The following is a 144,179-nucleotide window of genomic DNA, read 5'->3' on the forward strand; positions in this document are numbered from 1 at the left end:
CTATGTCCCTTTAAGATGTAGTTACACAGACTCCGAAAAAAATAATATTATCAAACCCCGATATGAGCAGGGTTAAGGCTGATGCTAAACACAATATTCCATTTTTTATTTTAATAATGTAATTAAAAGAGAATTTCCTTTAAAATATGTGTAACCATACTCTAGATCGCTACATGCGCTTATGTTTTCATGGCGCATAGAAAATATGAAGTATTCCCGTAAATAAAGCTATTTAAAACCTTAAGGAAGAACCTCACTACTCTTTCAGCATGGTCGACAGTGGTTTCGGCGTTGTTTTCACTTTTCTCACTCAAGAACCAACGAACTCTTTGAAGTTACATTGGACAGGAAGACAACTAACTTCCCAAGGTCACTGGGTATTGACGTTTCTCCTTACTCACCGACCGAGATTACCATCAATAAGTGAATCACCGAATTTGATTTAGTATTGAAATGAAAAAAAAATATTTAACTTAATATAATTATTTTCCTCGTTTTCGACTTGATTGATAAGAAGGCAGAATAACGCCACGTTCCAAAGACATACGGTTTCCAGGAAAAATATATTTGCTTTTTTGTTGTACATGCATAATGATTAGTTTTCGTAACATCTATTGTGAGGACTCTGTGGACCATTTATTTCATCTGAACGTATTTTTCCTAATTTTATTGACATGATCTCTCCTATCATAGTGCGACGGGGGTAATATTATGTTTTCATCTTCACTGCTAATTTCTAATTTCTCAACAACGTGCCAACTTACCCAGTCTCTATTCGGTATCGGCCTTATTTTGCGCCCTCTATGCTGCCTCGGTCCATTTTACTTTGTAAGCATTTAATGTTCATGCAGAAGCTTTAGCTTTTCCGCTCACCGGTCCAGCGGCCGAGTCCCGTAGTTGCCACTGAGATCTATGTTCATAATACGATATATGTCAAAAAATTTCCCGAAATTTTCTCACAAAACAATATTTCAGTAAAATATTATAGTCAGGAATTCATTTCAAAATATTCTAGTCCCCAACGTATATAATTATCTCAATGTTGTTTCAACTTCTTACAACAGTCCTGGAATGCATCTTCCAGAATGCTATAAGTTCATCCGTCGATTTTTTCTCTATTTCTGGAATGGTAACAACCGTTTTTCCTTTGGGCGGGGTATTTTATGTGGACAAAATTAAAAGTCAACTGGGGACAGATCTGGTGAGTAGAGTGCGTGTGGTAGCATAGCGGTCTTGTTTTTGGCTGAAAACTCACGAGTTCTGGGAGGCAATGAGCCCGCGTCCTGTCGTAGTGAAAACTCATCTCACCACTCTTCCAAAGTTCGGGCCATTTCCGCCTGATTCTGTCCCTTTGGGTGATTTATAACCTCCAGTTAGTAATCGTTGTTGTCTGACTCTCCTTTAAGTTGGTACTCGCGATGCACAAATCCATTTGCATCGAGTCAAATCACCTTGACATTCTAGCGAACCTGTCCAGCTTTGTTGAGGCCAGAGATGTTTCAACAACCCATTCTAAAGTATGCACTTTTGTTTCGTTGAAATTTCCGTAAATCCATGACAGCAAAGTTATTATGATCCGGGACAAAAAGGCTTCGCACCCTAAGCTCGATCACACAGTTCCGGACAGACTTATGCTCAATGTCATTTCTAGTCTGCTGTCATCTGGCGGAGTTTCAGTCTGGATTTCGTAGCACAAGCAAATCGAGATGCCACACTCATCTGCATGTCTCCTGACAGCCACACGTCACTGATGATCAGGCAAGGGAAATTTTTCAACCTCTCGATGTGGACGTCATCAGTCGACGATAATGATATTCCGGATCCCTCGTCGTCTTCCACTGATTGCAATCACTGTTCTAAACATTGGAAACCACTGATAGCATGCGGTTTCATTCATAGTATCCTTACCATTAGCCATGGTGATCAACTCAACACTCCGTGTCAAGGAATTTTAGAGTACCACTCAGTATTTCACAAAACAACTCCTTCTAACAGTTCATTTCGGTGGATCCGATTTTTCGCCCCACTCCAAGAACACCCTTTACATAAGCGGCCGTGCCTAGTTAGCAAAACAAGATACCAAAAAAGTTATTATACTTGGCGATTTGGAATGTTTTGTCGAACACAGCTTTTTGAAGCAGGTTGAAAAATTACAAACTTAAGCGCTCTAGTATGTAGGTTGGTGAATGTTTAAGAAACAGATCTAGTGGTAGCATTTGATCGAGGTGGTATCCCCTTGCCTTCCTCGATGTAGCTTTAGGTCATCTGTCATGCATGCAAAATCATTTCACCTATACGCAAATATCAGTTCGATCAAGCACTCGAGCAAAGTTAATCAAACGAAAGAAGGTCCTTACTTGATGAAATATTCAATAACATGGTAGAGTCTCAATTTCGCCAGAATAGAACGTTTATCTATATTTAAATCATGCGAGGGGAATGTAAAAAATTCGGGTCTATTTAAAAATCATGGCCGACAAAATGCATATACTACCTAATTAATTATCCCCTTAGCGCCTGAGTTCAGATCTATTTAAATTCCTAATGGCGCGAGGAAAGATGCCATTTTAAATCTATTCGTTCTACTACCTATCTCCATTAATTTACATACGTCATCTGATCTACCATGCTAAGTCGGGGCCTGTAAAATGTCCTTTACATCCTCGGATAAGTAGCTTGCCTTAATTTAACATGGTGGTCTGGGGCTTGGAGTGAAAGCAGTTGCGGAACGAGAAATCAGTGGTATTAGTGAATACTCAAGCGTTACTTAGCCAGTCAGCCAAAAGTCTAAAAGCATTAATTAACACGTTGCAGAATTAGTGAGATGGGTATGGAATGAGAATTCATGAGAAGTGAGAAGTTATGGGAGTTAGGTTACTTGTTTGGAGTTAAACTATAGTTGATAAATGTTCAATTATGTATTTTTATTGATACATTTCTTTCAACTCTATGGAAGCAGGTAAATAATAATATGATATGGTCGGCAGTATCAGTGAAATTAAGCATAATAATAATTCTTTTACATTACTTGATTAAAATGTATGGGTGGTACAAAACTCCGAAGAAAGAGAATCAGGGTAAAGAGGCCCGAACATTGAGAAATAGTGTATAGATTTTTCACCGCGACAACGCGCCGGCTCATTGTTTCTGAGAACTCGTGAGTTTTCAGCCAAAAACAAGACCGCTATGCTACCGCACGCACTCTACTCACCAAACCTGGCCCCATTTAGCTTTTTCCTGTGCCCAAATTAAATACCTTGCCCTAAATAAAAACAGCTCCCACAATTCCAGGGACAAAGAAAAATTTGACGGAGGAGCTTTTTAAAAAGTGGAAAGAACATTGAGATAAGTTCACACGTTGGGGAGTAAAATGCATTGAGTTGGACCCTGACCAATAATTTGTTACTGAATTATTTTTTGTGGTGATGTGATGATTACTACGGTGGATACATTCAAAGAGATATGGAAGTTACTTCAAAGACGTCATGGTCCGATTTTCCAATGTAAAAATCATCCCGATCAAGGCAAATGATTTTTAGACTATATTCACAGAAAATTATTTTTAATCTCTTCATACTTTCTAACTCCCATAATGCCTATTACGATGGTGATTCGAAAAGTAAGGTCTCCAATTTTTTTTTCATGAAAAATCAAATTTGTTCTCGATTTGTGTGCATCGTAGGAAAGAAACTCATTTAGCAATTTTTTTTACATAGTCAACTAGACGATCAATCATTTTTTGCATCCTTGTAAGCAGCTTTTTAATACTGGCGTCGTACCTTTCTCCAGCCGCGTCACGAAGCCAACTGACGGGGACCTTACTTTTCGAATCGCCCCCGTATTTTCCTCCCTTAACCTCACATTCCCAGCATTTACCCTTCTAATACCGTCGCAAGCCTTTCATTGCCTCTCCGACTCTGAATTTGTATGTTCTGTATTCTTTGAAGTTCTTCAGACAGCCGTTTCTTTTCCACTATTAGGCCTAAAACTTCATCGCTTGTTTTCCATTCCATGTATTTTATTTTTTCTATTCTTCACCAGAGCAACCCCACGAAAACATCAAATCTACGTTCATCCTTTATCCACAACTTTTGTTTAGGTGTTTATCCCATATGCTTTCAAAATTTGTCATTCCTTTGGGTTTCTTGCGAATTGGACTGTTTTCTTTCAATCTTATTCGGCTTCAGCAAAATCTTTCAGAATTTCTCTTAAGTCTCCTTCGCTGCTTATGAATATTATAATGTCTTCCTCTGAAGCATTTCGTTTTTTTCACACCTGTGCTCGTGATCTTCGGATTCCCTTACCACCAATCATTCTGGGAAGATGTTAATGTTAGGGTAATGGAATTTGTCTACGTTCATGTCTCTGACCTCTCTCCATATCACAACACCCCACCCATCAATTTTCTTCTCTCATTTTTGCTATCTTCGTATTCCGCATAGATTATTCAGACTTATTTTACCCTCCTTTCCATCACTACCAGGAATATTTGCCATTGCACGGCATAAAGGTTCTTCACTCAACTCAGCAAGCCTAACATAGCGCTTCTTACAACGTTAAAAAGTTATGAAATCTGAGAAGTTTTATCCATAAATTATAGCGTTCAGAAATTTTGGTTCGTGTCCAAATGAATGAATGTAGTGCAGGGCGTGAATGTATAAGACCTTTTAGATTTTAGAGCCTTATTCAGGCGCACCATTTTCAATACACGTAATAAGCGTATTCGATGAATGTGGCATTTCATCTGAAAGATAAGGAGCTAAAAATTCTTAGGGCTGAAACTGACACCAACTGAAAATTACACCAAAAACAAGCAATGCGCTTGAAGTGATAATTTTTATTGGGCCATGAAACTTAACGCAATTAAAATTGTTATCACTCACTCGATAGATGGAACGCGGGGTATAAATGGCATTAGCTGAGCCCCCACTATTTAGGAAGCGTGAACTTCGCCATTTGTTTGCTAATTTCACTCCATCGATTCAATGACAATGAGCGGTCGCGTTACTCTAGCAATAGTGTTTCTAAGCATTCTTCATTTTGAGTACACAAGCAGTGCTCCGGAATGTCTAGCTGAAGAGAATTACCCCGGATGCGTCAGAATCAACATATTCTCTGCAAGGAACAAAAACGGGAAATGGGTGACCAAATTCTCTGCCTATAAGGACGACTCGAATATTGACGGATACAATGATATTGCCTTGGATATATCTCAAGATTTGGCAATGTGCCAAGGAAGACGAACCTTGATCATACGGGGGCAAATAGAAGGTAATTATGCCGAACGAATCTAATTATCATCGGGATTGCATTCTTGTTCACTGATTAAAATACGGCTGTTACTCTTGTTATAAGGTTGATTTTTTTTAGAAATTATTAGTGGTAAAAAATCTCGAAAATAAATGTTTTCTTAGGACCAACCGGCAAAAGACTTAAAAAAACAGAAGGAGCATAAGAAGTATACGACGGAATTTACATTAACTTCACGTAACGTTATTATCATCAATTTGCAATTAATATGTACTAATATTGTGTTGCTTTCGGATTTGGAACGTGAAGAAATCTTGTAAATAAAATTTGCGGTCGAAAGTGAACTACTCAATCTTAGATTTCGGTTTATGAATCTATTTAAAATTATTATGCTCAGATAGGCGTAAAGGCATGCCTTCGATAACTTCTCATTATTAATTTATTTTTTCTCAACAGACAAGAATTCCTTCAAGGGCTATTCCGGGGAATGTAAAACGAAGGAGATACGCTTCCACCCCAAATGTGGAAGCAATGCGGTCATAGTTAACAACGGGCTTACTGTGACGAAACTTAAGTGAGTACAGACAGCATAACCGCCATAGTTCCTCGGCAGTTAGATCTAATTGTCACAAACTTCTAAAAGCAATTCTTCAATTTTCCAAACCCTCCATTATTTCATACTTCCTTACACACCATGCCATCGGTTGATTCTCCTTCAGTCTCTGCATTTCTTCTGTCACCACTAAGATAGGGCGTACACAATTTATGTTGAAACTGCAAATGAGGAGCGCTCGACGAATTCTAATGCGGTAGTAGAAAACTTGGCGATGCACAAAGTGAGAACACGCACGTAATACTCTATGCTATCCAAATGTGAGAAAATCGCTTTTTTGGCATAGAGAGAGAGGGCTAGGCATCCTACAATTAGTGATTAAATACGTAGTACATAAGTAATTTCCTGATTAATTATTTCGGTTCATTTGTCAAACTTAGGATAGCCATGCAAAAGAAAAATTCAATTAACTATCAATAATTTTTAATGCAATGTTACTGAAATAAGATATGCGTGGCAATGTTCGTTCGAGCTGCAGTTACTAGAAAAATAAACTCTATCGAAACACCATATGAGCAGGATTAGGAGTGATGTAAAACACAATATTCCACCTCTTATTTTAATAAATTAGTTAATAGAGAATTTTCTTTTAAAAACGTCTAACCATACTGTAAGGGGACGTGGGTAGACCAGTGGTAGCGTGTATGTCTGTGGAACCGAAGGTAACTGGTTCGAAACCCGGCCAGCTTTAATTTGCCACTTAAAAAAAAGTTTGTTAATGTTATTTCGGGAGGAGGCAACCACAAAGAAAAAAACACAACAATGGTATTTCAACAACGAGAAAAATAGACTCATACTAAAAAGCCTGAACCCATGTTGAAAGGCAGAAGTTTCACCATTAGGCACTGGTGGCGCAGACCGACTGAGTCGGCCCGGCATTAGCTGCCACAGCTGCGGGCGAGAGTTAAGTTCACGGTATCGGCCGTAGCACTGAGATGTGGCAGGCAGCGGGAAACCACCACATCATTCCCCCTTACCTATGCAGCCTTCCTTGCATTGAAATAAATTAGAATGTTGTAGCTGCTCTGAACCAATCCTAGGATTGAAATACTGACGATTGTATGTCGCTACAGCCATTTATTTTTTGACGACGCCCAAGAAATATGAAGTAATGCTATATTAAATTTAGCATTATAAAAACTCATAACAGCACATCACTTCCCTTTCAGCGTTGGTGAGAGTGGCTTCGGTGTTGCCTTTACAAATCGCCCTCTAATGGACAACGAACTCTTCGAAGTTACATTGGACAGGAAGACTACTAATTTCCCACATGCAATGGCCATTGGTGTTTCTCCGCACTCACCGAACGACATAACCATCAACAAGTTTATCACAGATCTTAAGTGAGTATGATTATGAAAAAAGAGCTCATTTAAATTGATTAAATTTGTTCAATTCTTGTTGTCAACAAGATAGATTAACGCCACGTTGGAAGAAATTCCTTTCCAAGGAAAAAAATTCATACTTTGCTCGTGCATGATGATCAGGGTCTTAGCATCCATTTGGAGTCAGTCGTTGGATCATTAATTTTAAAATTAAAAAATATTCAATGAAAATATAAACGATATTTAAATTAAAAGATGAGAAACTACGTATAACCACAAATATATTAGGGAAAGAGGGTATATATTTATAAATAGAAATGCATGTATGATGCTCTTGATTCTAAAGACGACGGCCGAGCCGTTTAAACGTCAAATAATATATTGTGAGTGTCCTTTCTGTGTGTCCCTATGGTCAAAAAATCTACGTCTGTGTTTTTATGTGTTTGTGCGTCGCCGAAGAGCGTTCAATTTCAAAGATCACTTATGAGTTTCTATATTGTTTGTTTGTTGCTGTCCAATTTATTATTCGGCACTTCCGTGTTACGTCGAAGAAATTATATATATATATATATATATATATATATATATATATAATTTCTAAAAATCTCTAATAATATATGCATAATTTCTAATTGTAACTAATTTGTTTTGAATAAATAACCAAACAAAAACTCGATTAAAATAGCTTTCATTGTGATTGTAAAATCCAATTAAGATGTAATGTCTATTCCTCGTTGCTGAAAATAATTTTAAAATCTTGTATTATATTCATTCATGAGAACCATCATATTCGAACGAGTTTTGCCACAAATAGTAACTTTAATTCTAACAGAGCAATTTTCTCAAACCTAGTTATACGTACGTGCCCACGTAATTTATATTAAAACTTTTATTCTAATAATGGGAAAAGCGAGGGAGGCCAATGGTGGGAATAAGGAATGCGGTAGTGGAGTATCCGACCAGAAATTGTTATGTAAAAAGGAGAAAATAGAGTTTATGACAAATATTAATTAGCAAATAATGTTTTAATACTTCACTGGTATATTTTCATTTCAGGCCACCATCATGGTCAATGTATTCTGCTGCTCTTTATTATAATAACACTGTTTCTAAGAAAAATTATGGCAGAACCTTGGATGCACTGGTGGTAAGGCTACAAATCATTTTTCAAAAGAATGTTTTCATGAATTTCCATTCAGGAAAAAAATTTATGCATTAAAACTATATTTCAGTCCGCTGATTTCATTTTGATGGGGAAATTATTGAAACAATGGCGATTGTGAATTTTTAAAGAAAAATGCAAAATGAAATTTAAGATGTTTTTCTGTCCAAATCTATGAATATTTATGAAATGATCACAATGAAGGAAATTTCACACACTATGTCCATAATGAAATAAATCATTACTGATATTTGCTTCAGGAAGGAGATCGTGTAGGAATGATGAGGCGCGACACTGGGACCCTGCATTACTTCATTAACGGTGTCGACCAGGGAGCAGCTGCAACGGGTATTCCAAGTTCAGTTTATGGACTGATTGAACTCTACGGAAGTGCGGCAATGGCAACCATCGTTAGTAAATCCGACAATAATTTCGCATTGGTGTGTGAAACATAGCAAGTCTTCACTGTATTCATAATTAACGCTACATATTTCCTGTTATTCACTCTTTTTCAAGAATCCATTTCATCTCTAGCATTGTACTGAATAAATTATAATTATATGTCAAATAAATTATGATGAAAACTTTTTCATTTGTTGAAGTCTCTCTCTCTATTATCTAAGGATCAGAATTGGTACACGGGGTGCAATGATGGGAAGAAATTTGAAATGCGCACTCTCGGAACTCTTCCCATGGTGGAAGCTTCATGATATCAATACTTCCCGCAACATGTGTCAGCCACGTGGTCTACCAAATTTCTTCAATGAAAGCTTGTTATTTTTGTCTCGTCCAGCAGCCATGCTTCAAAGCTAACTACCCTCTCCCTCCTTGCAAATTATATCTGTCAACATTTCCTCTATGAAATTAAAAAAAGTAAATTATAAATAGCGCCTAATCTAAATTTTTCAAGCCTTCACTATCTTCGCCTTCTATGGGGATTGAGGAGAATAGAACGAACAGGAAGTGTCCTTTATTCCTTAATAAAATGCGTTTCAAGGACAATCGTCCAAGGAGATTTGAGCTAAAATGTCCAAACAATGGTGACACCAATAGGATCCCCAATTAAATCGACTACACCATGGACAGTTTCGGGAACATCGGATAGAGCGATCACTTACTCTACACCAATGAATATGTCTAATGGTCCGTTGCTCTTCCGCATCACGCCCAATCTGCCCCCTACCTGAAAGCAGTGAAAAAACTTAAAATTACTGTGACTGAACTAAGAGTGGCGGAAAAAAATTAGGATTGGGATGATATGGTCGCCTGTTTCTTCAGTATAACTGGACATGTGGCCACCGTAACGTTAGGGCGACGTACAACCGTGAATCCTGAATGTTACACGAGCATTTTTTTTGCCAGAAGCGCTCGGGGAAATAAGGAAAAAGATGCGGCAACGAAGGATCATTCTTCATCATGGTAATGCAAGCTCTCACAGTTCGGATGGAACACCTACGTATTTGACTGACCAAAACGTCGAATTGAAGGGACATCCTTCGCACAGTCCGGGTTTTGTACCAAATGACTTCTTTTCATACCCGTTTATGAGGAAAGAATGGCGTGGCCAACGTTTTTCGGTGCCTGACGAAGCCGTTGATGCATTCAAAAACCATGTTTTGGAGGCAGCTCAATTAAAGTCGAAGGAGTATTGCGAAAACTGGGTCTAACGCATTTAAAGTTGCATTGAATATCATGCAGAATACTTCGAAAAACAATAAAACCATTACCAACTATACTTTACTGTCCTATCACAATAAGGCTGAAAATATAGGCAGCAACCCTCATAATTGTTTTCGACTTGATTTTTGAGAAGGTACAAAAACGAAACGTTCAAAGTAGTGCCTTTACCTAGGAATATATTTTTATCTGCTTGTTCTTAATGCACAATGATTAATTGTTGTAAAATCTATGGTGAGTACCCTGTGAACCATTAATTTCTCCTTAAATTTTTCTAATTTAATTGACATCATCTCTCCCACTGTAGTGCGACGGGGGTAGTCACAGCTTAGGCTACTACTACCCCCATCGTTAAAAGCTACGCCTAACTACTAAACTAATACGAGGGTGGTCTGAAAATTTTTTGTCCTCAGAATATTTCAGAAAAAATATATCTTTGTCAGGTCGGAAACTTTTCATCTCGTATAGTAGGTAGACGAAGGATTCACGCTCAGCGGTCCAGCGAAAGAGTCCCGTAGTTGACACTGAGATACATACAGTTCATCATACGAGGTCTGTTGAAAAGGTTCTCCATATTTTATGACAAAAAAATAATTCAGTAACAAATTGTTTGTCAGGGTCCACCTCAATGCATTCTACTCCCCAACGTGTGCGCTTATCTCAATGTTGTTTCCACCTTTTAAAAAAGCTCCTCCGTCGAATTTTCCTTTAGCCCTGGAATGGTGGCAACTGTTTTTATTTAGGTCAGGGTATTTAATTTGGGCACAGGAAAAAGCTAAATGGGGCCAGGTTTGGAGAGTAGAATGCGTGCGGTAGCACAGCGGTCTTGTTTTTGGCTGAAAACTCACGAGTTCTCAGAGACAATGAGCCGGCGCGTTGTCGCGGTGAAAAATCCACACACTATTCCTCAAAGTTCGGGCCTCTTTACCCTGATTCTCTCTCTTCGAAATTTTATAACACCCAGGTAGTAATATGTGTTGACTAAACGTCCTTGAGGTAAGTAGTCGTGATGCAAAAACCCATTTGTATCGAAAAATTACACTCAAAATCACCTTGACATTCGAGCGAACATGAGGAGATTTCTTGTTAGCGGGGATGTTTCACCCATGCATCGTAAAGATTGCACTTTTTTTCATTGTCATATCCATAAACCCTGTCCGAAACTCGAAACCTGTTATGATCCGGGACGAAAAGGTTTCGCCCTCTTCAGCTAGAGCAAACAGTTCCGGACAGACTTATTTTATTTATCAGGTAATCTACCGGTTAAGGTAGGTTTTTTTGATGGACACAACTACCAAACAAATATTTTGTGACTACTAACAAAACACAACCCTAAATTCTACTCTACACCAGGTCCCTCTTCATCTCTGACTACTTTCTTCCTCCCTTCATCCCGTCCGACATCCCTATCCTGTTCCTTCCCTTTCCTCGTTTGCCAAACATTCTCCCCTCAATTACAGTCTTCAACATCCCGCTGCCGGTCAATACCCCCTTCATCCCCTTTTCCTGCCTCCAAAAGATTTCTCCCAACAAACCCCTTTCTTTGACCACCATACCAAGTACTTCCTCATTTGTTTTCTTCTCTGTCCATTTCACCTTCTCCATTCATCTCCACACCCACATTACAAAAGCCTCCAGTCTACGTCTATCCTCCTGCTTCAATGACCACGTTTCCGCGCCGTACATAGCCACGCTCCATATCAAAGTTTTTACGAGTCTTTTCTTAACATCCTTAATCAACGTCCCTGTCATCAACTCCCTCCTCCTTGTGAAAGCCTCTTTGCATAGTGCAATTCTTCTTACGTCCCTACTACAAAACACTACCGAGATACGTAAACTGTTCTACCTGCTCTAATTTTCGCTTTGCCTAGCTCTAGACTTATGCTCAATTACATTTTTAGTCTGTTATCATCTGGTGGAGTTTCAAGCTGGATTTCGTTGGACGAAAAAATCGAGATTCCACATTCCTCCCCATGTTTACTGAACATCACACATAGATGGTGATCGAGCGAGCGAGATCGTTCACGTTCTCGTATGTGCAGATCATCAGTCGACGTTGATGATATCCCGGAGCGCTCGTCGTCTTCCACTGATTGTCTCCCCATATTGAACTTTGGAAATTGTTGATAACATGCGGCCCCGTTCACAGCATCCTTACTATAAGCCTCAAACCAAAATCTCTACGTCAAGGGTTTACAGAGTACCACGCAGTATTTCACAGATCGACTCCTTCGAAGAGTTCATTTCCGCGGGTTCGATTTATCGCCGCACTCCACGATTATCCCTTCACATAAGCGGCCGTGACTGATCAACAAAACAAGATATCAACAATGTGATCAAAGTACGTGATTATGAAAGATATTGCGTAAACGGCTTTTTGAAAGGGATAAAAATTTACCGACTGTCAGCGCGCTGTTTAGAAAGTAGGGGAACGTTTAAAAAACAGACTGGTTGTTGCATTGGAACGAGGTGGTATCCCCTTGCCTTTCTCGATATAGCTTTAGGTCATTTGTCATGCATGCAAAATCATAATCATTCCACCTATACATCAGTTCGATCAAGCACTCGAGCAAAGTTAATCAAATGAAAGAAGGTCGTTACCTGATGGAATATTCAATAACAGGATGCGGTCTCAATTTCGCCCGAATAGGACGTTTATCTATCTATCTATGTTCAAATCATGCGAAGGGAGTGTTAAAAATTTGCCTCTATTCAAAAATCATGGCCGAAAAAATTAATACACTACCAAAACTAATTGTGCCCTTAGCACCTGAAGTCATATCTATTTTCATCTCTAATGGCAGGAGAATGAAATGCTATTTGAAATCTATTCAACCCTTATTTTATGTAAGTGATCTGTTCTACCATACTAAGTCGGGACCTGCAAGTCCCCAACGTCTTTGGATATACAAGCTGCCTCAATTTTAAGCAGTAAAATTAATCTGTATTTAAAATACTAAAACAGGTAGAAGCTAGCCTCTTCTACTTGAGCATCTGCTTCTACCCTAAATGCTTTCAATAGTGTTGCGACACTGTTACGATGTTCATTAAAAACGTGTATACAAACAATTATACTAATCTATGATTGTCCTATGCTTTTACCCAAAATGATTCCCCTGAATAGCCTACAATATTTTTTCTTATGTTTTACAAGTCACTGATGTAAATCTCAGGAGAAAGCTAAATGTCAATCATAACGTAGTTGTAGGTTGGTTCACTGAGATATTGAATATTAAAGTTTCGTCTCAATTTTATTTGCTCCGAGATCCGTAATGTTAATGGGTCATTGGATTCCATTGATTTTATGCTCCTAGCCTTAGAATTGATTGCATGATTACGCTACTATTCATACTCGACAAAAAATGAGTCAAATTTGGTTAAATAATGTATCTATCATGAACATGTAGTTTTTTAATTTGAAGCTCTCGTCGGAACACTCTCCGTTTTCATCCAAAAGGCCTTTTTTCTCTTAATCTCTTTTTTTATGTCCAAATATGCTAATAATAGAAATTGTGATGTGGGTTTTCCGTGAGTAGTATATAGGAACATATTTTCCCAACTTCTCTTATTAGGGCCGTGTTATGTTTCTACGTTTGCTTTATATTTCTCCCGGTGTTTGAGCAGCCCTAAAATGTATGCCTTAGAAACTTCTCGAAACCAAACCCATAACATTTGTCACCTCCATATATTTCTTTACATTTTTGTGTACTCTTAATTTCTTGAAATTTCCAGCCAAGTTACGAATCCACTGCTTTCACATCCATCACCCAAGTAAACTCCAAACCCCCCACCATGTTCTTCGGCCAAAGGAGAAAACCTTATATCAAGCGCGATCCCCTGATTGCCTTATGAACCACACACATAACACCGTCTATGAAGGGGAGCATTTACAAGTTCGTGGGCCTTTCCTATGCATTTTGAGCCGGCTTTCACTTTTTACATTTGGCAGGTTGTGGTCTCTCACCATGAGGAGCTCTAGATGTCTTCTATTCCCCGTAAGAATTTCATTTAAGATGCCAAGCCTCTGTGAATCTTTCTCTGGCTTTCTTTAAGCTGATCATTTCATGGTTCTCCATCATCATTTCCGATACAATTGAAATTAAATTTCTAATGTATACAAATCTATTACCAACTCTCGTGCTCGGATCCCTTTAAGGCACTTGGTGACTTTGATGAAATAGATCATTGAGAGATTTTCCCTTTCTATCCACGAACCTGAGATAAATATAACATCTGGACTTAGAGTGATAGCATCCTCACGTTTGGTTAGCAGTTGATGTTTCCTTTATTCTTTCAGAGAAATTTTAAGAATATATGAGCAAACGAATTAAAAAAAAATTGATGCTGTTTGAAAACTGAAATATAAATTTATATTTCATTGATGACATTTTAATTGAGAACATCGTAACTTTATCTCACAGAAACAGGTTGTACATAAATTCAATCATCCATATTTAATAAGTTACATTTGGGATAAGCAAACATATTGAATCAAATTTTCAAAGACTAAAGTGTTTTATTGAATTCATTAATGGATTTATATATATCACGGCATAGAGAGCTGGACTAAAACTTGAATTAGTGTTGCATAAAAATGGCATCATTATTTCTGGAATTTCCTTGGAGTGACCCGTGTTAACATTGGAATAAGATTTTTTTAATATCTCTTTACTTTAATTTGGTTTATATATGAACCGTTCATTAATGCACTGTGTTATCTTTCAATTCAGATTCTTTATAGTGAAAAATTCTGATTGCAAATTTCATACAATCTACCGAAGTGCAGATTTTATCATCTATAGTTTACCATTTAGAAGGGTACCCTCCTCCACCTTTTCTGACGCTCTCCAACCGAATCAGATGAACTCCTTCTTTCACGCACATGTTTTCCGTAAGAAAATGCATTTTTAGGAAAATTGTGGAAGGGGACTGCGTGAAATTCTCTAAACAATAGTGACACTGATTGTATCCCTAATTATATCGACTACACCATAGACAGCTTTGGGAACATCGGAAGCAGCAATTCCTTGATCTACACCATTGATGAATATATGCAATTGTCCGTTGCTCTTCCGCATCACGCCCACTCTGTCCCCTACCTGAAAGTAGTGAAAAAAGATAAAATTAATGTGACTGAAATATAAACTTAGCACCGCTGTAAAAAGGTTATAGCCATGGGGGTCCCCTCCAAACGTAGTTATGCAACCGATGAGTTGTTATGCCCTGTCCTTAATCTTGTAATGACAACTTAGGTTAAACACGTCTTATAAACAAACAAAGACTTTTTCGGCCTTAAAGTTTTTTTAGAATGCAAATAGCTCAATTTAAATAAATATAGTTGATGCTGCGATTGATGGTAGTCGATTGGATTTGAACTGTAGTTGGTAAATGTTGGTTACTGTATTTCTTAAAGATATTTTTATTACAACTGCGTAGTATCTAGTAAATATTTAAATGAAGATTCCGGGAGTACCAGTGAAATTTAGCGTAATAATATTTATTTTACGTTACTTGATAAAAATATACGTTCTTAAATTTAGGAATATTTAGATGCTACACCCTAAGAGTTTCTGGATATTTTAATTTAAGAATTAATCCCTCCGAATTAAAAACATTTAGGAATATATTTCCTATTCTAAGAATAGTAAATTAAACTTTGTTTCAGCAGTATATAAGTTAATTTTAAAAAAAATTTCAAATTATCTATTCAAAATAACCTTGCAGACATTCAAATTATAATTGAATTACTATACATAATAACATTTTAATATTTATTATTACTAATAGACCAGTACTTTCTGAATCTGTGAAATAGGGTGGAAGAAAATCACCAATATCGAACAAACGTTTTCTACCGAATACATTATTGTGTTTCACTTTCCAGTCCGAAAGTTCCAAAAACGTACTCATCCCAAAAAAAAACTTGCCTGGAGGTTAGCAAGATTCTTTCCGTACTTGCTCAACGTTCTATTTCCATCCACATAAATGTCCTCGTTGTACATCATCCATGTGTTGGACCTAAATGGAAATGGGTATGATTTTAATAAGTTCTGCAAGGGACAATAAATCAACTGAAATTCATAAGCAACAAATTTGTGTGATATACATTTGCAGTAAACAGAGTAGCTCCGCTCAGCGATTACAAAGAGTTTCCAAATTTTTTCTTACCTTGGAGAAGAAGGGAAAGAAACATTTGCATATTAAAAGTAAGGTAGAAAAAATGTATGATAGTATATACAAAAATGCGTATAATCTTAAAAAAATCCAGTTCGAAAGGTAGCACGTGTATATCACATGATTGCTGAGTTATCAATAATACAATATCTCTTACTTGACTTGCATCATCCACAGAGGAAAATTGAAAGTATCGATGGGAACGAGCGTGGCACCAATTCCCATTGAGTTTCCTGCCCACTTGGAGATTTTGCTTTCCAAACGGATTTCAAATAACTCATCGTTATTAAGGGGCCGGCTGGTGAAGAGAATTCCATATCCACTTTCTTTATCTGGACTTGGGTTTGAGAGAAGGTAGAAAATTGAGATTAAATGAGAGGTAGACATTTTTATGTCGTGTAGGGAATGAGATTTAGAAAATATAAATGGAGTCATAATTGAGATACAATATGTAACCATGCTTGAAAGTTACATTAGAGTACGTTATCAGATTTACATTGCCTACGACTAGATATCCAAGTGAAATATTTGAAGTGCATACTTCATTCGGAATGCTGAAAGCCCGTTGTTGATGATTACAGCATTCTTCCCGCTTTTGTTGTTGAACAGAATTTTTTCCAATTCCTTTCCATTTCCAGGTTGTTTTCCTGCAGTCGAAATAAATAACTTATTTTAGGAAGTCAAAGATGGAAAAGAATTTTACAGAAAGGAAAATAGAAGAATTTTTGGAAATTCATAGGAGGAAAAATTAAATACGACATTTTGACTATTTGTGGAATAACTTTGGTATTAGAATGTCATAGTTATCCATCATAATTAGCACCAAAATATATTTCTTGAACCTCCCAAAGATTTCCTGATCCGTACGTTATGTTCCTTCAATAATCATTCCACGGCATCCTCCGTTCTTCTTCCTCTCTATGGTTTCTATAGTTTTGACAATCAGTGGGCTTGTTGCCTCATTAAATGAAATTCCTTCTTCCCATCCTTAGCATAGCTTTTCTCCTCACTCTTTCTTCGTAATACTTCTAAGCTTGTTTCTCTATCCAATCATTTCCTTTTTCTCATTATTCAGTAAAAATATATATTATTATGTAAATTTGTAATGATATCCTTAAATCCTTTATGTTTTACAAATAATTTATTTTGGGAGTAAAAGGAGAGTTTTAAGGTAATTTCTGCACCAGTATGATTCACTGTCTAAAAAACTATTCTTTCACGTTGCTAATAATATTTTGTCTCCATAAAATAATTGATATCTCCAATTTATAAAAATTTGGAAGTATTTTTACTCCAAAGAGAATAAAGAAAAAGCCAAGTCACTCATAGCTTAATGGAAACCTTTGCATGCATTAAATTAAGTTTTTATGTTGCTTTTTCCTTGACGATTGGTCCAGATTCCTACGTTACTGATTTAAAATTAACTTTTTCAGATGCATGCTTCTCTATGTAAAAAATGGAAAACTATCCTCATTAATTCACTGACGATTTTAAATTTCTCTGGCATACATATTTTTTAGTCAAATTTTTAAAACTTATTCAAACAGGTTCTTCGCCGCCCCTCCTCTGGAATATCTCGATTCCCAAAATACTATTATTACTATGCATCCCAAGATTATTTCATCCATTCGATAACTTCTTTTGAAGCTTTCGGAGTTAAATTATTAAGGCTATAGTCAATATATTCACTTGCTTGACGAAAATAGCATGACCTTCTTATTGTGGCTGCGTAGTACGTGTGTATATTGATATTAGACTTTAATGTTAGTCCCAAATTCCAAACGATTTTCAGTTACAAGTCATACCTGAACTTAGACACAACTTCATGAACACTTACAGTACTTCTTTCATTTAATGTCCTAAAGATAGTTTCTACTCGATGTTTTTCTTTAATTAAGATTAGGTCACAAAAATAATAGAGCTATGTGCTACTTTCATAAATGTCTTGATATCTAAAATGAAAATTAAGGGTAAATTTACAAAATTGTATGTAATAGAAGACAGAAACGAGTAAAAGCAATTTTGAGTAGTAATAGTAGTATTTAGGGGAGGCGACCGACTACTGAGGTCATTTGCGCCAAAGGGGATGGACAGCAAAGGATGAAGGGTGGAGAGAAACCCGGCGTCGGCATTAGCCTACCTTTTACGAATGGCGCATAGGGGACCGCAGTATAACGTCACATCCCACGTACGGCGTACTCACTCAAAGTGCTCGAGTAGGGATCGAGATACCGCTGAAAAATATTCAACTCCGTCGGGATTTGAACCCAAGCCCTCTAGGTGGGAAGCCGGTACGTTAGCCCCCGCATCATCTCGACCCCCGCAAGTTTTAATACGGACTTGAATTGTTAGGACGACGCTTGCAACAAGGACGCTGGAAATTAAAATCTGGATATGAAGGTAAAAAATAAAAACATATAAGGGTTGTGCAATGTGAGATTGAAGGAAAGGGGGCCTTATTGTAGCAATGATAATTCAATGACAAAGAGCGTGATTAAATAAATAGAGCCAACGAGTGACTGGCGATTTTCTAATTGTTCAGGAGTCACCCTGTGGTATGGATAATGATTCATTTGTCTCACAAAAAAACCCTAAAAAAATGAATCAGACCAAGGAGTTATTGCCCCATTTCAGGATGGTCAAAGGGTATTTCACACGCGAAACGTGAATAATTTGGGTTACTGATCGATTATATTTACTCTCAGCAAATCGTAATGTTTTGCATAAAATTAAAACCTTACCATGTGTACGATTAAAAATTTATATTATGCGAAGCAGAGTTTGAGAGGGTGCATTGACCAGCTCCAATTTTCCAAATATATATTCTGAGCAAAACAACTATGCACAAAAAGTCAGTTAAAATTTCATTCCGCAACATTGATAGGATAATATGTTTTAGTTCAGAAAGTGGATAAGTATCAACTCATGATAAAACATATTGTCGAGCAGTTAAATATTGTAACATGTAATCAACATTAAAACAAGCAGAATACCAAGACACCGACAACAAACTTGAAAAATTACTTACCATCCGCTCCCCGGTGTGGAGTTGCAGGTTTCACATAACTTGTAACATTAATGAAATAATACATGAAAACCTTGGCAAGATAACGACCATGTCGCCCTCTCTCTCTCTTTCTCTTAACACTCACCTGTGGTGAATCCTTTGATGAGTACTACAATTTTCCCGTTGCCCTCGAATATCTTATGCTCAACGTCCACGTTCAAATTTCTGGAGGAGTTGCTCATTTCGTTTCGAGCGAAGAAATCCGTTTCCCAATTTCCCGTGGAATTCTTAATGCCTTTTAAAGATAGCTTGAAGGAGCCACCAGAGCTCTCCTCTTTCGGACATTGAATCTCTGTATTCGACTCCTGCAGAGTCACCGTTGAATGGCACAGAAAAACAATTCCAAATATGAGAGGGGGCGTCCAAGTCATTTTATCGGAGACACTGGTGATTTTCTGCCGTTCTATTAAACAGTCTTCCGTCGACTTTTCCACGCGACTTGTCTGTGATACATGAACCGGCCAACAATAGCATTTATATATATACATATAGCTCAATTTACTGGACCTAAAGGGCAAGTACTGATTAAGAGAAACCGTCAATCATGTCCAATAACGGTTGATATTCACTAAATTTATGAGGAAGGCCATTTCTTTCTACGACCTCATATATCTCGTAAATAAGCGATTAAAAATGCGATTTATACAGTCTTCCGTCGACTTTTCCACGCGACTTGTGGTATGTGATACATGAACCGGCCAACAATCGCATTTATATACATACATCTATTAAAAAAATATACGAGGGTCATCCGGAAAGTAGTACCCGTTCGTGCCGCATGAAGTGCTGACGACGCGAGTAGCCGCTGGACGAGGTCAGATAGCTTCAGTGGCTTGTCTGCCTTCTCTGAGCCAAGTTGCGTGACGCTAGCATTGCCTGTGTTGTTTCTGTGATTGTTTACAATGTTTAAAAAAATTGAGAACGCCGCCAGTTGTGAAGTGAGGGCAGTGATTAAATTCCTCAATGCAAGAAACGTTCGCCCATGTGATATTCATCGCCAATTAAAGGAGGTGTATGGAGACAATGTAATGGACGAGTCGTCTGTTCGGCGGTGGTGTCGCAACTTCAACATGGGGAGGGGGAACACACACGACGATGAGCGTTCGGGGAGACCGTCTGTCATTAATGACCAACTGGTGAGCTCAGTTGACGAATTCGTGAGGAACGATCGGCGCGTCACAATTGATGACATCTGTGAGCATTTTCCCAATGTTTCTCGAACAATTGTTCATGAAATTGTTAAACACCATCTGCATAATGCAAAAATTTGTGCAAGATGGGTCCCTCGCGTATCTCAATGAGCTGGCGGCGAAGGACTATGCAGCAGGAATACAGAAACTTGTCACACGTTATGACAAATGCCTTAATTTGCTTGGAGATTATGTTGAGAAGTAGTTTAAAGTATCCTCTTTCAAATAAAATTTTTTATGTTTGTTAATATTTACTTTTGTCTTTTTATTTCACGAACGGGTACTACTTTCCGGATGACCCTCGTATGTATATATATATATATAAATACATACACACACACACACACACATATATATATATATATATATATATATATATATATATATATATATATATATATATTTCTATGTATTTCTATATTTATATATATAAATCTCGATTTACTGGACCTTAAGGTCGAGTACTGATTGATAAAAACCGTAAGACATGCTCAATAACACTTAATATTTACTAAATTTATGAGTATGACATTTTTCCTCCACGACCTCTTATATCTCGTAAATAAATAATGAAAAATGTGAGTTATAAGCTATTACTTTATCTTGAAGTCCGTGACTATGAGTTAGACATTCTGACAGGGTTATGAGATATCAATGCCTGGATCATAATTTATACATTTAATCTAAAAGGAATAGTAATTAAATTGATAGCAAACAAAATAGCAGAAAAAAATCAATGTGAGAAATCTACTCTCCTTGAAAGGTAAATCGGTCCAGGCGAATGCTTTTTACACCTTCAAATTGTTGAATTGTAATGCGCATCAGTGGATGACTCCATTAGAAGTTACTCTCACGGCATCTTCAGCAGTTTCTTTGAAACTGTAGAAAAATTAAGAATTCTAAATTTTGATTTATTATTGTTAAATTATTACACAAAATATTAGCAACAGTTACTTCTTATGGTATTTTCTAGTCAGTGACAAATACATCAATCTAATGATTGATTCCCAATCGTAAAATAATCTTTTTCATATGTTCTCTACTTATGTAAAGTTATGAGTAAAGGTATTACAATAGAGTTCTAAGCTTACTAAGCATCTTGAGCTTGAAGTGTGACTCTGGGTTTCATGTGCGCACAATCTCACTATTACAGGACTATATTAATGAAATCGTTTTCTTTGCTGACAACATAAGGCGTATCGAATTGATGCTAATATTGCAAAATACTGGTTCATAATTTCCAATCAGTTGGTTCCTGAGCTTCTTGAGCATTTAGCATTCCTTCAACTTGCTAAAATGCCAAGTTTTTTTTTGTTTAGCAAGAGCAAGACATCGATATCAAATGTCATGTAAGAGTGTTTTTTTTCTAGATAATTATCACAACCCTTCAATTATCATCGAATCTTTGTGGGTTTAGACAGACATTGGGAAATGTGTTTACTATTTTTTTGACGTACAACTAAAATAAAATAAAATACTCACCCATAGTAAATTTCATGACAGACGGCTATGTTTTTATGTCGTTAATGTATTTTGAAACATTAATTTCTCAAAATATTGGAGAAACAATTGATATTGCAAAAACCTCTAGCATAGAAAGAGTTCCAAGAGGGCTCATTTTTCATTTCTTCTCAGCGTTGCACCTCGTGCGCCAATAGTGACCCTTGGATAACAGAGAGTGAGAGATTAAGTATTCAGCAAATGAAAAAGTATGCACCGTACTATATTTGATTTATAATTAATATTATAATGTATTCAGTACAATGTTTAAAATGAAAATTTCCAAGCATATTTATCGAATTTTATCGAACCCCCATATATGGAGGATTAAGACTAAATGATGCTAAACGCACTATATTCCATATTTTATTTTAATTAACAAATTTATAGAGAATTTCCTTTTAAAAATGTTTAACTCTACTGTAAGTCGCTACATGCATTTATGTTTTCATGACGCTTACAATTTTGAATGCGCTTGAACCAATTTTCGCAATACTCTTTCCACTTTACTTGAGATACCTCCAAAACATGGTTTTTGAATGCATCAACGGCTTCGTCAGGCACCGAAAAACGTTGGCCACGCAATTATTTCCTCATAAATGGGTATGAAAAGAAGTCATTTGGTACAAAATCCAATTTGGCCAGTTAAATACGTAGTTGTTTCAGCCGAACTGTGAGAGCTTGTATTACCATGATGAAGAATGATCCTTCGTTGCCGCTTCTCTTTTCGTATTTCACCGAGCGCTTTTGGGAAACAAATGATGGTGTAACATTCAGAATTCACGGTTGTGCGTCGCCCTTAAGTTACGGTGGCCACATGTCCAGTTTTTCCGAAGAAATAGGCGACCATATCCTTTGATGCGCTTCGTGCACAAACCACTTTTGTCAGATTTGGCTCGTCTTGGAAGACCCATAGAATGGATTGCTGTTTTCTTTCGGGCCCTAACGCATAGATCCAAGATTCGTCACCTGTGTAGATTTTATACACAGCTTATGATGCGCTTCGATTGTATTTCTTGAGCATTCACTCTCACTTCTCACTCTCTATTATTTAAGGGTCACAATTGGTGCGAAAGGGGCAACGCTGAGAAGAAATGAAAAGTGAGCACTCTTGGAACTCTTTCCATGCTGGAGGTTTCTGTATATCAATTTCTTCTCCAAAATTTTGAGGAAGTAATGATTAAAAATATAATACTTGCCTAAAAATATAGCCGGTAGTTTTGCAATTGAGTATGGGTGTGTTTTTGATAGTGTTTTAGTTGTATGACAAAAAATAGCAATCACATTTCCCAATGGTGCCAAAGTGATATGAAGTATCTGTAAAAACACACAAAATTTCCGGACCAGGCAAGGACGGCCCTTGTCAGGACCAACGCTCCCCGTGACCCAGAGATTGCTTCCGCGGCTGTCGCTCCCGTCGCCTCCATTGCTCTGCAGGAGGACCAGGAGCTTTGGGTGACAGTTGCGACGATCTCCAAGACTCTGAGGCGGTACATCACCAGCAAGCAAGGGCTCCTGCTCCTCTCACTCCTGGAGGAACTGGCGAGCGCAAGATCGGTTTCTTCGCCCAGTCATGGGTAGAGACCCTCTAGTGCTCGTCCAGTGGAACGCCAACGGCATTCTTCGCCGTCGTGAAGAACTTCGGGCGTTCCTCCAGGACAAGAATGCTGCCGTTGCAGCCATCAATGAGACGCATCTCCGTCCGTCCGACGCAAGGAGACTCCCCGGCTGGACCATCTTCAGGTCTGATCGGGACCTTCAGCGCCAGGGCGGTCGAACATCAGGAGGTGCGGCCATCCTCGTCCGGAATAACATTGAACACCGAGCGTGCCGAATGATCACTCATCGGAACGCGGAGGCTGTCTCGGTGGACGTCCGGACGCGGGGAGGATGGCTCCGGATATCTTCCCTATACTTCCCGCCAGGGAAGCCCTGGGACCCGGATCTCATCCTGGACCTACTAGGAAACGGCAGCCCGGCCATCATTCTGGGAGACCTCAACGCCAAGCACCCCACCTGGAATTCAAGGTCTCTCAACACGAGAGGATAAGCCCTCCGCGAGCTTGCAGACGACGAGGGACTAACGGTGATTGGCCCGGCGACGGCGACGCACCAGCTTGGAGACGTCCTTGACATTGCAATCTCACGTGGTGTCCGGACGTCTCTCAGTATGCACTCGTGTGTTGAACTGTCGTCGGATCATAACCCGACCATCCTGTTGCTGGGGACCAGAGTTCCAGTGATTCCAGCCAGATCTCAACTTGACCTTCGTGCCGCGGACTGGAAGACCTTCCGAGGGCTCATCGCTGGTAAGCTGCCGAGGGAACTGACTCCACCAACATCGGAGGAGATGGCAGACCAAATGGTCGGTCATCTCACTGCTACCGTCACCGCTGCCATTGAGGCTGCGATTCCTAGAAGGGAGAGGCGCTCGTACTACTTGCGTGTGCCGCTTCCTCCCCCGGTTCGCGGACTCATCACGCGCCGGAATAACATCCGCAGGCGCTGGCAGCGGTACAGGACCGACGACCTTCGGCAGCAGCTACATGCGCTTGACCGGGAAGTCCGCTGCGCCCTCCAGGAAGTCCGCTCGGACAACTGGGAGGCGCACCTACGGGAATATCTCTTGTGGGAGATGGCGCGGAGGACATGGAAGAGATCTGGAAGATCTGCAGGAAGCTGCGAGGAAGCCAGCGACTGGACCCCATCGTCGTCTGCGGTGATGAGGTGGCGACATCTCCCGGGGCGAAGGCAGAAATGCTTGCGACCTATCTCGAGGGCACCTTCAGTCCTAACCCCCGGAACGCGGATTCGGCGGCCATCGAGGAGGAGATCGCGGTGTCGGAGGAAGCGGTGAATGCTGCCCCTGAAGATGCTGAGGCTGCTCCCCAGTTCCGGAAGGAGGACGTTCTGGGCACGATACGCTGCTTACGCAAGAGGAAAGCCCCGGGAAATGACGATATACCCAATATTGTCATCCGGGAACTTCCGAATGCAGCGGTGGCGTACCTGACCAGCATCTACAACGGCTGCGTCAGGATTTCCTATTTCCCGACCACTTGGAAGAGAGCGAGGATCATACTATATGTCTCCCGAAGACGTCGAGGACGGAGGTGGGACCCGGAGACTTCCGGCCCATTTCTCTACTCGACGGATTCGGGAAGATGTACGAGAGACTTCTGCTGGAGCCGATAGTAGGTTTCGTCCGAGAGGCTGACATCCTCCCGGATGAGCAGTTCGGCTTCCGCGAGCGGCATTCCACGGTCCATCAGCTGGTGAGAACCACGGACTTCATCACGGACGCCTTCAACAGGAAGATGTCGGTGGCAGGCGCATTTTTCGACGTCAGCAAGGCGTTTGATCGCGTCTGGCACCAGGCACTGCTGTTGAAGATGCGGAGACTCCACTTCCCGACGTGGATCATCGAGGTGATCCGCTCCTACCTAAGAGACAGGACCTTCGTCGTTTCCTGGTCTGACTCCTTCTCTGGGGTGCACCGGATCTCCGCTGGTGTCCCCCAGGGTTCGGTTCTCGGGCCAGTATTATTCAACATCTTCTCCCATGACATTCCCAGGAGTAATGGGAGGCACGAGGTCCTGTCACTATACGCGGACGACGCGGCGCTCCTGTGCAGCTCCCGGCGAATATCTTTCGCCGTGGAGAGGCTGCAGATCGTCGTCGACGAGCTACTTTCGTGGTATCGTCGCTGGCGGTTTGCAGTCAATGCCGGGAAAACGAAGGCAATCGTCTTCCATACCGGCAGAGGAGCGCCGACAGAAGAGGAGCTGTCGGTGAATGGAGTCACCCTTCCGTGGGAATCCGAGGTTCTCTACCTCGGAGTGCTGATGGACCGGAAACTCCTTTGGAACGCCCAAGCGCGAAGTGTCCGAGGGAAGGCCTTCGCGGCGCTTAACCGGCTTCGGCCGATTATTCGTCCGGGGGTCCTGAGCTCGGAAACGAAGCGACGACTGTACCGAGCGTGCGTGTTGCCTGTCATCACGTACGCAGCGCCGGTATGGTCAGGAGTGCCGAAGTCTACCATCGCTCTCATCCAAGTGGTGCAGAACTCTGCGCTACGGTGCATCTTGGGATGCGGGCGCTACGCCCGCGTGGAAGAGATGCACCAGGACGGGAACATGGAACTTCTGAACGTCCTTCTTCCGGAGCTGTCTCGAAGATTCTTCGAGAGGGCTGCGGATTCAGACGTCGCCACCATCCGACGCCTCGGAGAGATCCAGGTTTCAACGTGGGACCGCTATAAGCGCCCCATTGCGAGCATGGATCGCCATGATGCCCTCCCAGCGAAGAAGAGGCCCAGGCTTCAGTAGCAGGGATCGCCAGAACGCCGTGACAACGCAGAAGACGACGCCCTGCCTTAGAAGCCTAGGCGGCTGGAAAGGCAACACAGTGGAGCCCCGACCGGAGTAACGGGGGTCCGTCCACGAGAATTTGAGACAAAATTTCCATAATAATGGAAGAGTTGAGATTATTCTCCAGCAGTAAACCAGATTTAGATAACATTTGACATCGACCTCCTCCTTTTGCAAAATAATTGGCAATATAGCATGATGATGGTATGCCAAATGCTCAAGAAGAGGAACCGACTAATAGGCTAGTTATGAACCTGTTGTGACGCGGTATTTAATTCATAGATAAATTTTCCCCGATACCGCGAGACAAGGGAGGCCGCGACTCTACTTGTTTTGAGGGCGCCAGGCTAGCCGCATGGCTAGCCGCAGAGTCACGCCGCTGGCTGTCACCTGGCCCATCACACTCCTCGTCCCAGGGGAGGGCTCGCTCACCTTTTATGTGCCCCGGGGTGGGCAGCGGCTCTTCAGCTGAAATCACGAGGGACGCTAGGAGGCGCATAAAAATGGACTACGACGAGTAAACTTCACAAGAACTATTTATTATCACAAGAAAAGGTGTGGGCGCTCCCAAGCAAACATGACGCGCCGTGCCGACGCCTGCTGGGCCACGATGTTGGGTGGCCGCTCGGCTGCAGCCGAAGATGGCCGCCTCGCTGTCGACTGCTGGCTCCCGATGTTCCGGTCGGGGCCTGCGGGGGGCCCACACGGCGAGGTCGGTTGCTGGCACGCGCACCCCCGGTGTTCGCAGGCTGTCGGTGACTCGACGATGATAGCACACGACCTTCTCTCTCGGGCATCCCACAACGAACTCTCCTTACCACGTGTTGGCCGACACTCTCCGCGCGCGGCGCGCCCCGCTCCTCTTTTTTCTTACATACATTGTCGGCGCCAACAGATAGCGCCCCGCCGTTCTACGGCTCGCGAGAGAGGCGCGCGTATTCGAACTGGGCAAGTGACGCTGCGCCAAGCACAACGTCACATACCCCCTCCCTAAGCCGGACACTCGTCCGAGTGGACCGCTTACAAACGAGCCTGCAACTGAAACCTATGAACACAATATAATAACAACAATTTCACAGATTTCTACCAGTAGTTCACTCAGTTTTGAGATTCTGTCTTCAGCTATTGGATAGAAAATGGATAGCACAACTTTTTCTAATTTTAACCACATTCTCTATGAACATCAAGTAATACATTTGGTATGAACAAACTTTTGGCATGAATCTTTCATACATTCCAAGGGAATTTCTCACAAAATTTCAACAAAAGCATCACTCGCTCAGATAATTCACTCTATAAAAGGCAGTACGTCCTCGGCTCAAACACATCACACCTCGTTTGCAAACTTTCGTTCACCACAATTCAAGGGCTATGTGCCATAACAACAATAATGTCCGACAGAGATTTTCACATCATTGAAAAATAAATCGCTCACTTTGACACACAGACAAGATAACATGAGGCAAACACACAATGCTGACCTATTACATAATACCAAAATTCATAAGGAACTTTTTTTGAGAGTGTGCTCCGTGGGCTTGGCGCTCGGAGGACTCACCACTTTGACGAGTGGATCTTGGTGCTATATATCTTTTCAAGTCACCAATATCTACTTTCGCGTTTTGCTTATTGGAACGCGTTTCTACTATATAGACTGTTGGAGACAGTTTTTTTAGTATCGCGATTGGTCCTTCAAATTTAGGGGCTAGCTTGGCTGAAAACCTATCAATCCCACTGGACAGATGGTGGGTCCTACGCATTACTAGGTCTCCTACATTAAATTCGATGTTTCTTCTACCCTTATTATACGCTCGCGCCTGTTTTTCCTGAGCTTTCTCTATGTTCTCGGCTACTAGATCTCGTAATAAGCCTAACCTATCGGCCCTCTTTTTCCACGCTTGTGGATCCAATCTGCTCTCTATGCCTTCCCCCTTCTCAAGCTCGCGCCGCAAACTCTTCACTGGCAGTGGATGCCTTCCGAAGTTCAAGTAGGCTGGCGAGATCTTAGTCGAGGCCTGCTTCGCGGTGTTGACTGCATGCCTTAGTTCGTGTAAATGCTGATCCCAGTCTCTATGGTCTTTTTCTACAAACATCGCGATGGCCGTCTTCAGCGTTCGATTGGATCTTTCCACTGGGTTTGCCTGAGCATGGTATGGAGGCGTTGTTGTATGCGTTATTCCATACTCTGCCAATGCTTCTCTTACGCATTTGTTATCAAACTCTTTTCCATTATCTGTCAAGAGATACTCCGGCGTTCCCCAGCGAAATAGGACAAGCTCCTCAAGTGCTTTAACCACGTTGGCCCCCGTAGCAGCTCTGACCGCCTTTAGCTCCACCCATCTTGAAAATAAGTCCTGAAAGATTATTAAGTACTTGTTCTTGGCTTTGCTAAGCGGGAACTCCATGAGATCTGCTGCTACGACGCTCCATGGTCTCTCTACCGTTCTTTTACCCAATAGTCCCTGAGGCGCTTGCTGCGACGTTTTGAACTGTTGACAGTCCTGACATTGCCTCACAAAGTTGTGAATGTCGTGATAGGCCCCTCTCCAATAGTAATCTCGTACGACTCGATCGAATGTCTTTTCCACTCCGAGGTGGCCCGAAGAAGGTTCACAATGGGCATCCCTGATGACCCGCTCTCGACATTCTTTTGGAAGCACGAGTTTCCAGCCCTCTTCACAATCAGCGATTGGATCGAGCAGCTCATCGTACTTGTAACGATACAAGTGGCCCGCTTCGACCTTCCAATTTTTATACCTCTCCGGATATTTGGTGACTTCCTCGACTCTGCGTTGGTGGTCCTCATCCTTTACTTCCGTAATTTCAGCGATCTTCTCTTCGCCAGATAGTTGCTCGTACATACGAGATAGTGCATCAGGCAAATCATGGATTTTACTTCGACGATGCACCACCTCGAGGTCCCACTGCTGCAACTCCAGCGCCCACCTCGCGAGCCTACCCGTAGGTTCCTTGAGATTTCGTAGGTATTGGAGTGCGGAGTGGTCTGTGATCACGAGGAACTTGTAGCCCTCTAAATAAGGCCTTAGTTTTTTTATGGCCCATAGAATAGCTAATAACTCTCTCTCTGTCGTCGTATAGTTTTTCTCAGCTGATGTGAGAACTCGGCTGACATAAACGATTGGATGTTCTCCGTCCTCATTCACTTGAGAAAGAACACCTCCAATTGCTTCACTACTCGCATCAGTTTGTACGATGAAGGGTTTAGAGAAGTCCGGCCTTGCCAAGACCGGGGCTTCTGTAATGGCCCTTTTGTATGTCTCAAACGCTTTCTGCTGTTCCTCTGTCCATTCCCACTCTTGACCTTTGTGCAATAACTTGACCAATGGAAGCTTGATTTCCGAATCGTCCTTTATGAACCGAGCGTACCATCCAATCATACCAAGAAATCGTCTTAGTTGTTTGAGGTTAGATGGTGCTGGATAATTCACGACTGGAGCTATCTTTTCCGGATCTGGTCTAAGTCCCTCTGCGTCTAACAGATATCCAAGATATGCAGCCCTGGTACAACAAAACTCGCTCTTCTCCTTATTGATTACTAGCCCTGCCTGGTCCAGTTTTCTCAACACAATTTCGACCCATTTCAAATGTTCATCGAATAATTCGGTGACTATGATTATGTCGTCCAGATATCCGAACATTATTGGTTCGAATTCTGGCCCGAACAACGAATCAATTAGTCGTTGGAACGTTTCTGGTGCGTTCGTCAAACCGAATGGCATTCGTCGGAACTGGAACAGACCTGAGCCAGGAATAGCAAAGGCTGTGTACTTCTTAGACGATTCCTCCATAGGAATCTGGTTGTAGGCCCAACGGAGATCGATTTTCGATATATACTTGGCCTTCCTCAGCTTGTCAAGGATTGAATCCATATTAGGCAGAGGGTACGCATCCTTCTTTGTAACCTTATTAAGGTCTCTGTAATCGATACAGAATCTCGCGCTACCATCTGCTTTCTTGACAATGACTGGCGCACTGCTCCAAGCTGAGGCCGACCTTTCCACTACTCCCTCGTCTAACATCCTCTGAAGTTCCTGTTGAGCTACTTCCATCATTCTAGGAGACATTCGTCTCGGCCGATGTTTTATTGGTTCTGCTCCTTGAACGTCAATATGGTGTTCTGTCAGCAGCATTAACTTCGGGCCCTCTGTGATCGCTTGCTCTATTACCTTGTTCAGTCTTCTTCTCTGGTCATCAGTGAGCGTAGTGATGCCTCCACATTCCATGTTTTTTTTCTCACCCTGTTTCACTTCCTCTCAATTAAATTCGCTCAGTAGTGCGCTGAGCCTTACGCTTTGATAACTCTCTAGGACTGATAGACCCGCGCATTCTGCGAAAATGTGTGGTTCATTTCTTGTCCCTTTCTTCCAAAATGGGTGCCACGGGCCCTTTTTTGCTCTCCAACACTTCTCCGCGGACATCGTATCAATTGAAAAAAGGTTTTTCAAATCCGCTCCAACGATCACTTGATGAGAAGACAGGAAATCAGCGGCTTTCCATTGCATCTTCTCCGTTTTTTCATCGATGGTAATCGTCACATCTAGGTATCCCAAAGTCTTAGCTGGTATGGGCGTCATTGGCATCGTCACTTGAGTTATTGACCCCTTCAGTCTTGACTTATACCTTTTCACCACCTCGGGACCTACTATGGTCACTTGAGCCCCGGGGTCATAGAGCGCAATGTACTCTTTTCCCCCGATCAGGACTGAGACTTGGTCTCTATTCTCTGCCGTCACACTCGCTAAACTCACTCTAGGCGTGGACTCCACGCCGACTCCCCCTCCCTGAACCGGACACAGCCTATCAGGTTTGTCCTCAATGGTTACAGGGTATGTCACACTCTCACTCGACTCATTCCTGCCCGTCCCTTTGTTGGTACACAACCGATCCAGAGTGAACAGTACTTGAGGCAATTTCTCATAATCGCTGTCCTGTTCTGATTTCCGGCCCGCGTGAAGCGACTGGGCAGAATCTACATTCCACGCATGTCTCGGCGGGCTTTGTGGCACCGACGAGATGCTCTGAGGCCTCTCACTCATTCTCTCACTCTCTGCTTGCTTTGGTGGCTGGAGACAGGCTGGCCTGTTCGATCCTACCAAGGACTTGACCCTTTCGCTTTCTTCCGACCTAACGGATTGGCAGAGCGGAGCTGACTCCGTCGACCAATGCGCCTTCTGCCCCATATGCGGTTGATTTGATGGGCGGAGACGGGCTGACCCGCTCGGCTCGGCGAAATCAACGGCTGGACAGCAAATATCAGCTTTGCAGTGGAGGTCGGCCGTCCGTCTCGACTGCTCAGCTGGAGAGCTTTTCCTGATAGCTCGATTGCATTGGCCAGATCGATAGAGGTTGGCTGTCCACCTCGATCTGTAGATTTCTTCATCCTTGATCTTTGCCAACGCAGATGGGTGGTGGATGTTGGCTGTCCAACTCGACCCAGGAGCAGATGTTTCATCTGGCCCATCTGAGTTTATCTCCCTTCCTTTCTCTATACAATCCTTTACTCCACTATTTACATCTTCCTTGATCGAATTTGGTTCGCAGAATTTGGCTGTCCAACTCGGCTTTTCCAAAATCGAATCACCATTTCCTAACTTCATCGACTTATTCCTATGATTATCTAAATCTAATTCAGCCGTTTTGTGTTCGACGGATTGGTTTGCGGGGAAGCCGCTTGGGCTAGGCGACTCCCCGCTTGTCCGTTTTCCTGCCGAGTAAACAGGTGTTTGCAATTAGGGCAATTAATTGCCAATAAGCCGACCTTGCCGCAAAGTTGGCACTTTTCTTGTGTCCTACCCAGTCGACTGGGGCAATTGACACTGATATGCCCTCTTGCGCCACAGCTGAAACACTGGACTCTCGGGCACGCATTTGCCCTATGTCCCAACTCTCCGCAGGAATAACAAGCTCCGTCAAAGTCCGGTCCCTGGTCTCTCGCCTGTGAAGGCCTAGACCACGTAGGTCTCGTTATGGCCCTTCCTAACTCATAGCTGATGCTCTGTCTATGTCCATCGTCCCCTGATGCATCGTCCGAGTCATCACTGCTGTCAGTAGATAACGACCCGCTCGTTACCTCCGACTCTGAAGAAGATGACGAAGTGGATGTTATTTCCCTCCGATACTTTTTCTTGGAACCCTTTCTCAAGTTCACTTCCTTATCGTTCTTCTCACTGCCCAATTTTTGTAAAATTCGGCTAATTCCATCCGTCAGGTTGTTGATTATCTCGTTCTGCTGTTGCAATTGACTCCGCAACTCCTTTATTTCCTCAGAGTGGCGGTCGCTCTGTACTGGTATCTCTTTCTGATTTGATTTCGCTTCCGAAGGCAGAATGCGCAGTTTTTCCTTTTCTCTGGTCAAATCTGACGCTTCTTTCCTTTCCCCCAGCGGCGGAAAATCATATGAGTCCATCAGCGGCAGTTTGGGCTGAGGGCCTCCCGCTGCGTTTGCTGTAATGGTCCGAATGGGGTTCAATTCCTCATTAATTTCTCCGTCGCTTGCGGCAACTTTCTCCATCTCGATGTGCTTCTTTTTATGCCCCTTACTGCATGCTCCTTTCATTTTCCGCCCTGCGTCTAGGTCTTCGTCCCAGTTTAAGGCGTATAAAGCTCCTGAGAGGGTTACATCGTCAGGCTGCACATCCTCGTCCAATTCTTTGACCATGGTGTCCCTAACCGTGGTTGTGTCAAAAGAAGCTTAGCCCGCAATAATCGCTCTTTGCGCACTAAGAGTGGCCCTACCAAGGAGTGTCCTTTACTTGACAACTCATTTTCCACCTCTTCTTCACTCATTTGCTTAATTATTTCAAATTCTGCCTTTACCGCTGAATTCCGTAGCAGTGCCCTCATATCTCTCTGATATCTCGCCAAAAATCCAGTGTCACCCTCCATTGTAAATTAGGAAGAAGAAAATTCTTAACCTATTGAATAATTAAAGGATTTGCCCCACCTAACCTAAAATACGCTTACTGCAAAAATTTAATCCTAATCTAAAGATATTTCCCTGTTCTACAGTTAGTATAACAAATAAGGTAGAATAAATCAGAATTCTATATTAAAAGCATAACCTAACCTCAAATTTCAAAAAGTACAAACTCCGCTTCCTCTTTTCAAAGGATCCTCTGCCACTCTGGGGATACGTGGCTACGCACGGAGCTTCCCTCAAGCCAATAATAGTAGTTAATCTTAGAAACCGATCGTCCCTCCGCAACTTAACTGGAAACAAGTCGCCTCGGGAATGTTCACAGCTTTCATCCCACCCTCAACGCCAAGCAACCACTCAAAGCAACCGCACAAACCACATTCAAGTACAAAAGATTGAGTAGAAATTATAATCTCTTATTTACTGCTTCCCTCACAAAGAATTTTAAATTTTTTAATTTCATGAAAATGTATAGCAAAAAAAAGGACTAATTTATAAATCAAATAGAAAAATTGTATACCGCTCGCGAAAGAGCTGTACGTAATAACTGGCGCTCGCGCGATGTTAATCACGCATCGTTCCCGCTCACACACACGCTATGCACACCATGCCGGTATCACTCCGCTCGCTCTCCTTCACACCATTGTTGCCTCGTCAAGGCCGACGCGACGCCATTTTACACTCGCGCCGCATGCGCACTCTCGAAATATAATTGTCACTTTTCTCGCACAACAATAGAAAGGCTGCCCCACGTTGGGCGCCATTTGTGACGCGGTATTTAATTCATAGATAAATTTTCCCCGATACCGCGAGACAAGGGAGGCCGCGACTCTACTTGTTTTGAGGGCGCCAGGCTAGCCGCATGGCTAGCCGCAGAGTCACGCCGCTGGCTGTCACCTGGCCCATCACACTCCTCGTCCCAGGGGAGGGCTCGCTCACCTTTTATGTGCCCCGGGGTGGGCAGCGGCTCTTCAGCTGAAATCACGAGGGACGCTAGGAGGCGCATAAAAATGGACTACGACGAGTAAACTTCACAAGAACTATTTATTATCACAAGAAAAGGTGTGGGCGCTCCCAAGCAAACATGACGCGCCGTGCCGACGCCTGCTGGGCCACGATGTTGGGTGGCCGCTCGGCTGCAGCCGAAGATGGCCGCCTCGCTGTCGACTGCTGGCTCCCGATGTTCCGGTCGGGGCCTGCGGGGGGCCCACACGGCGAGGTCGGTTGCTGGCACGCGCACCCCCGGTGTTCGCAGGCTGTCGGTGACTCGACGATGATAGCACACGACCTTCTCTCTCGGGCATCCCACAACGAACTCTCCTTACCACGTGTTGGCCGACACTCTCCGCGCGCGGTGCGCCCCGCTCCTCTTTTTTCTTACATACATTGTCGGCGCCAACAGATAGCGCCCCGCCGTTCTACGGCTCGCGAGAGAGGCGCGCGTATTCGAACTGGGCAAGTGACGCTGCGCCAAGCACAACGTCACATACCCCCTCCCTAAGCCGGACACTCGTCCGAGTGGACCGCTTACAAACGAGCCTGCAACTGAAACCTATGAACACAATATAATAACAACAATTTCACAGATTTCTACCAGTAGTTCACTCAGTTTTGAGATTCTGTCTTCAGCTATTGGATAGAAAATGGATAGCACAACTTTTTCTAATTTTAACCACATTCTCTATGAACATCAAGTAATACATTTGGTATGAACAAACTTTTGGCATGAATCTTTCATACATTCCAAGGGAATTTCTCACAAAATTTCAACAAAAGCATCACTCGCTCAGATAATTCACTCTATAAAAGGCAGTACGTCCTCGGCTCAAACACATCACACCTCGTTTGCAAACTTTCGTTCACCACAATTCAAGGGCTATGTGCCATAACAACAATAATGTCCGACAGAGATTTTCACATCATTGAAAAATAAATCGCTCACTTTGACACACAGACAAGATAACATGAGGCAAACACACAATGCTGACCTATTACATAATACCAAAATTCATAAGGAACTTTTTTTGAGAGTGTGCTCCGTGGGCTTGGCGCTCGGAGGACTCACCACTTTGACGAGTGGATCTTGGTGCTATATATCTTTTCAAGTCACCAATATCTACTTTCGCGTTTTGCTTATTGGAACGCGTTTCTACTATATAGACTGTTGGAGACAGTTTTTTTAGTATCGCGATTGGTCCTTCAAATTTAGGGGCTAGCTTGGCTGAAAACCTATCAATCCCACTGGACAGATGGTGGGTCCTACGCATTACTAGGTCTCCTACATTAAATTCGATGTTTCTTCTACCCTTATTATACGCTCGCGCCTGTTTTTCCTGAGCTTTCTCTATGTTCTCGGCTACTAGATCTCGTAATAAGCCTAACCTATCGGCCCTCTTTTTCCACGCTTGTGGATCCAATCTGCTCTCTATGCCTTCCCCCTTCTCAAGCTCGCGCCGCAAACTCTTCACTGGCAGTGGATGCCTTCCGAAGTTCAAGTAGGCTGGCGAGATCTTAGTCGAGGCCTGCTTCGCGGTGTTGACTGCATGCTTTAGTTCGTGTAAATGCTAATCCCAGTCTCTATGGTCTTTTTCTACAAACATCGCGATGGCCGTCTTCAGCGTTCGATTGGATCTTTCCACTGGGTTTGCCTGAGCATGGTATGGAGGCGTTGTTGTATGCGTTATTCCATACTCTGCCAATGCTTCTCTTACGCATTTGTTATCAAACTCTTTTCCATTATCTGTCAAGAGATACTCCGGCGTTCCCCAGCGAAATAGGACAAGCTCCTCAAGTGCTTTAACCACGTTGGCCCCCGTAGCAGCTCTGACCGCCTTTAGCTCCACCCATCTTGAAAATAAGTCCTGAAAGATTATTAAGTACTTGTTCTTGGCTTTGCTAAGCGGGAACTCCATGAGATCTGCTGCTACGACGCTCCATGGTCTCTCTACCGTTCTTTTACCCAATAGTCCCTGAGGCGCTTGCTGCGACGTTTTGAACTGTTGACAGTCCTGACATTGCCTCACAAAGTTGTGAATGTCGTGATAGGCCCCTCTCCAATAGTAATCTCGTACGACTCGATCGAATGTCTTTTCCACTCCGAGGTGGCCCGAAGAAGGTTCACAATGGGCATCCTTGATGACCCGCTCTCGACATTCTTTTGGAAGCACGAGTTTCCAGCCCTCTTCACAATCAGCGATTGGATCGAGCAGCTCATCGTACTTGTAACGATACAAGTGGCCCGCTTCGACCTTCCAATTTTTATACCTCTCCGGATATTTGGTGACTTCCTCGACTCTGCGTTGGTGGTCCTCATCCTTTACTTCCGTAATTTCAGCGATCTTCTCTTCGCCAGATAGTTGCTCGTACATACGAGATAGTGCATCAGGCAAATCATGGATTTTACTTCGACGATGCACCACCTCGAGGTCCCACTGCTGCAACTCCAGCGCCCACCTCGCGAGCCTACCCGTAGGTTCCTTGAGATTTCGTAGGTATTGGAGTGCGGAGTGGTCTGTGATCACGAGGAACTTGTAGCCCTCTAAATAAGGCCTTAGTTTTTTTATGGCCCATAGAATAGCTAATAACTCTCTCTCTGTCGTCGTATAGTTTTTCTCAGCTGATGTGAGAACTCGGCTGACATAAACGATTGGATGTTCTCCGTCCTCATTCACTTGAGAAAGAACACCTCCAATTGCTTCACTACTCGCATCAGTTTGTACGATGAAGGGTTTAGAGAAGTCCGGCCTTGCCAAGACCGGGGCTTCTGTAATGGCCCTTTTGTATGTCTCAAACGCTTTCTGCTGTTCCTCTGTCCATTCCCACTCTTGACCTTTGTGCAATAACTTGACCAATGGAAGCTTGATTTCCGAATCGTCCTTTATGAACCGAGCGTACCATCCAATCATACCAAGAAATCGTCTTAGTTGTTTGAGGTTAGATGGTGCTGGATAATTCACGACTGGAGCTATCTTTTCCGGATCTGGTCTAAGTCCCTCTGCGTCTAACAGATATCCAAGATATGCAGCCCTGGTACAACAAAACTCGCTCTTCTCCTTATTGATTACTAGCCCTGCCTGGTCCAGTTTTCTCAACACAATTTCGACCCATTTCAAATGTTCATCGAATAATTCGGTGACTATGATTATGTCGTCCAGATATCCGAACATTATTGGTTCGAATTCTGGCCCGAACAACGAATCAATTAGTCGTTGGAACGTTGCTGGTGCGTTCGTCAAACCGAATGGCATTCGTCGGAACTGGAACAGACCTGAGCCAGGAATAGCAAAGGCTGTGTACTTCTTAGACGATTCCTCCATAGGAATCTGGTTGTAGGCCCAACGGAGATCGATTTTCGATATATACTTGGCCTTCCTCAGCTTGTCAAGGATTGAATCCATATTAGGCAGAGGGTACGCATCCTTCTTTGTAACCTTATTAAGGTCTCTGTAATCGATACAGAATCTCGCGCTACCATCTGCTTTCTTGACAATGACTGGCGCACTGCTCCAAGCTGAGGTCGACCTTTCCACTACTCCCTCGTCTAACATCCTCTGAAGTTCCTGTTGAGCTACTTCCATCATTCTAGGAGACATTCGTCTCGGCCGATGTTTTATTGGTTCTGCTCCTTGAACGTCAATATGGTGTTCTGTCAGCAGCATTAACTTCGGGCCCTCTGTGATCGCTTGCTCTATTACCTTGTTCAGTCTTCTTCTCTGGTCATCAGTGAGCGTAGTGATGCCTCCACATTCCATGTTTTTTTTCTCACCCTGTTTCACTTCCTCTCAATTAAATTCGCTCAGTAGTGCGCTGAGCCTTACGCTTTGATAACTCTCTAGGACTGATAGACCCGCGCATTCTGCGAAAATGTGTGGTTCATTTCTTGTCCCTTTCTTCCAAAATGGGTGCCACGGGCCCTTTTTTGCTCTCCAACACTTCTCCGCGGACATCGTATCAATTGAAAAAAGGTTTTTCAAATCCGCTCCAACGATCACTTGATGAGAAGACAGGAAATCAGCGGCTTTCCATTGCATCTTCTCCGTTTTTTCATCGATGGTAATCGTCACATCTAGGTATCCCAAAGTCTTAGCTGGTATGGGCGTCATTGGCATCGTCACTTGAGTTATTGACCCCTTCAGTCTTGACTTATACCTTTTCACCACCTCGGGACCTACTATGGTCACTTGAGCCCCGGGGTCATAGAGCGCAATGTACTCTTTTCCCCCGATCAGGACTGAGACTTGGTCTCTATTCTCTGCCGTCACACTCGCTAAACTCACTCTAGGCGTGGACTCCACGCCGACTCCCCCTCCCTGAACCGGACACAGCCTATCAGGTTTGTCCTCAATGGTTACAGGGTATGTCACACTCTCACTCGACTCATTCCTGCCCGTCCCTTTGTTGGTACACAACCGATCCAGAGTGAACAGTACTTGAGGCAATTTCTCATAATCGCTGTCCTGTTCTGATTTCCGGCCCGCGTGAAGCGACTGGGCAGAATCTACATTCCACGCATGTCTCGGCGGGCTTTGTGGCACCGACGAGATGCTCTGAGGCCTCTCACTCATTCTCTCACTCTCTGCTTGCTTTGGTGGCTGGAGACAGGCTGGCCTGTTCGATCCTACCAAGGACTTGACCCTTTCGCTTTCTTCCGACCTAACGGATTGGCAGAGCGGAGCTGACTCCGTCGACCAATGCGCCTTCTGCCCCATATGCGGTTGATTTGATGGGCGGAGACGGGCTGACCCGCTCGGCTCGGCGAAATCAACGGCTGGACAGCAAATATCAGCTTTGCAGTGGAGGTCGGCCGTCCGTCTCGACTGCTCAGCTGGAGAGCTTTTCCTGATAGCTCGATTGCATTGGCCAGATCGATAGAGGTTGGCTGTCCACCTCGATCTGTAGATTTCTTCATCCTTGATCTTTGCCAACGCAGATGGGTGGTGGATGTTGGCTGTCCAACTCGACCCAGGAGCAGATGTTTCATCTGGCCCATCTGAGTTTATCTCCCTTCCTTTCTCTATACAATCCTTTACTCCACTATTTACATCTTCCTTGATCGAATTTGGTTCGCAGAATTTGGCTGTCCAACTCGGCTTTTCCAAAATCGAATCACCATTTCCTAACTTCATCGACTTATTCCTATGATTATCTAAATCTAATTCAGCCGTTTTGTGTTCGACGGATTGGTTTGCGGGGAAGCCGCTTGGGCTAGGCGACTCCCCGCTTGTCCGTTTTCCTGCCGAGTAAACAGGTGTTTGCAATTAGGGCAATTAATTGCCAATAAGCCGACCTTGCCGCAAAGTTGGCACTTTTCTTGTGTCCTACCCAGTCGACTGGGGCAATTGACACTGATATGCCCTCTTGCGCCACAGCTGAAACACTGGACTCTCGGGCACGCATTTGCCCTATGTCCCAACTCTCCGCAGGAATAACAAGCTCCGTCAAAGTCCGGTCCCTGGTCTCTCGCCTGTGAAGGCCTAGACCACGTAGGTCTCGTTATGGCCCTTCCTAACTCATAGCTGATGCTCTGTCTATGTCCATCGTCCCCTGATGCATCGTCCGAGTCATCACTGCTGTCAGTAGATAACGACCCGCTCGTTACCTCCGACTCTGAAGAAGATGACGAAGTGGATGTTATTTCCCTCCGATACTTTTTCTTGGAACCCTTTCTCAAGTTCACTTCCTTATCGTTCTTCTCACTGCCCAATTTTTGTAAAATTCGGCTAATTCCATCCGTCAGGTTGTTGATTATCTCGTTCTGCTGTTGCAATTGACTCCGCAACTCCTTTATTTCCTCAGAGTGGCGGTCGCTCTGTACTGGTATCTCTTTCTGATTTGATTTCGCTTCCGAAGGCAGAATGCGCAGTTTTTCCTTTTCTCTGGTCAAATCTGACGCTTCTTTCCTTTCCCCCAGCGGCGGAAAATCATATGAGTCCATCAGCGGCAGTTTGGGCTGAGGGCCTCCCGCTGCGTTTGCTGTAATGGTCCGAATGGGGTTCAATTCCTCATTAATTTCTCCGTCGCTTGCGGCAACTTTCTCCATCTCGATGTGCTTCTTTTTATGCCCCTTACTGCATGCTCCTTTCATTTTCCGCCCTGCGTCTAGGTCTTCGTCCCAGTTTAAGGCGTATAAAGCTCCTGAGAGGGTTACATCGTCAGGCTGCACATCCTCGTCCAATTCTTTGACCATGGTGTCCCTAACCGTGGTTGTGTCAAAAGAAGCTTAGCCCGCAATAATCGCTCTTTGCGCACTAAGAGTGGCCCTACCAAGGAGTGTCCTTTACTTGACAACTCATTTTCCACCTCTTCTTCACTCATTTGCTTAATTATTTCAAATTCTGCCTTTACCGCTGAATTCCGTAGCAGTGCCCTCATATCTCTCTGATATCTCGCCAAAAATCCAGTGTCACCCTCCATTGTAAATTAGGAAGAAGAAAATTCTTAACCTATTGAATAATTAAAGGATTTGCCCCACCTAACCTAAAATACGCTTACTGCAAAAATTTAATCCTAATCTAAAGATATTTCCCTGTTCTACAGTTAGTATAACAAATAAGGTAGAATAAATCAGAATTCTATATTAAAAGCATAACCTAACCTCAAATTTCAAAAAGTACAAACTCCGCTTCCTCTTTTCAAAGGATCCTCTGCCACTCTGGGGATACGTGGCTACGCACGGAGCTTCCCTCAAGCCAATAATAGTAGTTAATCTTAGAAACCGATCGTCCCTCCGCAACTTAACTGGAAACAAGTCGCCTCGGGAATGTTCACAGCTTTCATCCCACCCTCAACGCCAAGCAACCACTCAAAGCAACCGCACAAACCACATTCAAGTACAAAAGATTGAGTAGAAATTATAATCTCTTATTTACTGCTTCCCTCACAAAGAATTTTAAATTTTTTAATTTCATGAAAATGTATAGCAAAAAAAAGGACTAATTTATAAATCAAATAGAAAAATTGTATACCGCTCGCGAAAGAGCTGTACGTAATAACTGGCGCTCGCGCGATGTTAATCACGCATCGTTCCCGCTCACACACACGCTATGCACACCATGCCGGTATCACTCCGCTCGCTCTCCTTCACACCATTGTTGCCTCGTCAAGGCCGACGCGACGCCATTTTACACTCGCGCCGCATGCGCACTCTCGAAATATAATTGTCACTTTTCTCGCACAACAATAGAAAGGCTGCCCCACGTTGGGCGCCATTTGTGACGCGGTATTTAATTCATAGATAAATTTTCCCCGATACCGCGAGACAAGGGAGGCCGCGACTCTACTTGTTTTGAGGGCGCCAGGCTAGCCGCATGGCTAGCCGCAGAGTCACGCCGCTGGCTGTCACCTGGCCCATCACACTCCTCGTCCCAGGGGAGGGCTCGCTCACCTTTTATGTGCCCCGGGGTGGGCAGCGGCTCTTCAGCTGAAATCACGAGGGACGCTAGGAGGCGCATAAAAATGGACTACGACGAGTAAACTTCACAAGAACTATTTATTATCACAAGAAAAGGTGTGGGCGCTCCCAAGCAAACATGACGCGCCGTGCCGACGCCTGCTGGGCCACGATGTTGGGTGGCCGCTCGGCTGCAGCCGAAGATGGCCGCCTCGCTGTCGACTGCTGGCTCCCGATGTTCCGGTCGGGGCCTGCGGGGGGCCCACACGGCGAGGTCGGTTGCTGGCACGCGCACCCCCGGTGTTCGCAGGCTGTCGGTGACTCGACGATGATAGCACACGACCTTCTCTCTCGGGCATCCCACAACGAACTCTCCTTACCACGTGTTGGCCGACACTCTCCGCGCGCGGCGCGCCCCGCTCCTCTTTTTTCTTACATACATTGTCGGCGCCAACAGATAGCGCCCCGCCGTTCTACGGCTCGCGAGAGAGGCGCGCGTATTCGAACTGGGCAAGTGACGCTGCGCCAAGCACAACGTCACACTGTATTTAGCAATATTAGCATCAATTAAATTCGCCGTATGTTGCCAGGAGAGAAAACAATGCAATGGATGTAGTCCTGTTAGTGGTTTTAGCGTACGAACATACGGAAAACTCAGATTCGTACTTCATGCTAAAGAATGTTTTTTTAAGATTTTCTATTAAATTAAATACTATTCATCTTACATTGAATTTATAAATTATGAACCAGCCTTTCAAATTCCATAACCAGTCAGAATGTTAATTCATATTCACGGACTTAAAAGTGAAGTAATAGCTTACAAATCACTTTTTTAATCACATTACGCAATGGTACCAAAGAGATATGAAGTATCTGTCAAAATCCGCTCTGGGATCGATGATAATGAAATAATTGTGATAATTCCCCAGCAGGAAACTAAACTAAGATGCCATTTGACTTCGATCTCTTCCTCTTCCAACACAAAATGATATTTGAAATTATAGTATGACGGTGGAATGCTCAAGAAGACGAACCAGGTAACCAAGACTACCAGGAAATATTTGATAGAAATGGCTGTCCAATATTGGTGATTTTTTTCCAACTCTATTTTACACTGATCTATTTATAATAAATAATAATACTATGCTATTAATTAACATTAATTCAGTTATAATTTGAATGTCCCCAGGTTAATTTTGATTAAATCATTTATAATTTTTACATAACCTTTTAATCTTGCTGAAACAATTCAAATGATATCCAATGTATAAAAGTTAAAACGTGAGAAATCAAGTACTCAAAAGATATTGGGAAGTTTCAAGCATAATTTATTCTCCTTAAAATGAAAAATAAGTTTTTCATTGTTTCCGATTTGGAGACATTCATTCTTTAATTTATCTATGCAGAAACTACTAGGATGTAGTATGAAAATATTTGCTAAGGTTAAGAATATACATTTTTATCAATTAATGTAAAAGAATTATTATTATGCTTAATTTCACTATTACTGCCGACAATTTCATTTTATTATTTACTTGCTTCCATAGAGTTGAAAGAAATGTATCAATAAAAAACACGGATGTGGACCTTTATCAAATATAGTTTAACTCCAATCAAGTACAGCATCTAAAGTGTTCACCTACAATGAACTCTTCGAATTCTAAAAAACCGTACAAACGGAAAAACTTTTAACCTAAGGTGTCACCATGACATTTTGGATAGGGCATATTTGGTGATGCATTAGGTTAATTATAGGATTTACGCGTTTCATTGGGTGCCTAACTACGGTTGGAGTGGACTCCCAATCCTAATACATTTTTCCGACACTCTTAGTTTATAATTCAGTCACATTAAGTTTAACTTTGTTCACTGCTTTCAGGTAGGGGACAGAGTGGGACAATTACATATATTCAACAAGGGTGTAGGTCAAGGGATCGCTGCATCCGAAGTTCCCGAAGCTGTCCATGGTGTAGTCGATTTAATTGGGGATACTATCGGTGTCACCATTTTTGAGAGATTTTTGCGCAAATCTATATGGACCATTTTCCTTAAAACGCATTTCATTGAGGAATAGATTTGCTTGAATTGGGAATAAATTCTTCGTATTCGGCTTGTGGGCGTCAGAGAAGTTGGTGGAAAAGGCCCTTTTAAATTGTAAACTATTGATGAAACAATCTTTTTGGAGAATTATATAAAACTCGATCTTCAATCCCTAGAGAAAGCAAAGATAGTAAAGGCATGAAAAATTTAGAATAGGCGCTATTAACATTTATTTTTTTTATTTCATAGAGGAAATGTTGACAGATATAATTTGCAAGGAGGGAGAGGGTAGTTAGCTTTGAAGCATGGCTGCTGGACGAGACAAATATAACAATCTTTCATAGAAGAACTTTGGAAGACCACGTGGCTGACAGATGTTGTGGGAAGTATTGAAATCATGAAGCCTCCACTATGGGAAGAGTTCCGAGAGTGCGCATTTCAAATTTCTTCCCATCATTGCACCTCGTGGACCAATTCTGATCCTTAGATAATAGAGAGAGAGACTTCAAAAAAAGTTTTCATCATAATTTATTTGACATATAATTATAATTTATTCGGTACAATGCTAGAGATGAAATAGATTCTTGAAAAAGAGTGATAACAGGAAATATGTAGCGTTAATTATGAATACAGTGAAGACTTGCTATGTTTCACATACCAATGCAAAATTATTGTCGGATTTACTAACGATGGTTGCCATTGCCGCACTTCCGTAGAGTTCAATCAGTCCATAAACTGAACTTGGAATACCCGTTGCAGCTGCCCCCTGGTCGACACCGTTAATGAAGTAATGCAGGGTCCCAGTGTCACGCCTCATCATTCCTACACGATCGCCTTCCTGAAGAAAATATCAGTAATTGTTCATTTCATTATGAACATAGTTGTGAACTTTCCTTCATTTGATCATATCATAAAAATGCATACTACCTTGATCAAAAATTTCCCGGAATTTATTCAGAAAATTAAAAATACAAGTTTATTCATCTAAATCTATATTGTCCCCTTCAAAGTAATCCCCATCGACTGCAACACACTTATGCCAGCGCTTGATCCAATCCTCGAAACATTTTTTATATTCGGTTTTCGGTATGTCCATCAGTGCTTCCTGCGATTTTTCCATTACTTCCTCTCGGCTGCTAAAACGCGTTCCCCGTAATGGTTTTTTAACTCGATTGAACAGAAGAAGTCACAGGGAGCCAAATCAGGTGAATTCGGTGGCTGTTGGATGGTATTTGTTGCATTTTTCGTCAAAAAATTACGAATAATGATAGCACTGTGCGACGGTGCGTTATCATTGGTGCAAAATCCACGAGTTTTCTGCCCACATTTCTGGTCTCTTTCGGCGAATTGCTTCACGCAAACGTCTCATAACGCCCAAATAATACTCTTTGTTTACTGTCTGGCCTTCTGGCAAAAATTCATGATGCACTACACCGTTGTAATCCATGAAAACCGTCAGCATTGCCTTCTTTTTTGACTGAAAACGACGTGGTTTTTTTGGTCTCGGCTCATTTGGTGAACGCCATTCACTTGCCTGATCTCTGGATTGCGTGTCGTACTCATAAACCCACGTCTCGTCTCCAGTAATGATCCTTTTGATGAATGTGGGATCGGATTCAGCCTCGCAAATCATGTCTTTGGCGACGTCAACACGGTCTCTTTTTTGCATGAAATTGAGGTCTTTTGGCTCTGCTACACGACGGAAACCCAAATCATTAACCACAATGTCTTGGGCGGATCCATAGGCAATGTTCAAGTCCTCCGCTATTTCTCTGATGGTTAATTTACGGTTATTGACCAACATTTCTTTTACTTTATCAATTTTTTCACCGACTTTCGATGTCGATGGTCTGCCACTGCGTTCATCATCTTCGATTGACTCACGACCACTTCTGAACCGCTCGTGCCACTGGTAAACGACCGTTTTTTTAGAGAATCGTTGCCGAAACACTTTTCCAACATTTCCAACGTCCGTGCGCCACTAAATCCGTTTTTTACGCAAAATTTAATACAAGTTCGTTGTTGCAAATTTAAATCCATTTCTGAAATTGTAAAAAATCGCCAACACACACAGAGATAGATGTACTCTTGGCTACGTAACTTTTGCAAATGTCAAGTTATGACACTAAGATTTAAAGGGAATATCAACAACAGATGTACCAATTTAACAAAAAAAAACAGAACTCAAATCGGAACGATGGGAGCGCCACACGGTGGTTATTCCGGGAACTTTTTGATCGAGGTAGTATATTTGGACAGAAAAACATCTTAAATTTCATTTTTCATTTTTCTTTAAAATTTCACAATCGCCATTGTTTTAATAGTTTCCCCGCCAAAATGAAATCAGCGGACTGAAATATTATTTTAAAGCATACGATTTTTCCTGAATGGAAATTCATGAAAACATTCTTTTGAAAAATGATTTGTAGCCTTACCACCAGTGCATCCAAAGTTCTGCCATAATTTTTCTTAGAAACAGTGTTATTATAATATAGATCAGCATAATACATTGACCATGATGGTGGCCTGAAATGAAAATACACCAGTGAAATATTAAAATATTATTTGCTAATTAATATTTGTCAAAACTCTATTTTCTCCTTTTTACATAACAATTTCTAGTAGGATACTCCACTACCACATTCCTTATTCCCACCATTGGCTCCCCTCGATTTTCCCATTATTAGAATAAAAGATATGATGGTTCTTATGAATGAATATAATACAAGATTTTAAAATTATTTTCAGAAACAAGGAATAGATATTAGGTCTTACTTAGATATTACAATGAAAGTTATTTTAATCAAGTTTTTGTTTCCTATTTATTCGGAACAAATTAGCTACAATCAGAAATGTATTATAAATATATATATATATATATATATATATATTATTTATTATTAGGTAATCTACCGGTTAAGGTAGGTTTTTGGATGGACGAAATATCTAATTAAAATAATTTGTGGCCCCTAGCAAAACACAACATCCTACTCTAAATCAGGTCCCGTTTCAGCTATGACTACTTTCTTCCTCCCTTCATCCCGTCCGACATCCCTATCCTGTTCCTTCCCTTTCCTCGTTTGCCAAACATTCTCCCCTCAATTACAGTCTTCAACATCCCGCTGCCGGTCAATACCCCCTTCATCCCCTTTTCCTGCCTCCAAAAGATTTCTCCCAACAAACCCCTTTCTTTGACCACCATACCAAGTACTTCCTCATTTGTTTTCTTCTCTGTCCATTTCACCTTCTCCATCCTTCTCCACATCAACATTTCAAAGGCCTCCAGTCTACGTCTATCCTCCTGCTTCAATGACACGTTTCCGCACCGTACATAGCGACGTTCCATATCAAAGTTTTTACGAGTCTTTTCTTAACATCCTTACTCAAAGTCCCTGTCATCAACTCCCTCCTCCTTGTGAAAGCCTCTTTGCCTAGAGCAATTCTTCGCCTTACGTCCCTACTACTTTGACCGTGTTGGTCCAAAACACTATCGAGATACGTAAACTGTTCTACCTGCTCTAGTTTTTGCCCTCCTATTCTAATGTTAAGCTTAGCCTTTTTTTCCTAGAAAATCGCATAACCTTTGTTTTATTAATACTGATTATCATCCCATACCTGTCGCGCTGAATTTCCAATTCACTCACCGATGCTTGCAATCCCTTGGCTGACTGACAAACTAAAGCTTGGTCATCAGCAAACCTAACTGATTTTACGAATTCCCCGCCCACCTTCATTCCTACCTCGAGTTCTTCCCATGCCTCTTTGATCATTTACTCTGCATACAGGTTGAACAGCAACGGTGATAATGGGCAGCCCTGCCTTACACCTCTTCCTAACACTGCCCATCCAGACTCCCCGTTTCCCACCCGCACCTGAGCAGTCTGAGACATATACAGGTTGCGGATTAGCCTCCTTTCCCTCCAATCTATTCCTATTTTCTGCAATATACTCATTAGTTTTTCCCAATTCACTCTATCAAATGCTTTTTCGAAATCTACGAAACAGGCAAATACCTCCTGGTTGTGTTCTATATTCCTCTCGATTAATCATCTCATTACTGCAATGGCATCACGCGTACCTCTCCCCATCCTAAACCCAAACTGATCATCCCCTAAGTAATCATTTGCCCTACTCTCTATCCTTTTGTTTTTGATCCTGAGAACAAATTTAGCTGCGTGGGATATCAAACTTATTGTCCTGTAGTCCTCATATACTATATACATGCATTTCTATTTATAAATATATACCCTCTTTCCCCAATATATTTGTGGTTATACGTAGTTTCTCATCTTTTAGTTTAAATATCGTTTATATATTCATTGAATATTTTTTAATTTTAAAATTAATGATCCAACGACTGACTCCAAATGGATGCTAAGACCCTGATCATCATGCACGAGCAAAGTATGTATTTTTTTCCTTGGAAAGGAATTTCTTCCAACGTGGCATTAATCTATCTTGTTGACAACAAGAATTGAACAAATTTAATCAATTTAAATGAGCTCTTTTTTCATAATCATACTCACTTAAGATCTGTGATAAACTTGTTGATGGTTATGTCGTTCGGTGAGTGCGGAGAAACACCAATGGCCATTGCATGTGGGAAATTAGTAGTCTTCCTGTCCAATGTAACTTCGAAGAGTTCGTTGTCCATTAGAGGGCGATTTGTAAAGGCAACACCGAAGCCACTCTCACCAACGCTGAAAGGGAAGTGATGTGCTGTTATGAGTTTTTATAATGCTAAATTTAATATAGCATTACTTCATATTTCTTGGGCGTCGTCAAAAAATAAATGCATGTAGCGACATACAATCGTCAGTATTTCAATCCTAGGATTGGTTCAGAGCAGCTACAACATTCTAATTTATTTCAATGCAAGGAAGGCTGCATAGGTAAGGGGGAATGATGTGGTGGTTTCCCGCTGCCTGCCACATCCCAGTGCTGCGGCCGATACCATGACCTTAACTCTCGCCCGCAGCTGTGGCAGCTAATGCCGGGCCGACTCACTCGGTCTGCGCCACCAGTGCCTAATGGTGAAACTTCTGCCTTTCAACATGGGTTCAGGCTTTTTAGTATGAGTCTATTTTTCTCGTTGTTGAAATACCATTGTTGTGTTTTTTCTTTGTGGTTGCCTCCTCCCGAAAAAACATTAACAAACTTTTTTTTAAGTTGGAAATTAAAGCCGGCCGGGAATCGAACCAGTTACCTTCGGCTCCACAGACATACACGCTACCCCTGGTCTACCCACGTCCCCTTACAGTATGGTTACACATTTTCAAAAGGAAATTCTCTATCAACTAATTTATTAAAATAAGAGATGGAATATGTGGTTTACATCACTCCTAATCCTGCTCATATGGTGTTAGAGTTTATTTTTCATAGATTAGAGTTTATTTTTGTAGTACCTGCAGCTCAAACGAACATTGCCACGCATATCTTATTTCAGTAACATTGCATTAAAAATTATTGATAGTTAATTGAATTTTTCTTTTGCATGACTATCCTAAGCTTGACAAATGAACCGAAATAATTAATCAGGAAATTACTTATGTACTACGTATTTAATCACTAATTGTGTAGGATGTCTAGCCCTCTCTCTCTCTATGCCAAAGAAGCGATTTTCTCACATTCGGATAGCATAGAGTATTACGTACGTGTTCTCACTTTGTGCAACGCCATGTTTTCCAATACCGCATTAGAATTCGTCGAGCGCTCCTCATTTGCAGTTTCAACATAAATTGTGTACCCCCTATCTTAGTGGTGACAGAAGAAATGCAGAGACTGACGGAGAATCAACCGATTTCATAATGTGTGAGGAAGTATGAAATAATGGAGGGTTTGGAAAATTAAAGAATTTTTTTTAGACGTTTGTCACAAATAGACTTAACTGCCGAGGAACTATGGTGGATATGCTGTCTGTACTCACTTAAGTTTCGTCACAGTACGCCCGTTGTTAACTATGACCGCATTGCTTCCACATTTGGGGTGGAAGCGTATCTCCTTCGTTTTACATTCCCGGGAATGGCCCTTGAAGGAATTCTTGTCTGTTGATAAAAATAAATTAATAATGAGAAGTTATCGAAGGCATGTAATGGACATGAAGGCTATTCGTAATGGTTCTATGCGATATACGTACAGAGTATATCTTTTGATTCGTGTTGGAAATGGAAGACATTCATTCAGAAGAAATATTTGCAAAAAGAAATATTAGTACCATAGTACCATATTATAAATATTTCATGGGTTTATATCCATTTGATAAAAACCATATCAATTAAAAAATCACATCGAAACCAGGGAATGAAAACTTAATAATTTATTTCGCTGAAAACTGTATTCCCTTTGTTTTGATACAAAAGTAAATGGACGCAGTCTACCCGATTCTAAATGAAAGTACATTATTATTTTCCCTCTGCTGCTCCTTAACGCTTAACCAACCATAATAATATTCTGCTCCGAGCATTAATTGAAATAGATTAATAAGATGAACTTTAAGATTGAGTAGTTCATTTTCGACCACAAATTTTATTTACAATATTTCTTCAAGTTCCGAATCCGAAAGCAACACAATATTAGTACATATTAATTGCAAATTAATGACAAGAACATAACGTGAAGTTTATGTAAATTCGGTTCTATACTTCATATGTTCCCTCTGTTTTTTTTTAAGTATTTTGCCGGTTGGTCCTAATGGAGACATTTATTTACCACTAATAATTTCTAAAAAAATCAACCTTATAAAAAGAGTAACAGTCTTGTTTAAATCAGTGTACAAGAATGCAATCCCGATGATAATTAGATTCGTTCGGCATAATTACCTTCTATTTGCCCCCGTATGATCAAGGTTCGTCTTCCTTGGCACATCGCCAAATCCTGAGATATGTCCAAGCCAATATCATTGTATCCGTCAATATTCGAGTCGTCCTTATAGGCAGAGAATTTGGTCACCCATTTCCCGTTTTTGTTCTTTGAAGAGAATATGTTGATTCTAACGCCTCCGGGGTAATTTTCTTCAGCTAGACATTCCGGTGCACTGCTTGTGTACTCAAAATGAAGAATGCTTAGAAACACTATCGCTAGAGTAACGCGAACGGTCATTGCCATTAAATCGATGGAGTGAAATTAGCAAGCAAATGGCGAAGTTCACGCTTCCTAAGTAGTGGGGGCTCAGCTAATGCCATTTATACCCCGCGTTTCATCTATCGAGTGAGTGATAACAATTTTAATTGCGTTAAGTTTCATGACCCAATAAAAATTATCATTTCAAGCGCATGGCTTGTTATTGGTGTCATTTTCACTTAATCCTAAGAATGTTTAGCTCCTTATCTTTCAGATGAAATGCCATATAGTATTCATCGAACACGCTTATTACGTGTATTGAAAATGGTGCGCCTGAATAAGACTTTAAAATCTCTTATTCCTTTTAATCCTGCACTGAGATTCATCATGTGGACACGAACCAAAAGTATTTCTGAACGCTATAATTTATGAATAAAACTTCTCAGATTTCATAACTTTTTAATGTTGTAAGAAGCGCAATGTTAGGCTTGGTGAGTTTAGTGAAGAACCTTTATGCCGTGCAATGGCAAATATTCCTAGTAGTGATGGAAAGGAGGGTAAAATAAGTCTCAATAATATATGTGGAATACGAAAAAAGCAAAAATGAGAAAAGAAAAATTATGGTTGGGGTGTTGCGATATGGAGAGAGGTCAGAGACATGAATGTGGACAATTTCCATTACCCTTCCATTAGCATCTTCGCCGAATGATTGGTGGTAATGGGAATCCGAAGATCGAGCACAGGTGTGAGAAAAACGAAACGCTTCAGAGGAAGACATTATAATATTCATAAGCAGCGAAGGAGACTTAAGAGAAATTCTGAAACATTTTGCTGAAGCCGAATAAGATTGAAGGAAAACAGAACAATTCGCAAGAAACCCAAAGGAATGACAAAAGTTGAAAGCAGATGGGATAAACATCTAAATAAAACGTGTGGATAAAGGATGAACGCAGATTTGAGGTTTTCGAGGCGTTGCTCTGGTGAAGAATAGAAAAAATAAAATGCATGGAATGGAAAACAAACGATAAAGTTTTAGGCCTAATAGTGGAAAAGAAACGGCTGTCTGAAGAACTTCAAAGAATACAGAACAAATAAATTCAGAGTCGGAGAGGCAATGGAAGGCTTGCGACGGTATTAGAAGGGTAAATGCTGGGAAAGTGAAGTCAAGGGAGGGCGATACGAGGGCGATTTGAAAAGTAAGGTCCCCGTCAGTTGCCTTCATGACGCGGCGGGAGAAAGGTAGGACGACGAATTCACGATGCGACGCTCAATGGAGCCACGATACGCTATAAAATATTGTGTTGAGTTTGGAAAATCGGTCTCAGAGATCATTTCCATGGTTAAGGATGTTCGTAGAGATGAATAAATGTCCCACGGAATGGTTTTCCGCTGGTGCAAGATGCCCCGGATGGGTAGAAAGGTGGTAGACGACGATGAAAGCCTTGAACGTCCTTCAATGACACAGTGCGACGAAATTGCTGTTACTGTTGACATATACTTCCAAGAATAAGTGGAATCTTGAAAGACAACCACTGTGCAATTCTGGATAACGTCAAAGAGGCTGTGACGAGGTACCTGAAGTACGAGGTTTCCGTCGACGCCTTCCTGAAAGCGAAACGAACTGCCAAAGTTCGGTGCACAAAGGTTGCATCGGTGAGTCGATGCACAAGGGCGCTATTTTGATAAATTTTAATAATTTTTACTTTGATGTGTAGTAAAATTGCTCAGATTTTTTCTTCTTATTTTTGGGACCGATCCAATACGTGAGGATAGAACTCCTCCAATTCGAAGAGCTTGGGCTGGCACACACAGTGTTCTAACCATTTGGCATACACTCAGAGAAAATGATTACATAAAAGAAAGAACCTGAAAGTTATTATGTAGACCAGGAATAGAGAGTAATTTGCTTTCTAGGCTGGTTAAATGGGCGTACGTGGTGTGGGAATTTTCTGCAAGCTTAGTCTAACTAGTTCTCCTGATCTTGGTGAAGCTCCCATCTTATTTCCACCATCAACACCGTAACACCCACTTCCTTTTCTTGAATATTTTTACTTGACCGGAAATCGTGGAATTAGATGGCACAAGTAAACCGACCTACCAACTACAGTAATCAGCCTTCGGGTTAGTTTGATAGGTGAGGATAGAGCTCACCCAGTGCTAAGCCCAACGACGCGGGAAATTCACGCTCCAGGACAGGGGGCCAGTTTCTTTCCCTTTGTCGCCTATGGTTTCCTACCTGAAAAATCACACACCTTGGGTGAAAGTGAGGGTTCCCAGGGAGACATCACCTGAGCATCAATTGAGCTTTGTCTACTCCTCGCTTGTGGATAAGAGGCTGATAAGTAACTGACCTGAGTCCAACTTCTCATGACAAGGCGCAAGGCGCATCGTCAACTGTCATAATGTCCGGAACTTTGAATGCACTTCACACAAAATGAACAACTTGTGTGTAGTAGAACTTCGTTATTCAGCTCCCCATGCCTCCTAACCTCCAAAATCAATCTCAAATGCTTGCGCTAATTCTATTTACATTTGGAAATAAAAGTTTAAATAATTATATATATATATATATATATATATATATATATATATATATATATATATATATATATATATATATATATATATATCCCTCCCCGGACTACAACCTTGACGTGGTGGAAGGGGTTGTGCGTTCCGATGACCCCTAGAGCTGTGCTGGCGGGAGTAATAATTATTGCTCCTGGTAGGGTCACCCATGCCAGATAGGTCGAAGGTCAGGAGCCAGACGAAAGGTAGTCCACGCAGCGTCTGTTCCTCAGTGAGGCGGCTGCAATGGCGTCTGACCCCAGTGGGGCGGCCAGTAAGTGATGGTGTCACGTTAAAAACACTATTGAGGAAGGCAACGGGAAACCACCTCAATTATCATTCCCAAGAACAATGTGATGGACAATAGAGATATTTTTGAGTCCTGGCAACCACGGGGCTCGGCCTAATCGGCCGTGTGTCGTGCCCGGCAGCGGGGGAGGCAAGGCTTCCGCGGTCGTCATCCCACGAAACCCTTGCAAGGGAAAACCAGCAGCAGCAGGACAGAAGACGCAGGAGAATAAGACCAAATTAGTTAGAATAGGAACGTGGAACGTTAGGACAATGATGAGGACAAGGAAATTGGAGAATGTTAAGCGAGAGGTGGAAAGGGGAAATATAGATATTTTAGGTCTATGCGAGGTGAGATGGAAAGATAGCGGGGATTACTGGAGTGATAAGTATAGAATAATATACAGTGGTGGGGACGAGAGCCAACGAGGGGTTGTCATAGTATTAAATGAAGAAGTAGGAAGAAGCGTAGTCAACATAGAGCAGGTAACAGATAGAATACTACTAGTGGAGATAAAAGCAGAACCGACGAACTTAGTTATTATTCAGGTATACATGCCACCGAGCAAGCATACGATCAGTTAGAGGACATGATCGCGTGTGTTCCTGCAGGAAAACGTTTGATAGTGATAGGGTATTGGAATGCGACGGTAGGCGAAGGAAATGGAAGGATATAAATACAGAATTAGGCACAATGAAGTAAAAAGAATTGGACAATAAATTGAGGCGGGCAACAAATAAAGCAAAAGAAGCATGGTGGAAGACGCAGTGCGAGGATATGGAAAGCCTGCAGAGGAAGGGTGAAATCGATGCGCTGTACAGCGAAGTTAAATCGTTATCGGGAAGTAAGAAAGGAAGAGCTATGCTAATAGTTAGAGATAAAGCGGGTAAGGTAATAGTTGACGCAGGAAAGATCCAAGAGAGATGGAAGGAGTATATAGAAGAACTGTATAGTAAAGAACTCAGACCAACAAAGTTAGACATTGAAAAAGAAAATGACGTAGAGGAAGACAGGTTAGGTCCAGGCATACTAGACAATGAGATAGAAAGGGCATTAAGGGAGATGAAATAAAAATAAGGCCGTGTGGGTAGATAACATTCCCGTAGAACTTTTAAAATGCTTAGGAAAGTGTGGGAGGAAGAGGCTATATGGGCTGATCCGTAGTATTATGAGGAGGGAATCTGGCCGGAAGACTTTGTGAGATCAGTTGTAGTTCCTATTCCGAAAAAGGTAAAGGCCACGTCATGTGAGGACTATAGGACAATTAGTTTGATATCCCACGCAGCTAAAGTTGTTCTCAGGATCATAAACAAAAGGATAGAGAGTAGGGCAAATGATTACTTAGGGGATGATCAGTTTGGGTTTAGGAAGGAGAGAGGTACGCGTGATGCCATTGCAGTAATGAGATTATTAATCGAGAGGAATATAGAACACAACCAGGAGGTATTTGCCTGTTTCGTAGATTTCGAAAAAGCGTTTGATAGAGTGAATTGGGAAAAACTAATGAGTATATTGCAGAAAATAGGAATAGATTGGAGGGAAAGGAGGCTAATCCGCAACCTGTACATGTCTCAGACTGTTCAGGTGCGGGTGGGAAACGGGGAGTCTGGATGGGCAGTGTTAGGAAGAGGTGTAAGGCAGGGCTGCCCATTATCACCGTTGCTGTTCAAGCTGTATGCAGAGTAAATGATCAAAGAGGCATGGGAAGAACTCGAGGTAGGAATGAAGGTGGGCGGGGAATTCGTAAAATCAGTTAGGTTTGCTGATGACCAAGCTTTAGTTTGTCAGTCAGCCAAGGGATTGCAAGCATCGGTGAGTGAATTGGAAATTCAGCGCGACAGGTATGGGATGATAATCAATATTAATAAAACAAAGGTTATGCGATTTTCTAGGAAAAAAAGGCTAAGCTTAACATTAGAATAGGAGGGCAAAAACTAGAGCAGGTAGAACAGTTTACGTATCTCGGTAGTGTTTTGGACCAACACGGTCAAAGTAGTAGGGACGTAAGGCGAAGAATTGCGCTAGGCAAAGAGGCTTTCACAAGGAGGAGGGAGTTGATGACAGGGACGTTGAGTAAGGATGTTAAGAAAAGACTCGTAAAAACTTTGATATGGAGCGTCGCTATGTACGGTGCGGAAACGTGTCATTGAAGCAGGAGGATAGACGTAGATTGGAGGCTTTTGAAATGTGGGTGTGGAGAAGAATGGAGAAGGTGAAATGGACAGAGAAGAAAACAAATGAGGAAGTACTTGGTATAGTGGGCGAAGAGAAGGGTTTGTTGGGAGAAATCCTATGGAGGCAGGAAAAGTGGATGAAGGGGGTGTTGACCGGCAGTGGGATGTTGAATACTGTGATAGAGGGGAGAATGTTGGGCAAACGAGGAAAGGGAAGGAACAGGATAGGGATGTTGGACGGGATGAAGGGAGGAAGAGAGTACTCAGAGATGAAGAGGGGACCTTATATACAGTAGGATGATGGATTTCTTTTTGTTTTGTTAGGAATAATACAATGTTTGTTTGGTAGTTGTGTCCATCCAAAAACCTACCTTAACCGGTAGATTACCTTAAAAAAAAAAAAATATATATATATATATATATATATATATATATATATATACACACACACATATATAAGCAGAACTAATGTAAAAAATATTCTTTTCTCAGCAAAATATACGTTGACTTGGACAGTCTACCTGCGGAACCATTCATGTCCTTTTCAAACAATGTAAATACATTCATGTTTCAGAAAATATGCCAAAAACGGGTATGATAATTGCATTTATGTTTGTGAAATTTTATGCATGAATTTTATTTAGCATATTGCAGTTATTAATGCATATTAATGCATTTCTTTTATGTATTAAATGCAAGTTACCATCTGGAAAACTGCCAACTTGTAACAATTCCCTTGGATAAAAATAAAATGTCACCAGTTTTTCCTAGTCAAGTACGTCTTACGTCATTGGTCTCAACCTTTTTGCATATGAGTCCTTTTTATCGCAATTCAAATCTCATCCCCCCCTGCAGCCCTATCTCAGCTTGAAGGGTATATTCCAAATCATGTGATATTTTTATGTATATTTATGCGTTTCCACGGCAAAAACTAAGCTTAATTCATATTATCTCAAGTTTTGAGTTCACCAATCTAAATTCCCTTGTCGGGGGAAATTTAAGACTTCGAGAGGTTGTAAACCGGTGCCTAAGAAACATCTAAATAAATGTTACTGATAATTATCCTTCGCAATTATCGTACCCCTCCATGACTCATACTTCTCGCTTGCGCATTGAAATATGCTTTAATTTTTGCTTGCCTTTTTTGGTAATTGAATTTAGTTTTAATCATTTTTTTTACCTGAAGTCGCGCCATGCTGTCATCGTAAAAGGAGGATTCCATGCGACGGTTATCGGCCATGCGATTCATGTGGCCATGAAACTCGGGAAAAACTTCGAAAAGAAGGTTTTAGGGAGGTAGGGCTAAGTTCGAAGAAGTACGAAGTGCCCATAGTAAACCTATAAAACTTCGTGCAAACGTAATCCACCGATTCGTTTTTTTTATATTCGACTGCAATAAATTGATATCGTTGAAAATTGTGCATTTGAATAGATCTTGCTGTCCTTCATTGACAACATACATCAGGCTTAATTGTAGGAAATAATCTTACGTCAATTTTTCATTCAATTTTTTCATTAAATCCTTCAATTTAAATTCAATTCTTCCCAGTTTCAATTTTTTTTAATTTAAAACCTGAATTTTCAACTACAGTGAACAAAATCACTCATAATTATTTATGCATAAATCAAAAAAATACACGACCTATATCATCATTATATGTACACCAATAGGCCCGATTATACGAAATCTGTGCGACTGCGAGGTTTAGCTCTATGTTTCAACTACTTTTATGTTAATTTCCGACTGTAAATTTCATTTTTACTCAAATTTCGAGGGTTACCTACTTCAAGGGACTCGGAGAACCCTTCCTCGCAGTCAGTCAACAATTATGGTACTGACTACTGCTGAGACCTCGAATCGTAAGTATGGCTGGCATTATAACGAGACTTAAAAGTAATAAGCCCACTCCATCTGTCAACGAGTTTTGAAACGTACAAGTGACGGCCTTCTTCCACTGTCGTGAGCTGCGCATGCGCAAATCGCTGTCCCAATGATGCACTTGGATTTCAATCCTCGTCAGTCGGCAACTCAATTCATTATTTCTGTTGATTCCGAACCGTTCAGCCAAGCGCGGCAAGTGAAATCTACCAAGTTGCCATTCGCGCGTATAAAAGCCTACATACATCTTGCAAAGGGATGAAAATTCATGATTCCACTTCCCATCGGTTGTCATGAGTCATATTGTTAGTTTGAAGTAGCTCCTTGCTCGATTCATGGGTCGCATGACCTCTTCATGCCTTCATAGATACTTCATCGTTTACGCGCCCGACGCTGTTTATTTCGCTAAGAACCTCAGTTAAGAAAAAAGCAAGAGGAAAAAGCCATTGCTTGATACCTCGTCTTCCTGCCTGTTATTTCTTCACTATGAATCGTACAGGATGGATCTCGGTATGTGACATTACATTTCAAATTTTCAAAATCAGTCTAGAAGGGATGAGACTGAAAAGTTTCTTCCGCAAGATGGACCCTTTGGCATATGGCAACAGCGTCAATCCGTGGAAATAATTGTGATATAATGGAAAATAAAGTCACAGTCGTTCCGGGACTCTGATTAGGATACATATGAGAAGAAAACATTAAACGTTTGATCATTTACCGCTTGAATTTGATAAGTTTCATTGATTCATTGCTTACTCTTTGTGAAATGACTTTCTAGGGTTGAATTTGGTGACCGGTCAACAAAAATAAAACTAGAGAAAAAGATTTTAGAGTTATATCATTAAGTGGGTCCTTCTTTTCAGCCTATCCAACCCCGTTTTCTCATTCTCCTATCCTTTTCATTTTTCCCATCATCATTGCCTTTTTCCGTCAGTTTCCAGGGTAAGCGTGTTGATATAGATTCAAATCTAATGCGTTTAAAATTAGACAACATTATAAATGCAACTTATGCAGCATTATTTCCTTTATTTATCCAATATTTAATCATTTAAAAATATGAACCATAAAACAAGCATTGGTTTAAAAACAAAATACGATCTTGCATTTGGAAATTGTGACTTACAAAAATTCCATTTAAAAATGATAAAATTCATTCATGTTTTCTTTATGAACAATTTGAAGGAAATTGACCTCGTGAATATAGTTTGTTTTAAATTTTAAATATTCAAAAACTTTTTTAAGCTATCTGATGAAAACTAATTCTTCGATCGTTCTAAAAAAATTAAAATATAAAATCCTGGATAATACAAATGTTTCAAAATGCTACATTCTACAAGATTGAATAGTAATTCATGTAATTATTGACTGTTAATTTATGGGATTCGTTAATAAGGGCATGTTTTCTGTGCAAATTATATTTAATAGCACACTCTTTGTTGTTAATGAACGTGAGCATTCGCGTATATTGTGTTTATAAATTGAGTGATTGTATTTTTGTTCTTCAAATGTTAATTCTTGATCATCGTGGCATGTTTTCTATCACATTTGTGAAAGAGTGTTGACTTGCGCAACAATTTAAAGTTGAAATCCTACCAACAGGAAGTCTTTTACAGGTCACACGTAGGCAGTATATTTTCTTCCAAAATATCTTTAACAGAGATCATGTGGTTTTGAGTAATAAGGAAACAAATATCAAATTTCTTCCGAAGAGAGTATCACATTGAACTCCTTGACCTTAACATCGTAAACTTCGAAAGTTCTTGGAAACCCCGTCAGAGATAAACTCTTTCCTAATCTTCTGGGTAGTCATACGCCCTCCCATTCCCATGTGGTTGCATACGACTAAAATTATATGTGTAAATATCCTTTTCACCAATTATACTGTCGGAACACTGGTGGATTATGTTGTAACCCATGGTGAGTTTGACGGTAAATTGTTATCGCTCCGATACTTATTTTTATAATAAATTTAAAATAAAACGTTTTATCCGCATTTTACAGCAACTGATATTTGGAAATAGATATTAAATATGGTGAGAAACAAGATAAGAAAAAATTGGTGGATTAAGAATTGCTTATGAAGAGTTTTCAGAGAAAAGATGAAATGGCTACGCTCCACTAGTAGTTGAAAGCATTTTTGGAAAGTGTGATGGGTCTATCCTTGCATATTATAAAAGATAGAACAGGAAAATTATTAATCCACTCAGAAAGATTCAGGAGAGATGGAAAGGATAAATCCATGAACTATGCGTCAGAGGTGTAATGGCAACAAGTTTAAACATAGAAAGAGAAAGAGAGTATGATGAATATTGGAAATAAAACAAGGCTAAAAGGTTTTCGGTAAACATGAAAGCCAATTTTAATATAAAAAGTTTAGGGCATGGACTAGAATAGATAGAATAGCTTGTGATGGAATTTGAACGAGGGTGGTGAAAGTAGTACAAGAACAAGAATAATTGGACTGGGGAAATAAACTTTTATAAGGAGAGAGGAGTTGATTATAGCAACTATGGATAAGACTGCTGAGAAAATTATTTATGCATGCTTCATATTCATAATATGGAGCCTGATTTTGTGCGACGCGGAAACTTGTTCGTCAAAGCAATGTGTGTTGGGTGAAACGAAGAATAAAAAAGTAAGATGGACAGAAAGGAAAGCAAAGAACAAGTTCTAGGCATGGTGTGAGAGGAGAAAGGGTTGTTTGCGCACTTTGTTCTATGCATAATATACAGTAAAGTTTCACTCTAAATTAAATATCAGCACATACAGCGAAATAATAGTTTATTGCAGAACAAGCTTGCCCTACTTACGGAAATATTTTGAATATCCTGTCTAACTATCATTGTTAATGTTCAAACACTTCAAAAATTAATTTAAAGAATTACACTTTCGCCTATCAAAATGTGTCTCAGGAATCCACGAATCATAATAAAAATTCAAGTCCATATTATTCCGATGACCAATCGTTCCATATATTTTTTACTCGCAAAAAATGAAAACGCCTAAGACTGCAATAAATAAGGAATGGGCTTGCATCTCAACTTCCGAGGTCAATATGATGATTCGAGGTTTCAGAAACGATAGATTATATTACTAGGGTCATCGGCAATGAACTTTGGCTCGGTGTCGTAGTCGGGTTTTTCCAGGAAGAATATTGAAGGAAATAAGATTGGAAGGAGGCCTCCTGATTGATCACTATTTTCTTCAAATGAAGATTATCAATTCTTACGCAATTTCTGTCTCCTTGAATGTCTCAACATGCATGGAGCTGAAATAAAATTTATTTTAGCTGAATAAATTTCCATATTGACTACATACTTTATTTCTTTCAAGTTTTCTCATTCAATAATATGTGGTTGGCTTTCGGTTCACTCAACAACCTTAACCCCCGAAATTCAGTTTAGATTTAACTTTAAAATAAAGTACTAACGTTCTTCATTTTAAAAAGGTCTACACCAGCCCTATAATTTTGCATTGAAATCTCACCATCCCCACTCAAATAGAGCGATTAATTTTAACAATTTAGTCGTCATGCGCTTTTGTTAAGAAGTCTTTGTAGTCCAATGGATCTTATATATCATATTTAATCTATGAGCTATTAAAGTCTAAATAGGGATCAAAAGACGCGTGTATTTTAACTTCTGAATTTATCCAAAATATTTTTTTGGGGGAAGGATACCGAGCGTAAAAGAACAAACTGAATAGAAAAGGTAACAGAAAGTACTTTATCATCAAAGTCACCACTGTCGCCCAAAAGGTTAACTCAAAAAAATGAAAAATGCTTGTATATTATCCTCTATCATGCAACTAGTGATGCACTTTGTGTTATTCATTTGTTTTGTACACATTTTGAAGTGGCGCTCCCTGAAGGTTGTTAAATCGTTCAAAGTTGGTGCACCCTAGTTAAATATAAATTTAAATAATAGCTGTACGAAAGCAGTGCTGCAGCGGGGGCAAGGTAATACACATTATCTGAAAATTAATTGTAGGTATTCGTTACTAATTATGGAACAAACACGTTGTTAATGATATTTTTTTTGCTTCTACAACGATACGGTGTTTAAACAAAAGAGAGAAATTTATAACGTTATACTCTCACCATTTTTCGTTCAATTGGCAGAAATTGGATCGGAGGCATGCTTGGTCATATCCTATGACGCATTCAGGACATCGGTCTGCGTCATAAATGCAGGGTCGAATAACCATGTAAGTATGGTATAAAAACAGACTACCTCATTTATTAAATCCAAAATTAACTTCAAATCTCAAGAGTACAATCCATGAGGAAATATTTGCATAGTTTTAATCAGCAGTGGGGAAAATGAGCCCAAATGGTCTGGTCGGTACTCTATTTTTATAGCCGTCGTCGGGGGTAGTGTTATCGCCTGCTATCCCAGAGGTCGAGGTTTGATTCCCTCCTTGGTCTGCTTTCTGCCAACCAGAAATATGATTCTTGTGATTGGCCTTGTTCGTACTTCATTGAAAAAGGCCAAAATTGACTGTTTTTTGGCCGTTATTAAGTAAATAAATCCCTTGAAGCCACAACTCCCCCATTAAAAATGCCTGTGAACTATGTGGTTATGTCGACCATGACGGCAAGGGGATGTCGGGAATCCCTGCTAGGCAGGCTTTAGTGTTTATGAAACTTTGAAATAGCTCTTGATGGAAGCAGCTGTAAACATTTTAGCCATGGACCAACTCCAACCACAGAACTTGCTACAATTAGTTTTGAAGTGATTACTACATTTAAAAAACGGATCTACGTCATTGATACCGTGTGTCATTGGTGGGTACTTAATATAAAATCTTTAATTCTTAAAGGAACTGACTTTTCTAATTCAGTGTCTGAATTGGAAAAAGAAAGGATCACTAACATTTTTGATCTGCCGCACCCCCTAAAATTCTTTAGAGATATCCTTCTTCACTGTGGCAAACGCAAATGGGGTGCTTCCATTGGTTTTGGGGAAAGAAAATTCAAAACTGAAGGCCAAGTCAGAGCATCTCCACATGTTTACAAATAGTGATGCAGCAGTGAATTATCTTCCATTTAGTTGTTGCTAACATAAATATCCAAAAGCCCCATGTTTGATTTACTCATTATATCCAAATATTTTTGGAGAAAAAGCAATGTTGACTTTTAAACTAACCTTAAAGAATGACACTCCCCTTCTTTTATTTTAGCATTTTCAACATCTCCCACAAGCATTTTTCAACGTCTCTGATTTGAAAAATTGAATGTTCATCCAGCAAAATATGTCCTCAGGCATGTTGTGACTGGAGGCTATCCATCGGTGGGGAAATATAAAAATGTATAGAAATTCCTGTTTTGAATTGCGACTCTTGATATAATTCATGACAGCCTGAATGTCATTAATACTCTTCCTGATGATGACCCCTATATTTCTTTTTTGAAGGATTTCTTGGGAAATGTCCTTCCTGGGAGTTCATCAGTGGGAGAAGGGAAATTCACCCTCTTTCCTAAGATGAATGGAAAGATGTACCCACTTTAACTGTGATTCATTCATGGTTAAAACCATTTGTATGTTCATACCAATCAGGATGTACCAGCTGCCTGTGCTTGGACCCAAAAATAAAACAGATTTTTCATTCTTGAGTGAAATTGACAAGCTATTTCATAATAATATGACATACTTTCACATTTGAATAAATTCCTTGAGTTCTCCTGGAAATACTCATTTTACTGGCGAGTGACCGCTATGAACATCTATTTCTCCGTCTGTGCCTGACTATGATTAGCTCTCTTCCTCTAATTGCCATTTTGTTTTGTTTTCACTGTCCCTACCTCCTTCTCTTCGCCTATTCTCCATTTAATTGCTTTCAGTGCAGCAATATCCCTATCTGTCACATGCTTAGTCATGTTACAGATAGGTATACTTGTCACTTAAGTTTTTTTTTTAAATTGTTGTTCATGAGGTCCATAGTAGATTAATTACTTAATTTTTCTGCTGCATTAGCAGACCTTTGTAATGACTGCCAAAACAATGAACCTTTTGCAACACTAAAGACCATGACTCTCGCCTCTGAAGCATCAACTTTTCTCCTGGCAGTGAATGGGCTTGTCCATCAAATGGGAAAAGTGCAATTTTCTCTTATACCTTTCTAATTGGTTCAGACATGTGATGAAATATGCTCATTAACTACTCAGGGCTACAAAGCGAAGGCAGAAATAATGCTAATTGCCGAATGAGAGTAAAAAAGAAACTTTACACTTCCACAATAGAGATATGGGTCTTAATTTCAGGAGAAATGATTTTCAATCACTTTAAATCCAATAGCAGGCTTGGAATTGTTCGATATTCCACTACAAAAATCTTTCAGACCGTGATAACAACCATCAATCTCTTTGTTCCAATGATTTAGTAATAGCTCATTAGATGTTAACCAATCAAGTGTCTTTAATTGTTTCATCAAATTGTTTGAGAATGATACTTTATGTTCTTGCATTCAGGGCTCTTGTTATACAGCAACTTGTATATATGCTGTGCATAAATAAAAGTTGATCAGTACATATATGAAAGTTGAAAGTACATGTTTACAAAAGATCATATTCGCATAACTTCAAAAGAGTAATTTAGTACCCACTCAACCCTTAGTACTCTCATGTAGTTTTGGAAATGAAAGATCTTCAAATTCCATATATAGGTTAAATGGATCCTCTTTTTATGTTTACTTTCAGTTCTCTTCCCTAGAGGTAGAGAGATTGCATGTGTCAATAAATTTGGTTAAATATTGCAATTAGGTTTGATAGTCTTAAAAAATCCTTCCTATTTGCTAGCAGGACCTGCCCAATTGGGAAAGTAGACTTAGGCATGATTTGTTAACCTCCTTATGGTTCACTGACAACATTCTTACTCTAGAAGAATAAATGAAATGTCATTTAGATCATGGGGTTGAGATGGACTCTTGGTGCTCCCTCGAAGATTGCTTCAGAATGCTATTCCCACCTTTTTAAAGGGAGACTCTTACATATGTCTCAATAGAATCCAAGAAATCTATATTTTGGATCAGGGATTGCCAACCTGTTTTTGTCCTGGCTCCATCAATTTATGAGCTGTTGGCTCTGGCTATGCACCCCAATTTATCATGTTGCAAAAGCAGTATTGTTCAATAAATGCAAGTGGCATCATCCAATACTCAAGAGGGGCCAGCAAATTTCTCAAGCCCTTTTTTTGTCTGGAAAATCACACCTAAAACTCTGTTGTTTGTGGAGTATAGCTTTTGAATCCATACCTTTGATTTAGGAACTGAGCTGGATTTTATCCATTCAATATTTATATATTATATTTTATTTTCTCTCTATTTATACTCAATGATGAGATAGAAAAGTCATTGAGGGCATTGCAAACAAATTAGGCCATATGGTTGGACAACATTCCTGCGGAACTACTGAAATGTCTAGGAAAACGTGGTAGGAATAATCTTTATGTACTAATTCGTAGAATTTATGAGAAAGGAACTTTGCCTAAATTCTTAGTGAGATCAATGCTAGTTCCTATTCCAAAAAAGGTAAAGACCACATAATTTGAGGACTACGGAACAATAAGTTTGTTTTCACACGCAGCTAAAGTGGTCCTCTGGATCATCAATAACCGGATGGAGAGCAGAGCAAATGGGTACTTAGTAGATGATCAGTTAGTGTTTGGTTAAGGTGCGTGTGATGCCATTTCAGTAATGAGATAACTAATCAAGAGGAATATAGAATACAATCTGAACGTATTTGCTTGTTTCTTAGATTTCAACAAGGCATTTGATAGAGTGAATTTTGAAAAACTAATGAATATATTGCAGAAAATTGGAATAGATAGGAGGGATTGGAGGCAATCTGTACATGTCTCAGGCTGCTCAGGTGGTAGTGGGGGATGGAGATTAAGGATGGGCAGCGTTAGTAAGAGGTTGAAGGTAGGGTTGCCCATTATCACCCGTCCTGTTCAATGTATATGTGGAAGAAATGATTACAGAGGTATGGGAAGAACTGGAAATAGGAATGAAAGTCTGTGGGGAATTTATAAAATCAATTAGGTTTGTTGATGATCAGGTTGAAGTTTGTCAGTCACTCAAGGGATTACAAGCATTGCTGAGCACATGGGAAATTCAGTGAAAAAGGTATGGAATGAGAATAAATGGAAATAAAGCAAAGGTTAGATGGTTTTCCAGAAAGAGGAAGGCTAAGTTAATCCTTAAAATAAGAGGTCAAAACCTCGAGTAGGTTTAACAGTTTACGTATCTTGGAAGTGTTTTGGACCAAAATGGTCAAAGTAGTGCGGACATGAGGAGAAGAATAGTGTTAGAAAAAGAAGCTTTCACAAGAAGGAGGGAATTAATGGGAGGGAAATCAAGTAAGGATGTTAAGAAAGGCTTGTTAAAACTTTGAAATGGAGCCTAGTCATGTACAGCATGGAAACATAGTCATTGAAGCAGCAGGATAGGCATGTTGGAGGTTTTTGAAATGTTGGTGTGGAGAAGGATAGAGAAGGTGAATTTGACAGAAATGAAAACAAATGAGGAGGTGCTAATAATGGTGGGGGAGAAGAGGGTATTGCTGAGAGAAGTTTCAGAAAATTCAGCTAAATCTAGCTTAATTCTTGCACTTGTTCATCCAAAAATAATGTTACCCCTAAAATAAATCCAATTTGTTAAGCTGAATGAAACTCATCACTTTGTAGAAAATCTTATTTATTTTATTGCAATAATTCTGTACATTTCAGAGAAAATTTTAACATAAAACATTGTCATTTGACTGCACAAATCATGTACTTGTGCACTGAGCAGGATTGGGTAGAAGGTAGTTATTTTTTTGGCATTCTGTTCTAGAAGTTACACTTTTTTTCTGAGGCTGTGATTAACTACATTGTCAAGAGGCTAGATTGAAATTCTGGACAGCTATATTTGTTGCTGCATTTATTATTGCCTTATATCACAAGGCTCAAGATAAATTTATAGTTAAAGTAAAGCCCTTCACTATCAACCAGGGCTGCTGTGGAAAGATTAATTCCAAGAAGCAAGTGGGCCATTATTGACATCAAATTCTCTCGTACGGCAGTTGTAAGCCAGTGTGTGTGTGTGCCCAAAGGAAATTAAATAAAAATGTTTGAATGCATTACCTCATTTTTCAATTAGTGCTTCTATCATTTCTGCCCAACGACAACCAACAGGCAAAAGTTCTTACCATGGAAATCTTACAGGATTTCACTTTGAGAGTACGATTCAGCAGCATCTTGCTTTCATTTCTTGTAATTAATTCTTATATTCACAGAGCAGTTACTTTAAGAATAATGCATGCTACATCTTGGGTTCATGTATTAAGTTTGTAGTTGCTACATTCAATAATACTGCTCAGATGCTATCTGGGATTCAGTTGTACTCTAGTTTGTGCGTCATCATTTGAGAACTTCACTGGATGTAATTAATTGAAATTAGCCGTAAAGTCCCCTCTCCCTTAAATGAGTTGAAACTAAATTGTTACGTACTCGAAACAATTTTAGAAATGCTTTTAAATAATAATATTAGTATCGCTCTTCAATAATAAATTTTCTTATATTGTGCAATATTTTTATGATTTTTTTTCATGATTCGGGCATGAATTTTTAGTCTCTCCAGTGTACCTAATTTTTATTTTTCCAATAGAGTAGCTGCTACATTTTAGGGCCAGTTAACTGAAATTAATAGAAAAAAATTTTGGCAGCTTACCACACCCTGTCATTAAGTGATGTTAATCAGAGTATGCATGAAATGAATTTCTGCTATCATGGGCCACAAACAAATTTCACCAAAAGGCTTGTTTCACTTTGTGTGGTGACATGAAAAGCTTGGATAGTCAAAAGGAACTTTAAGGCCGTTAAAATCATAATTACACCATTGGAGGTACTAAATGTTAAGTTTTCTTGGATGAATAATCATTCAAGGAACACAAAAATGTAACATGAAAATTCATCCATTATCATTCATTCCCGCTCACACACTGAAGCATTAAAAAAGCACAACTTGAACTAAGGTGGAGCATTAAGATAAGAAAAATCTTGCAAACAAGGCCATCACAAATGTAATCAATAATGGTTGAACTGACTCAGCTCCTCCTCCAGTGCCAGGATCTGAAAATGTAATACAGTGACTATTTTAGAAATAATGATACCACAAGCTAAATTTAAAAGAAAAACAAAATATATCTCAACGAAATTACAAAGACAATTTGAAATATTGTTTCCAAGTAATGCAGGCTAGGCATTATACCTGTACAATAAAAATAATTACTATTTTACCGCCAGTGACGTGTATGATCAACTCCAAAAGAAGGTACCACATTATTTCATCATTAAGTTACTTCAATGGCAGTCTTAGAGGACTGTGGAATTTTAAGTTTATCTAATAATTTTTACCATAGTTGTTCAAGCTTCAAAATAATCAGCAATGTTGTTTTTTTGACAATTTGTTAAATGCCTAATGAACTTGTAATAAAAGCTTTAATAAGGCTTTGTTTCTAAAGGACTGCATTGAAAATTTAGCCAATTTAGTTGAATAATGTGGAGGAATTAAGTATCCACTGGAGAGATTTGTACTTCTCTTGACTTATTTCTTTGATTAATGAGCTATTGTAGCATTTTTCCCAGAACTATGCTCTGATGAAGGTAAGAAAATTATTAGTTAAGATCACTTCACTGACTGCAGTATTATAATGCTAACATGTAGAAAAATGGTAAATTTCACCTCATTCTTAAGAATTCGTTTTTGTAATAATGTTATCGCAACCCAATGTTAAGAAAGCTCCTTAAAATTTAAGTATAAATCTGCAAATTCAAACCATAATACACTGACATAATTTATTGGCATAAAATTGCATTCAGAAAGAATTCTCAATGGCAAAATACATATTTTACTAAAATTTAAGCAAGAAAATGCATTTGTTGCTATAATTTATTCAACCAGTGATGGACACGGACATATAATAAAACCTGGAAACTGCAGGGTCAGGTGTCTGTCAGACTAGTGACTTGTAATTCTAGGACCGTGTGAATTTTAGGAAAGTTAAAAATCATAAAGCAAGGGATGGAAGTACGAGGTCTGTAAATTAAGTAATGAGACTGATTTTTTAAATAATTTTTTCATTAAATAGAATTACAATTTTATATTGTCACCCTCAAAATAACTTCCTTCTGAAGCCACACATTGCTGGAGATGGTTCTTCCACTCCTCATAGCAGTGCTGGAACTCGGGTACTGGAATAGACTTCAGCTGGTTGGTTACAGCCGTTTGAATGTTTTCGACTGTCCCAAAATGAGTTAGTTCCCTTGAGATGGTTTTTTCAACTTCAGGAAGATATAAAAGTCACAAGGACTCAAGTCAGGTATATAAGGAGACTGAGGACCACCTGAATGTTTTTACTGGCCAAAAACTACTGGTCCTTTTGGTCTTGCAAAAGGTTTTTTGGAACCATTTTTTCGCAGATTTTTCTCATTCCCAATTCATTGGTCAAAATCTGATAAACGGTAGTGTGATTCAAATTCAACTCTTTTCCCCAAACATTCTGACTGTCAACCAACGATCTGAATGCACAAGATCCTGGATTCTGTCGACATTTTCATCAGTTCTTGAATATGAAGGCCTTCCGCTTCGTGGTTCATCTTCAATCGACTCTCTTCCTTCTGAAAATGCCTTAAACCACCAAGGTACCTGATGATGCCGCAAGTCGGTGAAACGCGTCGTGCCGTATAATAAAATCTGTGGAAAAGTACGAGTCTTTCTTTCTATTTCAATAATGGATATCAATTACTTCCACGAAGTGAAGCCTGAAACAATAGAATATAATGAAATGAATTTAATGGGGTTCTTATGTAATTGAATGGAAGATAAAAGTTGAAGTTGGGGGCATAAATGGCCACAGTTCACCTATTAAGGAAATGTTTTAGAAGCAGTTGGGCAAAGTAGTGAGGACATTGAAAGAAGAATTGCAATAGGTAAAGGAGCTTTTATACAGAGGGGAAGCTGTTGATGGGAATCTTCTGTAAAGATATAAAGAAAAGACTAATGAAATTTTAATGTGGAGCATAACATTGCCCCTGACGATGATAAGCTTAGGCAGGAGGCTTTAGAAATGCAGTGTGTGGAGAAAAATGTTTAAAAGAAGTTATCAGAAAGGAAAAGAAATGAAGTGTATCCCTGGACATGGTAGAGGAATCAAAAGAGTTGTTGGGAGAAATTCTAAGAAGGCCGGTCAAGTTTATGTAGGAGATTATGAGAGGTAATAGCAATGTGAAGACAGTAATAGAGGAAAGAATGCTGGGCAAGTAATATAAATGAAGGAAATAATAGGCATTTTGAATGAAAGGGAGGTAGACAGAATGCAGATTCAATGTTGAGTATGAAATATGATGAAGAGTTTATTTTAATATGTAGTATGGTATTCAAGGGTATTTGATGCCATGTCAGGCAATTCTTTGAAGTGAAGTAGTTCATATTGCCTGGATCCACTGCAAACCTACTTAATCCAGTGGGCTACTTCTGAAAAAAATTGATGAACCTTGACTGTTGATTTTTCTACATGATGAGGTGGAAACGAATTAATCTTTAATGTGATTTTTTGGAAGGGTATATAGAATGAACTCTTGAATCAAGGAGTTGATGAAGAAAACAATGAGTGAGTAGGTAAAATTTGCATGCAAGACTATTTTGTGGCATACTGTCAGAAAGACGGTCATTTGAGTCTTGTTTCATTATCTGTCATCATTTTTAATTATCCACTGGCATTTATTCCTCAATGCCCTCAGATAATTGTCCCTACAAAAGTAGTGACAATTATCTTTATTATTATTATTATTTTATTTATCACATGCATCATAGCATTGGTATAATATTCCAGTATCTTAATGTTTATCATTGCAGTCTGTGAGAGTTGCGAATTTTTTGTATTTTTGCCTTTGTTTTAGCCTTTGCTCAAGTTGTTCATTTTATGAAGTAGGTGATTGTTAAAGTGTTACTTTAAAGAGTACAGGTAATTATAGTGGTGTTTCTTGATTGTATTAGTAAACCATAAACACAGTAATCAACCCAAAGGTCAGTTTGGTAGGTGAGGTGGTAGAGTTTACCCTGAACTAAGCCCAATGGCATGTGAAATTCACACATCAGGGTAGGGGGGCCAGTTCCTTTCCCTGTGCTGGTTATTGTTTCCCAGGAAGATCTGGTGCCCAAAAAATCACACAACTTGGGTGGAGCCACAGGTGCCCAGAGAGGCTTGCCCGGAAATTGAATCCGGGTCCTCTGGTCAGTAGTCCAACGCTCTACCTCTGGACTACCGCGACCCACGGTATTAGTAAATATAATCAATAAATTTAACTGGTCAAGCTAATTCAGCAATTGAGTTACTCTTAAATTGTCAAAAGTATGCAAAAGCTAGAAGAAAGCTTATTCTCACCTGTCTGCCCCTCGCTTAGGCATTTTTGATTGTCAGCAGTTGCAATGAGGTTTCCCTTGCATTTGCATACACCATCAGTGCAGGCAACATGTTCGATTCCCATGCTATGGACCAGGAAACAATCTCCATCAACTCCAGTCCCACATCGATCACCCAAAACTAAGGGATATTGAAAAGAATTTATATTACAAGCCGTTTAATTCAACATTAAAACATATTTGAAGGAACTTTTCTTTTGTGTAGCAGATTCTATTGAAATCATTGTTTTAAATTGGTTCTTTTGTTGGTGGAAAACTTTTGCTTACATTTGAATGAAATACAGAGCAATTCAAATATTTGCCCTTACATGAAATCTTTTACAACCTTGTCTGGTCTCTCATGGAATAGCATCATCAAGTTTATATAATAAATTTGAAACTCCAATAGCCGTAAACAGTTTTAAAACTGTTTACGGCTATTGGAGTTTCAAATTTATTATATATTACTAGCCGTAAGAGCTCATTTCTATCAATATCATCAAGTTTGCCAATTATTCATCATTGAAACGTATTTATTAAAGTTATATTTTTGGTGAGGTGTGTTGAAAAAAATTACCTTCAATGTCTTTTGCAAATCGCATTAGCTTTCAAATGGCATTACCTGCAGTGATTTTTGGAAAATAAAATAATTAGTGAAAGAATGACAATGTTCCTCCATACGAGCAATGCAATTCTCAATGAAATGCATTGTTTTGAGGCATGAATATCTTCTTTATTGTTTGGTAGCATTATTAAACCTTAACATCTTCTTAAAGAGGACAGTATAAGATACTATGGATTTGAAAAAAATAGTAACCAGGTGGGGATGGCTGAAAAGGGGATCACCTAATGCTGATTGTGTGGCTCACTTCAGATTCATCTTTTCATATCGTTGTTGCATCATGCTTAAGATTTCCACTTGTTTCAATTGCACAATTGTGAGACAAAACATGAAATAAATGCGATGATATCTGAGTGTCTGTTCTCTTTACTCTAGAAACCCATATTGGTGTGCAACTTCGACTGCAGTCCAGCTGACCATCTATTTGATTTATCTGGTCCTCATTTGTCCCTTTTTGATCCTAGCTTTTAATCTCAAAAACCCTAGAATATTGTAGAGAATCACTTTTGACTAATTTATATTGCGAAAGCACTTTGATTTAATGGGAAAGGTTTTTTGTAATGCATGTACATATCTACAAATAGTTTTTCAAAATGACTTCTCCTTCATTCTATAATTTTGGAATACATTTTTGTAAAATGAAACTATCAAGGGGTACAAAAATAAGTTGTAATAAAAATATTTTATTAGATGTTCCCATCATAACTGCTCAAGAATTCAGGCAGACAGAAAAGGAAGAGTTTTTATGGGCCCATTTATAGCCTTAATGAGGGAGGAATATGGTCATAAGGCTTCGTCAGATCAGTGTTGATACTCATCTAAAAAAATTTCAAAAGCAGCTGAATGTGAGGAGTTTTATTACTATAAGTTTCACTTAACATGTGGCAAAGATATTTCTTTGGAACACTTATCAACAAAATGATAGAGAAGAGAGCAAAAGATTATATAGGAGAAATACAAAGCGGGTTTAGAAAGGAGGTGGGTAAGTATGAGGCCAAATGCTAAGCATATAGGCGTTACTAAAAAGTCAATGATGTTGTGCTTCACACGAAACAAATCAGCCATGGGCTTTATAATTTTCCCAGAAACAAAAATTAGTGATTCCACCTGTTCTCTTCCCAGTTTCACGGCTCAGTTCACCCTGTGGAAAAACCTGTCTCATATGCATCTGCCTGTGTAAATAATATTGCTTGAGTTAAGATGGGTGCTCATTTAATGAAGAAGTTGATGTCTATTCATTTTCAAAAAGAAAGTTTAAAACACTATTCTAAGGCCAAGGTTTTCAATTACCGCATTTGCCCATGCATAGGATGTCCTGGCGTAAAGGACACATCCCCTTTTTTCATAAATGTTTAAATAAATACTATTTTCCATGAATTTCCATAATGATATATTGTACTAATTTTAGTATTATTTATGTCTGTACCAATGCAACTAGGGAAAATTGTAGCTAGGTGCCTTTTCATCACCAATCATAAAACCCAGAAATTCATCTCAAGAGCTAAAAGAAATCTCACTTGAAACCTCCTCTTTAGAAATTGACTCTTATTATTACAAATTGTCCTCTGTGCCATTTAGCACATTAATAATTTTATATTTCTTGAATTATTTTACCACTCTTTACAAATGTTCTATCTGAATCCATTTTTCTTTAATACTTCCTCACTGAGAGTGAAAGAAATACACCGAAAAACTTTTTATTGGTACGAAACAGAAAAATATTATTGGAAGAATTTTTCAAAAGCACTCTTTTACAAAATATGAAATGCAATAGAATGCTAAAATATGTACATTAATGTAGACCAGATGTTTTAAACACAAATTTCAACTCATGATTTCAATTGCCGGTGCAATAGATGCATTCTCATATTTTTAAGGTAAAAAAGTGCATCCTATATCCTGGTGAATACAGAACATCATCATCAGTGAAGAATGCAGATGAGTTTATCCTCTATACCGCTTCACATTCTTTATTTTATGTAAATTAATGCTAAAAAAAATTTTTTACCCTTCACCTGGCAATAACTTTGTAAGTAAAAAGTAATGAGAAAGAATGCTATTATGAATCATTTCTTCAAAGTGATATCTGGAACCAACCACTTCATTTAAACATTTATTTTCAATTTTACATTAGCATTTTCAACCTCCCAATCCATAGCAGATGAGTGTATCTATACATAGTTGTACTCACGTAAATTTTTCATGCATTCATGATTTTTGAAGTGATAACCGTCTTGACATACACATTTTCCATTGGAGCATTTGCTTCCAGAACCAAAGGTCTCGGTGCACTGAATATCTTCTTCACACGGGTCCTGATATTTACCAGCCACTGAAATAAAGAAAATAGTTTAAACTGTGCCTCTCTACCCCTGATACATTCAGCCTTAACTCAGGGACACATGTCATCTTTTTGAGACATTGTATTTGAAGTGACAATGTCAAGAGCTTGTTGTTCCTGGATTTCTCTATCTGCTAAAATTCTAATTGGGTGGATAGGTTTAGGACAAGAACAAGTTCTGTTTAAACTGATGGAACATACAAAGTGTTTCTGTAAAAGTTTTCCCACAAAATGTAACCCACAAAGAGAATTAGAGTCCAAAAGGAAATTGTTTTATTTAATTTTAGTTTAAGTATAAATTTCACTTGTTTACCCTTTGCGTTAAAGTCTTTTTTGGTCATAAAGAGAGAACAAAACAAATCCGGTTTAACTCGGAACGAATATTATTAAAATTATCTTCATCAACACAGCTGAAATAAATTCTTAGTCTAGAACATAGAGTAATCTTAGAGGGGAAAAATCTGAAACTTCTGTTTGTGTGTCTATGCTAATGTGAATCTATAACATATTTGTTTCACTACTAATACTATTGTAGGTTTATTGCTTTTTCAACATGATAATACATTTCACTTTATTAGTTGTACCCATTGAAAAACTGAACAAGAAAGAAAAAAGATTGATAGTTATTTTCAAGAAAATCAACAAGGATTTTTTTACTAAACAAATTTGAAGCAATGGTAATTTATAGCTTGCGACTGGCTAGAAAAATCTTTTTTGAAATAAATACCTTCCCACGGCCTAAATTAAACACTGTCCAAGACAGTGATAAATTTAACTCCTCACCTGGTAGACATTTGTCATTTGAAGGTTTTGGTACCAGTCCAGTTTTGCAGGCACATCGGCTATCCTGACACACACTATTCTGCCCTCCAATGCACTCCTCAGTAGCAGAACAAGAATCTGAAAGAACTGATAGAAGACAACCACACTGTAATTAAGTAATCATTGAGTCTTTGTTACTTGTTCTGTTAGTGCATGAAATTGTTTACCAGTTGATACACATTTGAAGAGCATATGTTTCTGTAACTATTTAATTTGCATTTGAAAGAGTAAGCAAGTTTAGTCTTGTGCTAATTATTGATGTAATATATTAATAATTAGAATAATGGTAATATTTATTTGCTTTGTAGACATTATATCATGATACAGTCAAAATGCAAGTGCATAGTGCACTAATATGCTCTCTAATATTCCACAGTTGATTTTGGCATTATGGAATACTGGTTAACACTAGTTGATATAAGATTTGGTGGTTTTCTGGCATATTAACTGTAAATTACTCTCATGTCTCCATTTTGGCCTTATGGAGAATGAAAACCTTCACATTAGGGAAGACCAAAGGGGAATGTATTGAGCTTCCAAGGCACACATCAAGTGGGACCACATGTGTGTGTTTATGCATATAATAAAAATTCCTGCATAATTCATAGGTATGTAAGACATAATGAGAACACAATATGTTTTTTTTTTAATGTTAAGCCCACCAAAGAATGAGAAAAATCACTAGCTGCAGATGTAGCTGCTTCTGATTAAGTGAAATATACACATTATCATCATAGATTCAGAACCTGAACAGAATCTTGTGTCAGCTCAACCAAAGGAATGATTGGGGCAAGTAGGCTTAGCTGCATACTCTCAGGTTTCACTACTTATCCTAGTTTAAGGCAAAAAAAATTTCCAGGAATCCAGATGTGATCTCCCAGTTGAATTTGATTCAAAGTTTCAGAAGCTGCTAAAGCAATTTCCTACTTGGATTGCTTTTTCCTGAAGTAGGTAAGGTGATATCAGGAAAGGAGTTACCCCTTCACAGCATCTTTCAAAATTTGTAAAAATTAATAAATATTCTAACATTATTAGTGTGGCATAGTTTGTTAATCAGTTGGCTGGTCAATGATAAAAAATGTTTTATTTCAAAATTTGTAGTGTCTATATTAGTGTACATGAATTTAAAATGAAATATGAAAAAGTTCATAACTTTTACAAGTACGTGTAGATGTCCTGAAAAAACCATCAGAAAAACAGTTAAATTTCATCGTGAGTAGTGTGTGTAAATGGAGAAGAAAATGAAAAATTAGTTGACCTTTAAATTCTCAAACTATTGATGGAGAAAACTCTGTCCAATTGCAACCTGGATTTGTTCTCATTTGCAGTGATTCACTTGTTTTTTAGACAAAACATGGAGTAAAGAAAATTAATGAATTTTATATTGTGTATCAAGGCTCAGAATTAGAGAAAAAAGGCAAAAATACAGATAGACAATATTGTGAATATATTCATGAATAGTGAGTGGAGAGTTGAGGAGCCTCTAACACTGATCCATCTTCTACACTTTCCTAATGCCAGCCTAAATACGTGTGTTTATGTAACAACATTTCTTGGGTTAAATAACATAGTATGGAGACTTGACCATATTCATGGAGCTGCAACATGCAATTGCAAGCAAAAATGAAGTGATTTGTGAACTCATCACGCTTCAACCAAATATCCTATCATCAGGGTGATAACTTTGAGGGAAGGGGGGAGGTTATGCTTGAGGTAAGATTTAACCCACAAAACAAGCAAACCCTGTCAAAAGTGCACAAGAAAATTAGTGGAAAAAATACCTTTATAAGTTTCTTACTGACATCATATCATCATTTATTAAACTGAAGATACTTTTTAATTTAATGGTTAAATATGAATCCAAAAGTTAAAGCAAGAGAATTGTAATTTAAATGAAAAATTGTGAACCTCAAAAAAATTGTTCAGTCAGCATATTCGCAGAATGAAGATAAATAGTGTAACACAGAGCTGTGGTAGTAGATTTTGGTGTTAAGAGGCAGGGAAATTGAACATAATATAATAGCCATCTTTGACACTGACTAGACCAAGGCATTTGACTCCCTCCCTCAGCAGTTAATATTGAATGTCAGCGGTTCTTGGCGATGTACAAGGGATCTAACTTTGGAGATTGGATGAGTCCGCTGTCCCCCTCTCACCTCCAAATGTCACCTAATTAACTTATATATAATGATTTATTATCTATCTGAATCCCTGGACCCATTCAATATGTGAACAGGATTTGTTGATTCTTCACTGTTCATCAGCATAGTCTTAAGATTTTGGTGAAAGTAATTTTTTGTATCAAGTAGATTATTATCATCTTAGCATAAGGCATATTATGACTTACGTTTTTGTTTCCAACATTTGTTATTAATATACAAAGCATTAGGTGTACATGTGCAGATTAAGTCTTTGCAATACACAGTGTCTCCCAAAGGATTTTTGCACTGCCAGTCCTCCTCACAACCACCACCATATGTTGACTCTGAAAAACAAAAATGCATCATTTTAATTCTTGAAATAAAATGCAAATATGCCATAACTTTAAAAAAGTTTGAGAAGGTATTTTACATTACACTTATTGATGGAGGAAGAGGAATTCAAATATCCATTGACTTTTATTTGCTATCCATAACCAATCAAACACTTTAATTTGTCAATTTCATTGAAATAGTGTCGGCTTTTGTGGTCACTTTTTTTTCATTATGATAGGTTTCCCTCAAGGAGGATATCTAACTTTGAAATATTTAATTTGGATTACAGTTGGTAGGAGAAATTTTAAGCATATCAGTATACTCATAATATCCATTTAGATGGTGAATTTAAAAACTGAACTCCAAGTTCAACAAAGTCTCAGCTGTTCAAAATTTGAAATACATCACTATGTTTGTGTGAATTTTATTAGTTTCAATGATAATAATTTCTTCTATTGTGTGGTACCTAAAAATAGGTTTTCCAATAAAATCTTTCTGGTTAAAAAATACACGTTTAGGTTTTAGTAATCATTTTTCACTATGATTATATATTGATCTCTTTAATTATGTGTTTTTCTTGGAAGAAGCTATCATGTTATCATAATTATTTTTCTTTTAGTGCTATCAGGATGCATACTGAGTAATGAAGAAGGAAACCTTTGTAACCAGTTAATAGTGCTGAAATAAGTCTGGAGTTATAGTTTCAGTAGTGAGCATTTGCACAGTGTGTTCTTTGGTGAACAAGTATTATTTAAATTCTTTTTTCATAAACATTGGCTGAAATAATACAATACAAAGCCTGCATAGGATTTCTCCTAAACCCTACCCCATTCCTCGTGAGGAAATGAAATGGCATATCCCCGAAACTCAAAAGCCTAAATTTTTAAGGACAACAACGTCTTAAATATCTCATGGAATGCAGCATGCAAGCTTTCCTGTCTTGCCATTTACTGTGTGGTTAATTGCTCTCTTTATAACATGAGGAATAAATATATAGGTTCCTATTAGGATTGAAATAAGTGTTTTAAAATAGAGCCAAAGTTATGCACTCAATAAACATTTTTTCAATCCAGATTAACTTGCAATCCAATTTTCTATCATTTTTTATAATTTAGTTTTTCATTGTATGTTTTATGCCTCAAACTCCTTTTGATATTTTTTTTATTTGGGGAGGCAAAAATATAGTCTCTTGAAATAATAATATAATTTGAATCTATATCACACTTCCTTATTTTATGAAAAGTGATAATGCTTCACAGATTAATCAGCATTCCAATGCCCAAAACTGCCTTTGAGCGAGAACTCACCACCATCAAGTTCACTGCAGAGCGGAATGGCTTCAACGGCGACCTCATTGATTCTCTATTAAAGAAAAAACTGAGAAAAAGTGCCGTGGAGCTCCACACAACCCTCCTGCCATGCTCCAATAACCCCGCGGTAAATGGTGTAAAATCCCCTTCTCAAACTCTTTGTCATATAGAATTGCCAACATTCTACCCAAGGATAAATTCCGTGTTTCATTCTACACACCTTTCTCTATATCCAAAGCACTCTGCTTAAACAAAGACAAATTTGACATCGATAAACAGTGTGGTGTTTATGAATTAAAGTGCCAATGTAATGCAACTTATGTGGGGCAGACTGGACGAAATTTCTCCACACGCATCAAGGACCATCGGAAATGTTATACGTTAGGCAACACCACATCCATCTTTGCGACCCACCTCTTGGAGAAGAACCATTCCCCTGACTTTGAATTTAAACCGTTGCACAAATTCCATAAAAGCAAGAAATTGGACGCTCTCGAGAGTTTAGAAATTATCTAACGGATAAACCAGAAGACAGAACTCCATTTCAGTTCCTCTCTTGCCCCTCCCCACTTTTGTCCATTAACTTTCCTTAGTGCCCTTTATGACGACACCTCCCCCCCCCCTCCTCCCCACGAAGAGTGAGCTGCCGCACTTCGGGGATTCCATTGGTTTTTCCTGCCTTTCTCTTCATGACAAACACCCCCTTCCCCCCCGCTCTTTCCTCCCCTGCCACCCTTCTTGTAGCTTGGTATATATATTCCTTCCCTTTGTTCTTTTCCTCACCTGGTGATGATACAGTGTATCAAAACCATGGTCGAAATAAAGTTTTAATAGTGGAAAATTGCAACAAAGTTTTTATTATTCTTATTTTATGTCGTTAGGTGGCAGTAATTTGGAAAAAAAAGTGAATTTTAATAGTTTTTCAGCTAAGAGACTCAAATGTATGAAGAATTATGCAATTTAATTAATAATTAATTGGAGTAACATTTGATAAGTTATGGGACTAAAATTTTTAGTGTAAAAATTATTAAATGACTGCAAATGGGTTCACTTATTCTCTTTGTAAAAGTTAATTTGAAAAATTCAAATAGTATGCACTCAACTTCTGCTCCAGCCTAAGTAGAAGCGTATCCCAGAATCCTCCATCCACTCCATTTGGTCAAAAATATTTTATTCCTTTCCTTTCTTATTCCATATTTCTTTACTGTCTTATTTATTACATTTCTTTATTACCATATTTCCCAGCCCATAACATGCACCCTGATTTTTCCGGTTAGATTTAAAGTTAGAGTTAAATGCAATATAGTATTGTATGACAAAATTCTCTCCTAAGATCATATGAGGTTATTATTTTTGTAACTATATATGCACTGCTTAGTTTCTGTTATTGATATTATAAAAAATTGTATTAAAAGCCACCATTTTCTATGCCTTTACGACAAACTCATACTACATAAGGTTGAATGTCTGTATGCTCCAAGTTTCTCAGGAGAGTCATAATTTATGTATGTATTAGCCAAGGGGCAACATTCCTGTTAGCCCAAGGCATATTTTGTTTTGCAGTAGTACCACATGTGGGCAGTATATAACTAACCGAACTATATTGTGTAAATTTGCAATTTTTTCTAAAATTATTGGAAGTAATTTCAACTAAATATGAAAACTCAGTTTCAACAAAATGTTAAAATTTTGTTTCTACTGACTCTAAACAGTGACATTGTCAAAATTATGACGAAGGCAACCATTTTCTATGCCTGGTGCTGTAAAAATATTTAACAATAAGTATTTTTCCAGGAAATCAACTTGCTCTGAAAATTTTAATTAGTACGCATCTCAGTAGTGGTACTAAAATCAGCCAGCCCAGAAGATGTTGGCTGATTTTAGAGCACATTTTTGAGTTTAAAAAAGTGCATTTTTTGGCTTGGGGAAATACGATAGCCATATTTGATGGTTTTCTACCAAGTAATTTTTATTGTGCCTACTTGCACTTGCTACTCTGACCGCTTTCAATTTTTACTTCCAAATGAAACATCCTGGAAAAATTTTTAAATCATTAGAGAAAGAAAATGGGTGTACTTACCGCGAAGGCATCGCTGTGAAGTGGGAGATTGTGTTGCAGAAGGATTGCAAGCACAGACACTTCCATGGCATTGAGAATCTGCTCCCATTGCCGATGATGTGCAATTGTAATCATTAATGCATGGAATGCCTCCTAAACTGCCATCATCTAAAAGAATAATTTGTGATGCATAAGTGTAAAATAATAAGGGAATTACTTACGGAAAATAAGCAAGTTCTGCAGGAACAAATATTCACTATGCTTTTTTTGACTATTAAAGGAAATAAAGTTAACCTTTTCATGGACACAATGCAGATTTACGCTGATCTGGATCATTATTGGTCACCAGACATTAAAGAAACATACCTTATCATTCACCACCCACTAGAGGTGTCCATATGTTGCGTTAACCATCTAGTTATATTGTTAACTTGTTATATTGTTAGTTTCTTTTGGTAGATGTGCTAAGATATTCAAGGAGAGACCCTTTCTAACTTTATAATACAGTTGAAATGTAAAGAAATAATTGACTTTGTAATTCCACACACTTTTGTGTGTGGAATTACAAAGTCAATTATTTCATTACATTTCAATATGTTATGCAAATTCCACTAAGTTACGCCTGAGACAACAAATTTTATAATACAGTACTAATGAACAATCAGTTTGTAATAAATCGTACTAAATCTCATCTTCAATGGTGAAGTAGAACTTCGACAGATTAAGTTATGTAAAATGAGCGGATATGCTCTGAAATAATAAAAATTTCTATTTTGATGGCACTCTTTAATTGGAACCATCATTGTACAAAGTAATCAACTAAAATAATTTTGAGTTTTTTGATTGTCATAGTATCTGAAATAGTATGCCTATATTGCTGATGATGCAAAATATAGAAAGTAGCCATCTGGTATCAAAGAGTATAGGGGGGAAGGGAAACGTGTGGATAGAAAGATTGTACTGCTATATCCCATTTGCTTGATTGTTAAAAAAGTAATTCCATCCAACATCTGTCCTGAAAAAGCACACAGCTTGGGGATTAGATGTAAGAAAAGCTTTTCAATCGCAATATCTCTCTCTCTTATTTCGTTTTTTCTTTCCATGCTCCTTTTCAGAATTTGAGGGGAAGGGATAACTTCCCTCAATGCTCCTGCTCAATGCCTCTGCTTCCTCTATTCCACACTTCATTAGTTGAATCAGGCTATGGTATCATATTTTCTGATTATTGAAATGGATGGTGATATCCATCGGGTAATTTACTCCTTGTTGAGAAATCTTTTCCCACCTTATTAATGCACAAAAATCAATCAGTAATTGAAATAACTTTCAAGCAAATTGTAATTTTATTTTTGAGAGACTCAAGCTGATTCTGATTTGGAACTGAAACCAGGAATAAGGGTATTTAGCTGAGGTACCTAGCCTACACCTAGCTGAGGTAGTAATTATATCTACCTCAAGCTCTGACTTGCTCAAGCTTGGATGCAAATACTGTTTTCACCTGAAAATTGGATGCTATCAACTCAATGAGCCCACTAAGAAGAATCATTGCTACCAAACGCCCCCTCATCATTCTAAGAGAGAACTTACAAAAAAAATGCTTTAACCTATCATTTATGGTAAACTCTCCATCTGAAAATTGTTATTTTGCATTATTCTTCATTGAATTGTAGTTCTATTTGAACTGGATAGTTTTTCCACCCTATCTCCATCTTTATCTGTTATCTCCCATGAAACATTTCCCTCCAATTTCCCCTCAACCACATTCCTGATAAATCCACTATCTCAAGGTGTGTTCATTCATTCGATTTTCCATTGCAGTCCTGCATGCCGTATGAATGTCTTCTCATCTGTATACTTCCTCATTCAAGTAGTAGTAGCTTTAGGGAAGGCGAACGACAGCCGAGGTCATTTGCACCATTAGGGATGGCTGGGAAAGGAGGAAGGGTGGAGAGAAACCTGGCATTGGCATTAGCCTACTCTTAACAAAAGGCACAAAGGGGTTCTCAGCTTAACTTCCCATCCAATGGACAGCGTTCTCATTTAATGTTTTCTCCATAAAGCACCTTAAGTAGGGATCAGGAAATTACTGAAAAATATCTGCTGCCTCCAGGGTTCGAACCTGGGCCCTCTTGGTAGGAAGCCAGCACATAAGTCACCCAATTCCTTATTCAAACTTTTCCATTTGATTTTCAGCATCTTCCTCTGACACTGACTTTTGAATTCTTCTATTCTTCTCTGGACTACCTTCCAATGTTTCATGTTGTTGTCCCATGTTTGCAACCAGTGATGGGAGTGATGTATTCCCACTCTCTCTCTAAGGCTACCTCCTTAATAATGTGCTTGGGTAATGGTATAGACATCTATTACGTATTATTTTTTTACAAACTTTTATTTGGAAAACAACAACCTTTTATTCCAACTAGACCAAGATATCTATCTGCCCCTATAATTAATGTCAAAATTCAACTGTTCTTGGTGCTCTAAATATGTTGGGTCAGACTTTGGTGATTGGGAGGGTGGGGAATTGGCCCCCCTTTGCCCTCCCATGCTTACACCATTGGATCGGAGATACACCTATAGGTATCTCTGCAAGACCTGCACTATCACTATATCCATGAACTCTCTCTGTACTAGGTATTTCTTTGTAATCCTCATGCTATACTGCCATTGCAACTTAATTCCTCTTCTTCTCTCTTTTCTCCTCCAGCTTTTTTTCTTCATGTTTTCCTGAGCGCTACACTTTGAAAGTTTTGCATTGTAACACACATTAGTGTGTGACTCTGTTAGAAGTTGCTATTGAGGCATCTCCCAGTTTTTTAGAGTTCTCCTGAGTATGTTAATAATTTTGAACCTATCACTTCATAAGTCATTTGCCCCAGCCCATGTCTTTTGCTGAATCCCAGTATGTCTATCCTCAACTCTATCTATATAAATATCTCTTTGAATTTCCTAAAATCCCATTCACATCTAAGGTTAATCTTATATTCAAGTAGTACTAGCTTTAGGGAAGGCGACCGACAGCTGAGGTCATTTGCACCATTAGGGATGTTGGTTGGTTTCCATACCCTACTATTTTCCACTTTGATGGATGACCCTTTACCCCTAGCCTCCAACCAAAGGTCACCCAGCAATCAAGAATCAATCCACCTTGCAGGAAATTCGAATGATATTTCTCTTGCATTCCCTGTCCTTCTTAATATCATTAGACTGTCTACTCCTACCCAATACCTCATTTTGTTGATTCCAACCTTGTTTTGGACTTGCTGTTTGAGTCTCCACCTTCTCTATGACCACCACCTCTAGTTAAGTAGGGCAATGCTATGTTATTATAGATTCATGATATGCCCGGATAATTAATTAGAAATCTATTATAAATTATTGTTTTATTCTATACCATAAGAAGCCGGAATGGTCTTGATATTTAATATACAGTGAGGTGTAAAATCCTCATGCCAAATGAGAGAATATGTTTCATTAATTGTCAATCAGAACACTGCAAAAAATTACTTTGGAATCAATATTTGATTAGAATTCTTCTATAGAACACCTTGGGAGATTAAAAAATGGCTTGTGAGGATGTAGTACCCACGTGGTTCAATAGGCCTTGCAGGCTTGTCTCCTACTACTCCATGGTGTGGTGGAGGTTGCTCTCGTGGTTCATGTGGGACATGGATATCATGGGCTGCAGCAGGTTTAGATGTTGTAGGCACCCCATTAGTTACTGCAGCAATGAGCAGAAGTATGAACAAAGCCGTTTTAGATCTCTCCATCATGTCTTCAGTCTTGTTCTGAAAGAGAATAAAGGTATATTTGGATGAGAAAAATTAATTTCCTGTCAGTCTAGCTAAACAGTCAGCAGATAAATATTTTGGATGAAGGAAAAGGTGTGAATGTAAGAAATGAATGTGAGAGATTCAATATGGATATTTTTTCCATCTTGACGAAAACTAATTACCATATTTGATAGCATATAAGATGCATCCTTATTTCAGTATGGCACAGGTATTCTGGAAGAAAGTTGTTGCAGTCCAAACAAAAGTGTGATGTTTTTTAATATAAAGTACCTCCTAAGTAATAATATCAACAATAAAATTCAATTTAATAATATATATATGATAGGTAGTACTAACCATCTGGGGTAAAAATGAACATATGGCAGTGAGCATCAGGGATGACTAGCCTGCAGAAGGCCTGCCTGCGACATAAGACCTCAAAGTTATTTTTTAGCCATAATTTTGCAAAAAAAACATTGTATTTTCGACTATGGTGTAATCTTTCACCCTATTTTGCATTTGAATGCAACTACAAATCTTTGAAGAATTATTTTCATGGCATTTCCTAGGTTTTTTAATCAATCCAGAAAGGAAAACTTCAATGCAAAACCTTTGTGTTGATGTTTTAGATAGAAGATTAGGAAAACCAGAGAGAACAGTGGACATTCATGGTTGTTGACAACATTCAAATGCTGATTTTTTTTGTTTCAGCAGTATGGAGAAGATGGAGGTTCATCATGTGATTGAGTTTCTTCATTTGAAAGGTTACTGGGCTGGACAAATCCCCGGTGAAATCATGGTTGTTTGTGGAAATTATTGCCTGTCATATGAACTGTTGTGAGGTGGAAAAGGAATTTTCAAACTGGTCCCATGTCCGTATCACAAAAGACCCAAGAAGTGGAAGACCATCACTCACGGACGATACTGCCACAGTGAAGAAAGGGCAAGACCATATAGTAATAATACTTTATTCATTTTGAAAAATGGTACAACCATATTAAATGTCGTTAATATAAATATTATTTAATATATAAACATAAGTTCTTAAATGTGATGAAGATTGTCACAAAAGAATCCATCTAATGAGTAAAGTGGGTGAGCAAGTAACCAGGTATATACCCTATTCTTGAAACTGGATACAGTCTGATTTCAACTGAGTAGGCAGATAGTTTTACAGTTATATATTCATATTATGAAATGTGCTGTAAGTTGATGACGATCTACAATAAGTAGTATTTAGATTTGATTTACCTCTTGTGGAGTGGTTTTGGATGGATTAGTTATTAGACCAAAGAGTAACCATCCAAATGATCATGAATGGTCTTAGCTGTGGTGGTGTGTGGAAAATTATTCATGAAGAACTGAACATATCAAACGTGTCAGCATGCTGGGTTCTACGACTACTGACTTCTTTTCAGAAAACAAAACGCCGCACGATCGGCAATCAAAGCGATACGACTGAAATATTGCCACATTCTCCCGATCTGGCTCCAGACGACTTTATACTATTCCCAGAATTCGAAAACCCATTACGGGGTCAGGGATTTGCCGACACAAATGACGTCATTTTTATTTCCGTCGCTATCTGCGGAGTTCTAATATGACGCCCTTCGGAAGGTCAAAGAAACCCTGGTTGAAAACTTTGAAACTTCGTACTTTCTGTTAAATAATTATGAAAATATTATTATAAATATTTTTAATATATCAGGATAGTTTTACCAAATACTACAAAATTTATTGTTTTAATACAGTTCAATGACGTGGTTTGATGAGAGGGGAAAATATAATTCCCAGGAGTACCATAGACCATGACTTTTGAATTTTTTTGCCGGGGAAAAAGCTTTTTGGGCAGCATTGGGAGCAGTCCTAGGAAATAAACCCATTCACCAGTAAATTGAGTCAATCTTAGCGCCACAAATAAACTAAAACTTTAACTTAGGTGATCAAGACAAATTGAAAACGGAACTTTGGAAGAACGGAAAGTCACACATAGTAAATCGATAATTAGGAATTAGAATATCTACACGACGATGGTATCATAGGCAGTCGTCAACCAGAAGGCTGATTTCTCAACTCCCACTTGCTTAGCCACGTAATTCACTACTTATCGACTTGAAATCTGTCATATTGATTCGAGATATTTCAATCTTGATCTAGTTCCGCCAGTTGATTCTACATTCCCTTATTATCTTCAGGAGAACATTATGTCATACATTACAGCCAATTAAGGTTTTTTGTTTTCTCATTCGCGTCATTTTAATCAGTCCACATCTTCCTCGTCATGTGTTTGGTTTTCATGAATGGATATGCCTAGCAGTAGACGATTATAAATAAAAATACGTGTTACAGTAAAATGCCAGCAATTCGAATTGAAATGGCACGGTTGGAGAAGCCGCCGCCGTAACTTAAAATTAGCCCCTTAATCAATGCCCAAACGCCAGTGATTTCACCGTGAAAAAAATATTATTTGCTTAGCTGGGATTCGACACCGGATCTTAAGATTCCCAACTGAGTGCTTTGGTTTTTTTATGCTACCGTAAGGTCCTCTTCTCATTTTTTTCAGCCATAGAAATGCACAGGCGAGCAGATAGCAGTAAGTAATTTCCAAAGTTTTCCTTGGAGACCCTCCCCAATTATTATAAGGTTGACGCGACGGAAAGGCTTCTTCGTTCTGATGACCCCTAGAGTTGGACTATCGAGAGCAATAATAATTGCCAGATTGGTGAAAGATTTGGAGTCACAAGAAAGGTAGTCCACACAGCGCCTGTTCCTCAATTAGGCAGCCGCAAAGACATTTGACCGCAGTCGGGAGACCATTTTTGTAATTACTACCTTGATCAAAAATTTCCCGGAATTTATTCAGAAAATTAAAAATACAAGTTTATTCATCTAAATCTATATTGTCCCCTTCAAAGTAATCCCCATCGACTGCAACACACTTATGCCAGCGCTTGATCCAATCCTCGAAACATTTTTTATATTCGGTTTTCGGTATGTCCATCAGTGCTTCCTGCGATTTTTCCATTACTTCCTCTCGGCTGCTAAAACGCGTTCCCCGTAATGGTTTTTTAACTCGATTGAACAGAAAGAAGTCACAGGGAGCCAAATCAGGTGAATTCGGTGGCTGTTGGATGGTATTTGTTGCATTTTTCGTCAAAAAATTACGAATAATGATAGCACTGTGCGACGGTGCGTTATCATGGTGCAAAATCCATGAGTTTTCTGCCCACATTTCTGGTCTCTTTCGGCGAATTGCTTCACGCAAACGTCTCATAACGCCCAAATAATACTCTTTGTTTACTGTCTGGCCTTCTGGCAAAAATTCATGATGCACTACACCGTTGTAATCCATGAAAACCGTCAGCATTGCCTTCTTTTTTGACTGAAAACGACGTGGTTTTTTTGGTCTCGGCTCATTTGGTGAACGCCATTCACTTGCCTGATGTCTGGATTGCGTGTCGTACTCATAAACCCACGTCTCGTCTCCAGTAATGATCCTTTTGATGAATGTGGGATCGGATTCAGCCTCGCAAATCATGTCTTTTGCGACGTCAACACGGTCTCTTTTTTGCATGAAATTGAGGTCTTTTGGCACCAACTTTGCTGCTACACGACGGAAACCCAAATCATTAACCACAATGTCTTGGGCGGATCCATAGGCAATGTTCAAGTCCTCCGCTATTTCTCTGATGGTTAATTTGCGGTTATTGACCAACATTTGTTTTACTTTATCAATTTTTTCACCGACTTTCGATGTCGATGGTCTGCCACTGCGTTCATCATCTTCGATTGACTCACGACCACTTCTGAACCGCTCGTGCCACTGGTAAACGACCGTTTTTTTAGAGAATCGTTGCCGAAACACTTTTCCAACATTTCCAACGTCCGTGCGCCACTAAATCCGTTTTTTACGCAAAATTTAATACAAGTTCGTTGTTGCAAATTTAAATCCATTTCTGAAATTGTAAAAAATCGCCAACACACACAGAGATAGATGTACTCTTGGCTACGTAACTTTTGCAAATGTCAAGTTATGACACTAAGATTTAAAGGGAATATCAACAACAGATGTACCAATTTAACAAAAAAAACAGAACTCAAATCGGAACGATGGGAGCGCCACACGGTGGTTATTCCTGGAACTTTTTGATCAAGGTAGTATTTCTCGTTGAAAACAATCTTGAGGAAGGCAAAACCAGTCATCACAGTACCAGCAAGACCGGGAAATTATATTCACCATAATTTTCATGCATTTGAAATGATCTTTAAAAGTTTGCGTACAGTTTTTGGAGATGGCTATCATTTAAAAAAATTATGCCTATATCTTTTGATTCTGTCGCCGTATAGGTGCATCTGAAGAATATCCTTAAGCTTCTTTCCTGACAAAATAAGAATGATGAGAGGTTATGACATTTTCGAGCATTTAAAAAAAACTCCCTCGACCTAGAAGTGCTGCTATACTCGTATTAAATTAGAACGTCTTATATTTGATCGATCACCTCACGTTGTGATAAGGATACGTACGCCATCTTGTACCTCCAAGAAATTGTCGTTAACATTCTTGCATTAAAATCGAAACAATTCGGCTGCAGCATTGCTATCTTTTGGAATCATAGATATTTAAATTGGTTCCCTTATTCTTATACATTTGTTGAGAAGATAACTCTAGCGTGTTTGAGGATTATATTTATTGTGAGAATTACTAAGATATAGCTTTTTGAGCTGAAGTCATTACTCTAACCACATGCATTTTTTAATTGATAATACGAAAAGAAAATATGTGTAGAATCATAAATGATTGGTATAAGAAATAGCCCAGCTTTTTTCGCAGGGAAATCGTAATCGTTCCACGAGTATCAATGAGAGGTTATAATATTTTTAAATTAATACAATACATGCAAGTACACAATGCGTTGAGTGATCTCACCTTTGCTTTCATGATCATATTCTTTTAGCGGCTAATGTTTTTCGTGACATGTACTTACCCATTTTGAAATAATAATTCCACGTGATCTTTCGGTCCAGAATAATGGCCGAGCGTGTTGAACTTTCGCACCATACGTGATTACGTATCCGTATTAATAAATTGAGGCCGTAGCCAATTCAAAGGTCGGAATGACTCAGAAATTGATAAAAATATAAAAGAGTCATAGGTGTATCGCGCCTTATCAGCGGAACAGTTTCGATTACGGGTTCTCTCTTACTTGAATGCACCCAGTTATGCGGAGTTCTTCGTGGTGTAATATGGCGGGTAACGGGAGAAGTATACCATTAGAGCAGTTATCCGTTGCTTAAAAAATTAACAATTCAGAGACGATACGGATGATTGAGTGCATGCCAGTAACTTTACGGGATTAATATGAGACACTCCCTGAGAAAGATAATTAATATCTCCGAAATAATTCATCGCTAATACCTCCGAGCTCTGAAACATACTCGGCAGTGACATAATGGCGTATCTTCATTGGAAGAAATATATTTTAGAGCGATTGCAAGTTATCCAAAGCCTGAGCAAAATTATTCATTGGGATTCTCCGGTTGTAATGACGTTCCATTTGTGTCATAGCAAGCCTCTCCGCAAGCAGTGACGTGCATTCTACAACCTCGATAACAATCAACAATTGAGGGCTGATTTACCTATGCAAATTTTTTATCGTTTGGGGGATTAAAACAATGGACTAATGAAAATGCTGCATCCGTTAATTTAACGGAGTCTTCCGCGTAATGTGCACCGAAAAGCAGGGATTTCACTCGGTGCAAAGCATTTGCCTTAACCGGGATTAAAACCCAGATTTCTCAATATCCGTCCAAGTGCTTTAGTCTGTTAATGAGATGTAGCTTAATTGGCTAAAGCATTCGACCGGGCATCGGGGTATCCGGGTTCGGACCCCAGTCAAGGCGATTGATTTTTCACTAATATTCCATCGATATCGGAGAATATTGCAAACTATCCATTTCTTTCGCAAGGTAAATTTTACATGCAGCAGCGGGCGTGCTGTTCATGCAAGATAATATTCCATTTGAATGAACATGGGAATGCACAGAACCCAAAGATCAAGACAACAAAACATTTTACCGCGTAGTTTTTCAACGAATCGTGTTTCAAAGCTTCTATTCTGCAGTCTACATTTCGGTTATTGGTAAATATTGAATGAAAGCTGACTATTGTTTCTAGTGACAAGGAGGTCCAAAAAGGGGAGAGTCATGGGATTCTAAAACTTCGCATGTGAACTTAATGGGTTGGTATTGGTTATTAAGTTTCTTGGGGAAGTTATCAACGGTGCTGGTATTTGTGTCGAAAATTGCGAAAATATCCTCGACGTACCTGTACCAGGTAATGGGATAATATTTTGATTTTCTTCGGAACTACTGCTCAAAATTGGACATAAATAAATTGGCTAGGAAGGGGGAGAGAGAGTTGTCCATGGTAGTGCCAACATGTTGTTTATAGCATTGGTTTTTACTGAGCGAAAACGTGTCTACATCCGTTTTTATAATTTTGTATTCACGTGTGTGATTGACAGGTCACTGGCATAGAAGAAATCCTTGTAAATCCTGAACGAGTGAGTAAGTGCGATTCACAAAGGTCTAACACACCCGAGTGATAGCGAAGGTGAACTTGGGCCTTTTCTTTTTGAATTTTATTTTAATTGCTTTTCATTCATGTGCGAGTACAACGGATCCCTGGAATAGGAGATATCCTTGCAAACCCTGAGTGTGTGTGTTAATGCGAATCACAAGAGTGACTATTATTCCTTAACACACCCTAGTGAGTTGTTAGTTTGTTTTATTATTCATTAATTTTGTTTTTTTTTGTGTGCGATTGAGGTGTACGTGGGTCAGTTTCCGAAACACGCCCAAGTGACCTAGTGTGTGTTCCTTATCTTTCCCCTTGTAACTTTGTCTTTACTTCCCCCCCCCCTTTACAAACCTAGTTCAAATTAAGTTTGCGGTCTCGGCTACTTTATTGGACTTAAGATGTGAGGCGGACATGGCCAACAATTTAATTCTATACACCACGACCAAGGTCTTTGGATATTTCGAGAATTTGACGCATAGATAGGTAGTTTCAAGTGCCCTTTCGCTTCGACTATTTTGTAGATCGATTATTTTCAACCGATTATTTATTGATTCGGATCGATCCACTACAGTCCATATCTACTCAAATTGCTACAAACGGGTCTTCTTTGAACCGAATCATTCGATCTCCTTGAATATGAGCTACGTATAAACGTTGCTTCGAAGAAGAGGGACTATTGTCGTGCAAACTGAAACTCGAACCTGAACCGAGAGAATGTTCACTTCGGCTGCAAACTAAAGTTTAAACATGGCACATGCCCATGGTTGGACGTGGTAACCTTTTTGGAGAACATTCGTCTGCTGACCGGAGTGTCCGGTTTCGATTCCGGGTGACGCCCCTTAACACCCGCAGCTATAACTAAGCTGTGTGATTTTTCGGATACCATCATTTCCTGGTAATTCACAGGCGGCACAGGGAAAGTAACTGATTCTCACCCTGCTGTGTGAATTTCACACACTTCACGATCACCTATCAAACCAATTCACGGATTGATCGATGTCGTCGTAATGTATGTTTACGAGAATAAGTATATTTTTCTGAGATGCATTCTACGTACTATTGCGGTGTAAAAATAAATAATGAGTATATTTACAGTTTTCATGGATGCAACTGGGAATTATTATTTGATTTCACGTTTATTAGGATCAAAAAATTTGCTTGTTGATTTTCAGCACACTTCATCTCATTTCTTTGAAAGGAACAGTAATTCGGTGGTGAATTGAATTTTTTATAGCACAACTGTTTAATGTCTGTTATTGCAAAATTGGAGTTTCTTTTGTTATACCAAGTAGTGTATCGTATAGTCTGAATGGGAAGTATTTCCTGGCTGCGATCAATTAGCACGTAACCTTTTGATCAATTCATTACTTTCATTTCAAATATTTATGAGTAATCAACCAGTCTTTACGCTTATTTATTGGCAACTAAAAGCCCCAATTGTAGAGTAGCTGTGAAGTAAATTTTTAACTAATATAATAATCGATTTTACTCTTCAGGTATTATTATTCTGATGCATGGAATCATTTTGTTATTTTTCTTCCATAAGGGGAATCCATTTTATTGTCACATTAACTAAAACATGATATTCGTGGAATAACTTCGCGATGAGTTAAATTTGACGTTTTTATTGCGTTTTTCATTGCTCAGAAGCCCAGGTCATGCTGTGATGTCGTACCTCATTCTTTGTGGGAAGTATCCGACATTCATTGACCACAGACAAAAATTTTTATGCCGCACTACCAATACAAGTACGTATCAAAGAAGTAATTCTTGGCTTCGACTAATCGAAGTGGAAATGAATTACTTAGGTTGGGCTATGCATTTTAAATGTTTTAAAGGGAGCTTTGTCGTTAATATTAATTGAATATTGTTAACATTACTTAAGGTCACAGCATTGGCTATAATAAAGTGCACTCTAAAATAATTCATTACGTCGCAATATTTCCTCTGATTTTCACTTTCAACCCGCTTATGGTGCTATCGCAACAGTAACCTATGCATAGATTTTTTCTGTTCTTTTCGCCTTTTCCGCTGAACTAATTAGTTTTGCCTGTATTTCTTTTTCAATACATCATGATTCCATTGTACAGCAGTCGTGTATTCAATGCTTCCGTTTGCATTTACGGTTATCCAAATGAAGAAGGAAATTAGTGGGTTATTCATGATCCAATCTTTGCAGTTGAATATTGAAAATAGATAATTTAAGTTTGAATCAGAGGAAACGTAGCAACACTAGGCGACATTTTCTGCGTTTAATCCTCTTTACAATATCTGTGTTAGAATTGATGGAAGAGTTTTGTTTAACACATGGAAACTCACTGCGAAACCAAAGGGATTCTTTTCCGAAGATGTATTGCTTGACTAAGCAACAAACATTTTCGAAGTGAAACCATTGCGTACCCAATTATTTGACTTTGGATTGAAAGGGACTGCTGATGGGACGATGGGCCGAACTTTTCTTTGACCAGTTTCCGTAGGAATGGAGACCAGCTTAGTGGGGGTATTTTATATCTGGAAGATTTTCCATTCGGGAATACGTTGAACAGAGTGTTCAATGTAGAGGATTAGAGAGTTCCTCGTGACATGGAGTGCTTTGGAGGTATTTCCTAGCGAATTCTGCCTGTGTGGAAGAGCTAATGAAATTACTCGAGCCAGGGTATTCACGGTGCCAACTTTTAATGATATCGTAAATGTTTTCTCGCTTGGCAAGAATATGCTTGCCTACCTCGCAATCTTAGCTCCCAGACCGAAAGCGACGAACGTGAAGGTGGCGAGAATGGACAGAAAAAAACGACCGATTATTTCGATAAAGGCATCGTAAACCTAAACGAACTTCAAAGGATACAGGTCGCGTGTCAGGTGTGACGTGGTGTAACTTATCTGCTGCTGCTGACCAAATTTGAAGCGTCTTAACCAATTGAAAACCTACAGGCTGGTTACTCGACTAAGTTATGAGGCTTGCCTAACTTTAAGGAAAATTTCCATGAAAGGAAAGTGTATGACAGTTCATGAATGTGACAATCAAAGCTATATAATTGATGACACTTAAAAAAATGGGGAGATAAGGTCGAGTCTTAATTAGCGTTCACTTAAAAGGAGATTACAGGATCGGCTGCCGGTCAACTGCAATATAATCACCTTTTATTTTCATATTTTTATTCGATAATCCCCAATTATTTTGGTATCCAATATCGGATTCTACAACTTTAAGGTGTCCTTACAAAGAAAAACTACAATCTTGTTAGTGGTTTACGTATTAGTTATACCAATAATGTATTATTAGCATAATGCATACTAATGCCGTGGTACTATAGGCTGCATATACAGGGTGCGGTGCTTAAATCAGGACAAATTTCAATTTAAGATATTCCGCCAGGTCATAGTTCCACTGGAGGTCGCAATTGGCGTTATTGAAAGCTAAAGGCATCTAGTAAACAGTTATAATCTAAAAATGGCCGAGGTGTTACGAGCAAGTGCGGAGTACAATCGAAGAGCCGCGAAAGCGTGTGCGCTGGGCGTTATATTTCGAAATAGTTCGATTCTTCTGGTACCCCAGATCAACTGTTTACGATATTTTGGCTAAGTATAATACTTCGGAGAAGTTTGGGGAAGGTTTCGCTTACCCGGCGAGGAAATCTCATTCGGGGAAACGCGTGCTTTTCCGGAAATAAGCGCCGCATCCTAGGTTCTGAGACGAAAAACTTATTACAATTTAGTGACCCCACCCGCTTTTAATTGATTTTAACGAATACTTAACAGAGGTGAATTTAAATGTATATAATGATTCTCAAACCGAGTTTCAAAATATCGAGGTGACACTTTTATTTAATGAAAAAAGTTTTTTTTATTAAGAATCGCAACTACTATACGTTGTGCCATATCTATGGCACGAATGATTCTCTTCACGGTCGTATCCTATAAATAGTCGTGTTCCCATATTCGCTGCTTCATTATCTGCGGTTTATCTTATCACGTCGAGATCCAGGAGCCCAAAAGCGTACAAAGCGTAAAAGTCCATGCGTACGAGAGGCAGAGAGAGAAAAAAGTCCAATGTAATTGTGTAATGTAGACCAGTCTATTCATTTTTATTCAATGTTGTTGATATATAACTTTGCGTCATTTACCAATTAGGTTTTATCATATTTATGTACGTGTGATATGGTACATGAGCGGTGTGTAATAGATTCACGTGATCACGGTTGGTCTTAGGACTTACTCGTATGTGTTGTCTACAGATATGAGGGCACTAATTTTACATACGAGTGCGGTAAATAGGTCATGACAAGGAGACGAATAAAATAAACGTTATCGAAATCGCTTCTCGTTGTATTTCGTTAAAAGAGAAAATCAATTCCGGTCACCCCAAGTTACTAAACCCAACCAACCCTTTCTAAGACAAACTCACCTACTATATGCCCGATATTCCACCGTAGACTCTTTTCGGAAAAAGTAAATGCTGCAGATTATTCATGGGAATCAATTATAATTCCCATTCATCCCCGCCATTTTAAGATGTTACCCAAATGAACGCGTCGTACACATTCTCTTACGACTGAATCTTCACCTTAACTGTTTTCTCAATTTACTAGTTCCCCATAAACAGTCGCAAGACTTTAACACATTCTTAAATCACAGCCTCAAACATGTAGATAAGTAAAAACTATTGCCGGATATTTATTGGCCATAAAAGAAAGTGAAGCATTTTAATGGCCATTTATCTGTTATAAAACTGGTTACACGCATGTTATGGATTTCGAAGGATGTGATTTAGACCGGCTTAAGTTTGCTTACGGTAAACTTGAAAATTGACTCATAGCTCGGAGAAAACGGGCTCTATAGATTAGATCTCATTGAAAAACAATATGATTGACAAGAAGATCTCCTCTAGACTAATTTGGTCGGAAGAACATGAGAAGTTAAAAATGAGCGTGAGTGCAAGCACCTTATAAGGACGGGCTACACCTTCCGAGCCAATTGCTATCTTTTGAAATTCTAAGCATAAAGCATAACTGCAAATACAGATATCAGACTATCGTCTAACTCAACGAGTAAGAAGGCATCCACTAAACAAATAATGACGCCAACATTTTTTTTATCTCGCCGACTGGGTGTAATGAGTAATGAGCTGAGTTAGTAGTCACAGGTTCGAAACGCACGTATCGCGTGGGCGTCTCTCGCCATCAATTTTTTCACTAGTACGTTACGGTACGAGGTGACCTCTGTTGATTTAGTGAGTAATTTGATGTAGGCTGTCATATACGGTTTGAATTTTTGTCGATAAATGTGAAACCTGGTATTTGACGTAACAAAAAGAGGGCTAAGATACATGGGTGTTGCGATGATGGAGCGGAATGGAGGAAAGTAGTTGGTCAGTGAGGAAGACAAACGATGAAGTTTCAAATATGGCGGGCGAAGTGAGTAGGTTACGAGGTAAATTGAGCAAAAGAGAAAAAAAGTGAGTGGATGGATTATTGAGAGGTAGAGGAATATTAAAGCTAGTGATAGAAGGGATAATGTCAGGGAAGTGGGTTAGAGGAAGGAAGATAATATACATTTTAAGCAGCATGAAGACGAATAGAAGTTACGCAGAGCTGAAGAAAAGTAAGTAGGTAAAACGAGAGTAAATTCTCGCGATACGTAAGAATATAACAGTCATTGGGGACCGTGACGAACCCAATTTTATATGGTGTAATGCCTTGAATGAATTACATTTAAACCTCTCTCGTAGTCCAACCCGTTGGCGGGGATCGATTAAAGGAGTCTACGTTTTGAAGAGTGTAATTAAGTTAAAAAGCGTTCGACTATCTTTCAAAGAATCTTTGGGAATTTTGGAAAACCACTGGTTTTTACAATAATCGTAAAATTCTTGACAAAAATCGAGAATCCGATTGGTGGGATATTTTATTTGCTCCCTTCCTCTACATATGGTTTCCCGGTGCCCTGTTTGCTTGCGCTGCGTTGTCGCAATGGCACGCCAAACGCTCCGCATACAATCTGCACTGACTCAGACACTGGTTCGTCCCTCCGAACTAAACGGCTTGAAGAAACCCAACCCTCCTCTCCCGTTCCTCCCTATGTACGTGCAGGTTAGTAGCGGTCCTTTGACGGGACGGTTAAAGTTACGAAGAGGGAAGTAATGTTGGGAAAACAAGAGGAAGTACTCACGATGCGTAATAAAATAATAGTTTTAATGGTTCGTTTAAAAACTATATTCAGTAGGACGAATGCCTTGTTTGAATGGTATGCGAGCGTACGTAGTAGTAGTATTTTGGGTAGGCGACCGACAGCTGAGGTTATTTACGCCATAGGGACAGAAAAGGATGAAGGGTGGAGAGAAACCCGGCGTCGGCATTAGCCTACTCTTTACGAAAGGCGCCAAGGGATCCGCAGCTTAACGTCCCATCCGACAGACGGCGTGAGTCAAAGTGCCCTCCATAAAGCATCTCAAGTAGGGATCGAGATACCTCTGAAAAATATTCAACACCGCCGGGATTTGAACCCGCGCCCTCAGGGTGGGAAACCAGTACGTTAGCCTCCGCACCATCTCGATCCCCCGTAACGTACGTACATAGCAGTCGGGTCCGTAAGAAGGCACCGATCCAAGAATTCAATGTACTGCCTATCCCCACAATCCTATAGATAATGGCGAAAGATAAATCATGCGTGAGATTTTCCTTATTTAATAAAGTTTACAGGATTTAAGGGAATTGTTTCGCAGGAATAATATGAACTTCACACTTCACTGCACGCAAAGAAGTTACTGGAAGGCATGGAAGGCATGTTGATTCTGTCAAACCATGCGCGAGTTTTTATAGATGATGTTTTTTTCATCCCGGTAGAGTTTTTCAATCTAAAATTAAGTGATATGAATCGTAGGTGTGTTCTTACTCGAAGGTAAACTTTAACGGTGTATTTAATCGACGCGTATCATTTATATTTTCGATAGCAAACGCGATGAGATTTCTTCCATCCGTTTTGGTCGTTCCTCCAAAAGCCAATACTTCCCGCGAGTGTGACGTCGTTATCGATGATTCATGACGACCCATTCAAAGTTGCGTCTAGCATTCCCCCGCATGGTTTTCAGTTTTGCATTCCCATGACACAACCACCTTTGCAATCCTAAGGAATTTGGCCGTATTTTTTTTGTTATATCTTCCCCACAAACCAGTGCGACACCTCTGAAGGGAGTGACTGATATGTCGCGCCCATATCCCGACAACCTCTCTCGCGTCCACTCTTTTTGCGAAAGTGAACCGCTCCGGATGGAAGTTGCGCGTCGGCGAAAGGGGAGGTAAAAGATAGATAAGAGATTGGGGATGACACTCGCTCTTGTCCACGGTAAATGGCCATGGAAAACAGGAAATGGACACGTCGGGGAGGTCTGGCGAGGTGAGCTATAATCTGTCCGCCCTGGATAGCGAGGAGAGTATTTGTAAGTGTGGACGAAGCGTTATCCACGCAATGATCGACTAATTTTATCGAACAGAACTCGAATCAGACATGATGACGCATCTCGAATTGCTCCTCCATTTTCTTTCATGGACGCGAAATTCCTATCGTGGCTTGAAATTTTCATTTTGTACATTTCTTTTAAGAAATCGTCTGTATCAGTTGGTGGTGAAATAAGCGGCGTCCTATTTCTGCAACTACTGATAAAACGATATCTAAATTTCAATGCCCACGGTGCTATCCTCCCATTCGCTTTCTTTAAGTTAAATTAAATATGAAATATTGCTGTGCTATTGTAGTGACCACTGTATCTATCAATAGATCTGGGTGTGAAACGACAAACGAAAGACAGCACCTCTCTATTTCACATAAGATAAACCGTTGGTCACGTAACGTAGACCATGGCTACATTATTGTTTAACGAATGGTTGCGAGGAATGCTCATCGTTTGGAAAGAGTCAACATGGAGAAAATACTGTCGACCTGACAGGTAAACTTTCCACTTCACAGAATGCCCACCATTCCATGGTGGATTTACAACCAATTTATTACGGGCGGAGGGATCACGAATATAAGATTAGAGAGATAGACTGCAAGACTGACAAGCTTAAAATGTCATTTTTTTCCAAGAACAATAAGAGACCAGAATGCTTGTAGTCGAAATCCCCCAGTAGTAACTTTTTCACAATAAGTATTAACCTACAAGGTAGGGACTGCGCATGGTTATATATATATATATACATTTTTTTGTCGGTTCCCCCACCTTCCCCCATCCATTTGAAAAATTCCAACACCCTCATCCCTTACCCTTTCCTCCTGGTGCTGCACCCCCTGCCACACACCTTTTTGGTGGCTCGCAGGGTCTTGATGCAGATGTGTAGATGTAGATGTACAATGGTCCATGAAAATGACTGGGCATCTCCGCGCCCTTCCGAAATACTTTCGAGCAACATAAGCACTCCCCTTCGTTTTTTTCTTTTATTCTCCAACCCGCCGCCATGCCGTCCATGACGCCTATTCTTTCCTTGTTTCCTTTCCCGCTGGTCTTATAATCTCCCTTCATTCACAGCGTTTAATATCACCCTAACTCCCGTTACACATATCTCCACCATATACTTGCTGGTTTCGCAATTCCCTCTCAAACCTTCTCCCTAACCACGTCCTGTCTAGAACTCTTGATTGTCTTCCTCCCTGTATCAGTTTATGATTTCATCCTTTTCTGTCCATTGGTAGCTTCATAGCTTACAATGTACGCTTCTCTTCATCCCGAAAAAGTTCTAATATCCTGAACGGTGCGATGTCGCGCTTCCCGTTTTAATTCCTGAGAATCTTTTCCAAACGCCTTCACTGGGAGAACAAGCCATCGTTTCTCTCTGCTAAGTGAAGGACTATTTTGCTAACGTTGATCGTCTCCTAATGTGTTAAATTCCTTGATGTTTTCAACCGACGGACTTTGTTGAAAAATGATTTAGTTCCCTCCATTCCCAAGCACACGCCTAGTGTCCCAGGTGTTTCCCTAGTGCAGTGATGACGAAGATCGAGTTGAAATGGGTCGATAAGACTTCGGTACTACGTGGGAGAAGTTATGTAGTAAGTGAACTCAACCGCGTCAGGATTCGCAGAATCTTGAGATATTCATATGTCATAATCTAGTACCTAGACGAAAATGCTACTGTGGGATGCTAAAGTGCGTTTCGCCCTGGCTGGTACCTGGTGATGTCGAATTGAACCTAAAACGACTCGATCCATTCTTTTGCAATTCTCCTAAAAGGTACACGTTTGGACAATATGAATACTATGGCAAGGGTTTCGTTGGATCGTCTCCGTGATTTTTTTAACCACTCCAAAACTCAGCCTACGCTTACTCGCGGTTTAATAAAGAAGAAGAAGAAGCCATCGTGGTTGTCGGGGTCGTCGCCATCGTCTTTTGGTTGTCGGGGGAAAAAACACAGTCGTTTTACTCAATCTGGGAAAAGTTCGGGTCGGTCGCACAATTGGACCGTCCCTAAAGAAATACCTCCAAATTCAATCCACGGACGGTCCTTCCTGGCTGGTGAGTGGACAAGGTCTTGTATCTCTCTCTTCTTCTGCCTACCCGCGGCTCTTAAAGAGTGTCTTTCTTCGCACGTTTTTCTTCCTTCACGACGGACGGTTACACCGGAGGAGCACTGTCCGGATGGTTGGGGATTAGGGGCCACTCTCTCGCCAGGCGGGTGGAAATCCAATAGAAAAACCCAATCGGAGGCAATCGCAGCTACGTCTTCAACGGCTGGTACGCGACTGAACTCACGGGAAGAACCGCGGCTTCCTAATATACGATATGGGGAGGTGGAGTGCGGCCGAAGCGGAAAGGTGCTAGAAGTTGGGAGTGGAGTGCGCGTAGAGATAAGGCTCGCAGTGTGTGATGTGAGGGGAGGGGGGGACGGGATTGAAAGGGGAGTGGTCGGTAAGTGACGTGCGTCTCGCAGAGTCGAAATGAGACTATGCCGAGGTGTGTGAGTGAAGTGAGCAACGTTAAATAAAGGCAACGCCGTTTCGTATGCGATTTCGTCCGATGTGGCGAAAGCTTTCCTAAGCTCGACATGGTGTTAGGTTATTGGTGGAGTTGCATTTTTTGGGGTGCGTGGACATCGAGGTCAGTTTGCACCGCACGTAGTCCAACTATCTACCTACTGGTTCATCTATTCTACCGGTTTAGATAGATTTAAGATGGATACAGGCAACACCACTTTACAACGATATATTTCTTTGCCTCTCCTGACAAAATACAACCTTAAGTCCGACACTACAATAAATCCTTTTTCAATTCTGCATAGTTCCATTCTCCCTTCATTCCTCCTGACGTGCCTTTTCTATTCCCAATTTCCCTTTCTTGCATATCGCCCTCCGCTCTATCAGTGCCTTCAACATCACATCGCCAATCCTAGCGCTCTGATCAATCTCTCCTCACTCCTTTGGATTTCTGCCAACACTCCCCTCTCCCTCGCACCCTGCCCAGAACTTCCTCGTTTGCTTCCCTTTCTGTCAGTTTCGCATTTTGCGTTCTTCTCCTCACCCACATTGAAAAGCTTCCAATCTACGCCAATCGTCTTCCTTCAATGACCACGTTTCCACAGCGTACAATACGACGCACTCTAAAACTAAGTTTTAACGAGCCTTTTCTTAACATCCTTACTTAACATCCCTGTCGTATTATTCCCTCCTCTTTGTGGAAGTTACTCTGCCTAAATTACTAAACGCTCAATAAAGTAAATGGTATCGTTTATCCGTAAAAAGATGCGATAGGGGAATACCCCTAAAATCAAACTCTGGAATCCTCGGTCCAGTCCGCTTCCATGGACGCTTGTATCCAATCCCGAGCACCATTCGTTGGCGTTCAGGGTACACGTGCGGAAATTCGACACCACCGTGGTTCATTGCAGGAAGGAACGATTTTTGGATTCTCCTCCCATCTTCCTACCCATTCGAAAGGAATGTGCCGCTGAGAAGTGCCTCGCGAGAAACCCAATGCACTTGGAGGCTAAATTTTACAGAGTTGTCAAAGTTCCTATCATAATCACATATTTTCTTCCATTCCCCACGTGTTTTGTTCCCAGTAATAGCCAATTAAATTTCAAAAAGAAACAATAACGATCAAATCGAAGTTCTAGTTGAAAGCTGCGGTTAGAGCTCGTTTCGTACTAAGTCCCAAAGCGTGTAGTACTATCGCATTTAGGGTTGCGGAGCTGGGCATTTGCTTTAACGGTGGCGAATGAGGATGATATGGTACCCGGAAAACCACAAAAGGTGGTTTTCTCCCAACCACTAGTTTAAACTGAGATTGGAGACCTCAAGTGTCACCTGCAGGCGTACCTACGTAGGTCCTTGGGTCATAAGTCGAACTAAGCTTACCACACTGGCGTCTTGCGTATTGTGAGTAGAGGGAAACGCTGAACATCCAAGTATTTGTCTTCTCTATATGCATACATAATTTCTCATTGAAACATTTTTGGGTGAAATATAATCCAATCAAATTTGGTGTCGTAACTCTCATGCCGCAGCAGAATACGCGGCGAGTAAAGAATGGAGTTTTGTGTCTTTGGCTGAGATAAATAATGGGAAATAGTGAATGTTTCCTCGCATGCAGTTTGTGTCACATGTGCCTATGGTAAATGCGAAAGGTAACTGTGAAAGGTCACTAGCAAAAATGTTTATCCTATTAGTCTCCCTAGATAATGATGCGAAGAAAGGCTTAATGCTTTCTCACCAGCCCCTCTTAACCTTCCGGTGCGATGATAGGAACAAATGATTTCACTTTACGTTGTATTGTATAAGCATGGACAGCTTCAACAAGAGCTCTCACCTAAAGTGCAGATGAAAAGAAAATATTGTAGAAATGTTTAGAAGAGGAGTAGTTTTGTACGGTTCTGAAACTTAGACACATATTTACATCTATATAATACCCCGCAACCCGCCGCGAGGGCGTGCGGCGGGGGGTGTTAGGTCACCACCCATAAAAAGGAACAAAACCACATGCAAAATCAACACATACATATACACACACACACACACACACACACACACACACATATATATATATATATATATATATATATATATATATATATATATATATATATATATATATTCATGCAAAAATCTTTTCATTCCACACGCATGCAAACACACACTATCATCCAACAAACAATGGCACCTTAGGATGCAATAAAGATATCTATCCAACAACGTGCAAGACGGAATTCGAAAAGTAGGAAGGCGAAATTCCACCCCCACATGGACATGAAACATAAAACGGTTTTATCTACGAGGGTCATCCGGAAAGTAGTACCCGTTCGTGAAATAAAGACACAAAAGTAAATATTAACAAACATAAAAAATTTTATTTGAAAGAGGATACTTTAAACTACTTCTCAACATAATCTCCAAGCAAATTAAGGCATTTGTCATAACGTGTGACAAGTTTCTGTATTCCTGCTGCATAGTCCTTCGCCGCCAGCTCATTGAGATACGCGAGGGACCCATCTTGCACAAATTTTTGCATAATGCAGATGGTGTTTAACAATTTCATGAACAATTGTTCGAGAAACATTGGGAAAATGCTCACAGATGTCATCAATTGTGACGCGCCGATCGTTCCTCACGAATTCGTCAACTGAGCTCACCAGTTGGTCTGTAATGACAGACGGTCTCTCCGAACGCTCATCGTCGTGTGTGTTCCCCCTCCCCATGTTGAAGTTGCGACACCACCGCCGAACAGACGACTCGTCCATTACATTGTCTCCATACACCTCCTTTAATTGGCGATGAATATCACATGGGCGAACGTTTCTTGCATTGAGGAATTTAATCACTGCCCTCACTTCACAACTGGCGGCGTTCTCAATTTTTTTAAACATTGTAAACAATCACAGAAACAACACAGGCAATGCTAGCGTCACGCAACTTGGCTCAGAGAAGGCAGACAAGCCACTGAAGCTATCTGACCTCGTCCAGCGGCTACTCGCGTCGTCAGCACTTCATGCGGCACAAACGGGTACTACTTTCCGGATGACCCTCGTATAAGGGCAGTTAGGGAATGTGACCCAACGCTGCAGGCAGCGGCAGTACGCAATGCGGTCAATGGAGTGTACAATGAGGCCTTTTTCGCTCGGATCCCTCGTAGTTTGTTATGGGATAAGCACTTAAAATGGAGTCTTTGGTATTTAGGTGTAAAGAAGATTGGAAAAAATAAAATAGGCTGAAAGGTAAACAAAATAAAAGTACTAGGCATAGTGGGGGAGTAGAGGGCATTGTTGGGATAAATTCGAAATAAACAGAAAAACAAGACATGTTGGGTGGAAACGAAATATCTAAGGTAATAATGGAAGTGAGAATGTCGGAGAGTCGAGGATTGAGGGAGGAAAATAAGAAGAATATTCGAGGGAATATGGAGGGAAAAGGTTAGTGGCATTAAAAGCTATTTAATTGCAGTGTTAGATTCTAGGTCACTAAGATTCCTGTGAGACGGACTTTAGAAGAGTGGAACTCCAATGGTTCATCAAAAACCTACCTTTACCGGTAAACTACTCGTAATAATAAATGATTTCTGCGGAGTGATTGGCTCCGTTCAGAACACTCTCTGCGGGCATGCGATTACGTGGATAGCATGAGCACGCCAGTCTCCTTCTTTGCAGCAGTAGATATTTGATGTTTCCGTGAGTAAAATGATCACCATTCCAAAGAAGTGGCCCCATTTTTTCAATGACTACTAGGTGCAAAAGTGGTCAAATCAATAGCAGCAGTTCGCCTATCCTTCAAAGGAAACTCGCAGCATGGTGATAGCACCCGTAGTTTTTACGTACTTGTTTAAACTAGCTGTATAACTCCGTCCATTTGCATATGAATAATTGACAGTTTATGAGAATTCCAACCAATTATAAGACTAATAATTTGTACAGAGAACGAGGAAGTAATATTTCGTGGACGAGAAGGTACGAGGAAAAAAATATGCGTTCATGGATGTGTAGTATCAAATTTCTCCTTTTAAGGAGTTATTTTGCAAAGAGATTTGCTTACACACGTAATGAAACTAGAGCAAGTGGAATCCTTCATCTACCTGGGCAGCAGCCTAACATGGGATGGAAGAAGTTCGACCGATATCAAGCGAAGAATAGCCCAAGCTAAGAACGAATTGATGAAGAAGAGGCAACTGCTATTTTCAAAGAACCTAAGGCTGGAAAAAAGGAAGTAATTCGTCAAGACTTTCATGTGGAGTATGGTACCCTATGGTTCCAAGACTTGGACTATTGGAAAAGTGGACCAGCGAAGAATAGAAGCCTTTAAAACACGGTGCTGAAGTAGAATGCTCAAGATTTAATGGACAGACAAAGAAAGGAACTAGGAAGTATGTAGAAGAGCATAAGAGAATAGGACCATATGGGGAGCTCTACGGCGAAGAAGAAATAGATGGATAGGACACACATGAAAGGCTCAATGGATTGATTAGGAATATAATCGAAGGAAAAATAAAAGGGAAATTTCCACGAGGAAGACCAAGAGACATGTACATAGGACAAGTTAAGAAGGACGTAAAAGAGAGAAGGTAACTGGGATTGAGGGAACTGATATCAAATACGAGAATAGACGTAGAATAGACGGGAGGGCTGCAGTAAACCAATCCTAGGATTAAAATACTGATAATGACGTCATGAATGTAATGAAGAATGTACGTGCTTTCTTTTCTGCATGTTTGTTTTGAAACAAAATTAAATTATTGCTCTTTTTTATTTTCTTTTATATTTTGTATTCCCCACAGATAGAAAAATGTCATTAGACATTAAATTTCTCTTAGTACAGTTGCAGTGAATTTTATTCGTGAATCCGCACCGCACTAATTTCATACGTGATTTCGTTGCCATTGGGTGGGTTTTCCGAAGTGTCTCCTATCAATTGTTTGTTACTTAAAGTTCTTCACTTAAAAAATACACGCAAAATTTTTAATCGCATAGCACCCGCTCGCAAGATCGATGATTTAATAATGTATACGAGTGATATTACAGTTCAAACTACTTTAATTAGGACAATGTTCCACATGCAGAAATATTGCCATTTAAACAAAACATAGAATCAGAGACTTATGCATGCAAACATCAACAAATATATAATGGTAATAAAATATTGACAGATGATGATATAGAAGGTTCTAATTACTTATCGGATGGATGAGATAGGGCTTGGATAGGTTGTAAAGGTTTTAAGGACAAAGAGAACGGATTAATGTAGTCAGGAAGTGAACTTACGAGAGAAGACAGGCGGAAGAAAGGAATCGCTTAGTGAGCGATAACCTAGGAGCGGGCGTCACCATTCTGTTACCATTATATTTGTTGAGTATGATGTGATTACGGGTAGGTCGAGATGGTACTCATATTGATACGATGAATCAGTTGACATTGTCTGAGTTATCGATGCTATAAATGTACTAAATGTCTTTTAAGCTTGTGGTTGAGAAAATTGGAGATTAGACAGAATGGCATCAGTGGACATGTCGCGAAAATTAGTGACTCTGTGATTCACTATTTTACCAAAAAAATAATTTACTCTCAGTACAAGAGTTTGAGATTAAATGGAGCTGGTATTGACCATACGGAAGACCGAAACAATTGGATGAACAACAGCTGAAAAAAAACGATTACATGCTCGAGAATTTCTAATTTCCACAAAGCTATTTAGGATGCCTAGGAGGGACGTGGCTTTATTTTTAACTACCTGCATATGGCCAGAGAAATTTAGTGTCCTGTCTGTTATCGCCCCTAACTCTTTACTGAGAGCATATGGCTCAGTGTCATGGCGATAATAATGTAGTTGAAGTTAAACGGCGATTATTTTAGGGAAATAGGAAATGCAGTGGACTTACTTGAGTTGAGGTTAAGTTTCAAGAAATGGTACCATTATGAGATCCTATTGGAAGAATCCTGAAGATCGTAACAGCCTGTAGAACTAATACACGTAATATTAATATCTTATACATTTTGTTTCAAAGCATTGCCTTTCTTTAAGCGTGCAGTAGCTTTCTCTAGATTCTCTGTATCTTTCTGCACACTTCCGACATGTGCGGCGGCTATAGGTATATCCTTTCAGAGGAGCAGGAAACACAAGTATACCTCAAAAAACGGATTTTACTCATTCCAGCTAAACAGCAGGATGGTAGGAGGCACTTTCGAAAATAGTGTGAAAAATACAAGAGGTAAATGAACTCTTTGTTATCAGGTTAATATGAGTCTGCATCAGTCCATTTCTTTTTTTTATTAATTTAGTGTTGATGGTTACTGAAACGAACAATTGCTCATCTTACAAGAAGGACCCTGCAATAGTACGCGGTAACTTACTGGAAATGTTTACCCGTACCGTAGTTCTGGTAAATTTGCCTCTCCATTGATATATTAAGAAAAGAGTACAAGTTTCCACTTTCTGAATTATTCTTTGAGAGTTCTCTTTTTACCTCATAATCCGTTTATCCACCTCCTCGTTGTTGCGAGTAGTCAGTATTTGATGACGTTCCTCCCGGAAGTCTCAACTTACGCATGTCGTTATCTCCGCTTTCCTTCCTCAACTAAGATATGATATAATGTATTTTTCTGAATTGCCGAGTTCTCGGGGAAAAGTAAAAATCCTTTGGGGATGCTAGTTGAAGGAATTGTAGACGGTCTCACATCCTGTCCAGAATCCCCTCTTGATTGCTGGTTACAAAAATTCAATCTATTGAAAAAATAGTTGAAAAAGTAGCGAAGATAGGCTAATGAAGACATCAGAGAAGAAACTCGTATAATGCTGAGGAAAAATAAAAAAATTTTATTGTGCAAAGACTTACATGCCATTAAAATCAAAATGTTCTGCAAATAAATAAAGGATAACGTAATCATTTTCGTCTTACATCATGGAACTGTAAGACAAACGTTCAAATGTACATTTTTTTGAAGATGCGAAATAGCAAAATTGTCGTGACAGCGTTGACAAGACAAATTATGATACCTAAATCATTTTCTTCAGTACTTCTGCGGAAAATATCGGCTCGCAAAACGCCTAACCCCGCAAACCGGAAGAGTTCACGAGCGGCATGTTATTGCCTCAGAGGGAAATAGAAAAACAGCTACGAAATATGTAAACAAACAACGCCCCAGGCCCGGTAGAATACTACAGGAATGTGCTGAAAATATCGAACCTTATTAAGAAACAGATTATAAGTCGATAGAAGAGTCAGTACCTCGCACCTGGAACCCAACTCACCAGACCCGCCTCTACAAAAGAGGGAATAAGTAGGATCCAAGTAATTACAGACTGATTTCTTTACCAACGATATCCTAACAAAATCTTAGAATATATCACTGCAAGCAATATTTTGACCTTTCTCAGCAGAATAAACATTCTCTCTAGTTACCAGATGAGTTTAGGAAAAGCAGATCATACGAAACAGAGCTAGGTATTTTTATTAATTGATATCCTGTAACCTGGGGAGAAGAATACAAAGTGGATGTTCTATTTTTAGATTTCAAGAAGGCCTTTGACAAGGACCCTCACGAGGAAGTGACCAATTAGATTATGGACTTTCCTGACTAAACATAAGTAGTCGTCAATAGGTTGAGTTTATTAGAGGCAGATGTAATCTCAGGAGTGCTACAGGGAAGTGTTATAGGACCGCTACTATTTTTTACATGCATTAACGACTTAAGTTTCCACGCTTTCTATCCACGACTTAGGCGTGCCCAACGATCCCATAAAACTCCCACACCTGCTTTCATCGATCGAGGGTGAGGATGATAGGGAGACTGACTCAGTGATCAAATCCACCAGGGCCAGCGACTTCGATTTCTCACCAAGTCCCGTCCATCGTATACAAATCCTCCAGAGTTCGCCGACGGCGAGAGTTAAACGGACAACAATTCCGTTCTGTCGATTGTGCTCCTAGCTGGAGGTGGTCCAGGTCTCCCACTCCAAATCCCGGCACCACAGCCAGAGGAAGAAATGCATCCAATACAGTCAAGGCGGAGTGTAAAGAAAGCGCATGCTCCCCAATCCTTAAGGAGGAGGGGGAATTTTTCTCGCCAGCGTATCCTAGGGAACAGAATTCATCCAGCATCACCGGACTCTTAATGATAAAGGCCAATTTGTCGATGACTACGGAAGCCTCATTTTTTCTAAATCTACAAAGGGTCCTCCGGAGCGATATATCAATCATTGGATCAGAGGGGCATATTAACTATATGGCGTCCAGCGTGCGCCTTTTCCTTACCATTACGATTTCTTGGGTCCACTGGGGGAAAAAGAGAAATGCATGACATCTCTCCATGTACGAGGTTTTATAGTTTTACCAGGGTGTTCCTTGACAGAAAGAATTGAGTTATATTCCTAAAGAGAGTAAATTGGTTAAAATAGATCTCATGGACGCCCTCTGGAAAACTCCCGTGACTGATACACACAGGAATTATTACGAGATTCATATTGATGCCAGAATAATAGTTCAGTGGTGTGATATAAAGAAAAGTTCTAGTGGGGCGTTATATTGACAGGCGAAATGGGTAGAAGGTGAAACATGCAACGAATAAAGTAATCAGAGAAATCCTTTTTCTCAAAGACAAATAGTTATCAAAAGGACAGTGAAACACGCTTAAGTTGCTGAACTATCCAAAAAATGGATGGTTACTTAAATTCTCCCGCGTGATAAAATCACCAATTATCAAAATTACTGGTGGCCTTTTGGCGGCTTGCAGGTGGAAGTATTTCCAAAAACGAGAGGGTTGGAAATAGTACGTTCCGTGGCAATTTTCCCATTGTTTTAATACTTTTTGAGTTCAAGGTACTATGATGTGAGTATAGCCTCTCCTGTGCAATTTTCATCCTAACCTTCACGCGCTGTAACTAAATTTGGCCACACGGTGCGCCCTGTCGTCACTGACGAGGCTCTGACGACCGAGTGTCTCCCGGCATAAGAAGTCTCCCATATCAAGAGCCAACGACCTTTTAAGGGCGGATGAGCGGGTATGGGGTAGGGGCACACTTCTTCTTGTCCCGGGGAAGAGAAATCTTCCGCAAAGAACGAAAACGAACCAAAATTAATGGTCAATGGCATGAGACTGCAGAAGGCAACAGGGGAAACACTACATTAAATATTCCAAGATATCCCAAGTTCAATTATGGTTACGTCCAATTCATAATATTCCGGAGTCACAATGCCCAAAACCGGATCTCCGGGGTGGAATGTTTTGGATAAGCTGTAAGCACGGAAAGATCCGAGAATATATTCACTATAGAAACATGGAACGTAAGGCCCCTCTTGAAACCTGGAAAACTTCAAGAAGTTAAATTCACGATGAAGAAAGCAGAAACGGACATCCTAGGTGTCTGCGAAACAAGTTTGGCTGATAATGGGAATTATGTGTGAGATATCCATAGTGGGAAAAATAAACCAGGAAGAAATGGAGTGGCAATAATCTTAACAGGGAAATGGAACAATAATGTTATCAACGCATGTTACTACAGAGACAGAATAATTACGATTAAGCTCCAAGCCTACATTATAGATTAGTGTTGGATCGTAGTCTTCCGTGGCGTTCAGGATTCGTGGATGTCTCCATTTTCCGGGTTCCCGCCGCGTTGGTTGTCATGGTTGACGACAGTTTCGCCTGGATTCCACCAGGCGTCTTCAGGTCGAAGTGCCGATATCATTTTGGCTGCGCTTATATAGCCCTCGCTCTCTCGCTGCTGCGTTGTGATTGGTTGGTTTCTGGAACACTCTCTTCCAGGCGTTCGTCAGGTGGTAACCGTCTTCCCGGTTGAAGTTTCTCGGCGTTTTTGTGATCTCAATTGATTCTCTAATCAGCCGAGGATAGTATCTTTTTTCCTTGGTGATTATCTCGGCTTCGTCAAATTTGATGTCGTGTCCGGGTTCGCTCCAGGCATGCTCGGCGACTGCTGATAGGCTGAATTTCTTATTCTTCGTTGCCCTCTTGTGTTCTTGCAGGCGGGTCTTCATGGACCTGCATGTCTCGCCGATATACGATTTGCCGCAAGAGCAAGGCACGCGGTACACACCTTCGAGAAGACCTTTCGGGATCTTGTCCTTGGGCCTTGGAATTATCTGGCTTATTTTGGTCACGCAGTTAAATCTTGTGACAATGTCTTTCTTCTTCAGGACCCTCGAGATCTTTTCGCTTGTGCCGGCGACGTAGGGGATGATGGCATAGGTTCCTGGCTTGTCAGTTTGATGTTTCTCCTTGTCGGGTGTCTGGTGGCGTTTTTCCACTTTTCCACAAATGATATCGGCACTTCGACCTGAAGACGCCTGGTGGAATCCAGGCGAAACTGTCGTCAACCATGACAACCAACGCGGCGGGAACCCGGAAAATGGAGACATTATAGATTAGTGTATTATAACAGTATACCTATCAACAATCAAGAGCCAGATGAAGAAATCAATCAGAGAAGGAAAAAATTAAAATAAATGAAAGAAGTAAAAAAGAAAAAAAGTAGAATAAATGTACCAAGAGATAGAAGAACTTATCAAGTTATCAGGAGAAAAAGATAATCTTTTTATGATGATTGATTTTAATGCATGTGTTGGTCAAACAACCGGCTAAAAATGGACAGGAAAGTTTGTATAAGGAAATAAGAACACCTGAGGAGAAAAATTGATTGATTTCTGTGAATAATTCAAAATGATAGTTTCTAATATGTACATTCTTCGATATTCCCTTCTGAAGGAGATGTACATGGAATAACCAAGGGACAGCAAAAGGTATCAAATAGACTATACATATACTAGTAAAACAAATATACAGGAATCAGGTGAAATCTGGTCATACGAGTACATATCCTGGTTTCGACGTGGCTAGTGACCACGTTCTTGTGATTGCAAGATGATATATTAGGTTCAAAAAATACCAAAGAAATGATAATTAGAAAAGTTGAAAGAAAAAGTGGTTGCCCAAGAGCTGGCCGAAACAGTAATTAAGTTGATTGGGGAAAAAGAAGGATGGGAGCATATGAAAAAAATTATTACAACTACACAAAAAATACAAGCAAAAGGAAACTGGAACCGCAAAAACCATGGATGATCAAAGAATTATTATATCTCGTCGAAGAAAGAAATATGATGAGGAGGTAAAAATTTGAAGAATATAAAAATGTAAAGAATCAAATTACTCTCAAACTTCAGGAGGAGAAAGAAAAATTGATGAAAGACAGACGTGAGGAAATAGAAGAGGATTTGGTGAAGGGGAGATCTGACAAAGTATACACAAAATTTAAACCACTTAATTTAAAGCTAAGAATCAGGAAAAATGTGATTCAAGATAAATATAGAAATATGCTTTTGAAAACTATAAAGTGGGCGAAAGATGGAAAGAATGCTTAGAAGAATTATACAATGGAATAGCTATAGATAATAATCATACCTGTATAGGGGATGGGAAAGGTATTGACGAAGATAAACTAGATCCTTAAAAAACCAGAGAATAATTTGTTTTTGCCTTAAAAAGTTTAAAGGACAACAAAGCAATAGGCCCAAAGAATACACCTCGAGAAATACTAAAAATGTAGGCGATATGACAAAAGAACGGTTGTTCAAAATGATTAACGGATGTTATTAAACAGAAAAGGTCGCTGAAGATTTTACTAATAGTAGAATAGTTACAATCTCGAAGAAAGGTATCACAATAGACTGTTCCAATCATAGAACAATTTCCATTCTTACACATACTTCAAAAATTCTATTGAGAATAATGAAAAACGGAATAAAAGGAAAAATCGGCCAAAATTTAGCAGATGATCAGTTTATCAGTGCGATATTAGCACTAAGATAGATTTTAGACAGATGGATACGTGTAAAGCTTAATAGAAAGCCATATGTGGCCTTTATAGATTTGGAAAAGGCATTTGACAAAGTTGGCTGGTGAGTATAATACCAAATATTGACGAAAAACGAACTTGATTGGTGAGATACAAGAATGATTTTAAATGTGTACAATTCACAGTAAAACGAAATTAGAATAGATGTATCCAGAAAAGTAGCACAAATAAAAAGAGGCGTGAGACAAGGTTGATCCCTATCCCACTACCTATTTTATTTATTCATCGAGGAAGCAAATACAAATGAAATAAAGGATTAAAGTGAATGGAAGAAGAATTCACAGTATCCGCTTTGCTGATTATATAGCAATAATTGCAGACTCTGAAAAGGACATGAATAAGATGCTCAAAATGCAATCCAGAGAACTAGAATATTTGAAATTGAAAATGAACAAAATAATGGCAATAGAAAAGAGAAAAGAAATTGTCAAAACCGATATAAAAATAGGCAACACTTCCGGGGATCAGATTGAAAATTTTTACTACCTGGGGAGTATTATCAACAACAAAAATTCGTGTGATACTAAGATTAAGAGAAGAATAGCCTTGGCAAAACAAGAACAATTTACTATTCAATGATGATTTTTGCGTAGAAACCCTAAAAAGGTTCATCAAAATCGTCTCATTTGGAGTGTATTTTAATATGGATGTGAGACATGGACAATCGGGAAAGCGGAAAGAAAAAATCTTGAGGCCTTGGAAACGTGGAATTTGGAGGAAACTAACAAAAGCAAGCTGGGTAGAAAGAAAAAGTGTTGGCACAAGTAAAAGAAATGAGATGACTCTTAAGAACGATAGGACAAAGAAGAACAGAATTAATTAGACATTAACTAAAGCATAACCAATTCCTTAAGAGCTTATTTGAAGGAAAAGTTAAAGGGAAGAAACCAAGAGGACGTCCCAGAGCTGCTTTTCCACAAGAACATGAAGTATGAGATGGACTTCAGATAATATGCTACCCTGAAGGAAGCAGCAGTGAATAGTGAGGCGTGGATTGATTGCGACAAGGCACTGACTTTAGTGTTTGACGATGACTTCTTATACCATCGGAAATCGTTTCTGTTCAAGTAAACATGAGATGACGTAGTTCCAATCCTTCGCTATTTTAAAACTTTAAATGGCTCATGAAGATATGTATTATCCTTGGTTTACCAGCGTCATATTCACGAACGACATAAACTTAGTAAAATCCACAAAATCTTTCAATTTACAGGCAAAGGTTTCAGCTTGTACTGAAGTAATTGAGATAAAGTTTTCCAGCCACGTTGAAACACGAATATTTGAATATATTCAACAGATTCAGGCGAGATGTGGTGGAAGTTTTTCATTATGAGAAACAAATTAGCAAAAGACAAGATTCCTCGTCGCGCACGACTAGTCTTCTTTGTGCCAAAACGTTTCCTCTTGACGCTTGGCTTGCATCTGCCCGATGATTTAATAATTCAGCTGCTGTGTCTTCGGCTTCTTAGCCCGTCGATGAAGGAGGGTCCAATCAGCTCCTTTTCCTTTTCAACGATGGTTGGTCGTCGTCCCATCCCGTTGCTGTTCTCAGGCGAATGGTTAAATCATCGGGCAGCTGCAAGCCAAGCGTCAAGAGGGAACGTTTTGGCATGAAGAAGACGACGAGATGACGAGGAATCTTGTCTTGTACCTGAAGATGGTTCGTTGAACTGAAACGCATTGTACGTTACAATAAACCAGCTGAGAGTTCAAATTTGTTTCTCATAAGGATTGTTTGAAAATTATTTTGGTGCCAGTCGAAACCTGGGTCAGGGAATAAAAAGGTTTTATGGACTTTTACTTAGCTTATTTCATCCACACGGTAAAGTACCTCAACGTGGCGCCTGATAATACGTATGGAATTTAATTCAGCATTTATTTTACTCTAGACATAAGGTATAAGCTCCAGAGGTCCGGATCACATTCTCCGCCTTTCCACGCCATTCCTCATTTGATGACTCACCTCCATGAATCGAGATGGGACTGTGGCCGACATCCCGGTTCCTCCCCACCTTGTGAAGCGCGCGTTCGTATCCCACGATATCAGACTTTAATGGCAATCTCTTTATGAGTTCGGATTTGAAAAGTCGGAGATTTAAGGGCAGTAATTTTGTCTGTTTGGTTGGACGTTAGATTTTATGTCTGCCTCTGGCCATTTCTTATTAAGATTGGCGTGGTAGATTAGTTTGCGGATAGTTTGGTGACGGACGACCTCTCTTCGTCTATGGAAAGTTTGGTCAAATCTGAGTGACCGGGAATCCCCTGAGTTTACGGAATTTCGTGTTATTTTTCTGTAACTACTGGCATCATAGCAGAAGGAGCTGACCTGCATGCTCTGCAATGTGAAAATAAATTTAATCACACATCAGAGCGGACACGCCCAATGATAAACGACTTCTACGCGTATGATGACATTCCACGCTCCCTGATTTCTTCCTTTCTCCCAGATTAAGCTTCCGATCACCGACGACTTGTCTCTCTGATTAGTCTTTTTTAAAAAATAGCAGTCTGGGACTTGAGTGATCAAACCTGACTTTTAAATCTTTTTTTTCTAAGTGTTTCCAGAACAGTGAATCTGATATTATTCGTCCCTCGGTGCTATTCTTGAGAGATCTGTATGAAATGGGTCCCCAGTGCTGAAGGGGTAAATACTAGCGCGCGTACATGACGCAGAGCAATGACGTCAGGGTTGTATTTCACCTTAATTACATCTAAGATTGAATAACCTTCCCAAATTTGGGATTACACCGAGGCGATCTGAATCAAACAAGACATACTGTGAAATCCTTTTGTTCCGTTAATGGTCGTAAGTAAGGAAGAAGACATTGTGAACGGGAAGATAGCACGGACGACTTAGCATATTGAATTCATGCATACAAGGTATTCTACGTTTATTGAATAGGTTTCGGATGGTTCTAAGGAATATTTACTCCTGCATATCAGGAGAACTTCCCCTTGCTTGTCCTACATTATTTCCCTCTTAATTTCTTCGAACTTCTGCTTGCCTTAATGCTGTTGAAAAGGCCTACTCTGTTCCTTCCTCTACCGAGCTTACCCAACGTTCTCCAACATCCTACTACGTTTCAGCATTTCCTCCGTCCGCTTTTTCTACCTTTTTGTCGTACTTCCCCTGGCAACTTCCTCTCTGTCCAATTAACATCTTAATTCTTCACCAAATTCTCATCCCAAAAGCCCAAGGACCATTTTCAAATCTACAAAGGACTACGCTCCATCTTAAAATCTTTACTTATATTTTCTTCCCGTCTTTACTTAGTGTCCCTGCCCACATTTCTCTTCCTACGAACGTTTCTTTTGCGAATGCAATTCTTTTCCTAATGTCTCCATTACTATGCCCATTTTCCTCTGAAACAATCCCAAAATATATTTATTGCTGCATCACATGTCATACCCTCCTACTTTAATGCTTGACTTCCTAATTAATTTGCAAATAATTCACAAGGAATGGAATTTAACTGAATTAACGCTGAAAACTGAATTGCAAAAAAATAGTTTGATATCGATATAGGGAGAATAGTTCTAGGTCAAATTTACGAAGTATTTGGGAATTATGAAATCAGCATTTATCCGAATGGTAGGAGATGTAACACCCACCGCATCACGCCCTTGTGGTAAGCTTACATGGTAAAATTCTGCCAGCGAAATTGTTCTTGACGCACATTCGTTATTAGGGTAACATTGCAGTCGTGAAAAGTATATTTCACGAAAATTTGGGTGGAAATATAGTTTCCTTTTGATCATTCTTGTCACTTTTGTAACTTGAATTTGTTTCAGGAAAAATTGTTTTCGTTAATATGATGTTAGTTTTACAAACTTCCAACCGTCGCATTTATAATTTTTTTTGTCATGCAAATAAAATTCTTTATCCATTGGTATTTGTAGTATTTAGGGAAGGCCACCGACAGCTAATGCCATTTGCGTTATTAGGAATGGACAGGAAAGGATGAAGGGTGGCTAGAAACCCGGCGTCGGCATTAGCCTACTCTTTCCGAAAAGCGCCAAGGAGTACGCAGCTTAACGTCCCATCCGATGGACGACGTGCTCACTCAAAGTGCCCTCCACTAAGTACCTCAAGTAAGGATCGATAAACCAATGAAAATTTTCGACACCACCGGGATTCGAACCCGGGCCCTCTGGGTGGGAAGCCAGTACGATAGCCACCGAATCATCTCGATTCCCGTCTATGAAATACTGACCCTATTCCGTACTTATAGCACCATAAGTAACATACACAAAATTATGGGGTTATACGCGTCATATTTTCCGCCTTTCCCACGACTTCTCACAGCTGCCGGAGTCTCCGATCACCCACTATCTAATCTGCCGTGTCGAATTTTGTCCAATACACGCTTCAGCGTCGCGTCTTTTCCTGGTTGAGGTTGCCATATCTCCACACCTCACGTTACCCTTTGGTCTGGTTAACCTGGTCCCTCAACCTCCTCGTGCCCTACTCGCCTTTGACTCAAACTCCCAGGACCGTCTCAGGTGGTACTCCCAAGACATTAAATTGTTACATCCTGCCATGAATTGTAACTACCGATCCAATGGCATCCTTCCCTGTTTCTTCCTCCATATTCCTCCCTGTACTATAAGCGAAAACTCATCCTAGCATATTCCTGCGTAGTTCCACTTTAAGACTTTAAATTATATTTTTAATAAAATTTATTAACTTAACTGCCACTGAAATTCCAACCAATTGTCTGTTACGCTCATCTTTAAATGGCATTTCTGATGAAACTCTTAATGGCTTCAGACGCAAAGAAAGATTTCTCTTTTACCAAACCGATATGTTTTCATATCCATGATTCTTAGGAGTTCAATCCTTACCAACGCACGAAATAATCAGTCAACGAATGGATTTGGCTGATACAGGCGATCGATATGATCAAGCAGGCTTATGGGGACACTGCCTTAAGCCGTTCCACAGTATTTGAGTGGCACAAGGGGATCGAGATGGTGCGGGGGCTAACGTACTGGCTTCCCACCCTGAGGGCGCGGGTTCAAATCCCGGCGGTGTTGAATATTTTTCAGAGGTATCTCGATCCCTACTTGAGGTGCTTTGTGGAGGGCACTTTGAGTGAGTACGCCGTCCGTCGGATGGGACGTTAAACTGCGGACCCCTTGGCGCCTTTCGTAAAGAGTAGGCTAATGCCGACGCCGGGTTTCTCTCCATCCTTTCATCCTTTCCTGTCCATCCCCTATGGCGCAAATGACCTTAGCTGTCGGTCGCCTCCCCTAAAAACTACTACTTGAGTGGCACAAGTTGTTTAAAGAGGGTAGGGAGCTAGTTGAAGACGACCATCGCTCCGGACGGCCGTCGACGGCAAGAACCGACATGAATGTGGACAGAGTGAGGACACTGCTGAACACAGACCGACGCTTAACCAGTGAAGAAAGTGCAGACCAGTTGGGTCTGTCTGCATCCAACGTCCAACGCATTATTTCACAGGATTTGGCCATGCGCAAGGTGTGCGCCAAGACGGTGCCGAAAATTCTTCCATGGCGCGCTCGTCGTCAGACAGCTCCTGGCCAAATACGGCGTTGCCACGTTGCCGCACCCGCCCTATTCTCTCGATCTGGCACCACTGGACTTCTTCTTCTTCCCCCTGATGAAAAGACAGCTCAAGGGACGACGTTTTGACCCGATAAAGGCCGTTCAAGAGGCTTCGACGAGGGTCATCAACGGCATCCCCGAAGAAAATTTCCAGCGGGCGTACGGGGAATGGGAGCAACGTTATACTAAGTGTGTAGCAGCTCAAGGAGCATACTTTGAAGATTATGAAGTCGATATACGAGGGTCATCCGGAAAGTAGTACCCGTTCGTGAAATAAAGACACAAAAGTAAATATTAACAAACATAAAAAATTTTATTTGAAAGAGGATACTTTAAACTACTTCTCAACATAATCTCCAAGCAAATTAAGGCATTTGTCATAACGTGTGACAAGTTTCTGTATTCCTGCTGCATAGTCCTTCGCCGCTAGCTCATTGAGATACGCGAGGGACCCATCTTGCACAAATTTTTGCATAATGCAGATGGTGTTTAACAATTTCATGAACAATTGTTCGAGAAACATTGGGAAAATGCTCACAGATGTCATCAATTGTGACGCGCCGATCGTTCCTCACGAATTCGTCAACTGAGCTCACCAGTTGGTCTGTAATGACAGACGGTCTCTCCGAACGCTCATCGTCGTGTGTGTTCCCCCTCCCCATGTTGAAGTTGCGACACCACCGCCGAACAGACGACTCGTCCATTACATTGTCTCCATACACCTCCTTTAATTGGCGATGAATATCACATGGGCGAACGTTTCTTGCATTGAGGAATTTAATCACTGCCCTCACTTCACAACTGGCGGCGTTCTCAATTTTTTTTAAACATTGTAAACAATCACAGAAACAACACAGGCAATGCTAGCGTCACGCAACTTGGCTCAGAGAAGGCAGACAAGCCACTGAAGCTATCTGACCTCGTCCAGCGGCTACTCGCGTCGTCAGCACTTCATGCGGCACGAACGGGTACTACTTTCCGGATGACCCTCGTATGTATATCGTCAATAAAGTTCTTGTAAAAAAATCAGTCCTACCACTTTTGGGTGCGACCCTGTAAGAAGCCATTCATCACGTATGACTAAGATCGCTGATGTGCATGTGACCCTTTCTGAGCCGCCCCCCCTTTTCCCCTCCTTTGATGCAACCTGTTCTGTCGGTACGAGGGGGAAAATAGTGAAAATTTCAAGAGATTAGGACGGAAGGAAGGAATTCATTTCTCTGATTGATAATGAATGGCGTATAGAGCTACAGAGGTTTCGTTTTATCGCTCTTTCTGCAGGCCGCAGAAAAACGGCCCCAGATGGCCATGATCGAGGTGTGTCATAAAAAGGCAGTCACATTGAATTTTATCGCAACGTACCAGTTACTTGATTCACGTACTTAATACGTAGATTTTATGATCAGCACGGGTCATCAATCCAAGGTTTGGTGTTCAGCGGCTCTCCCAATTATCCTGATCTCCAATCATTTTTTCATTCCCTCATAGCTCCTTGCATCGTTGTTCCCCATTATCTCAATATGCCTTATTGCGAAATGTTTCATCGTTATTAGATCCAAAAGTGATTCCGGCACCAGTACGTATTCACATTACAATTTTCACTTTAAATCTAATGCGAAGTAGAGGAATCTAAGAATGGTAATTGAACCAATATAAATTGATAATCCCTCAAAAAAAATAAATTTTAAATTTTTCATGCATAATGTTATGCCTATTTAAAATTGCATGCAATATTAATCCAAATCGCCCGAAATTTTCATGAAGGAATGAGCAGAATAAGAGAGGCATAGGAGAGCGAGTAATAGAAAGTTTTATTTTTTAGTGTCGTATAAATTTTCACATTTGTCTCGAGCACTTTTCGCGGCGTCACATTTTTTATTCTATTAACTTGAAGGAAAAAGTAGGCATAGAGAGTGGGTAAAGGGGTTGAGTGAGGAGGAGGTGAAGTGAGAGGGGGAGAGGGAATGACGGTCCGAGAGAAGACGTCTTCACCTTGGGATTGTGGTGACTATTCCCAGGCAAGGTAAAATTCTCGCACACGGTCGCGTCACGTCGGCCACTGATAAGATGGCTACGGCGAAGAGGGAACGGGGGGGGGGGAGGGAATGATTTTCCGGAGAGGGAGGAGGAGATGACGAAGCTCTCATGTGGGGAAACGGGAGGAGTTGTGCAGAGAGACTTTTGAAGCCAGAGATAATTCCCTCCCTTGAATAAACAGAAATACGACTCGCCCCCACGAATGACTCCAACCACACGAGAGGAATCTATCCGATCGCCTATCTACCGCAAACATGCGACCGATTGAAGCGCCGTCCATTACGGAACGGTTTTAACTCCACGGGGGGGGAGATTTTTCCGGCGTTGTCAAATCTCTCGCCCCCTTTAGTTATAGCAACATTGGTTCATTTCAGAGAATCCACTGACCAATTACGTGTTATCCTCATATAATTTTTACATTTGCTTGGACCGCTGGCCCTTGAGACTGATATTACAGTGGAGTTTTATCAAAAAATTAAAAAGTAAAAAAAAAGATAAAGTTGGATAAGTTTTCATAATAATAAAGATAACACGTTTAGATGAAACACACGGAGTACAAACGGTTCCCAGATTCATAAAAAGAAATGAAATGAAATTACTTGTATGAAAGTAAGAGTTTATTAGCATTATATCACATTGGAAAATATAAAAAAATACATTAACAAGAAAAATATAAGGGATATATTGCGCGCAATACGAAATCAATAAGTGTATAATCATTATCAATATCAAAAGTAAGTTCAACGATGGAGAAATATACAAAGATTGTCGGTAGAAGTTTGTTTTTTGCATGTGATTTAAATTGAGATTACCTTATGACAAAAGCTTTGTCGCAAGGGGGGTATCTATGTGCGAAACAAAGAGTATCGGGAAAAGCCAGAATAACTACACCGAGTCTTACCCAAACAGTCGTGTATTTAAAACATCAATTATAATGCACCATTTACATAGGTATAATCAAATTATGGATGGCTAGACCTTCGGTAAACCAACGCGAGTGCTGATAGCATTAATATGGCAGAACATTTCCTGGGACAGGATAATGGCAAGGCAGACGTGGTCACGACGAACGTAACCTAGGAAGAGCCCTCGTCAATGGGAAAGGGAGGGATAAGGCAGGGTGCACGCGGTCACGACACGCATAACGTAGGCATAGCCCTCGTCCGTCGGAAAGGAAGGGAGTATGGAGGGGACCCCACGATCACGACACGCATAACCTAGGCACAGTCCTCGTCCATCGCAAAGGAATGGAGTATGGAAAAGACCCCGCGGTCACTACACGCATAACCTAGGAAGAGCCATCGTCCGTCGGAAAGGAAGGGAGTATGGCAGGGAGGCCGCGGTCACGACACACATAACCTAGGAAGAGCCCTCGTCCGTCGGAAAGGAAGGGAGTATGGCAGTGCGGCCGCGGTCACGACACGCATAACCTAGGCAGGGCCCTCGTCCGTCGGAAAGGAAGTGAGTAAGGAAAGGACCCCGCGGTGACGACACCCATAACCTAGGCAAGGCCCTCGTCCGTCGGAAAGGAAGGCAGTATGGCAGGGCGGATGCGGTCACGGTACGCATAACCTAGGCAGGGCCCTCGTCCGTCGGAAAGGAAGGTAGTATGGCAGGGCGGCCGCGGTCACGACACGCATAACCTAGGGAGAGCCATCGTCCGTCGGAAAGGGAGTATGGCAGTTCGGCCGCGGTCACGACACGCATAAACTAGACAGAGCCCTCGTCCGTCGGAAAGCAAGGGAATATGGCAGGGCGGCCGCGGTAACAACACGCATAACCTAGGAAGAGCCATCGTCCGTCAGAAAGAAAGGGAGTATGGCAGGGCGGACGCGTTTCCGACACTCATAACCTATGCTGAGCCCTCGTCCGAAGTTGAGTCAGCAATAGGACACGATGTTGCGACAAGCGCAACACAGCCGAAGCCTCGTGCCCTACCGGTCACCGCCAGATGCTACAACTGACCGCTATTCACCCCGCGACCAGGGCTTTTATACCCAATATAGGACCTCGGGGATGAATAGTCTTGAAACACATTCTTTGGTCACGTGGGAGATTTGGAGGAGCCAGGGAAGGGATATAATGTTTTATACTTGCAATATTGTGTTTTTGGTCGCTCTGGGTATTCAAAGGAGCCAGGGAAGGGATATTATGTTGCATACTTGCGACATCTTATGTATAGGGTTCTTAAATGTATTAAAGTTTTTCGCTTTTTTGAATAACACACGTAAAGAGTTCCTCTATCGAGTGGCGATTTTTGTAAAAGCTTTATTGGAGTGTGCGATGCGTTTTTGAAGGGCATGTAGGTCAGTGGCATGATTGAGAGTTGAGATAAGAAAGTTGTTGTTAATATTGGATTCATGCGACGATCCTTATACCCACTTGAGCCAGTTTTGGCGGGCATAGGATTGGATACTACGAACCTACCTTTTCCCCCTACCAATAGCTGAGTACACACACACACACACACACACACACATATATATATATATATATATATATATATATATATATATATATATATATATATATATATATATATATATATATATATATATATATATACCTGTATATATATATATATATAGTCTCTCCAGTCTCCAGTCTCTCTTGAAGAAGGCCTCTGAGAGGGCCGAAAGCTCGAACAATTCACCGTGTGAGTGTCCTTTTAAATGTTGCTATTCTATTCTATTTGTGTTATATTGTGTCAGCCCATTATTGTGCCGCTCGTGTGAGTTTTTCCGTACAATCGTTATATATATATATATATATATATATATATATATATATATATATATATATATATATATATATATATATGATTTTGTCGACGTTACACGGAAGTGCAGAATAATGAATTGGACAGCACAAACAATATAGATACGCATAAAAATATCACTCATAAGTTATATCTTGATCATTTGGATGGAATTCCGCTCCGTTTTCATCGGAAGATAGAGAAGTAATGCCTTAATGAGAAGCATTACTTCTCTATCTTCCGATGAAGACGGAGCAGAATTCCGTCGAAATGATCAAGAAATAACGTATGAGTGATCTTTTTATGTGACTCTACATTGTTTGTGCTGTCCAATTCATTATATATATATATATATATTTTTTTTTTAAGTAATCTACCGGTTAAGGTAGGTTTTTGGACTGACACAACTACCAAACAAATATTTTATTACTCCTAACAAAACACAAAATCAATCATCCTACTCTATATCAGGTCCCTCTTCATCTCTGAGTACTTTCTTCCTCCCTTCATCCCGTCCAACAACCCTATCCTGTTCCTTCCCTTTCCTCTTTTGCCCAACATTCTACCCTCTATCACAGTCTTCAACATCCCACTGCCGGTCAACACCCCCTTAATCCACTTTTCCTGCCTCCATAGGATTGCTCCCAACAAACCCCTCTCTTCGCCCACCATACCAAGTACTTCCTCATTTGTTTTCTTCTCTGTCCATTTCACCTTTTCCATTCTTCTCCACACCCACATTTCAAAAGCCTCCAGTCTACGTCTATCCTCCTGCTTCAATGACCACGTTTCCGCGCCGTACATAGCTACGCTCCATATCAAAGTTTTTACGAGTCTTTTCTTAACATCCTTACTCAAAGTCCCCGTCATCAACTCCCTCCTCCTTGTGAAAGCCTCTTTGCCTAGCGCAATTCTTCTCCTTACGTCCCTACTACTTTGACCGTGTTGGTCCAAAACACTACCGAGATACGTAAACTGTTCTACCTGCTCTAGCTTTTGCCCTCCTATTTTAATGTTAAGCTTGGCCTTTTTCTTTCTAGAAAATCGCATAACCTTTGTTTTATTAATATTGATTCTCATCCCATACCTGTCGCACTGAATTTCCAATTCACTAAGCAATGCTTGCAGCCCCTTGGCTGACTGACAAACTAAAGCTTGGTCATCAGCAAACCTAACTGATTTTACGAATTCCCCGCCCACTTTCATTCCTACCTCGAGTTCTTCCCATGCCTCTTTGATCATTTCTTCTGCGTACAGGTTGAACAGCAACGGTGATAATGGGCAACCCTGCCTTACACCCCTTCCTAACACTGCCCATCCTGACTCCCCGTTTCCCACCCTCACCTGAGCAGTCTGAGACATGTACAGGTTGCGGATTAGCCTCCTTTCCCTCCAATCTATTCCTATTTTCTGCAATATACTCATTATTTTTTCCCAATTTACTCTATCAAACGCTTTTTCGAAATCTACGAAACAGGCAAATACCTCCTGGTTGTGTTCTATATTCCTCTCGATTAATAATCTCATTACTGCAATGGCATCACGCGCACCTCTCCCCTTCCTAAACCCAAACTGATCATCCCCTAAGTAATCATTTGCCCTACTCTCTATCCTTTTGTTTATGATCCTGAGAACAACCTTAGCTGCGTGTGATATCAAACTAATTGTCCTATAGTCCTCACATGACGTGGCCTTTACCTTTTTCGGAATAGGAACTAAAACTGATCTCACAAAGTCTTCCGGCCAGATTCCCTCCTCATAAATACTACGGATCAGCCCATATAGCCTCTTCCTCCCACATTTTCCCAAGCATTTCAAAAGTTCCACGGGAATGTTATCTACCCCCACGGCCTTATTTAGTTTCATCTCCCTTAATGCCCTTTCTATCTCATTGTCTAGTATGCCTGGACCTAAGCTATCTTCCTCTACGTCATGTTCCTTTTCAATGTCTAACTTTGTTGGTCTAAGCTCTTTACTATACAGGTCTTCTACATATTCCTTCCATCTCTCTTGGATCTTTCCTGCGTCAACTATTACCTTACCGGCCTTATCTCTAACTGCTATCGTTGATCTCCCTTTCTTACTTCCCGATAAAGATTTAACTATGCTGTAAAGCGCACCGATTTCCCCCTTCCTCTGCAGACTTTCCATATTCTCGCACTGCGTCTTCCACCATGCTTCCTTTGCTTTATTTGTTGCCCGCCTCAATTTATTGTTCAATTCTTTGTACTTCATTTTGCCTAATTCTGTATTTATATTCTTCCATTTTCGCCGCTCATCCATTTTTGTAATCATCTCATCCGTGATCCATGGTTTACGAGTCCTTTTAGCGTTAACGGCTCCAATAGTGTCTTTTGCCGCTTTAGACAACCCTTTTTTGATACATTCCCATTTTTCTTCAATAGTACTTAGCTCTTTACCGTCCTCCATGATTTTCTCTACCGCCTGTTTGTATTCCTTTCTTTTCAACCCATTTAATGCTTCTACATTCCATTTTCTAACTCGCCGCCCCTGCCTTATCTTTTTAAAACGTACGCTACATTTCATAACAACTAAATTGTGGTCTGAGTCCGCATCCGCTCCCGGGAAGCTGTGGGAATTTATCACACTGTTCCTAAACCTGTGTCTAACCAGGATATAATCTAGCTGATATCTTCCCGAGTCACCTGGCATTTTCCATGTATACCTGCGTCTTTTGTGGTGTCTGAACCAAGTGTTGGTGATAACTAACCCCTGTCTCCTGCAGAACTCAACTGCTTTCTCCCCGCGGTCATTCCTCGTGCCTAAACCGTAGTCCCCCACCTCATCACCATCTCTTCCTTCGCCTACTGTCGCATTCCAATCCCCCATCACTATCAAATGTTTCCCTGCAGGAACACATGCAATCATGTCCTCTAACTGATCGTATATCCTATCGACCTCTTCTTCCTTATGGTTGCTCGGTGGCATGTATACCTGGATAATAACTAAGTTCGTCGGTTCTGCTTTTATCTCCACTAGTAGTATTCTATCCGTTACCTGCTCTATGTTGACTACGCTTCTTTCTACCTCTTCATTTAATACTATGGCGACCCCTCGTTGGCTCTCGTCCCCACCGCTGTATATTATTCTATACTTATCACTCCAGTAATCCCCGCTATCTTTCCATCTCACCTCGCATAGACCTAAAATATCTATATTTCCCCTTTCCATCTCTCGCTTAACATTCTCCAATTTCACCGTCCTCATCATTGTCCTAACATTCCACGTTCCTATTCTAACTAATTTGGTCTTCTTCTCCTGCGTCTTCTGTCCTGCTGCTGCTGGTTTTCCCTTGCAAGGGTTTCGTGGGATGACGACCGCGGAAGCCTTGCCTCCCCCGCTGCCGGGCACGACACACGGCCGATTGGGCCGAGCCCCGTGGTTGCCAGGACTCAAAATATCTCTATTGTCCATCACATTGTTCTTGGGAATGATAATTGAGGTGGTTTCCCGTTGCCTTCCTCAATAGTGTTTTTAACGTGACACCATCACTTACTGGCCGCCCCACTGGGGTCAGACGCCATTGCAGCCGCCTCACTGAGGAACAGACGCTGCGTGGACTACCTTTCGTCTGGCTCCTAACCTTCGACCTATCTGGCATGGGTGACCCTACCAGGAGCAATTTTTATTACTCCCGCCAGTACAGCTCTAGGGGTCATCGGAACGCACAAGCCCTTCCACCACGTCAAGGTTGTAGTCCGGGGAGGGATATATATATATATATATATATATATATATATATATATATATATATATATATATATATATACACACACATATATATACACACACATATATATACACACACATATATATATATATACACACATATATATATATACACACACATGTATATATATATACATTTACATATTTTTGTTTATATATATAAACATATATATAATAATCAGACGGCACAATAGAACACAAATAGAATAGCAACATTTAAAAGGACACTCATACGGTAAATCTTTCGAGCTTTCGGTCCTCTCCGAGGCCTTCTTCCAGGTCTGGAAGGAGGCCTCTAAGAGGGCCGAAAGCTGGAACAATTTACCGAGTGCGTGTCCTTTCAAATGTTGCTATTCTATTTGACGATTTTCTCTTTAAATAACCTAACCACATACGTACCTGAAGCTGCATTCACAGTGACTTCGAGTTACTTATTATTATCGTCATCGAGTTTTTAGAGCAAATGAGTACAGTAGTCCAACTACGGAAGGTTAATTGTTTGCATAAGAACGGCGCGTAAATGGTAGATTAGTATACATCCTTGCTCTGATAATTGATGAAAAGATCCGATGCTTTAATGCCTTTCGGTTCGAATTCGTAACTTCCAGCTAATTATTCGAGCAAAATGTATGCCTCGGTTTTTTTTGCTCGACCTTCGCATGAAATGATGCATGTTTCAATATGAGTTTTTAGTAAATAATTAATCAATGGTTGGTAAATTGGAATGTAATTGGGATGGAAAGTACACTTAGTTTTGCCTAATCATTACATAAATTATCTCGGCATTCTCATGGATGAGTGAAAACGACTTACGTTTCAACCGACTGAACTTCTCGAAAGAATACATATTTCACTAATGATGTGTGTGTTGCATGTACACAAGGATAATAACCATTACTGCGTCCAATCTTTAAAAAAAAATAAACAGGGCGTGTTTTTACTTGGTTTCTTTTATTACATTGAGGAAGAGGGGACAATACAGAAAATTACGGAATTAGTATATTATTTCATATTGAATGTTCCATTACTCTCCAATCAGGAATATAAGAATTCTGCAAATGCAAAATATAATATATACAAGGGGGACCCAAAAATAACAGGAATGTTGTTATAGATTCTTTCGTTCTCAATATATTTACATAAAATATTGTTCACCTTCAAAGTATTCCCCGTTGACCACAATGCACTTCTCCAAACGATGCTTTCATTGTTCGAAATATTTTTGAAATTCATTTATCGGGATGTCCTTTAGGTCTTCTAGCGATTTTTGTTTTACCTCCTCCACACTGTCAAAACGCTTTCCTTTAATGTCCCTTTTGAGTCTGGGGAACAAAAAGAAGTCACAGGGAGCTAAATCCGGTGATTATGGCGGGTGGACAATCGATTTCATTTTTTTGTCAAAAAACTGCATGACACTGCCAAAACGTTTTTTGTCAAAAACTGCACTCGTATTACAGCCAAAATGGCGGAAAGTTGGCTTAACACAATTCATATAATAATGATTCATAGCCTTGAACGTCATAAAGTTAAAACATCCCTTTTTGCAGCATGGTACATTGACTTCCTTCCGTTATGACCATAGCGAGCACCAAGAAGTTTCCTATAATTATTGTCTGATTATATTTTGTGGTGTTTTTCTCTGAATAATCGTATAATAATATGACAATTATCCACTGATAAATCATTAGTTCAAAAATCTTTTTCCTATCGAACTATTCTTAACAAACTTCAGGATCTGTGTCAAAAATTAGTAGAATGATTTTTTCGCGCTGATGGGGACGGCTGGAATGGGCGATTGGTGGCGGGAAAGGTGGAGGGAGGTCTTGGGAATACATCGGTTGTCTGCGGACCATTACCGTTTGCGGATAGCTACTAGACTGGACCCCGGTTCGAGGGTCGCTTCACAATTTCATGATGCCACGCTCCATGGAACAACAATACGCTATGCAATTTTGGGTTAACCTTGGAAAAGCGGGTTCGGAAACCATTTCCATGGTTTAGGATGCATACAGAGATGAATAAATGTCCCAGGGAATGGTTTTCCGCTGGAAGAATGTGTTCTGGGAGGATAGAAGAGGTTGACAACGAGGAACGCCGTGAACATCCGTCGGCGACACTGTGCGACGAAAATGTGCAAAACGTTAGAGACATGCTCGATTTAGATCGACGCCTAAGGGTCAGAGTTTTTTGAGAAGATTGCAATATTCCGAAAACCACACTGTACAGCATTCTTACAAAATATTTAGCCACGAGAGAGGTGTGTGTTAAGATGGTCTCCAAGGTGCTGACGGAAGATCAGAAGGCTGCTCGCGTGATCTCATGGACCACTGCGAAAGTGATCCGAATTTTTTTAATAACGTAGTTACGGGTGACATTTATTCTCAAGAATAAAAATGAGCTTGAAATGCCGCCATTTTGGAACACTGAATAACGTCGAAGAGGTCGTGACGAGTTACCTGAACGAGATTCCGTCGACACCTTCCAGAAAGCTTACCGTGACTGGCAAAGGCGCTAGCATCGGTATTTCGATGCACATAAGTGCTATTTTGAAGAAAATAGTTATTTTTACTTTGATCTGCAATAAACTTTTTCCCAGATTTATACTACATATTTTTGGGAGGGACCCTATATATAAAAACAAGCTATTTCAACAGCACTATTCCCATCAAACTCACAATTACCTTGGTATTTCCAAAGAACTAAATTCCTACTTGGATCACGCAGCAATGAACTAAAACGGAGTTGCACTTCATGTGACTACGGAGAAATTTAGTTCGCAGTGTACTAAACGGACTCACATAGAACTGACACAGTTGTTGCGGTAATGAATATTTCATGTACGAATGTAGGGTGAAAACTAATGCACACATGCTTGTAGAACATAAAAATAATGACCTTCAGCAGCACTCCTGGTGGCATGTGGAAGTAACGTTCCCCCTAAACATGCATGCGCTAGTTTGAGGTATTTTCATTCATCCAGCGTATTTTGAGAAGCGGAAGTATGGAGACGTGTTCTAGTGCTTTGTCAACGCGAGTTAAACAGCGTGCTGTTATCGAATTTTTAACTGCTGAAGAAGTGACTCCTACTGAGATTCATTGTCGTTTAAAGGCTTTTTATGGTGACGATGCTGTTGATAGGTCTACTGCAAATCGATGAGTAGTAAAATTTCGTGGTTGCGAGCCTGGAAATGTCATAATTGGTGTTGAAACTTCTTTTGACTGTGTTTTGGGATGCTCACCGAGTTTATGTGACCGATTTTCTGAAACTAAGGGGCAATGGTATATTCTTCTCAGTACATACAGAGTCTAAAACACCTCCGACGTCGAGTTTGCCGTATTAAAGGCAGCCTGATGCCAATAATTTTGCAACATGACAACGCTCGTCCACACACCTCGCTCGCAATTGGAGAGGCTTTGCGAAACCTGAAATTTGAACCGATTCCACACCCTCCTTATTCCCCGATCTTACGCCTTACGATTTTTTATTTTTTTTCCCTCAACTCAAGAGTTGCCTCAAGGGTAATCATTACACCTCGGACGATGAGGTGAAGGCAGCTGTCAAGTCCTGGATTCGAGAAAAGTCGGAAGAGTTTTTCAGTGACGTAAGGAAAAAACTTATTAAACGTTGGGAGAAATGTGCTAGCCCTTACGGTGACATGTTGAAAAATAAATATCTGATTTGAAACTTAAGAATTGTGCTTCAATGTACATTTTGCCCGATCTTGCCATTTGTTTTTGTTCGCGCTCTACAAGCATGTGTGCATTACTTTTATAGCCTACCCTCGTATTTCACTAGGGGGTGGGAACAGTTAATCTATTTTGAACTGTTCACCCACGAACTAGCCACCTCTAATCTCCTACCCTGCGGTTTGGGGAGTAAGGTCGGTGTTCATGAATAACTACGGAAACAGAGACGCTATTTTACTCCATCCTAATTGAGCGGAAAGTTTAATTATGGACGTCCACTATCGTCCGTTTCTGGTCTGGCGGGATATCAGGAGTTTCCCGATTGGCGCGTCTCCGCATAAATTATTGTAAACTTGAGCCATTCTAAAATAATTTCCCCGGCAATCTTGATCCGTTTCCCTCGTAACGCTTCCACTCGGCCACGTAACACGCGACTAGTACAAATCACCGCACGCCGCCTGTCGCCGGGAGTCAAAATTTTACACCTCCAGTACATTCAACAGATTCTGACGAGGTGTAGTCAAAGTTCGTCATTATGAGAAAATAAATTTGCACTTTTCCACAAGTTTAGTAGAAACTTCCCACGCGTTTTTGTTCACAGAACCATCATCAGGTGCCAGACATCTTTTCCGACCGCGTAGTACGTTTCTAATAAACTTGTGGAAAAGTGCAGATTTTTTAAATCAAAATAATACCTCCAGTGTTGCAGTCGCGTGACACGAAAAGTCGTAAGGGCGATATATGGCGAGCATATTGTGTGTATAATAATTTAAGTCGATATACGAGTATGGCGGCTCGTCACATCTTATGGTATTCTTACCACTTTTTGTCAATGTATTCACGTATTCTCCTCTTCGATCTCGTTTTAACCCTCACCTCTCCTTTCGATGTTCTTTCCATCTTATTCTTGGTATTCCCCCCGTTCTGGTTCTCCGTTCCCATTCTCATCTGAAGCATTTCCTTGCCATGAAACCCACTGGTGTATACACTATTTAGATGTCCGTTCCATTTCAACATATTCTATCTCCCTCACTTCCTCATTTATTAATTTCTCCTCCCTAGACTACAAAATTGGAATGAAGTACATCTTCTAAATTAGTGCATCGCTCCTAACAATTTTATCTCGAACGCTTATCGCATCAGGAACACCGACATGGTTAGTATAGACCCGATTAAATACTTAGGCGTTGTCCTCACTCACGGCTTCTTCTTGATGAAATATACGTGGAATATGTGGACAAGCTAACAAAAAATTAGGATTAATTAGACGAGTATTAGGGAAATGTGATAAAAGGTTAAAGAGAAATGTTATCTTTCGCTCATTAGGCCTCATTTAGAATATGCTGATAGTATATGGGATCCTCACGAAGTTGGATTGATTGCCGATTTGGATCGCGTACAGCATAGAGGAGCTAGATTTGTAAAACGTTATTATGATAAATATACTAGCGTTTCCAAAATATTGGAGGATCTAGGCTGGGAATCACACACGGAGCGAAGGTTAAAATATAGATTGAAGCTGAATAGTATATTGATAAACATCATGTCAATAAAATTCGAGAGATTAAGTATAGAATGGGTGGAAAACTAAGATGTAATTTTTCTCATGAACGATAAGAGATCATAATAACGCTGTCCGACCGCGCCAAGAGGGATGGTGTTTTGGGTCAAAGGTAATCTGGTGTGTAATCACCCCCTGCCACACACCCTAGTGGTGGCTTACAGGGTGTTATTAAATAAAAAATAAATAATTACAAGTCAGGTCTTTCGTCTGATTTTACAAGACTGCACCAAGCTCTATTCGTCTCAAGCGTCTTGTGATTACTCACAATGAATGGTAATGATAACAGATATAACGCCAATTGTAATAAATAAGAATGCATTTGCTGAATCAGAAGTTAATGAACGTATGTTTAATATGAGATTTACATTTCCACAGCAACAAAATTTACAAATCCCTCCTCCCGAAACTGGATGCCGAAGTACCAACCACGTAAGACCGCCTACGATTTGTGCAGTTTGATTTCGCTACCCTTTATGGTGCACTGCAATAATATAAGGGGAGTTGAATACTTTTACAATCAATATTGCTCCCTTCGTCCCTTTTCAATGGGTTTATCTTGTTCAAACTGCTATTTTAAGTGTATTGGCCCGATAGCTAGAGCACTGAGCTATAAATTATACTCCAGATTGTTATGCCCACTACTGAATGAATGATTGCTGCAAAGAGATTCAACGCTTCATCGTAATTGTCGAGTCGTTATCGTATCTCACTAGACGCTCGCGGGGTGTATGGTAGCCGAGTGGGGAGAGCGCTAGACTACATACCAGACAGAGGTCTCGGGTGATACTTGATCCACGTGAGTGGATCACCAGCGCGGGATACCCTTGCCCCCTGAAATCACCACGTACTTCTATTATTCGGTGGGTCTTCATTTTATCTCAACTCACGATTCGTGGTTCATAACTGCATGGCTACCAACACTTAATACCCATGTATCCACTAATGAGGTCATAGCAGCTCAATTCTCTTTATCAATTTTTATGAACTAGGCTTTTTCCCAAAAATTCGTCCAACCTACGGTGTCTTTCGTCAAGAATGGAGTTGCCGGATTTGCATTCAAGCAAAAGTAATACGAAACCTTTGCACGGAAGATGTGATGCAGCAGGTGTTGTATTTAAGGCGTATAAAGATATCATGCGTGTTATGGGCTCAATGGCTTCTATCAATTCCCTGTTCCGAGAAAAAAAATTGCTTGATCTTGGAACTATTTAGCACACAATTGGGAGCACACAGAGAAGCCTAGGGAATCAATCTGTCGTGCAAACCGATGGAAAGGATTATTTCTCTCGCGCAAGGTGAGCAGTGAAAAACGATTAACGGAATTAGTCACATTGGTCGGAAAGGAAATTCTCTTTCAAACTTCATGAAGCAACAGTATTCAACCCAAAGGTTGGCTTGAAAGGTGAGGGTAAAGTTCACGTAATGAAAACCCTATAGAAATTTACATGTACATATATAGAAATTCGCATCATTTCTGTGAGTGTATGTACGAATGTGTGTTATTATATATTCATGTATATATTGATTGTTTTATTCATTGATGTATTTAATTTTATATGCATACATATTTGTATATATAATATATTCATATTTATACATATTTATATTTATAGACATGTTGAAATTCGCATTCAGGGTGGGAGGGCTAGTTCTTTCCCCGTACCGTCCGTGGCTTCACAGGAATACTTCGTGCTAGAAAAAATTACACAATCACACCTTGAGTCCAGTAATGGATATAGAAAACATATAAACAGGAGGGCCGATATCAATGAATTTCAATATTAGAACAAAAATTATCCTATAAATATTTTTTCTGAAAGAAACCTGAAAATCATGCTGAACTTGAAACAAATTGCACCACTTCCTGCATTAGAAGATTTAACATGTACATATTCTTGAGGGATAAAAATTGGAAAGTCAAAAGTAGTATCGGGCATGTAATTAGATCATATTAATTTTGAATTTTATTAAAACCAGATTTTATTACCCAAAGGAGGGGAGTTGCAGGAGGGGAGCCCATTCCTTCCCTCCCTTGGATTCAACTCTAGCCGGGTGTAGCTGAAGGTGTCCAGAGACGTCGCTCAATATCAAACGCGTGCCCTAAGATCAGTATCTTATCTCTACAGACTAAATCACCACGTCACTTCAGTCCATGATGAAATTATTGTATATCTACCTAGTTTCCTAAAGCCTCTAGCGATTACCTTCTGAGTGGTAGGTTTGAAAAATATCAAGTACGTGTTTGTGCAGTTATTAATCATGATGTAATTCCGAATATCACCATTTTGTGAAGAGACTTGGTATTATCCTTAGAGAGCATAATTTATTCCAATAATGGCCAGATAGATTATTTATTATTGGATTAGATTATTTTGTAATCATTGTTGGAAGGCAAACGTTTGACATAATCTTTACGTACTAAATCAGCGTGCAAAAGTGGCAAGTTGGTTCAATTCATGTAATGTGAAAATGAATGTATTCTGTAAATGAAACCCGAAGCATCACCTGATGGTAAATGAAATCTTGACTAAGATATAGTTTGTGACAAGAAGAGAAAAGAGAGTAAAATATTTAATGAAACATGCGCACTCACAAGGTAAAAAAGTAGTGAAATAAAGAAAAGGTAAGAAATATGAAAAAAAGTAGTTTTCCCATTTTGGGGAAAAATTACTAGCAATGGAAAAATTAAGGACACGGGTAATAGAGCCTCGAAGGGTAAAAGATATTTTCCGAATGTGGAATATCACCTCACAGAGCAAATCAAGCCCCGATCCCAGAAAAGTCTTAATCAAGACATTCTTATCGGGCTTCGTCTTCCTATCAGCGGATGCAGCCTTTTCAGCAGCTGCAAATAATAAACTGAATTAGAGGCAACATAAGTACATGCGAGAATGAAGATGTTCAATTAGGAGTGTCTATTATTAACCAAAAGCGTTCTACTTGGCTCGGCTTGGATTCACGTCGAACGAGGAGGTCATCGCCAAACGGACGCCTAATTTGAGGACCTTCCGTAATCCTACTATTTGCGTGGCTTAAAGAAGTTGGAGAAGCGTTGCGAAAATAATATCGAGCTAAACGGATGTTGAAAAATAAATAACTCTAACCAAAATATTATTTTCTAATTTTTCTAAAAGGACTAATTGAATAACTCACAGATGAAATTGACGCGATGAGACAAGCCTGTCTAAAACACCAAATAGGAAAAGGAGTAAAATAAACTGGCGCATATAGCTGGGCAAACACGACTGCCGAATGAAAATTGCGAGGGGAAAATGTGTAAAGCCAAATGCTTTCTGTGTTTGATGCAAGTTACAATAAAAGTGAAGAAATAGTTTACAAATTCAAAAATAAGATAACTGCATGATGGCGTGTTAATCTAGTGTATAGAGATTTCGCCGCTGAGTAGAGGGTCCTCATTTCTATTCCCGTCGACTTTTGCCCCCGCTCCCAAATTAACCCCCCCCCCCCGTGTGATTTTTTCGGTTTCTAAATGAATATTTCCGGAAAACCATACAAATCAGGATGACGCCTTTGAACGACCCTGTCTTAAAATCCCATCGGCACAAGTTCTGGTAACTAGGAACTCGTGAAAAACCGAACAGTGGCACAGGATTTAAGGAACTTGTCCCACCTTCCCTGGCCTGAATGTTGAACTTCACACGTCTGCTTGGTTGAACCATGATCTCTAACACTAAAATTCACCTGGATGGCAAATGCCATAGGTTTACATCGACATAATACCACGCAAGATGCCGAAATAGCGTGCGGAGGAGGGGTGTTAGGTCACCAGCCATGCATTCAAAGTCGTTACATCACTGCACAGAAATAACTGGAAGCGTGTATAAAAAATTTGGATAAATCTATACAAATCATACGAAAAGATGTCACGACCTATTGAAACTCGAAACTTGAATATTGAATAAATTTGTGAAAGACAAAGTTTTTAATTTGATTCTCAGGAAGAAGTGGATTGGAATGTGATATCGTCCACCAATATGCGTAGTAAGTTAGAAGGGAATTTTTAGTGGATGTCGCTACAGCACTGGCTGCGGGAATATTTTATTATCCATACTAAAAAGAAAGACTCGTACTTTTCCACAGACTTTTAAAATCCACAGATTAAAAAATCTGTGGAAAAGTACGAGTCTTTCTTTTTAGTATGGATATGAAATACTTCCACGAAGTGAAGTCTGAAACAATAGAATATTTTATTAGGCTCAAAGGGTTTCTCCCACTCTGTCATCAAATGGTGATGGAGGCAGGAGGCGTATAAAGAGATCTCAATAAAACGATACCGACTCCTTTTTCTGCGAGTCTGATTTTAATTGGAAGAAATTCTTTCCCCGTGATAGTCATATCGTATTTAATTTTAACATTTCCATGTAAAGTGCCCCTTGAAAAGATTCCATTAAGTATTTGGCCTTACTTGGATCATTTCCCATAAGATGGGCGTGACTCCGTGCGAATGAGAGTTATTTGTTAAGTTCCGGCTACGTATGTTTACAATTATATATTTACATACGTCAACTTGCAAACCTTGTTTATCAGCTCTGTCGAGTCTCAGAAAACTCGTGAGTGATGTGAGTGGCTTGAACGGATGTGATGAGAATGCGTCACCCATATTGTGGACTTATTGTTACCTGCGAGTCATAACTAATCGTTCTGAAGCCAAAGCCGAGATTTTCGTATCGGGGAGTAGAGCTTTGAGAACCAGAACGAAAAACCTTAATGAGACATTGGGCATCGCAGTAATGAGTGCGAAAACAATGTTGAAAACTAAGGATGAAGTGAGAATGTTGGTTGGCCAAGGTGTAATAATGAAATGAATATGAACGCTTGACGGAAAGAAGTGAGTGATCATGTTTAATGCAGGTATATATTTATTTAATGCCGTGATAGGTCAGATATGTAGCGGAGCTTAGGTATTGGATCCATAAAAAAACCTACCTCGACCACTATACTGATCTTAATGAAATAATCTAATCAAAATGATCGATTTGGATATATCTCTATACATCGCACACTCTCAGATTACTAGGCGCTCACAGAGCATCGACTGAGTCATAGGTTTTGACGAGCGTTCAATTTTGCGAGTAAATATTGGATCTCCTGAGCAATGATTTTATTTGCAGTGAACTGTAATTGCGTCGGAAAAAATTTTTCCCATCGTCCCGTTTCCTATGAATTACGGAGGACTCGATTTCCAGAAAGTCCACGGCTTTTACCATATAAGGCGCTACAACGAGCGGTTTAGATACGTCATAATTCGACGAGTCAATGATTTCTCCGCGGGGAAGGCATATTGAAGCGAGTCTATATCTCTTTATCTGCCGGTCATGTTTTAGATTAAACGTAGATGGGATTTATTATTATTATTATTGGTAATCTATCACTTAATGTAGGTTTTTGATGGACACGAACTTCGAAACGGTACAGCGATAATTCCCTTGTATCTCTTAATAACACACAACTCGACATTCAGCCTTACACTAGGCACCTCTTCATCTCTTTGTACTCCCAACGTCCCTTCATCCCGTCCAACGTCACTATCCTATTCTTGCCCTTCCCTAGTTTGCCTAACAATTTCCCCTTTATCACAGTCTTCAACATCACACTGCCGACCAATATGCCCTTAATCCATTTCTCCTGCTTCCTTAGGATTTATCCCAACCAATATCTCTCCTCACCCACCATTACCTAGTACCTCCTCATATGTTTTACTTTCCGTCCATTTCACCTTCTCCACACCCACATTTCAAAAGCCTCCAATCTACGTCTCTCTTCCTACTTCAATGAACATTTTTCCTCGCCATACATAGCTACGCTCCATATCAAAGTTTTTACGAGTCTTTTCTTAATATCCTTCCTCAAAGTGTATGTCATCTACTTTCTCCTCCTTGTGAAAGTTTCTGCGGCTAACGCAATTCTTCTCCTTACGTCTACTTTGACCATTTTGATCCAAAACATAATTTCAGGATTATATTTAGGTTTTTCTGCTATCTATATCATCACTTAAAAATAAAATCCGCGGTAGATAGTTTTACATCAACCAGGGTATGTCCCCAAAATAGGTATTGATATGCTTCTCGTTATTTATCGCTCGAAAGGCGTTATCTACAAAGATTTTGTACCTTAGGGACAGATGGGGAACACTAAGTTAGGCGTGGAAGTCCTCGAAAGATTGCAGAAATGATTGCAACGCGACAGGAAGGAGATCTTTGCTAACTGAAGGCTGCACCACGGCTACGCGCCGTCCCGCACCGCCCTCCTCAGTAGAGTGGCGATTATTTATCGGAATTTGAGAGACATTTTAAGCTAAGATTGAGCGATTTGTTGAGAAAATGCATACGTGTCAGTCTGCTAGCTATGCGGCACCCCATAGTGGTGCACAAGGCGTCCAAGTGAAGTTTGTAACAAGATATGTGTTGAATGGGCTGAAATAACCGTTATCAAACATTTTTTTTCAAATCTTTACAACCAAATCTTTCAGTCAATTAGCAACTGTATCCAAATTAGTACATAAAACCCGCATTTTTAAATGAGTAAGTTTGGTTGTCCGCAAGGAAGGTTGTTGTTTCTCGATTACTTGATCCTTTAATTGTCGAAATAAAAATATCACTATGGTAATGAAATAAAATCCTCTGTAAATTGTGTAGTTACGTAATAATTAATCGGCCATGTTTTCAACAAATTATACCATTCTCAAAGTAACTATTTAAAAAATTTATCAGTTAAAGATAACGAATATTTTGTTATTTCACTAAATTTCACAAAAGTGAAGACAGGCAGCATATAAATTGGGCGGAAAAGTCATAATTTATTTTACTGATCCAAGAGAGATGGAAGGAATATTGGGAAGAACTGTATAGTAAAGATCTTAGACCAACAAAGTTAGACATAGAAAAGGAACATGACGTAGAGGAAGATAGCTTAGGTCCAGGCATACTAGACAATGAGATAAAAAGGGTATTAAGGGAGATGAAACTAAATAAGGCCCTGGGGGTGGATAAAATTCCCGCGGAACTTTTAAAATGCTCAGGAAAATGTGGGAGGAAGAGGCTATATGGCCTGATCCGTAGTATTTATGAGGAAGGAATCTGGCCGGAAAATTTTGTGAGATCAGTTTTAGTTCCTATTCCGGAAAAGGTAAAGGCTACGTCATGTGAGGACTATAGGACAATTAGTTTGATATCCCACGCAGCTAAAGTTGTTCTCAGGATCATAAACAAAAGGATAGAGAGTAGGGTAAATGATTACTTAGGGGATGATCAGTTTGGGTTTAGGAAGGGGAGAGGTACGCGTGATGCCATTGCAGTAATGATATTATTAATCGAGAGGAATATAGAACACAATCAGGAGGTATTTGCCTGTTTCGTAGATTTCGAAAAAGCGTTTGATAGAGTGAATTGGACAAAACTAATGAGTATTCTGCAGAAAATAGGAATAGATTGGAGGGAAAGGAGGCTAATCCGCAATCTGTACATGTCTCAGACTGCTCAGGTGCGAGTGGGGAACGGGGAGTCCGGTTGGGCAGTGTTAGGAAGATGTGTAAAGCAGGGTTGCCCATTATCACCATTGTTGTTCAACCTGTATGCTGAGGAAATGATTAAAGAGGCTTGGGAAGAACTGGAGGTAGGAATGAAAGTGGGTGGGGAATTCGTAAAATCAGTTAGGTTTGCTGATGACCAAGCTTTAGTTTGTCAGTCAGCCAAGGGGCTGCAAGCATTGCTTAGTGAATTGGAAATTCAGTTCGACAGGTATGGGATTAGAATTAATATTAATAAAACAAAGGTTATGAGATTTTCTAGAAAGAAAAAGGCTAAGCTTAACATTAGAATAGGATGGCAAAAACTAGAGCAGGTAGAACAGTTTACGTATCTCGGTAGTGTTTTAGACCAACGGGGTCAAAGTAGTAGGGACGTAAGGAGAAGAATTGCGCTAGGCAAAGAGGCTTTCACAAGGAGGAGGGAGTTGATGACAGGGACATTGAGTAGGGATGTTAAGAAAAGACTCGTAAAAACGTTGATATGGAGCGTAGCTATGTACGGCGCGGAAACGTGGTCATTGAAGCAGGAGGATACGTGTAGATTGGAGGCTTTTGAAATGTGGGTGTGGAGAAGAATGGAGAAGGTGAAATGCACAGAGAAGAAAACAAATGAGGAAGTACTTGGTATATTGGGCGAAGAGAGGGGTTTGTTGGAAGATATCCTATGGAGGAAGGAAAAGTGGATGAAGGGGGTTTTGACCGGCAGCGGGATGTTGAAGACTGTAATTGAGGGGAGAATGTTAGGCAAACGAGGAAAGGGAAGGAACAGGATAGGGATGTTGGACGGGATGAAGGGAGGAAGAAAGTACTCAGAGCTGAAGAGGGACCTGATGTAAAGTAGGATTTTATGTTTTGCTAGGGGTCACAAATTATTTAATTAGTAATTATGTCCATCCAAAAACCTACCTTAACCGGTAGATTACCTAATAATAATAATACGATATATTATATAGAATGAAACAATGTAAACCAATGCTTGCCAGTGTTCATCCTCACTGTGCCAAATGGTATTGGTGTGCCGTGCCCGAGGGCATGGAAGAGGGGAGTTAGCGGTGGGTGGGAGGCGAAAAAGTTACGATAAGTAACCCACTCGACGCCGGCCACCGCATTTGCGCAACGACACACAACACATTATCCTTTACAAAGGCATCAAAATACATCTATGTGTGCCTGAAATAATGAATGAAATTTGGGTTCTAAAATGATTTACTTCCAATTAAGAGGGTTGTTTCATCCCACTGAACGCGTACGGCGTTCCAGCTGCAATTTTACCCCCTACGCCTGGAGGGTCGTACAAGAACCAGGCTGGAACATGCACATACGCGTTTTCTCGCCAAAATCTATAGCTTTTATCGCATGAATATGAGTTCCTCGAATTTTCAAAATAATAGTGTCACTCTAGTGTTATAGGACGAGTTACCCCTAAATATGACACCAATTCCGTCGAAAAGCGTTATTACTATGCAGCAATTAGGAAGAGACTAAACAGTGGTCATTATTAAATACCAACACTTTCTCTTATTTTACGTATGTTTTCTGTAAAATCGTCGACCGAAATTTTTAATTGTTGCAAAATATTTCTTCTCGTTTTTAGTCGGTGCAGTGCTGCTTATAAGTGCAATTGCTCCGAGAGGATTTTTTTCTCTCAAATGGTAATTGAAAAAGTCATGAATTTAAGGTCGAAATGACAATGAGATTTTGACCACCCTTGTAAAGGCGATTTAATTGCGCTGCTGCCCTCTGATTGGTCGAATTTTGAAACAACCGTTACCACGTGCTGTGGAGCTGGTAACCGTTTTCCCTGCTGAAAGATCTTCTTCTCCCACGAATAGCATAGAAACATGACTCTTTCGAGATCACGTTGGCTTCATCCAATTTTATCCTATGCCCAGACCCCGACCAGGTATGTTCCGCCACTTTTGAAAGGAAGAATTTTTTCTTTTTACGGACTCCTACGGTGTTCCTGGAGGAGGCACTTGCAAGGTCTGTCCCATAAATAAGTAGAATAAATCTGGGGGAAAAATGTATTGCAGATCAAAGTACAAATTCCTAAAATACTTCATAAGAGCACCCTTATGTATCGACACACCAATTCCAGTGCCTTCCCCAGTATGCTTCCTGTAAGGCATCAACAGGATCCTCGTTCAGGGTCCTCGTCATGGCCTCTTTAACATTATCCAGTGGTCCAAAATGGTACTCAAAGGGATTACTAGTATACTTGGGTCGTACTCAGAGACCCATGTCTCATCACCAGTAACCACCTATTTAAAAAAATCGGGTCACTTTCACCTTGGTCCAAGAGGTCCTAGGTAAGATTAATCTGCCTGACTGTTCGATTTAGGATTTCCCACTGTTTCGGTACATATTTTATAGACCTCTTCGTAGGCAGTGATATGGGTAGGATGTCGCCAGTCTTCTTGGCACAGTTAGAGCGAGCATCGATGTTACATCGTTGTAGTATACTGGCAATCTTCTCCGTGGTTCCTGCTACATTGGGAATGGTAGTGTACGCTGCCAGTTACGGTTCCTTTTCCTAGGAGGTCCTTTTTAGGACTCCGTATATCCTCCACCAAATTCTCCAAGTTCTGTAAGTTTTAGGATCAATTCTCTGGAATAACCATTCTTCCTGAGGACAGTGATCAGGTGCTTATTTTAGTGTGGGAAGTGATTTACTCTCCAAGATGGATATGCCCGGGTGAAACAGTGTGTTTTGATCACATTTTTCTGTTTCAATACTTCAGTGTAATATGTAAATCAAAACTGAAGGATTCCACGTGATCTTCTAATGTCCATTTATTAATTTCAATTGATACGTTCTGGTTCGTGTATTAACACAGCTAGTGCGTAAAGTGATCTCTCTGGGCTTTTTGACTTATATATATCCTTTTCTTAATCTTTGAAAGTAATTAAAACAAAAGTGATAAGACTCTTTAATATCAAAGTTTAACGAAATACACCTTCGAAAGCAATAAATTTTGCGAGGTGTGGTAACACATTATAACATGAGATACCCGTTATAACCCGTATTAATGGCTACGGGTTAGCTGAGAATATATTACTCATCTCTCTGTGCCCACGTAAATTTATTTTTCGCTTTCCGAACGTTCTGGCGTTTGCTAGATCAGTCTTCAAACACCGGATCGGTACAAAAATAAGCCTTCGATTGCAACTCGAATGGGCATATCTTGCAAGGAATGCACATTCAATATTTGACTAACGAAATATTTATGAATAAGTAAGCAAATACCAGTCTCGAGGTGTGTACATGTTTACTGACGGAATCTCCTTTATTTTCTTCATAAAATTGCGTGGAAAAAAACAGCTATCTCGGGAAATTTACCTTGGAATTGAAATAATTACACAGAGGGTTTAGGAAGTTGATAGACCAATCTTATACCATATTCACCATGTCATTTAATCGATTTTCAAGAAGTCCTTTTCTCGTCTTTTTGAGTAAATATTAAGTATTCATGGTTACCAACCCTTTCAATGTCCGCGCCAAGTGCAACATTCCATACTAATGGTTGCATCACTCTTCTGATCATTTTTGGCACTATTCTAAACTCGCTTTTTCAATTCTAAACAGGCACCATCCCATCTGAAGGGACCATCTTGGAAGCCAGAATGCCGTAACCCGCACCTCATCCATAGGAAGTAGGTATGTGGTGCACGCTGTCAGACAAGGGCTAGACATTCTTCGTATTTAAATATTTTCAGTCTATTGTTAGTGAATAATTTAGTAGATCACTTATATTTGCAACGAATGACTATGATGAGCTCAATAAATTCGTGTTTTAACAGACTAGTTCAGGAAATAAAAACAATCCTCGTGTCTTGTGGAATAGTAAAAAAAAATCACCTGAGAAGAGTATATTGGAAACCAGTGAAGTTGGACTTTCAGGTGAAGAAACTATAAAATATTTGGGAGAATTAACATCACGTTACCAACTTCTGATTCCTCTTTCGACAAATCGTAAATTTCATCTCAATTTGCAAATGGAAATTTAGGTGCTAATGCGTTGTTCCATTTTCAATATCGGCCATTGGTTAAAAGAAAATATCAAGGAAGCGAGGGTACATTTTAATTCCAAATGAGTCGAAGTCCGTTTAAAGGAATAAGACAATTTAACTACGGTTTTCCGTCACACAGCTCATGCAACAGTGTCAAAATGTACATATTCGATTATTACGCAGACTTAGTTCAAGGAAGTATCTATTTCAAATGAATCTCGCACTTAATATCATATTTTTCAAGCGGAAGGATATTTAATAAACTTTATTATTGTGATTTTTTTTAAATCGAATGCTGGAAAATGTACAATTGGAAACTTGCATCCTCTTCCGATGGTTGGG

The 144,179-nt window shown here is 40.0% G+C and overlaps 2 protein-coding genes and 2 long non-coding RNA genes across 5 annotated transcripts; 1 reads left to right on the top strand and 3 right to left on the bottom strand.

The window, feature by feature from the left end:
• Positions 1 to 14,970: 14,970 nt before the first annotated feature.
• On the bottom strand, positions 14,971 to 53,141 carry LOC139696863 (neuralized-like protein 4). The gene is made up of 6 exons (XM_071595743.1): positions 53,105 to 53,141; positions 48,221 to 48,413; positions 46,130 to 46,220; positions 44,353 to 44,532; positions 15,955 to 16,077; positions 14,971 to 15,126 (listed from the first exon to the last, which is right to left on the bottom strand). Exons 1-6 carry the CDS (start codon positions 53,139 to 53,141, stop codon positions 14,971 to 14,973), a joined length of 780 nt encoding a protein of 259 aa, XP_071451844.1.
• An 8,377-nt stretch (positions 53,142 to 61,518) lies between these two features.
• On the top strand, positions 61,519 to 85,484 carry LOC139696661 (uncharacterized). Of its 2 annotated transcripts, none has more exons than XR_011702634.1 (3): positions 61,519 to 61,621; positions 61,784 to 61,869; positions 85,219 to 85,484. It is a non-coding gene; the product is annotated as an uncharacterized lncRNA (long non-coding RNA). The 2 variants fall into 2 exon arrangements; XR_011702635.1 differs by lacking the exon at positions 85,219 to 85,484 and adding an exon at positions 63,078 to 63,304.
• On the bottom strand, positions 66,367 to 78,941 carry LOC139696469 (prion-like-(Q/N-rich) domain-bearing protein 25). The gene is made up of 6 exons (XM_071595253.1): positions 78,893 to 78,941; positions 77,236 to 77,373; positions 74,850 to 74,975; positions 73,917 to 74,057; positions 71,087 to 71,245; positions 66,367 to 67,772 (listed from the first exon to the last, which is right to left on the bottom strand). The coding sequence occupies exons 1-6, from the start codon at positions 78,939 to 78,941 to the stop codon at positions 67,684 to 67,686; spliced, it is 702 nt and encodes a 233-aa protein (XP_071451354.1). The 3' UTR covers positions 66,367 to 67,683.
• LOC139696663 (uncharacterized) lies at positions 80,759 to 100,797 on the bottom strand. The gene is made up of 3 exons (XR_011702636.1): positions 100,551 to 100,797; positions 84,321 to 84,519; positions 80,759 to 80,899 (listed from the first exon to the last, which is right to left on the bottom strand). It is a non-coding gene; the product is annotated as an uncharacterized lncRNA (long non-coding RNA).
• Positions 100,798 to 144,179: the final 43,382 nt, after the last annotated feature.

Source organism: Hetaerina americana, unplaced genomic scaffold (genome assembly GCF_022747635.1).
Source record: "Hetaerina americana unplaced genomic scaffold, ioHetAmer1.1.p SCAF_7, whole genome shotgun sequence".
NCBI classification, from domain to species: domain Eukaryota; kingdom Metazoa; phylum Arthropoda; class Insecta; order Odonata; family Calopterygidae; genus Hetaerina; species Hetaerina americana.

What these genes read in the sequence shown, in the direction of transcription:
- LOC139696863 (XM_071595743.1), bottom strand. Translation starts at nt 53,141, where the DNA reads ATGCGCCTTGCGCCTTGTCATGAGAAGTTGGACTCAG. An exon ending in TCATGAGAAGTTGGACTCAG is followed by an intron (nt 48,414 to 53,104) that starts GTCAGTTACTTA and finishes AACTCATAACAG; the next exon opens with CACATCACTTCCCTTTCAGC. An exon ending in AGAATCTTGCTAACCTCCAG is followed by an intron (nt 15,127 to 15,954) that starts GCAAGTTTTTTT and finishes CACTACTTTCAG; the next exon opens with GTAGGGGACAGAGTGGGCGT.
- LOC139696469 (XM_071595253.1), bottom strand. Translation starts at nt 78,941, where the DNA reads ATGTCAAATTTGTCTTTGTTTAAGCAGAGTGCTTTGGATATAGAGAAA. An exon ending in AAATGACAAATGTCTACCAG is followed by an intron (nt 74,058 to 74,849) that starts GTGAGGAGTTAA and finishes TCTTTATTTCAG; the next exon opens with TGGCTGGTAAATATCAGGAC. An exon ending in CCTAAGCGAGGGGCAGACAG is followed by an intron (nt 67,773 to 71,086) that starts GTGAGAATAAGC and finishes TTACATTTTCAG; the next exon opens with ATCCTGGCACTGGAGGAGGA.